Here is a 111938-nt window from a genome sequence, read left to right as displayed (position 1 = left end):
GAGTAGGAGAGAAAAACATGAAAATGAAGAAAAGGTGAAAGCTAAACAAAGACCAATGTGAGTTACTGTACATGTCATTCCCCTGACTGCGGTTTATACGCCCCCCCTCCACACACACACACACACACACACACACACACACACACACACACACACACACACAGACAGACACACAGACACAGACACACACGCACCTTTACAGAGCTCTGAGGTAAGCCCACATAAAACCTGCACCTAAGCCCCCTCAGTCCTTACACATTGAAGTAGACTCATCTAAATGGAAATGCCCAATCAATTATTTAGGTCTGTGTTATTGTGATGCAAAATGAAGAGGGAAAAAATGAACAGAGCTGTGTACCTGAAAAGAATGCTTTATCTCCATAGCTGGAAATCATTTTGTGAAGTTATATAGTTCAGGCCTATTATGAAATGATGTATAAACTATTAAGCTTTTTGTTACTTTTCCTTTTGGTCACAGAGCAGTACTGGCATTGGAGTCCTTGAAATCCCCGGGGAACCAAAATGAGCAGAGCCAGCCCCAGTGTATGATCGGAAAGTCCTTTCTGGTTTGGAAGGTTCCAAACTGAGTGAAACCATCAGAAATGTCAGCCATGATAAGAGCTGCAAATGATGAGGGAAGGAGCTTCATTGTTTCCTTTAGCACGCAGGACACACTGGACCATCCTTCACAAAAGGAGAGAAGAAAAAATGACCCACAATTCCTTGTGTCAACTTTCTTTAGAGTGACACATCACCACATTCTGACTTGTAGATGTTTTAAGGAGGCTGGCAGGAAAGAGTCTCCTGTAAGTCCTGCTCAATGGATTTGGAGACAAACATTGAAAGATAAAGCCTTCACGGCTAACATCAGAAAAACCTTCAGGATTAAAGAGCATGATTGAAGAGGTAAAAGAGGGTCAACATTTTTTATTTGCAGAACAGGAGCATGTTAGCAATAGCATGTTCGCAAGCAATGGAATTTAGCACAAGTAGTCCCAGTGAGCATTTGAATTTAGATAGTGGATTTAGACAATAAAAGAACAGTCATTTGAAACAGATTGAATTCAGGTCTGAACATCTAAGCCCTAACTTCAGCCATTTTTCAAATACGGCTTTAACGTCAACGTGCTTAAAAAGCAAGTTTGTCTTTTAATTTTGACACGTTGTATGTAAGTTTCTAAATGGGGATGCACAAAATAGTTTGAAAAACATTTCCCAAAAAGCTTTTTACAACATTTGGGGAAATCAGGCTATGCATAGGTGTTGTCACAAGGTATTTTATTTTCATTTAAAAAAATTAGAAATTCAGCTTTGTGCTGTCATCAGGAAGATGTAGCTTAAAGGTGTTCAAAACTGTATTAAAAGTGAAGTTGTTTCAGGGTGCTAATAGCCTAGCGGTGATGTCACACGCCCCCATGTTCAGAGGCTGTAGTCCTCATTGCAGCGGCCGTGGGTTCATAACCAACCTCTGCCCCTTTCCTATATGTCATCTTCCACTCTCTCCTCCCAACATTTCCTGTCTCTCTACAGCTGTAGCTTTATCTAATAAAGTCAAAAAGGACCAAAATATAACTTTATAAATTGAAGTTGTTTCAACGTCTATTTGAAGACGTTAATTAAAAGTCAATCTTTTGAACAGAATGAAGCTGCAACAGAAACCGGAAAACGGACTATATGTTCTTTAATATACTCTTGCAGTCAGCCCACAATGCAGCAAGAGGACATCGTCTGCAGTCTTTCTTGCAGAAACATATACAATAACTTTCAAAGTAGCACAAAGAACAAATAAAGTGAAAAAATGGGGATGCAGCACGGATATAGACTCTGAAAATGTCCAAACATCTCGGAGGACTATGACTAAATCAACAATATGTGCACATTTTGAAGAAGAAAAAACAAATTGCGAGGCAACAGAAAGCCATAGCGCATATGTCGTGCGCCCTATTTACAGAGGCTACGGTCCTCATTGCAGCGACCGTGGGTTCTGCATGGCTGAAAAAAACAACATTGAAATAACATGCTACCTTTACGTGAGCCCTTTATCAGAGCTTAGAGAGCTTTACATGTAGAGATGAAAAACAAAATTACAGACACAGAGATGACTGAAATATGGAGTTGTGTCAGAGCTATTTATTGTAAGAAAAGAATATGAGATGTGCGGGAGAAGAGTGTGTAACTGAGTTGTTTCTTTTGCTCTCACACACACACACACACACACACACATACACACACACACACACACACGCACACACACACAGCACAAAGAAACATCTGAATTCCGCAGCAGCTCCATGTTTGATTCACAGTCAGTCAGAGAGTAATGATCATTCACATATCCCTCTGAGCAGAAATGTAATGTGTGTGTTAGTGTGTGTGTGTGTCAGAAAGAGAATTTTCTTGCCGTTGTACACCCAATTTACAGCCCTGTTGTTGGCAGAGACATCAGTCTTAAAAAAAGGGCGCCCTAATATAGTTTGTGATGAAGTGTGAGCTGAATATGTGTTCTGATGTGTGTGTGTGTGTGTGTGTGTGTGTGTGTGTGTGTGTGTGTGTGCGTGTGCGTGTGCGTGTGCGTGTGTATGTATGTATACATATACAGGCAGGAGTTGTGTGTCACCTCTGATGAGTGGGGTTCAGATAAACATCAGGCTGTGTGCTTTATGACCAGGGAGATAATCCCTCTTGACCCGGCCTCACACTCTGATTGCTCTCCTGTCACCAAATCAAAACTGTGAAAGGCTTGAAGACAAATCGTCTCTGCGTGCTGTAATTACCTGTCTTCTCTTGTGTGTGACACATTAACCTCAGCTTGTGTGCATGGTGTGTGTGTGTGAGAGGGTCGGTGGGGAATTAGTGTGTTGTAGGTGTGATTGATAGACAGCATCATAAGGGATTAGAGGGATCAGTAAAAAAAGACGAGAAAGGGGAATCTCTTTGTGGTTGTGTAATATATGTGCACACATGCTTTTGGTTGTGTGAGGGGATACGGAGGCCTGGAAGCAATCTAAGTTCAACAACGCTCCTGTTGTAAGAGGAATTAAAGTGATGGGTATCTGTAAATGAACTTTATGATGATGTTTCTCTCTTTCTACTAACTCTACGATGCTTTGATGATGGAGAATATCTAACTTCAGTATTATTGACCCAGCCACATAAAAAAAAAAAAAAAAAAAAAAAAGCATGAAGCTGACCGTACTTTTGTAGACTTTTATCCTGGTGGCCATGGAAGAGGAAGGATTCTCTAGAAATACATAAAATCACAGAAGTAGAGTTCTGGAGAGGACTCTCCATGATATGATATTGATGATATTGATTCTGTTTTTCTGATTATCGTCTTAGCACAAAACGTTTTTTTTTTTTCTTCCAACCCTTATGGTTCTTTTCTCTGCTATGTCAGTGTATGACACAGTAACTCAGGCACAGAATATCTCAAAATGTCTTAAGTATCAACATCAATTCATAACACATGTCTGTAATCTCCTGACACTTTATAAAAGAGCAGGTAAAAGACCTTACACATTGTTCAATTCTTATTTTTGTTTGACTTATCTAGAGCTTTGAGGACATTTTGCTCCTGAAGTGCAGCCTGGATCAAGTCCTTTTCTGTGAATAGGATAATCCTGATTTTGTTTCTTATCAAAGTGACCCAATCAACAGATTGGAACGACACACATCGGGGGTGTACGCGGGAACAAATAAACCATATAGAACTACTGCTGTGATCTGACTTTGTAACCCTCATTTTCTTTCAAACAACCTTTTTGAAGATTTGATACGAGTCAGAAGCTTTAATCCGATCAGATTCATTTTAAAAAACTGGGCCCGGGATATTTGACAGAACTGATTCACCTGTACTTGTCAGCTCAGGCCCTGAATGTAGTTTTTGTTTGTCTGTTTCTTTGCTGTTTTTCATACCTGCTTATTGCGTTGTCAGTCCTGCATGCTTTTGAGTGTGTGTGTATCCACCACGTTCATGCTTTTATTTTGTTATATCATATGATGTTCATGTAAAGCACTTTGTTCCTTTTGTCTGTGAAAAGTGCTGAAAATTGACTTTGAACTTCGAGGTGTGTTTTGGGAGATGTGCACGTTCAGATTGTTGTAACATTGTCTCAGAGTAAAGAGCCACTGACACCGTATTTCTTGGGAAGTGTGAGGAGATGGGAGACAACATACGCCAGCTGGAAAAGACAAGCGCGGATCATTTGCATACATGCATATGATGATCCTCATTCATGTTTTGTTTCGTATTCTGCGTCTTCACATTCAAGGCAAACAGAATTTGTTGGCACAGTGTTAATTCCTGCTTGTTGATAGCTTGGACAAAAGTTCAAAAACACCATTTCATGCCAGAAAGAGGATTTGCTCAGGATTATTTATTTTTATATCCAGAATTGATGTTGGCAGATCAGAGCATCATTTGAATCTGACTTTGAGTCATGTTTTTTGAGCTGTTTTCGCCTGCTCACCCACTCCTGCACTACCCTTCACAACATCCATTTTCAAACAGGTGTGAGTGATTTAACAGGTAGAAAACGGTCTCCGGTGATTATCAGTGTTTTCAGTTAAGATTCACTCATAATGCTTTTAAGAAAATCTGCAGACTTTGAAATCAGTGTTTATCATCCCTGCTTTGTGTTGTGTGCTTATGTGTCCACTTTCACCTGGAGTATGTGATTATGTGAAGTGCCCATAATTAATTTTTAATGTATCCATTTATTACTAGTACCTGGACTGTCTCCAATCATGTGCAGCTGCACAAGCCACACTGCTCTAAAAAATATTCAAGGAACACTGAATCATCACAGTATAACACCAAGTCCGTTAAACTTCAGGGATCTTAATCTGTCCATTTAGGAAGCACAAGTGATTATGAATCAATCCCATCTGTTTAAGTAGAAATTAAACTGACAGCAGGTGCAATGGAGAGGCAAAAGCAAGAAAACTAAAGGGAAAGATGTGTCCAAAATATGCATAGTACTCAAGGTTATTAGCGCTATTGAATAAAGGAAAGACCTCCACCATTCTCTTCCCTCCTGTTCATGACTCATCATTTTTCCTCATAGATCCAAAAGAAGAAACCACATCTGTTCTGTTCTGGTTTTACTGACACATACTAAAACCGTTGTCAGTTAAGGGGAAAAAAGAGTTGATGCTAAAGTCACTGACAGATTATTCTGGGAAACTAAACCAATGGAGAAGTAAAAAGGGCTTTTATGTGCTTGTAGTGTCATCTTGAGTGAGGCTGGAAAGAGAAGAAAGAAAATGTTGTTGTGAGCCTGATTATGATGAAATGATGATGATGATGTTGATGACTGGTTGGTACAGATGGATTTAATATAACTTAGGTGGCAGTATTTCAAATGAGAATTTTCAAACATGTTGAAAAAGACAACTGAGAAAAATATTTGTTGAGTTAGTGAATAACAACCTGTTGGTCCATAAATATGCAGACATTGGATTAAATATGTGTTTTTTCTAATGGCCCACTCCCCTACCTGCATGAAACCAGATGTGAAAATGACCCAACTTTCAGTGAATGTATTTACTCATAAAATACTTTTCTAATAATTTCAAAGGAAGAACGTTTGACTTTTAGATCCTGTAGAGGTCGCCCTTTAGCACCAGCATGAAACTAAAACAAACTGCTGTTTGGTGACATCTTCGCTATTCTGAAGCCCCCGCTCTCCTCCAGCGATACACCTCCAACCCCTCTCCCCTCCCGTTTTCACAAAGAAGTTATTAAATTGGAATGCAACATAATTAAGTGCAAGCATGTGGAGAAAATTGTCCTTGTCTCCAGCTGCATTGTTGTGTTAGCAGGCTAATGGTAGCGCTCTTTAGTTAGCGTGTAGCTTCACATTGCATGTTAATTGACACGGAATGGCGGCGATCTAAAAAAGCTTACTATGAAATATGAATTCAAATAATTAGTGAGTACAGCATGTTATTCTCCTTTTCTCTAGTCCCTCACTCGAACAGTGTTATAGGCAAGGGGATGAGCCGGCTGTCCTGTCAATATTTATGTATGCTGCATGTATATCTGTATATGCATATATATATATGTTTGTGTGTGTGTATTATGTGTATATATGTGTACATGTATATATATATATGTATGTATGTGCATATGTAGGCCTATAGATACATTTTTTATTTCTTGCTTTTACGCATTGCCTGTAAAGCACTTTGGTCAGATGAAGCTGTTTTTAAATGTGCTATACAAATAAACTTGATTCGATTTTAATGTAAACACGATGTACAGCTCTGACAACACTCATTGTAGACAGTCATGACTCAGAGAGATATTTACAGAGGATAAACTGGATTTCTACTGTTTTTATGTGTAACATGTCGCACATTCTGCCTTTAATGTCTAAATCAATACATACAAGTCTACTGAATGTGAACTGAATGAATACTGTCCACATTTAGGGTGGTGTTGTCAAATATGGTCATGTCTGGATTTGAATGTTTTTCCCTTGGGGAGCAGGTAGCTTAGCGGTTAGTTCCTTGCCCCAGTGTACAGTGACTAGCGTCCTTCAAGTGGGCGGCCCAGGTTCAAATACCACCTGTGGCTTCTTTCTCATGCATAATCATGTGTTGCATCATTGACCTGTGTGTCTTACGTTTCAGACTCAACCTTTCATCTGGCATCATTAAGACTTCAATGAAACTCAAATCACTGATGATCAGATGATGCTGCTAATTATGGAGAAACTTTATAATGATGATGGAACACAGTGTGTGTTATTAATGCAGATGATGTAGAAATGGAAATTCACAAGGGACAGGAATGTTTGTTAATTATCAGAAGAGAAAGTTTCTAAAATATGAATGATAAAGCGACATACATATGTATTACTAAGAGACAAAATAAAACATCACATGTTGAGTTATTTTTATATAATATGTTAGTGTTAGATACTGTCGGAAGTATCAGAATACTTACCAGCTTGAAATTGAAGTAAATCTACAATGTTCACAGTGATTTCATTCAGAACTACAACATAACATTGAACTTTCTCTTAGTCATATAAATGTATTAAATATACAGCACAAGACATTTTGTTTATTAAGCAATGTCAATTATTTAAAGTAACAAAATAAAACTTGGCCTGTCTGGTAGGATCTTCAACAAAGTTATGCAGATAAAGCAAAAAGTTGTGAGTCAACACTTGTGTCTCTGCTGTAACCACCAAAAGAATGTAGCTCAGTCTGCAAGGACTTGGGTTGGGAACAGGAGGGTCACCGGGTCAAGTCCTGGTGCGGACCAAGTCTGGAATTGGTCTGGTAGCTGGAGAGGTGCCAGGTTACTTCCTGTGCACTGTCGAGGTGCCCTTGAGGTAGGCACCAAACCCCCAACAGATCAAGCGCTCTTTCATGTGCAGCCTGTCACATCTCTCTATTAGTGCATGTCTATAGGATCCTGTTTGTGCAGCATGACTCAACAATAAAGTGTAAAAGTAAAGATATAAGACCTTGAGTAGGAGGAACAAAATGTTGTGATTCATAGCAATAAAAAGTGATCTCTTTTTATTTCACAAAGAGCAACAGACTCCATCATTGTTGCAGTCTTGTTCAAACTTACATTTAAAGATTTTTTACATTACTTTCATTTCAGCACAAATCTCACTAAATGTTTTTTTTAAATCCTTAATTCACAATATTGGGTCAAATATTCAATTACAAGTCATTTCTAATGTTTATTTTTTGGAAGGCATCTCGTAATAGTTTTTTTTTGTGTTTTTTTGTGTGTTTTATATGCCTTTATTCTGATAGGACAGTGGATAGAGATGGAAATCATTGAGAGAGAGAGGGGGGAGGGGGATTTTCATGCAGGAAAGGCCGTACACTTCAAGAAATGTGGCTAGCAAACTAACCACTTGGCCAAAGGCGCCCTAATTGTCCTCATAATGTTAACAATCTATTGAGTTTCCATGACAGCATGCTTGAGAGGCTCTCTTACAGTTATTATGCCTGATAATGGTAGCAGTATTTTCCTGTTACCCCGAGTAACTTTAGTCCATATCCATTTTAGCCCCCCCCTCTATATTCATATGAATATATTTTTGAAATATATTTTTATTTAAATTAAAAAGAGACTTGAACTGTACTTGCCATTACTTAAAGAAACTTGACTTGTACTTGGAATAAGTAACTTGTTCCCATCTCTAGTTCATACAGCAGAAAGGTGCTCCATGAACCCTGTACACTCTTGTATCCTTTTTTGTATTGCTCTGCTGGTTACTGTTTTCCTGACCCTGCTGACCTGTTGGTAATTGCAGCCCACACCTCCCTGAGGGCTACCTTTCACTGACCCCTGACCCTCCTCCTCCTATACCTCCGTACTTCTCCTCCTACACACACCATGGTGTCCTTGATCCTGATGAAGCACTACATTTCTTAAACACAGAGCTATATCTGAAATAAGAGCCTGCACTGATCACATCTCGAAGTCATTTGGGCTGCGAGGAATCCAACACTGCCTTCAATGAGTCAGGAGCACCAACTGAGATCAGTAAGTGTAAAGTCATCCATATTCAGGTGTGATCTCACCAGAAGTTGAAATAATCCCTTTTCAAAATAAGTTGCAGTAATGCTACTTTATTTAAAAAAACTTAATTAGATTAAATAAAACAAGTCAGACAGTCTGATGTATAAGTCTGTATTTCATTTTTTTTTTTTTTACAAAGAAACTACTGATTCCACAATTAATTTAGCCCTCTATCTTTAATCTTCCTCATTTGTCTTCTGATGAGATCCAGGATTACATGATAGTGATATGCGTTCCACCTCTTCTGTTCTCCAGCCTCCTGTTTCCTTCATACTGCCAATGAGCACTGAAATATAGTGGATGATACTCGTGGATCTACAACTGTAAACCAGAGGAGTTAATGATACTAAAAATCTGCTCTCATGCCTAAAAAAAATATATTAAAACTGCAGTTAATTCTATTTACATGGCTCAAAATAAATTAAAGGCAATGTAAGTATGATTCTGCTGCCATTGCCATTAACAAAAGCTGATGTTGAGGCTAGTGGGGAATCATGGGAATTCTCGTTGCACCCCCCCTCCCCACATGACAACAAACTCTGCATGGACCCTAGTGAAGACAAACGGGCGAAACAGACTCGTGGAAGAGAATATGTTAACTGGCGATGTATCCAAGTATAATTTGCATGACGTTTTGATCACAGCAGACACATACAGCAACAGTACGGCAGTTTTCCGTGGCAGCTCCCACCTCCTTATGCAGCTGTATTTGATGTAACACCCGGTGTTTCCACGGCAATGCTAAACATGTCGTGCCCTTCATTGCGGCTGCCACGACAAGACACGTCCCGTTACAACTATAAAATGACGGATTTCTCTGGCTTTGATAACTGTTGGAAATATTTGTAGTAATATAGGCCTAAGTACTCAACAAAAATAGGTTAAGTCCATTTTTAATTAACTTAGCTATTTTAATGTAAACATTGTAATGTAATTCTACATAGGCTATTGTAACTTTACATTTCTATTTTTCATGAATCTAAAATTGTCAATGCAACTGTCTTTTTTTTTTTCGTCCGGGAAATGAAAGTGTTATCAATAAATAAAAAAATAAAAACAACACCATTTTTGCTTTGCTTCCTCTACGGATAAAAAGCCGTTTTATTTTGAAACCCGTCACAGGAAGTCCTCTTGTGTATCACGACCCGCTTAACAGAAAATATAGAAAGAAGCGCAGATGAGCGGCTGCGGACCATTCAGCCTCACACAGCTCATCTCACTTCAGTCCTCAGCGAGAGGTGCGAGACTAAACTGTGAGAGTGATTTATATCGACGAAAACAAAACAAAACAAAAACAACTGAAAGTGAACCGGTACGGGAGCCTCCATGGTCAAAAGCTAGTTTGAGAAGTCTCATGCATAGTCGTACTTTTTTTAATTACGAGTATTTCATTATTTATCTTACTTGAGAGCTTTTGCTCCTCCGTTTTGTTTCTGTACCGGACACGGCCGCGCGGACTGTACCTGTGGGATGGCTCGTGCTGGGAGATGAGCAGCGCGTGGTGTTTGGGTGCTCGGGGCGCGAGAGGAGGTGTGCACGCTGAGGTAAGAGCTCGTTTTGTTTATTTGCTGTTTGTTAATGTGTCCATCACTAACCTTTACTTCTTTGAGAAGAGCAGCGTAATTGGCAACTTTTTGTTCATGCAATAAGTTGTTTCCGTTCTTTTTCCGCTTTTTTGAGGTGTTTTATGACATATGGATTGATGGTACCTTAGATTGTATGGATTTTGCAAAAGCGTCATGGTTTTTCTCTCTCTCCAATTTCTGTTTTTTTTTTATTTTTTATTTTTTTATGCAGATCTTGTGCAATTTTGATTAAGAGCCCTGTATGGTTTATTGTTTGTGGTGTTAATTGGTGCTGCTCTGCTTGCAAGTGTTTTTTTAAATTTATGTTATTGATGCTCTTTGGAGGCAGCTAAATGTGTTTCCTGGAGTTGGGTCCAAGACAAATTTCCCCAATGGGACATCAAAGTCTACCAAATTATATTATATCATGTCATGTATTTGTCTTTCTGTTTTTTTTTCATCTTGCAATGCCACAAATAAGCACATGAAGGCAGGCATTTTATTTTCTTGGTATACTTCATTGTTATATTATTGTCTCCAAATGAAAGGGCAGCATAAGGTGCAGATTGTGTGTTACAGTGTTTTTACAGATGGAAATCTGTGTTGGGTATTTCAATTCCAATACGATTGCTGAATCTTTAATTTGTGATCATGACGTTACAATTTGTTGTTTTTATCAGACACAGCAACAAATACGTCTCATCTCATCATCTCAACCCCGCCCCCCTCATTCCTAGAGTCGATATAACACTATATAACACTTATTTGTTTGCCCTTTGGCCTGGCCAACCGAGGGGCGTCCAAAACGGTCGTGTGGGGGTGCCTTCAAACTGCCTACCTTCTCTGGTCAAAACAAGAACAAACCATTCCAGAAACTTAGAAGGACACACTGGTTGCTGCATTGTTGTCAGAAAAGCCAGCAGATTTAATTCAGTAGATATCTTACATATTGCTCCTTTAAGTAACAGAGGGTCGGCTAAGTAGAACAGTATTGGCGTCATTGACTATTTGCAGTTTAAACACAGACCCAGGCTCTGTTTATGCAGCTCCAAGTAATGACAACACCCATACTAGGACTACCCAGCTTATACTGAACCATAGACGTAACGATTGCACAATATTTAATGATATAAATGTAATTGCACATGATAATAACGATAAGTGACATAGCACATAATAGTTTAAGTGCTGTGAAATTAATAGTGCACATGGTGACGAACATGTTAAAGCCCAATATGGACTTATTACGTTTCACATTCAAAACACAAAATTTCATATATAAAACGTAATATTGCGTTTGAAATCAAAGTAATCATTTAATATAATATTAAACATAACATATCTCAGTGTTAAAAGGTTGTACTCAAGATTCAAAGGACATTGTTGTGCATGCTATGGAAAGCAGTACTGCACAATATGTTCCGTGCATAAACCCCCTCATTTGGAAAGCATCTTCAGGCTGCAGACATTAACAGTGTTCTCTGCTGCTTCTCTTTCTGCTTCCATTCAACATCTGCAGAGGAGAATGATTGCAGGCCTCTGCAGCTGCAGCCACAGTCTGTGTAATATTCCTTCAGGGGCTGAATGAGGCCCTGCAGTCATCAGCAGTTAGTTTACAGTAGTCCACATAGGCCACCATGGACATATTAATGTTCCTGATGGGATTCATTATGTGCATGTAAGGGTCAACTCTCAGATAGCGATCTAAATTTAAAAACAGTCGGAATCTGGACACAAAAAAGACATCTGGCCCGATTTACTTAGAATGAATTGCGACCGCTAATCTAAAATTGTGCAACATTTGCTCCCTCTTATGTGCTCCGTCTCAATGTGCACAAAGCATATAGCGCTAATGATATTCAGGCACAAACACGCCCTTAAAGTCGTCCTGCTCCGTGCAGTGTGCTCTTGTTTTGCATCTGAATATGAGAGAAGCTATCTGCACCTTTACTCTGCATGGAGCGGAACTCTCATGCTGACGGAGCTCAGTTCTGTCCTCATGAAGATGATGAGCAAGGAGGGGAGGGGAAACTTTTTCATGACTGACTTGAAAGATGTAATATGAGATTCATGCCCCCTGAATGGGGCATGAAAGACAGTCCCTCCAGGAAGGCGCAATGTCGCGATCGCAACAATTAACACAAATTCAACCAATCCTCGTGAATTCTGGGTGACCTTGCAATTTTGTCCAATCACTGCAACCTTTCTGCTAATTTGACCAATCATAGCAGTCTCCCGCGAAAACTGCGAGCCATACGTCACCAAAGTTTGGTGACCATTGACCAAACTCACTTCCTTGTTTATATATGCAGATGCAGACATGTCCGACATAAACGTTGTACATTTACCTACAAAAATGACAGCTAAGGACCGTGCAAGGCAATTCCCTGATGCTCTGCATGGAAGCAGGGGGTAAAAACTTCTTTGCACCCCGTGCAACGTTGTGGTGGAACACAAACAAAAGTCATCGATCTACTGCAAAACTCACCATGAGAATGACTGAAACGCGCGGACAACATACGAGACAAATCGCCGTGACAGAGGCTTTTGCGTCCAGATCGATTGCAAGTGATGAAAGATGCGAGGCGAGTTAAATAAATAAGCATCGCTAAAGCTTGTCTGATTGTGAAACAAACGGCGTGTGTGTGCGTGTGTGCTTAAAATAGTTAGGAATAAAAAGTCGTAAAATGTTTAAAGTGGTTTAAAAGCTCGAGGCAAAATATTAATTGTGATGTGTAATGAAATCAGATGAAGAGTGTGAGTGTGTGTGAGAGAGAGACGTCACTGAGTGAGGCAGAGGGATATGTAACTTCACAAAGGTAATGGCTCTGCTCAGGTTAAAAATATAGGCATCACTCAGTAACATCCAAGTGTGTGTAAGAAAATAGTTTAAGGATAAAAAGTCTTAATTTTTTAACGTTAAAAAAATTGAGACTAGTGTTGCGATTTTCATTTGCTGCCGTAATTTAATTGCAAAAAAAAAACGAATTATTTTGAAAAACTGCCGTGAAATCAGGCATTTTCAGCAAAATCCTGGAGGGACTGCATAGAGCAACTCGGCAAAACAAAGAAAAACAAAATAAAAATGTGCATCCTCGCTGATACGTAACAGCTCCAGATCGTCTTCAGATGTGGATGAAATGTTGAGCAGCTGACAGCCCCTGACTGATTTAACCCCTGGTTATATTAAAGGGGACATATTAGGAAAAATCCACTTTTACAGTGTTTTTGAACATATATTTGGGTAACCTGAGTGTCAAACAAAATGTGAAATAAACCCATCCAGTCTTTTGTTTGTGGTCTGCACAAGTCTTACAACACAGAGAAAAATGCTCTGTTTCCAATCTGCTCTCCTTGTGATGTCACAGTGGAATTCTGGTCAACCCCCCCCCCCCCCCCCCCCCCCCAAATCTTTTGCGCAGGTCCACTGTTTTTATTCTCGCTAGCGAAGGAGTGATGTCCACCAGGAAAACTCAATGGGGCTCATTGCATTTAAAGAGACACACACACCAAAACGGAGCATTCTGAGAGAACTGGTTTATACAGGGTCACAAACCTCCTCTTGTGCTTGATTCATGTTATATTTTGACCAAAGCACAGCTCAGATGATTCATTTAGACCTCAGGGGACTGTTTGAAAAGGTGGAAAAGGGCTATAATATCCTCTTTAATAATAGTAATATTTAGACACTTCATTTAACACAGAAATACAAGAATCAACAGGCCCAGCCAAAATGGCCTGTATATGATAGTAATCTGTCCTTGACTTTTGGCGAGGTCGTCAAATTAAATAAACAGGCACATAAGGCACAAAATAAGGCACATAAGGGTAAAAAAATAAAAATGATTCTCTCTCAATCATGGATTCAGGTGATGCATCCAGTGTAGCTTTATTTATGCATTCTTCACGGCACTCTGCACCTCACTGACAGCTTTCTCCACAGAGAAGCTGACCTGGACTCTCATACTGGGCCATTTGAAAATTGTTTTCTACTTTAAAAGTGGATGAAACAGGTTGATAGGATTGGGCTTTGCTGCAGCCCGCCACCCTTTCTGCATTCGTCCTGACTTCAGGATTGCGCACTGGGACGCCTGCTTTGCACTTGTCCCTCTCTCAGGTGCTTGTGTTGGCTAACAATTTCTACAAAGGAGAGCCCATCCTCTCTTTCAGTGTCCGTTCCTACTGTGTTCTCTCAAAGAACAGCATGCTACCTTGTCCTGCCTGAGTGCTCCGTAGTTTTCCTCAGAAATCAGACCTTTCTTTTGTATTGGTTTGATGGGCAGATATTTGAATTTCCTGTGCAGGGCCAGCCGCTCCACATACAGCACAGCGACGGTTACAAAGGACAGGTATTGATTCCCAGTCGTTGGTCTTCAAACATGAGAGTGGGTGAAGCAAGCTAATGTGTTTTTTCTATTATCTTCTTCCTCCTGACACAATCACTATTATCAAACTCAAGGTCTTACTGGCATACTGGTTTTTAATGAACAAAAACAGTAACAGAATATTCTTTATAAACAAGCAAGTCTTGTTCAGCGAGGCTGTGGATGCCGCCTGTGAGGCTATTGATAGAGGACAGCAGTGGCTATGACCGGTAATCTTTTAATACATGAATCCCCCTTTACTCCTAGAAGTGTTTCTGCTCAATGAGAACCTTTTTAAAGATTTATTTTGGGCTTTTTGTACCTTTAATGGAGAGACAGGACAGTGGACAGAGCCGGAAACTGGGGAGAGAGAGAGAGAGTGGGGAATGACATGCGGGAAAAGGAGCCACAGGCCAGACTTGAACCCGGGCCGCCCACCTGGAGGACCGAAAGCCTCTGTACATGGGTAAGCGCACTAACCGCTGCGCCACCAGCGCCCCATGAGAACCTTTTCTAAGATTAATATGACACATGCTAATATGTTGAAACGGATTTCACACTTGTTTGTTTCTAAGAGGAATTCAAAGAAGAAGCCTAAGGAAAGCTTGACTTGCTGCTAAATTCCATTTTTACTCTCAGTCTTCTCTCGGCCTCGGACTGGACAGACCCTAGATTTGAAATCAAGACCACCACTGATGGGCTGTTTTTCCAAGTCATTACTAAAATTTACTTCCACTGTTGCATTGCTGTAGAAGTAAAACGGCCTTTTCTAAAAGAAAGAAAAACTTTAATTCATTTGTAGTTTGATCTTTATCCCCTGGTAGTTCGCAAAGTCTGGAGTCCTCTGCAGCAGATAAGCATTCTATCCTATAGTCATTCTAGCAGCTCTATTACACTCAACTCAAGCAGAGCAGTGCTTCAGTTAAATGCCAAAAATGACAGCACAAGGACATTCAGTCTCAAACACTGTAGACTTCACGGTGCTGTCATTTCTTGGACGTGGAGAAGGAGGCAATGAATGGAGCCAAGGACGATTAGGTGAAGGCAGATTGAAGCATGATGCATGAGGAGATCAGACGAGCACAACATGAAACAGTACCCTTGTCACAATACAGCAGCTTTAGACTTGGCATGTCCTTTTCAACTTTCTTTACTGACAGTTTTCAGCCATGTTTGTAGGCAGATGCAGCGATACATTGAGCTTAATACTTACAATAGTGTGGATCACGTGTGATGCTACTCAGCCAATCAAGTCTTTAAGTCAGAGCAGGCACTGCGAACATGAAACATGAGAAGTGTCTAAATGCACTTGCATACAGTGCAGTGTATTAACTCTCACCTTATTACAGAAAATTAACACTGGAAGCTTAATCATCAATTTATTAAATCATTTATCGTTTATTTACAGCAAGCTGACAAAGTGTTTTAAATTTTTTTTTAAACTAAAATAAAATGTAAAACACACAAATATAATCCAACGTCAACAGAAAATAATATGGGAAAAATGCAAAGAATATATCTGACAACGTATTGAAAGTGGGCCTAAAAGGCAAAATAATAAAGTTTTCTTTAGTCTAAGCTTGTTTGGCGTTGGCAAAGTAGAAAGTTTTCTCTATCGTCCTGTGCATTAACCAGCTAACGCTAACGTTATTTTAATGAACTTTTCATGCTTGTCAAGCTGGATAAAAAGTAAACAAGCACCAGCCGAGCAACCGGAGAGACTAATGTTACATTTTCTTACTTGAAAACGGAACAAACATGGGATTTTGTAGTGACTTACTCTGCTGTCGAGCTCCCTTCCTAGTCAGCGATGACTCCGACATGTTTACTTTTCAGGTGCTGCATCATCACTGTGGTGGGGGACACACAAACACTTGAAGGAATCTTAGTGTTCATGGGTTACTTTTAATGACAGCTGTCCTTTTCTATCGGAAAGGTATCCTTAAATGACTTCTTTTCCTGATTTCTGACTCGTATCTCTACAATAAAGGCACAAAAAGCCCAAAAATAAATCTTTATTGAACTCCCACTGAGTCTCATTTGCAGAGCTCATTTAATACAACATGAACTGACCATAGTGTAGAACCACAAAGTGAGCTCTGAGGATGACAATTATAATGAATGAATAATGTGGAGAATAAAAACAAAAACGCTTAAAATGTTTGAACTCATTAGGAAGGCCATAGAGGAAAGACTTCAGCTGTGCTTTGAATGAATGAGTTGAGTTGGCACAGTTGATGAGAGGAGGCAGTGGGCTTCAGATATTATATATATTCACCACAAGCGTGTGGTGGGATTACTGACATCTTCATCACTAGCATAGAATTTGATTTGGACCAAGGTAGAAGAAGGGAGCTGAATAAACATTTGTTCACGCTAATAATAAACACATTAACACAAGTGTCAGCCAGGAAATTGTCTCTAGCGGTGCTGTTGTTGTTAACCTGGAAATGTAATTTAAACTTAAATTGCCTCACCTCTAGACCTAGCCTCTTGTTTAAACGAATCAATAAACAGATGAATTGTACTAGCACGAAGAGGGTTTTTCTGCTCCCTTTGATGAACTCCTGTCTCTCCTCGTGCAGCTTCAAGCACATCAACCCAGGGACTGCGTTCAGCCCATGTTTACATTCTTCATGTTTACATCATGTAATCTCACAGGACATTCAGACTGCCAGCATAAAGTGGTTTTCACTGGACAGCCTGCATCTGAAATCTTCCTGAGTTTTGTATTCAAACCGTAAACTGTAAATATGAATGAAGCCTGAGTGACGCCAGCCATCTGTTCCTGCAGGGGGCTTCGGAGGATCATCGGCAGCAGCAGTCATGTTGGAAATTCTGTCTCAGCCTAACTTTCAGTCAACCTAACGACAGGCTGAGATCTGGAAGTTAGGCGGGTTTTAAGCCTCTTGATGAACCGTTACATCGCTCCCACCTGTCAATGATGTCAGCTCCGCATGTAACTATGGATAAGATGTATCGTTTTCATAATCGAAACGGAGCTGTGATTAAAATATTCAACGATACAGTATAGTATCGCAATATTTTGTGTGGCGATATTATATCGTCTCATGGCGGGGAAGTATCGATAATTTTGATATGATACAGTGTTTCCCCTAGGTTGACTATCCTATCTCTACAATAAAGGCACAAAAAGCCCAAAAATAAATCTTAAAAAAAAAAAAAAATGCAGAAAAATTGCAGGATTTCGCACTTCCTCATTGGCTTCAAGACTGAATGGTTGCTGCTGGATTCAAACATGTCCCTCACAGAGTGATGTTTTCCCTGTCGTACAGGAAGGGGGGGAAGGTGAGGTTAGTTGAGTTAATGAAAGTTTTTGACTTTATTTGATTGCTACATGTTATTGGACCTATTTACAGCATCAACCAATGAGTGGAAAAGAACATGCTGGGGAGCAGAAAAAGAGTACGAGACTGATTTATAACGTGCGTGACGTTCAGTCGAGCACCGGATGCTCGATAGATGTCATCAAAACTGCCAGCTTGCAATCGATTAATTTTCCTGAATATTTCCTACTTTGACACCATGAACCTGTTCCCCCATTGGAAACAATATGACCCGAACATACCGAAGGAAATACATGTCCAAATGTCATAAACGAGTGTTAGTGTGGACCATATTGTAAATAATATAAACTGTTTATGCATGGTGTGGACCCCAGCGGGCCAGTGAGTGTTACTCCCCAGTAACAAACTGTCATATTAGCGTTTTCCAGCTCCGTGCACTGAGCTTATGATGGTGAAATGTCTCTGTTTAATTATAACTTGTCATGATCTGACAATAAAATATAATTAAACCATTGATAATTGACTGGTTTCTTCAACTTTCACTCAGGAGCAGAAATCAACTTTTAAATTTGAAAGATATGATGATTGACAATCATCGTGATAATTATGGCTATCGACTGATAGAACATTTTTTATTGTGATAACATTTTTTGTCATATCGCCCAGGCCTAAGGCCAACACATATGTACAAACTTTATCCACATGTGTGGAGATAGTCAATACCCCTCCTAATGCACGATGGTTACAGGAGTGTTTTTTGTTATCTGGGTGAGCGCTCACTGGCTTGTAACAGGGAGGAAGCTTTTATTTAAATGGTATAAGTTGTATGACATCTGTAAAGACTAGACTGCACAATAAATTGGAAAAAGTGTCCCCTCCCCATCCAGCTCACCCTCCACATGTTGACTGAACTGAGCTCCACATGTTGACTGAACTGAGCTTCATCAGGATGAAAACACACAGTGCCGCTCTGTGCCACAGGACACGAGCTGCCGGCTCAACTTCACAATCAGCTGCAAAACTAGAGCAAACAGCACAGCAGAATAACTTCATGTATTGTTTTGCTCTGGGATATTATAAGCGTAATATGCTTTGTAAATTCAACCTAGAGACAAAGCAGATGTGATGCCATTGGTGCACAATTCACAGAGCTATCAGTGTCAAATCCATTCTTAGTGAATCGGGCCGGTGAGTCCTGGAGTGTAATTATAATTTATGAATGAAAGCTGAGACATCACAGACTATCTCTAACTTGTGTGATGTATCTGTGCATACACAGTACACTACAGTCAGTGCAACCTATACCGGAGCACAATCACACTCCTCTCTCTCAAAAGATCTAGAAAACACAGGATGAAAAAAAAACGGCACTACAGGGACGAAAAAAGGGAAATATTATTTATTACCCTTTCTTTACTGAGTCTGTTGCATTAAATAAAAAGTAATTCAAGGACAGATTGGCCAAACTAAACATCCAATGCTTAAGCACAAATGTCCTGTGTGTTCTCGACCAACAATAAAAAAAACCACGTGAACACAACACTGGTCATGTTTAATACTGCATGTATGATGCTAATCGGAGGGTTTCTGTGTCCTGTGGCGGCTTCAAAGTTTCAGGCTGTTAACACGTTGAGAAAGACTATACGCTTTATGTATATGTCAGTGCAGCATATATTATGTATATTTTCTTTTGTAGACTTCCATTTGATCCCTCTATTATTTATTCATTGGGGTTGACTGTGGTACACTGAGTGATTACGCAAGGAACGCCACATTACTCACTCTCTCCTGCAGACTTCTAACACACTCACACGCACACGCACACACACGTGCATGAACATACAGTCGAAGGGCTCCCATTTATTCTCTGGCTGCTGCAAAAACAGTTCAACACTTCATCAACCAGAACGTGATCATTAGGGCAGTAGAACAAAACGTAATTCTGGTCATTCTAACCTCTAAAAGATTTTTTGCAATTAATTTGAATGACTAATAGATAATCTATAATAATAAGGGAATATGTTATTTGAGGGAAGTATAGTCCCATTAGGAATTAATGAGTAAAGATATTAGTATTTAAGATTAGTAGGTATACCAAATAAAAAATAAAAAATCACTAAAAATACGGTCAATTTAAATTGATGAGACAACATTTTTTATTGCAATACTCTTTTGACCAGCAGAGGGCGGTGGTAGAAACAAGGCGAGCACATAACTGACCAGAGAAAAACATTGTGCAGATAGAGACTGATGAACTACACAAAAAGCACAACAAACATGATGCAGCGCGTAAAACAGTGCTACGTAAAGAAGCCCCACACAATAAAACATATGAATAAGAGTCAAAGATATATACGTGAAACGTTGTTTTTAAGGGTTTAGAATGACTATTTGATTTGGGATTTGATTTTGATTTAGTTTAAGTTATATCTTAATACAATGTTTTAAGTGTCACTTTTTTTTAAGTGTCAAGTAAAATTATACATTATAAACCTCAAAATAAAAAGTATTGCTTATAATTTTAAAGAATATTAATAAAAATGATTAATAAAAAGTGGTTTGTTTTCAAAGGTGACAAAAAACAGTTTGGTTGGTCATTTATGATTGTGTGTGTGTGTGTGTGTGTGTGTGTGTGTGTGTGTGTGTGTGTGTGTGTGTGTGTGTGTGTGTGTGTGTGTGTGTGTGTGTCTATGCGTGCATGCTGAGAGAAGGTCTGCTCTATAAACACAACTGTTTATTTAATCAACATTGACCCAGACTGGTTTGTGACGCATGCTGTGGTCACACATGCGCGCACACACACACACACACACACACACACACACACACACACACACACACACACACACACACACACACACACACACACATTCAGAGCACATTAGGTGCAGATTGCCTCTGCCTGGATAAAGAGACGCTTTATCTGTCAATGAAAATGACATTAAATCTGATGCTGATGTCATCAACGTGAGACAACCTGTGGCTAATTAATCCAGGAAATGCAGGGCAGCAGGATGTGAGGCTGTAGAGCTTACAGATGTTTTAAATCTCACTGACCTACAAATATGAAGGATTTAAGGCTGGACAAGTTGAACTCTGAAGCTTAAAAGATTAAAATAGAATATTGTCATCATGAACAATCTTTTGATGAACAACATGTGGTGAGTGAACTAGTTCATGTTTATTTGTTTTATTAGCTGCACTAGCTTCTCTTTTCAGTAGATCCATCCTGAACTTCCATCCCATAGTCATCATTCACACAGTTTTACCCAATTCCCCCCAAAAACACTTAATACAAACATTCTTGGTTTTATAAATATAGGGCGAAAATAGGGTGGCCAGTAGGTGCATAGGCTCGGAAATAGCTGGAACGACGTACATTTAAAGAAACATGCAGCATATGTGCAACATCCACAACAAATGCAGAGACTGAAACGTGCTGCAAAAGAAACACACACGCTGCAAAAGAAACACACACGCTGCAAAAGAAACACACACGCTGCAAAAGAAACACACGCTGCAAAAGAAACACACGCTGCAAAAGAAACACACACGCTGCAAAAGAAACACACGCTGCAAAAGAAACACACACGCTGCAAAAGAAACACACGCTGCAAAAGAAACAAATGTGCTGCAAAAAGCTAAAACAACTGCATCATTTTTTTTTTTTTACATTGTCTATTTATTTATTTACATCATCTTAGACGCGCTGCAAATACATAAATGAAAGAAGTCAAAAACACACACACATTCAGAAACTACTGCCAATAAAGAGACGCTGCAAGTTCTGGATTTTCAACAGAAGGACAGTTTATTCATGGGAGCGAGTGAGGAAGTCCAGGGGCGGCAGTAGCACAGTCTGTAGGGACCTGGGTTGGGTACTGAAGGGTTCAAGTCCTGGTATGGGCCAAGTATGGGAAGTGGCATTGATAGCTGGAGAGATGGCAGTTCACTTCCTGAGCACTACCATGGTGCACTTTAGCAAGGCACAAAACTGCCAGCTGCTTGTAGGATCAGTCTCTGTTCAGCCCCCTCACTGACATCTCTCCGTTAAATCATGTCTGGTCCTGTTTGTGCTTTCAGACCTATGTACAGTGTCTCACAGTAATAACAGAGTGAAAGTTGTTATTTCCCTCAGGATTAATAAAGTGTACAATTGAATTCAAATTAAAAAAGTAATGTCCAATGAATGCCCCCTTTCGGCGCATTCAGTCATATGAAAATAAACTGTGTCCCAATGCTGCTCTCCTCATTGTGTGAACAGCTATTTTTATAGTTCACTTTGTTGGAACGAGGTAGACAACGACAAACAGTGAAGTTTACACATTATTATTACACTGTTCTGAAATCAGTGGAAGCAAAAGCTGTCTCCGTTCTGAACCACTCACTAAGTGGAAGTAGTTTTCAAGTTTATAGAACTCGTCCAATGGGAAACCTCATTTTTCATTATGCTTTTTGTGGAGAAAAAAAAAGTAATTTTCAGAGGACATGAACAAGCTTGTCACAGCTTGAAAAGTGAATCAGATAGAAGGTGGCTCGAGGAAAATTATTACATTTCATTGCTTCTCTGTCGCTCTACTCATTCGCTCTCTGTCTCTAACCTGGCTGTCATGAAATACATTTAAAATCAAATGATTTCATTATTTAGAAAGAACCTTTTCTGTGAAATGTTTTCAGTTTCATTACAGAGTCAATGTTTATAAATGCAGCAACAACACTTTTACCTGACTTTCATATATTGGGATGAAATCATTTTGAATGATGTAATACCAGTAAAAAATAATAATTAAAAAAGTATAATATGAGTCTTCATATCTTCATATAAAGAGAATGATATGCTGTTAGAGAAGCTCCATCATTTGCACTGCATTGCATTATGGGATATTTTACAGAAGACAATTAGAAGAGTATCAATAAACAATTTGGCTCAAGGAAACCAATGTCCATTAAAAAAACAACAACTTTCAAATGGTCTCTTTCTACTTTATCTGCACATGGAAACTGTGTTATGGTAAGCCCTTCCGTAACATCTTTCTGTCTCTTTGGCCACTGGGGGGCAGCATACACAAGAATGCGGCTGTGGCTCAGTTGGTCGTGTCGGTTGTCTCCAAACTAGAAGGTCCGGGGTTCAATCCCCAGATCCTTCAGCCACATGTCCGATGTGTCCTTAGGCAAGACACTTTTGCTGACGTATGAGTGTGTTTGAATAAGATTAGTTCAAACTGATGGACACTTTAAATAGCAACCTCTGTCATCAGTGTGAATGTGTAGGTGTGACCTGTGGTGTAAAAAGGTTTTTTAGTAGTCAAAAGACTAGAAAAGCGCTACAAGCTCAAGTCCATTTCCTAGTTTTTAACACAATACAGTCATATCGACGTGTTGTAATTTGAATTAAATTTATTTTTAGGCCAAAAGTTTCTTATTGACAGTTTGAGTACTATTGATAGGGAAAGGCAGATGATTAACTCCTTGTAGCTCTGTTCTGCCTTGAGGTCATCTGGCTGTTGAAATGTGTCTGTTATTTTTTTAATGGCATTGTATGAGGTATTTGATTCCATCGTTAGAACCTGTTGAGTTTCCCTCTGTAAAAGTCATAGTCTCTGTATATAAACAGCTCATTCGTTAGTTTGGCTGATGTTATGCAGAAGACTGTTCCAAAGTTTAGGAGCTGCAACTGTGAATGCACGATCACCTCTGCTTTTAAAATAAGTGTGAAGAACTGTTAAAACGCGGCTGCTAGATTGTGCTGTTGTGCTCTTACCTCTGTCAGCACCTGTGACCGATCAGACTTAGTATTATGAAAAATCCACTTTTACAGTGTTTGTGAACATATATTTGAGTAACTAAATAAACCCATCCAGTCCTTTGTTTGTTGTCTGCATAAGTCTTACTACACAGAGAAAAATGCTCCGTTTCAAATTTGCTCTCTTTGCTACCAGTGGGATTCTGGTAAAAAAATAAAAATAATAATCCCCTCCCCTCCCCTGCAACCCCCTCTAACCCATGGACTCCACCCCCAGCCTAGAGCAATACTTTTGTGGAGGTCCACCATTTTTATTCTCGCTACAGAGCAGTGATTTCTGCCGGGAAAACTCAGGGGGGGGGGGGGGGGGGGGCTCATTGCATTTAAAGAGACACACACACCAAAACGGAGCGTTCTGAGAGAGCTGGTTTATACAGGGTCACAAACTTCCTCTGGTGCTTGATTCATGTTATATTTTGACCAAAGCACAGCTCAGATGTTTCATTTAGACCACAGGGGACTGTTTGAAAAGGTGGAGAAGGGGTATGTCCTCTTTAAATCTGTTTGTTTGCACTTACTGACGTTGTTTCCTCCTTAGTAGATCCTGGCTTGTGTTGTACTTACTCTCTGATGTACGTCACTTTGGATAAAAGCGTCTGCTAAATGAGTTGTAGAATTGTAGATAAAGTAGGCACAGTAATTCAGTCATGTAGGTACTGTAGAAGCAATGCCGTGCAGGGCTTTGTATGTAATTAATGCAATTTTGAAACTGATCCTAAAGTGAACTGGAAGCCACTGAAGAGAGGCAATAATTGGGGAGATATGGGAATGACGAACTGTGTGTGTTAGCAAGCTAGCTGCTAAGTTTTGTAGCTTGTGAACACTAGCTTGTGTTCACAAGGTAATCACTGATTTTGTTTTTTTTTCTATCTGGCTCTAGATTGAGCCAAATTAATATGAGGAAAACTGGGTAATGTTACTGGCTAATAAATAATTGTTGGCTGAGTTTTGTGTTGGGTGTTGAATGTGATAATAACGGGGGAAACACTGTGGTCAGAGTAATAAAAAAGTGCCCAATATAACTTAATGTACCGATCCAGCAATCAACTCATCTCACAATTCAAACCCTCCTGTGTGCAATTTGAAGTCTGGCATCCAGCTTGTTAACTCTGAGCTCTAAATGGCACTTCAACAGACATGTGACTGCAGCTTCTAGCTTTTATACATGCATACTGTAATGTTCATACATTCCCATCATACGACTTTATGAGCTGTCACTGACGACTGCGTGAATGAATCTAATCTTCGTGCTGCTCTGTGAGTTTCTGTGTAATTGAAATCCGTTGCCCTCATTCATCGCATATCTGCATCATAACTCACTCCACCACTAGTCCATTTTCTCTTAGTCTAATTTTAAAGTGGTCCTGGCCTGAACTGAAGTCTTTTATCACTCCCATTTCCCCCATTATTGTTAACAACCCTTTCTTTTACAGCGCGTTTGAAAAGGGACTCTCTTAAACGCACTCCCTTTGTTGTTGAGCTGTATGTCTTTTTTCCTCCCACTCCTTTTATTTCATTATCTCCTCACATTTGACGTTAACCATCTCATTGCTCTCCCACTCTTTCTGCAACGCTATCTCTCAAATTGCTCGTAATTTGTTCTTATCTCTTTATGGTTGCTCTTCCTCTTTACTGAAGCGTACAATTGCAGTTATTCTGCCCCTGTATATCCCACTCATCACTTTGTATCTGTGTGTGTGTTCTGCTCGCCAATTCCCCCTTAGTCCTCGCCCTTGACATTTATTGACCCTTAAAACAAAGTGGAAGTGTGCACTGTTTTGGTATGTTGGTTTTTACTTGCGACCAATGGCATCTAATGAGCTTCATTAAGACAAAGGAAAGTGTGGAGGGAGAGGAGAAAGATGAGTGAAAATCTCCAGTTTTATTTTAATGCATAACAAGACAACAAACTGTAAGGTGGAATCAATCTGTTTTACAAACAACCTTCCCCAAAGATGAACCGTATTGACTTGTCCTCTTGTGCCACCAGCAGCTTGACATTTGTTATCCTTTCTCGTGGCATACACCTGCTGGGGAGCAGATACCTTCCCTTAGGAACCATCAGTGTTTCAACCTTTAACCACAACACTCTCTCGTTGGTGGGCAGGCAGTGATGACCGAATCATTGCCCATCTGCTCCTGGCCTTAAGCTTCCCTCCTCCCTTGTTCTGCCTCCTCCCCCATCCTGCGAGCTGCTTGTGTCCCAATCCTTTTCAAGGCCTAGAGGACTCAGTTAGGAAACCTTGGCAACTGATCTTCACAGGATAGAACTAGGGATGTTGCCAGACGACTAATTTACTTGTTGGTTGATCGCAAATTTAAAATCTGTTTAACAAACTAGTCTAAAGGTAATAAAACATTCACAAAACAGTCTAAGTTGAGCACAATTTCTTTATAATTGTCAGCGGGAAATCAGTGTTATTTGGTTTGCCAAGTGTGGCTAACCTTAGCAGCACTAGCACTGCCAGCCTTCAGTTCTCCCTGCAGCTTAACCTCCACATGCCTGTGCTAAATGTGGTTAGACATCACTCCCATAGATATGCCAGTTTAACCTGACAAACCCTAAATACGTTATCTCTTTTTGCTAGGTCAAAAGACTGCCAAACCGCGCTGCTCCTACGAGATGCTATCCGTTCACTGTGCTTGTTTACAGCCGGGGTGTAGAGCAAGGAGAGCAGGCCCAGCCCCAGCTAGTAAGCATAACATTTGACCAGCACTGAAGTCCAACTTATTAATAAATAGTTTCACCGACTAGTAGTTCTGGTACTTCTAGCGAGGGTATTGACGTTTGACATTTAGTCGACATAACACGCACATCCCTGGATTCAACCATTCCTGCCTTCTAGACACTTCATAATTTTGCTTGCTGAGAGGGGAAGCGAGATTAGAAGAGTTTTCCCATAGCACTGGTGTTGCCCAGTGTAGGTTTTTTAGCCGATATTGATAATATCGATATTAGCATATCCAGTGGCTATCGGAATATTCTACTTCTGTTGTAGATATGTGCCGATATCACTAGATTTATTTACTAGTCACAAAGCATTTCATTAGAGTTTCATTGGATTACACTAACAGTTTTCTGTCACCAGCAGATGGCACTATAATGGCGTCATAATAACAAGCATTATGACTCTCCAGAGTGTCAAGTGTTGCACGTACATGCGCAGTTACTTTCCAGTTGAGTGACCATCTTGTCTTCATTATTAATCTTTTCCATAAGTGCCTGATAACTGCATTTGAGGGATCAATGCAATAAATGTGTAAATATATATATCTATCTATATCTACAGATTGAAGATAGATCTAAGAAAGATATTGGCCGATATATCGGTATCAGATTTTTTCTCTACTCAATATCGGTATCGGACCCAAAAATCCAGTATCTGTCGGGCCTTAGTTTTTACTAAGTGAAGCAAATGGATACAAGGTGGGAGCAACACAAAACAAATCTGCAGGCCAGTGATCCGCTGCCTCTGAGCTGATCCATTATATATGAAGAGCTTATATAAAATGTGATCCAATGTACACAGCTAGGAGGAGAGAAGGGGAAGGGGTTTGAGACAGGGTTTGTCTCTGATGTCTGACTGAAATTGGGTAAGTCATATGAGACGTTTTGACACCATCAACAGTGATCTGCTGTCGCTGCTGTTTCCCGACACGGATTAATCTCAACTGACAAACTCTGCAGCAGCTCTGACTCATTAATTACTTTACATAAAAGGACAGTCGAAAGTGTGTGATGAATTTACTTGCAGCTGGATGCTTTTTCGAACCCCTGGAGGAACATACTCACACACACACACACACACACACACACATGCACTCACACACACACACTGACAAATGGAGGAATGAATAGCATTACTGAGGGCATGTCCAGGCTTCCCTGTCCATCTAATCTTTACTGACGAGTTCCCCCTTGCATGTACATCCACACATTCTTTGACACGTTTGTAATTATGTGTCCTGTAACGTAGAAGACACTACTGCCTGCTTCTAGAAACGGTTTCTATAATTAGACAGTTGAACATTAACCATCCAGGATATTAATCACACCAGTGTGTCTTTCAACAACTCTAAAGACATGTTTGAGTCATGCTGTCTTTCTGTTTATGTCTCCTGTTGTTGGGAAAACAGTTATCCCAGCTCATTATTGGACAGCCAAAGTTTGTTCCTAACTTCTTTGCACTGCGTGGTACGTCAGCGCCGCGATTTTGTGTTATATTTTGAAACTGAACGGATGCTTTGTGTTTCCTTGTCTGACTTCCTGTCTGGTTGTTCTGTTCTGTCCAGCTTGACGTGTGCTTCCAGCATACTCGTCGAAAATAGACTAGCGTATTTGAAATGGAGCCGAGCGTAGTGGCGCTCCTGGCACTTGCCGGAGATGGATCGCGGCGTTCGCTGTGGAAACAAAATTATAGAGTGGCAGAGAACGGCAGCGCTGACGAATCCACGGCTGTCACGTAGTATGTGGACATCGGTATTTGTCAGTCCATTGTGCTGCACAGGACATATTCAGTGAGTGAAAACTGAAGTTATGCTGGCAGTGACAATTATTGGTGAATTGACCACTTAATTGCATTTAATGTAGGTGGCATGGTGGGGCTGTGCTAAGAGCTGGATGTGGTCTAACTGCAAGATGGGTTTTGGTTAGAGCCCACCAACTGGCTGGGGCCTTTCTGAGGGGATTCGCTCTTTTTCATAGTTTTCACTATGACGGCTTGTATAACACTTTTCTTGTCTTCTGACTACATAAAAGTGCTTTTACACCTAAGTTCACAACTACCCACTTCCCCTATAGCCTTCTTAAACTGAGCTTTACATACAAGTAAACATTTGCACTGTTGGTGAAGCAAGACAACATGAAAAGGAATGCACCAATTAAGCACCTGGCTAAAGTTTTATTTTGCCATTTTCTTTTCCATTCACCATCTTGAGATAGGGAAGCACCCCATACCCTGTCCTGTTCTGTGTTTACTCCTCTTTCACAACCTTTTTGTTCTTTTTTTCTTTCTTTGTACAGTTTTTGTTTCTTTTCTCTCTTTTTGTGTCAGAGTAAACAGATGTACATTCAATTAAACCTCTAACTGTGAATTGATACGATAAAGGTAAGTACGTCAGAGTCTGGGTTTAGAGCTTCAAACCTAGCATCGTTGATCAGCTGCTGCTAAAGAGAAATAATAGGTCTTTGACTGTTGCGACGACATGGTGATTCATTCAGCACAGTGTGATTTAAAGCAGTGGGATCAATATATTCGGACTGTGTACTCAGTTCAGTGACAGAGAATATGAATGTACAGTGGCGTGCTGAGATGAAAAAGGCAGTTGGACGATCAGCCCCTTAATCCAGCAAGCTTAAGGTCCACCACACCTCAGTGACCAGGGGTCGAGGAACGAGCTCTTCACACTGATTTTCATGACAACAGTCAACTGTGATCCTGAGGCTGATTGTTCCACTGATCAGGATGAGATTGTTCATCAGCAGTGTTTCCCGCCCCGTGGCCCGCCCCCCTAATATACTTGACCTTGAAGGTCAAGTAAATTTTTGGGCTTTTTGTGCCTTTATTGTAGAGCTAGGATAGTGGATAGAGTCAGAAATCAGGGAAATAACTCATTTGAGGATACCTTTCCGATAGAAAAGGACAGCTGTCATTAAAATGAACACCAAGATTCCTTCAAGTGTTTGTGTCGCCATGTCGCCGTGTCCCCCCCCCCCCCCCCCCGTCCCAACGCTGTAAACCTAGGGGAAACACTGATCAGGATGTGATCAAGTGGGTAGAACCAACTTCTTAACTGACCTCAAGTGAGATTTAGGCTTGTAATTAAGACGATTTGTTGGAATTCAAGAATCAATACCCTTGTTTGGTGTTTGTTGCTCATTCTAAGGACCAGAATCTGTGACCGGAGTCCTCTCTTTAATCATACTTTGTAACCCAATCCTGAGCTCAGGATAGCTGCTTCAGATGAGCTCTGATCACCAGGAGTAGGGATGGTGCTTGAAATCTGGTGAAGGACCCAAAGGACCCAAAAATCAATACTGCTACCAAGTCTTGTGGGTGATGTAACTATACAGTATGTTATATCTTAAGTTGAGTCAGGTCTTCTAAATGAAATTATGGTAAACATACATCGATTCTTTTATACATTTTTAAATGAATTTGATTTCCCAGTTAACAAGAACATAAACATTGTGAATCAAATTAGCCAAATATGCTACACCTTGGGGGGGGGACCTGTCAACTGTAGGACAGTCACCCTCCTCATCCGCTCAAGGCAGCCGTGGTAAGCCCACCCCAACTATGAAGCATGAAGCAAGTGCTATTGTTTCAAAATAGTAATTAGATAACAAAATATGTGTAGAAACAGGTAGGATAAAAGCTAGTTAGTAAATGAAGGAGTGTGTTCAGGAAGGTCGGGTCAGTAAAATGGCTATAGGCAACGGTAAATACAACATCATCATGTTAAAGGAAATGAAGGTTTTGGCGAGACATTTCAATAAATAAACAGTAGTTTGGAGGCATGGTTGTCATAGTGGGGGATGGGATGGGACTAATGTTTGTAACAGAGTTGAGGTTATAGGAATATCTTTTAGTTGACTGAGGCTGTGGTGGACGGGCCCAATGGGATGTCTTTTCATGGGGTCCAGAGATCCTGGTAATGTCTCTGTTTGAAGGAGAAATTAGTTTTTGTTTTTTCTGGGGCGGCTGTGGCTCAGTTGGTAGAGTCAGTCGTCTCTCAACCGGAAGGTTAAGGTAAGGTAATATATAAATATATATATAATATAGATTAGATCAATGAGTTATGTAAAAGAAAGTTTGGTTTTGTCATTCCACCAAATAATAGAAAAGTATTAATAGTGATGTCAGTAAAGACTTTGATCAATAAGAAGTCTCGATAATGGTATCAATTTCATCAAAACCAACAATCCTCATCCTCAGCTGACAAATCAAAAGGTGAAATAAATGTGTCAGAGCCTAATGTGCTATTACACAGAAACAGCTGTAACATTGTTTTAATCCGTATCCCAAGATGTACCACACTGTCCCGTATTCCTCTTTCCACATCATCCCAAAATATATAGTTGACGCCAAATATAACCAACTTCCTCCATCTTGAATTGTCTCTTCCTTTTTCCAATTCCCTGTAAATGAAAACTAATGTGGCAAAAGCAAGGGGCCTGGGAGTGTTTCAGGAGATGTCCACTTGCATGACGGAGATTCCTCTTCTTGCAGACAGCAGCCCACTTCTTTGGTGGAGAGACATAGGGTGGCTACAAACCCGCAAATATTTGTGTGTACTGCGAACCTCTGTGTGCTCTGAATGGTCGATCTTGTCAGAAGGTAATATTGTGAATAAATAGAGAGAGCTGCACTCGATCCCAATCAAGTTTATAGACTTGTGTTTCAGTCCTTTTGGATTGTCAACAGACTGTTGGTTTTAGTCTCATTATTGCAACGATAAAGTTAGGTGAGATGTTTTGTGTGTCTTGGCGGCATTTTTGTTTTTATTTGTTTGTTTCTTTTATAGATGAACCTTTTAGAAAGTCTCCTGTCATTTAGTAAGTCACTGATTTAAAACATTATCCTCTTCAAACTGACTTCCTTTGCTGATTGAAGGTCAGCATCTATTTACTTCTGTCAGTTTCTTCTAATTTTACCTGCGCACACAGTGTGTTCATTGGTTTGTTCTCACATGGAGCCTCCCTCTCTCTCTCGTGTGTGTGTGTGTGTGTGTGTGTGTGTGTGTGTGTGTGTGTGTGTGTGTGTGTGTGTGTGTGTGTGTGTGTGCGTGCGTTTGCGTTTGCGTGTGCGTGTCCCTCTCTTGTCACTATAATTGATTTCCTGTCATTTTCTCCTGCCTCTTCATCTTGTGGCAGAAAGAGCTTGAGGCTGGTTGGAGAGATGGCCCAGGCGACACGTTGATAATTAATGCAGTGGCTCCTCTACGCTGACGATTCAACGCTATGACTGACATTTATTAAAGGGTGCCAACAGGTTCCTGCAGGAGCTCCCCACACTAAGTTTTATCTTCATCTCTAATTCTGTTTCTTCTTCAACATCGTCTGACATTCGTAAACGAGGAAACAGCAAGGTGCTCTCATTCACACCTGCAAGAAATGGGTTCTCTTTTTCCTTCGTCTTGTCCTTCAGTCTCTCACACAAAAATACACACACACACACACACACACTCGGAAACCTTTGTGATTGGATAGTCTCAGGGAGGTTTTTCGAACCACCCTGATTGGTGTTATTGACACAGCAAATCTCCTGCTGGGTTTGTCGTTACGAATCAATGCTCTGACCTGTCTGCACGCACACACGCAAAGCTCTGCCACTTTTACTCCCCAGCACACACACACACTCAAGACACTCATGCATACACACACTAAGCCTGTTGTAAATATTTGTGAGTCTCTGCAGAGCGCTCTCTGCTCTATGAATAATGGACAGTGATGAAGCTTGAACAGAGGTGGATTTTTGAAGGACCAATACAACATACCTGTTTTGACACTTGGTTACATGGTCTGAGTCCCTATAAGGCAGAGTAACATAAAGAACCTACCTGAACTTTGAAAACTCACTAAGCCCCGCCCCCTGGATACAGTTGCTACTTCTATGAGGCTCTCAGTTTTACCTCTGTTAACTGTGACACGTTTGAAAAAAAAAACCACTTTCAAAGTCTTGATATTTCTTCACAGCTCGGGTTTTGACAGAGACAGAATAAAAACAAAAGACAGATTTATAGGCAGGGTTGGTCAGCTCCAGATACACTTTTTAAGATGGTAGTTGAAATTTTCATTACGTCCTGACAGAAATTAATAACTCGTGCTCTGAAAAACGAACGAAGAAAATCTGTCATCTGTAGCAGTTGTAAGCCTGTAAAAACTTTGACCAATGTCTGCCACGAGGTACCAATCTTGATGAACCAATCACACCTCCTTGTCTCCCTGCTCGTTCTTTACCTCCCTGCATGCATGAGCCCACACTCAAAGCATGAGCTAAGCTCCGCTTCTGGACCAACGGCGCTTGTGCATGTAAGTGAGGGGCGTGGCTTTTGAGGGAGCACAGAGGGGAGGAGTTGGGTGCAGACTGAGCCCTGAGGGAATGCTACTTTTAAAATCATGCTACTTTTAACCCTAGTGCCCACACATTTTTACACCCATGACTGCCTGTAGAATAAATCAGCTCCATGTAGCTCACAGATGTGAGTGGGACATAGAAGAAGGACACACACGGACTGTTTTTCAGCATTTATTCACTCCTGCTCCCTCTGCATTGCAAATGACTTTGTGTGGAGCTCATATCACTAAATACATATTAATACATTAAAGTAACATGACTGTATGGGTTTAACTCAGTAAACATATGTATAGCAACAAGCTGCTGAAATTGACTGAACAATATCTGTTCTAGTGAATTTAATGAACTTATCTTCTGCTCTTTTATTTCTGCACCTCTGCTCCTGTACATGTAAGATAACAATGTTTACACAAAACAAACATCTGGTTAACATAATCACATTATCAGTAAATGTAGCAGAGCAGGCTGGAGCAATGGATGACTTTTTTGTGACTGATTGTTCAAACATTTATTCAATTATGCAGTGCAACAATCACAAACAGCAGAGAGAATCACTCCCATGATTCGCTGCCAGCCTCCATATCATCTTTTGTTATTGTTTGATTGAGAGCCCCCTGGTGGCAGAATATACATGGACAGGGACAGATGGAAGGATCTACAGAAAGCCAGCAGGTACAGAAGTGCATAAAAAGGTCATTCTCAATAGAAAAATAAATGTAAAAATAACAGTAAATATAAATATTTCATTGAGTTAAATGCAGAAATTCTCTAATAGAAATTGTAAAACAGGCTTCATTTTAAAATGCATATTCGTTACAGTAGCATAACAGCATTAACTCTGTCGGTTGGTTAAAAACTAGTTTTAAGAAATGGACGGAAATTTGTCACATCATTCTAAAATATAAAGTCCCACACTTTGTCCAGATTTAAAGAAGGAGGACAGGTCTATAACTGCTGCTGTTGTACAAAAGTGAAGCCAAAATACTCCTCTTTCATGTTGTCCATCTTTTTATACTAGCAAACATCCAGTATGCTGATCTGTTAATCATGGCTCTGTTTGGAGGCTTACTCGAGGAAAGAAGACTTGAAACACAACCCGGGGATTAGATTAAGCTTTGTATATTTGCATTGTGAGGAGGATGACTAAACCATGAATTTGGCAAACTCGCTTGTGCTCTGAAGTTGGCCTGTGTTGCTGGAGAGTAAACTTAAAAACATATTCAAGATCACAAATCAAGAAAACCACTTTGACGGCTGGCAAGGGAAAATTCTATACAATACAATATACACAACCTATGACCCCATGCTCCGTTGCCTTGGGGTAGAAAGGAAGGCTGCACAATATATTTCACTTGAACAAAACAAAATGCAGTCTTTGAATCAGTCGGATCAGAGTGGACTAAAGCTAGCTTTAGGGTGCACTCACAAAGTTGTCTCGTATTGCTTAAGCACGATTGTCCCCCCTCCCCATTCCCCCACTGGCCTGCCCTCACACTGCTCCAGGACGAACCGGTCCTGAGCGCAGTAACCTCTTGTACATAATGTCGTAATACAATACATGAAGGGCTTTACGTAATCATGAAACGTGCTTAGTTTACAAGATAGGCGCACTCAAAAATAGAAAATAAAAGAAATAAAAGGGAGTTGATCTCGGAATTTCCCACTTCCGAGATCAACTGGAATGCAGCATTTGTGTCTTTTAGTCAGATACAGCCACAACACTCCGGCAATTCTCGATAATGAAGGCTGTCCACGTTGTGTACCCGTGTTTGTGCATGAACTGTTCCATACCAAAGCACACCTCTTCCTAGCGTGCCAGGGCCGAGGAAGTGTACCGTGCTTGATCACGGATCGGAGCACTCACACTGGTCAAACAAACTGAACTTTAGGGTTTAAGTGTGATTAGGCACGGTACAGATTGCCTAGTGTGGGTGCGTCCTTAAGTAACTATTGGGAATAAAGATTGTATCTGGGAAAGATGAAACATCCAAATCGGTAAACTGTCTCAACTGACTTCAGACAAATAAACTGTGCACTACACAAATATGTTTAGCTTATCTTGATTTACCATATGTTTGAAAGTCATCTCCGCATGAGGCTCCCAGTTGACACATACACATCAGTATAACTCTCAAGTACGAGCTGCACTTAAGACATGGAAGTGAACATCTAGCTGCTGGCCTCAAAGACAGCACAGGTGGTAGGCTAGTTAGTTTGACTAGATAACAAAATTGCATTAAAGGAAGAATATGCAACTTTTTGATCCAACAGATGTCACCCTTAGCACCAGCATGAAACCAAAACAACTCGTGCTGCATTGTTGTGTTAGCATGCTAATGCTAGCGATCTTTATTATGCTCGTAGCTCCACATTGCATGTAAATTTACACAAAATGACCGTGATCTAAAAACACTTATGTGACATTCAAATAAGCAGTGAGTACAGTATGTTATTCTTCTTTTCCCTAATCCCTCAATTAAACAACTTCTATACGTGAGGGGAGGAGCCAGCCGGCCGTCCCGTCGATGTAAACAAAATGAAGCTACGGCTCGGAAAACTCTGAAAGCATCACAGACAGTGGGACTCAGTGTCAAACTCGTTGTAGACAGTCATTACTCACAGAGTTATTTTCAGAGGATATATTTGATTTTTGCTACATTTAAGTGTGAAAATCACATATCACATCAGCCTATAAACTTCCTCAATTACAAAAGTTGTTGTTGGATTTTCGGGGTTTGAGAGCACAAGAGAGACATGGCCATTCAAACTTCGACAACTTTCTCAGCCACACAGCTTCAGGTTGTTGCTGCTTAATTCAACTTAGTATGATTGGACGGTCCCTGGAAGACGGAAGACTACAGCAAACCACCTTTCCTTTCTTTTATTAGATGAAAAGATGCAGTATGAACACTATAGGCCTAAATCCATTCTCATAACTGACATTTCAATTACAGTGCAAAACTTATAATGTGCCTATAGGCTTTCCTTCCTTCGTTTATTTAAAAGCTCTGCAGCGGTGCTTCCATCAAGATGACGGAGGACAGATGGTTCTCTCCTTCTGCTGGCTCTGGGGGTTTCCGACATACCGCCATACTCTCAACTTCCTGAAACCAATCGCTTTTTCATCGGCCCGATATAAGCATATACACGTTACCCCCAGTGTGTGCTGTCATAGTATTAGAACATAATACATAAATCAGTGCATGATACACGCCTGATAAATGCAGATGTGTATTTGAGTGTGTGCAGAGCTAATTTATTAGTCTCATGCATGATAACTTGTCTATCTGAACATGTCTGGAGGGTTGTGCTGTAAATTATGTGGCTGCATTGTTGTGTGTCTGAGCGTCCTCCATGTGTGGGCCTATGAATCACTTGTTGTGAAGAAAATTAAACATGAACAAATGTGAACAGTTGGCCACACCAGATGAGTGGCCCGATGCTCTTCAGTGACGTGCGATCATCACACACCCCATGATATCGGCGCACAGCCTTAACATGCTCTACATCAGCTGCTCCAGCCTGTGGGTGGACCAACGCCATTTTACATTTCTAATTTACTCCGTGGTTTCCACTTTTAGAAGTAACACCTCAGTACACAGCCTGGGGCACGACATTATGAGTAAAGGTTGGTAATCTGTTTTAGGAAGCGCATGTGTTTTTGTCAGATGGCCTATCATGTTAAAATGGAAATGAGATTTCTGAATCACAAACACTGAAAGTGTGTCTGTTGTAACCTTGTCTACATTTTCTCTATTTTAACACAAAGCTTGCTTGCTTTGCTTGGATAGTAATGTAAATGTAAATCCAAATTAATGTGCCTCTTACAACAGCAGGGATAGAAGGCACCAATGGGGGCTAAATGATATAAATAAACTAAAAATATGTAGAAAGTAAATGAGGGGGGTGCACATTTGCAATGGTTGACACATTTTGGATGTGCGATGTAAATGGTAATAATGACAACATTGATGCGAACATGGGTCATACATGTTTTTTGCACAAGTTCTAAAATCCACCTTGATCAAGAATATATTTGATGCTTTTCTGGAGAGAGCGAATCTGCAATGAGATTGCTTTAGGATGCATCGCAAATGATAGATCTGTTCCTCCATTCAACAAACAAGTACATTAAAAACTTTTGTCTTCTCGCAGACTTTTAAAGCTTGTATTCTAGGTTCTTACAAATCTGTATCATGGTGTTAGTCTGCTAACCAAAGTCCTGTTGATTGCGATTGAATCACAAGGAAATCTGTTACTTTTCCCGGTGTACACAAGGGTGCTGGAAGTCGTCATAGATAGGGTTGCTGAGAAAAGATATTCTGTATGATGACATCATAGTTTCTGCTGCGCATATTCATAATTTATTTATGAATAATGTTCAGGATTATTAATACTGAGAGCATTAACAGCAGCTCATTGAGATTTTACTTTATTTTTAGGAAAAAAACGTCACAGTTCACTTCAAAGTGAGAGTGCAGTGAGAATACATTCATTTTATAGAGGTCTAAGAGGATGCAGACGGAGGTGCTTATGTATGACAGCATCAGTCTGTTAACAGAGACTGCAGTCTGCAGGGTTGTTTACTCACTTCACTGGTGGGTAACATCAGGACAGATCATCAAATGAAGCTATAGTTTCTTGTCCCTCCACTTCAGTGTGTAGAAGCAGTCTCCCTCACTTTTGCTCATACAAGAGAACCCTTTCGTTCTGCTGCTCTGTCACAGCTTAGTCTGCTCTGCGTGGCTGATCAGATGTCTTTGATTACTTTGAGACAGTATGTTGAATACCTCTGAAACACCTCAAAGTGTGTTTGAGGATCACTCTGCAGGAAGTGTTATAAAGAAGCTACAGACTATAGACAATCACATGTATTGGTGTACTACAACTAAATACACAGGTGGTAAACATACGTTTTAAAGATAGAGTAAGCAGCTTTTTCTTATAAAATAAAACATAGACTAATACAAAAGTAACGCCGCTCTATAAGCTTATAATAATCATCACTTATAGGCCTCCATACATATGAGATGGTGACTGTTTCTGCAGAGAGCCTTACCTCTGGCTGGATTTTAAGGGTTTTGCTTGACCCGGGACCTTTCTGAACAGGGTGTGGATGTGTTTCCCGCAGCCAATGACAGTGCACAGATGAGTTTGGGAATCGATACAATTCAGCGTTGGACTCCATTCAAACCGGCGATTCGGCGAATATTGCCGACGTAACGGCAAAGAAGAGATAATAGAATCATAGTGAGGTGAAACGCCACGTGGAAAAAGCTTGTTTCAAAACAAGGGTACACCTTGGATTGGCTTTCACCTGTGGATGTGGAGTTGGCCTGCTGTCTGTTGAAGAGGCAGGTGCTAAACACAGGCGGTTAGCTTGTGTTAACGTGCTAAATTATCACCTTTTTTGTCGCAACCAATTCAGTCTCGTCAGGTAGCTTGGAGAGTAGGAACAAGCAGTAAACGTACACGCTAAACCTGACGTGGGCGTGCGCTCCTGTTGCACACAAGCTGCAATGAACATTGCTGCTGACTCTTCCTTTAACATAATCCCATGGTTCCAATGGGTGTATACTTCTGTAACAAGTTAGAGTGCATGCTCTGTGTGACTTACAGTTAAACTCACTGTAACAAAAAGATGAACCACTGTCCTCAGCAGTTTCATCTGAGAGATTATTTTGATAACATACTATCTATATCTATATATTCTTCCACTATATTTGCTTCCACTTTTGAATCCCTATCCCAAGTAATCCAAGACAAATATATTCTTTGCTTGGTCAGAATTTACCATTAGGTCCCTGAGTGTCTTGTTACACACTTGGCATCATATCCCATCACTGCCAGATTAAACAGGATCACGTTTTGTTCTTTTTCTAATCCCGTACCTCCTGGGTACAAGTAGTTTGAGATTACATTGAGTCATAATTTCATGCAACATGACAGAGATTCAGAGTTTTCCAATAGACCAAAACAGACAAAACTGTCATATCTCTTATTCAACATTTTGTGAAAATATACAAAATCTCATTGTATGAAGTCTCCTTAACCTGTACCTTTTAACACCTTACATAACGTCACAGTTTATAGGTTTATAAAGGCCCTTCACACAGCTGTTCTCACTTCTAACAGGGATGAATCTTTGACTCTCACTCCTTATTGGGCTCAAACAGTATCTGTGTCAGTATTCATTTTGGTAGCTATTAGATTTAGCCTTATCTTAAGTCAAATATGATTATTTGTTTTAGTCACACTTTAGTCATTTTAACCCTTAAAGGTCACATATTATGCATAATAGACTTCACCGTGTCCCTACTCTGTCTACAAACCCCCCCAATGATGAGATCATCCTCTCCATCTTTTGCCTGCTCCACTTTTCAGAAGATGTGTGCTCAAACAGGCTTTTTGGAGATTTTCCCTTCATGGCATCACAAAGGGCAGTAACCCCTCCCCCAGGTGGGTGACACTCCCACAGCTAGGTGTTTGTTCTGCTCTCTGAGTCTGCCTTCTCACTGTAAACAATAGGGTATGGTGCAAGAAAGCCCGAGCTACCCAATCCCTTCCAGAGAGGGGGCGTGGTCAGACACAGCTCATTTACATTTAAAGGTACAGACACAGAAACAGCCTGTTCTGAGCAGGGCTAAAATAGAGGGGTTTAAAGGCATGATCAAGTACAGGCTCAGAGTGGATTTATGACAAGAAACTTCACAGACATGTTTTGGAGAGCTCTGAGACTTATTTAAACTTGTTGAAAAGGAGGAGAATATGTGACTTGCTTTAGTCGAAAGGAAAACTCAAAATATTATGGTCCTGTTTTAGTCACTAAAAAGTCCAAACATTTTCATCTGTACTTTAAGTCAAAACGTTTTTCTCTCTTTAAACCTATTCAATTAGCCTGCAACTGATACAAGTAAGGCGACATGTTGTATTAGCTGTTTTTATAAACGTATTAAAAACCTTAAACACAAGTACTGTAAAGCAATCAAATGCAGCGTACATACTAATGCAACTGTAAAGAATAATAATCATAAAACCCTCACAGGAAACATATCACTGCAAAATCAAGACTAGTATTAATACACTTTGAATGAAGGACTTTCACTTATAGTGGACAACTTTCACAATGTGGTGAGAGTTCTTTTAGTACCGCTGGATTACACTTTAGCACATAGGAGCTACAGGTTTAAACTATCATTTAGCTTTTTATACGTCTTTGTAAAGGGAAACCTTAGCATTAAAATGTCATAATATGTCACTGCTCTGGCCGGCTATTGTCAGCTTGTTCTTGTTGACTTGTCAGCTGGGGATCTCTCTGTTGGTCTCCGTCGATCACACAGGCGCACACACCAACATACACAAGCGAGCGCTCCTCCTTTTCTCTGCCTGGCAGGCACATGTACCTCTTTCGTGCTCTCTCTCCTGCTCTCATTGCGACAGATGAATTAGACCCTCAGTGTGGGGAAATGTGGATTGTTTTAAATTTCCAACAGCCCAGAACTAACATTTTATTTCCATCTTGTCTCACTAACAAAAACTTGTCATGCTTTTTTATTATCAACAATCTGTTTTCAGCTGGTTAACTTTGTCACGGAAGAAAAGTTGTTGGCCAACATTTAATGTCATATTTGTTCTTAACGAAATAAACTCTGCTTTATATGCAGGTGCTTTATTTCAGTATTAATTAACCATTGCCATGATGTGCTTTCTCAAATACACGGTTACACAAGGTTTTTTATTCGTCTAAAGCAGGGGACTCCATGTGTCAAATGTCCATCTGGGCCATCTGATTATTTCATGGAGATAATTTGGAAAAGGTTTTTCAAGGTGCCGGTATTGTCTGTGAATCACTGTGAACTGAAAAGCCGACCACAAGCTTAGAGAAGGAAACAGACCTTGAAACCTTGTGAGTCTGTATGAGGTTTGACATTCCTGGAATTATGGTGAAAGATTGTGCTCTAATATTCATAGGTTAATATTTAAATCATGTGTTTATAGATATGTTGACATACCCAGTGTGATTAGAAACAGACTCAATAATTGTTTAAAGGTGGACTCCTCTCCTGCCTGTGAAGGTCATGATTTACACACTCACCACACGTAGCAGAGCATCCAGGGGGTTGTAAACACCATTAAGGACTGCTACAGCTTCCTTGTAGGACTCAATGTGCTTACAGATATGAGAAGGCAGCTTATTCGTCTTTTATTGAATTTATTGAATTGAAATGCATTGGAGGGCTTTGTCCTTTGCTTTAGTTTGCGTTTGTATTAAGTTTGCACTAAAAGATACAATATGTAGATTCAACGACCAGGGGGCTCTCAATCAATACCACAATGACAAAAGAAGACCCGCCCCCACCCACACACACACACACACACACACACACACACACACACACGAACTTTGCGTCAACGTAGTCAATACGAACGGGCGAAAAGCCAAAAACCGACCTGAGAAAGAGAATATGTTTACAGGTGATGTATCCAATGTATAATTTACCTGACATTTTTTATCACAGCAGCACATACAGCAACAGTACGGCAGCTACTGGATCAAAAAGTGGAACATTCTTGCTTTAAGTGTACTCTTTTATTCATACGAATATATTTTACAAAACAACTGGTGAGTTTGTTCTGTTCAGCACATTCAGCCAACCAAAGATCGTCCTACAGGAGACTCGTTACGTTTTGAAATATGTGACCTTAAACAAAACGTTTGGTTGATTTATTGACGTCGTATCGGGCCTTTGAGCTTTCTGTAGACACTAGGATGAATCTTATGATCCATTATAAGATTTAAAGGCACCAACACTACAACCAAACAGACTCTGTTAAGTTATTAGCCAAGCCCTTGAGGACACAAAATACACACTTTCTTTTTCTGTCTCTCTTTACACACACACGCACACACACACACACACACACACACACACACACACACACACACACACACACACACACACACACACACACACACACACACACACACACACACACACACACACACAGACAAGATTAAGCTCTGGCACTGGATGCCTCTGGCACATATGGTCTATTGAGCTTTAACAGAATTATCTAATTATGTTTCTTTACTAAATGGTAAACATGTTTTAATCTGACGGGGATGAATGGGCTCAAATTTAACCTCTTTTCTTTTCTCTCCTCTCTGCTCACACAGATTCAGTTTAAAACATTAGACAATTAAAAACAATATAATATAATTTTTCCTTCATGAGGAAAAAGAGGATTACACAGACGTTTCATGCTTTAAATTGGTACAGAATAAATAAAAACAAAATCCCAAATGTATTAGTTTATTTAAGTTTGTATGTGGGTTTCCACATCCACAATGGATCAGGGCGGGACGACTTCTTACCATTCCACCTCTGATATATTACTGTAATTTATGACTTCATTCATTCATTGTTATGTTGGACATCATGAGATGAACAAAAACAACAACACTTTTTAAAATAAAATACCTACACACTGTCCATGAACAAACAGGAGCATGAAGAAGAAAACTTAGCATACCATCTTTTTTCATATTAACAACACAAGTGACTGTAATACATAATCAGATGGCTACCCGTCATTTTATCATTTAATTCAGTAGATATCTTACATATAAGATCTTTAAATCGGAGGGTGAAGAGGTACAGTTTTTACAGCTCAGATTACAATCTGTGTACATCTCTAATCGTCTGTGAATTCTGACTGAAGGTTTTTTATCCCGTAAAGAGAAGTGGGGTATCACTGCTGTCATGGTAACCACAGTGAAGGGTCTCACATTAACCTCAAACAATACCATCACACTTATTTATTTCACTATAAATGTATTTAGTTAATTTCTGCCCGGAAACAACAGCCGGAGGAGAAGTGTGGCTTTAAGTAATGTATTCTATTGGCTTTATACACATCATTTTATTTGTGGAAGACTTCCAACCAGAGTTGCATCCTCATAGTGTGAGCTATTTTCGCCCGTTGATCGTGTGTTATGTGACCGTTTATTGTTTGAGTGGGACGAAGCGGAGGGCCTTTTCTGCCTTGTGGCCGCTCTGCTACGATTTAAGCAGCACTGTTTCAAGCAGCTTTTCCAATTCCATTCACAACCCATCTCTCCATCTCAGAAACATAAAGAAATGTCAGATATTTGCTCTGATGTTTGACAGATTAAAAATAACACTTTCCCAAAAGCTTTTCCGGCATTTATGTCAGTCAGAAGATTTAAAAGTAGTGGAATGAAAACACAGATACGCCGTATTTATGCCTGTGCTTTTGGACTGTTGAGGACGTTATACACATGTATATTTCCTTTGAATTCTTCAGTTTGTGTTTGTTCAGATAAACCAGGCAGTTGCGTGTTGACTCCCACACATCTTAAGTGTGTTTTCATGAACTGTGGTCACAATACGGGTGCCAGGAGGCAGGCACACACACACACACACACACACACACACACGAACATTTGACTTGTGGAAAAAGCAGCTACATAACTCTTTTTAAAGGAGCAGGGCTGTCAGTTACTTAACCTTCCTTTAGCAGTCAGTTATTCTTTTCCCTTTGTGCAATCTGAAGCCACTACAAAGAGCAGTGTCTGTGTGTTTTTGTGCAGTGTCCCTCTATCTGTTAATCACTATAGCAGGCTAACAGAAACCAGGTTGTGTCCCGCATGTTTGTTGTCGTCCTAGGTGTGATGGAGTCTGTTGTGTACGTTTAGTAAATGTGCTAAATGCATGACTTGGAGACATGGTGGTTGGTTAGTTTGGATATGACACACACTAACACACTCACTTGTTGCGATATTTGTCCTCATATGTGGAAGTGAGAGATGTGTCAGGCTTCTTTTTTGTCCTTCTCCTAATTCTGATGTTTTTGTTGCTGTTTCTATAGAAACTAGCAGCACAGGGGTACATGATGTAGACATGAGTGTGTAGGCTCTGTGTCCACCTAGCGTTTTATTCTGAGCGCCAGCATCTTTAAAAAAACCCAAAAAAAACTGTTTCAATGATGATAGAGCGTCTGCAGCAGCAGGCGGCCGCCTGGAGAAAATGTGCTTCGCTCAGCGTCCTTTTTCCAAGTGCTCCGCTCCAAGCGCTCAAGTTGAAAATCTTTCAACTTTTCAGAAAGGCGCCGTTGATATCACCTGTGTTTCCCTCGATGAACTGAAGGAATTCCGTATTGGCTTCATTTTTCAAGAATGGAGGTTGCTGCTTGTGTAAAACTTATAAAATCAATGATTTACTTGTTTTGCAGCCATGATCAGACACGGTTACGTGTTAATGTAAAAATGTTGACCTTTAATCCCTCAGCTTTAGTGATGTTCACAAGTGAAGTTCACAATATTCACCATTAACTAGTTGCTTATTAGCTTGCTAAATTAGTCATTATTAAGCAATTACCTTATTCTACATGACCAGAGTCTAAATCTGATAGGCCAGTTACACAAGAGTTTTTCCTCAATACCCTCCTTATTACAGCTTATTGATAGTTAGTGAGGAAGTAGTTGAACATGAATGATGATCTTAATATGCTTCGCTTAGTATGGCCCCTATAAGGTAGAAGTAAGCAAAAGCTTATGAAGACCATAATGCAGGTTCAACAACTTCCTAACATACCATCAATAAACAGTAATGAGGAGGGTAATGAGGGCAAACTCAATGACCTATAGACTCTGGTCATGTAGAATATAAGGTCCTAATAAGTGCTTAATAATGACTAATAAGCAGCCAGTACGCTACTAAATAGGACGCTAATAAGCAACTAGTTAATGGTGAATATGTAACCTTCATTTAAAATGTTTCCCTGTTTATGTATCAACTTTAAACACAGGTTTGCAAAGTGCAACATTAGAACAAAGCACAAGAACACAAACACAAAAGAACCAAAAAAACAACACAAAGACAGAAACAACACAAGAACCCAACCTGGAAGCTGTGGTGGCTCAGAGGGACAACCCTGACCACGTTAGCGGGGATAACACTGTGTCTACAAAAGGAAACGCTACAGGCCGTTAACTCATCAATATTGTCAGAGCACCCTGTAAACACCGTGTAAAAGAGCGGTGTCGTGAGAGGCTGCACATCGTCTTCTTCTATTATGGTTAACATAATTGTAAGCAATGGCCAGGAGCTTCAAACCAGCAGCAGTGTGTCCCTAAGTAACTATATTTAACGTGTTTTGTGAACCCCACAGCTTCAGGGATCACAGGATGTGTGGAGAGCTGCAGATATTCACTGTGGGCCTAATTGAGTTCTGATGGTTGATAAATTCATTCCTTTCATGCTGCTGGCTCTCTGCTGGTTAATCAAAGTATCTGACGTCATGTGGGTTTGGTGGCATTAAAGCTGTCAGGGGCGGACCCAGGGAGTGGCCAGGGATGGCTTGGGCCACCCTTCAAATCTGATTTGCTACGCCAAAATCCTAAATGATGATTGGCAATTTGCTTTTGTCAGAGGAGTGGATTATATTAAGATCAGCGTTTTAGGCCGTGTTGCAACATGCTGCTATTCCTTTTTGGTTTTTAGTATTTACATGGGGCACATTTCTATTGTGGGTTATGACTTTGACCAAACGTCTTTTTGAGCCCTTAAAGGGTTAAGCATTAAAGATTCACATGTTGCCACTCTGTTCATTACTCCTACTTTAGATATTTAAAAAAATATAGATCGTTAAAATAGTAATTACGTTTGTTGTTAAAATAGATATGATTAGTGTGTGGGTGTATAGTATGGGTGAGTAAATGCTTTATGAAAATCTACACATACTTCACACCACCCCTGCATAATATATAATCACATGAGGCAAAACGCCAAGTGGCTAAAGCTAGTTCCAAAATGAGGTTGAACCTTTGTCTGCTTTCTGTTGGACAGGCAGGTGCCAAACACCAGCATTTAGTTTGTGCTAGCGTGCTGTAGCTTGCAGTGTTGGTACAAGCCTTAAACATAGACAATACGTTGTGCTGTTTGCGCTTCAGGTAGCGATGAGCCCAGTTTGAAGGTTGTGTTTACAAGCTGCATCCAACAATGCTGCTGACTCCACCTTTAAAGAACTATCTTCTGAATTTATTTATTGGAAAAGTTAAACCCAAGGTAGCGTCAGGAGCGGCGTTGGGGAGAGAAAAGTTAGGATGATTCTAAGGGCCCATGACTGAGAAAGGTCTGAGAAAATGTTTGAGCGAGTGCACTCACTTTTTACCCCACAACATCAAATTATTTGAATTTTTTTATGGGGCCCAAAATCTCTGGAAGCACCTCTAGGTAGACGAGGCTGTATAAACTGTATGTCCATGTTCTATATGTTTGCATCTCTAATTCCACTTAACCAGCTGCATGAGGCTACAATTAGTTACATGAGGTCATTTATTTTCTACTTATTAAATCAATTGGTTGTGTATAAGTAGTATGCATGTACATGTATGTGTGTGTGTGTGTGTGTGTGTGTGTGTGTGTGTGTGTGTGTGTGTGTGTGTGTGTGTGTGTGTGTGTGTGTGTGTGTGTGTGTGTGTGTGTGTGTGTGCTGGGGAATGTGCTGTACCTTGTATCCATAGTAATGAGGATGTGTATGGGAGCAATGCGAGGCTAAAGGAGAACATATAGCAGGAGGCGAGCAGAATATCAGTGGTATAAGTGAAGCATTTTTATGGAGATGTCGAGGGAGTGCATGGCTGAGGATTTAGGATCTAGCTCTTGGCATGCTCCACGGGACACTGAGAATGGTATGTACTGGCCAAGCCCACTTCCCATGTGTCTTCCCCTCTCTCTTTCTCCTCACATTCACACACAGGTTTTAGGACGCTCATCTGGACACCGCTGGATTCTTACACACACACACACACACACACACACACACACACCACTGGACACTTCAGATACAGCACTGCTATGATTCCATTTTATAACAAAAACACCACTTTAATCTGAACACTGCAAAAAGCACACATCTGTAAGACCATCTGTGAGTTCCTCAGCTGCACCAAAAATCCCTCTCCAACACAGATGTCTGCAAAGTAGAAGTGGTGATAATTTGGGGCATTCTTTAATTGTGCTTAGTCAAAATATTGAGAGGCATGACGGAGAGCTGTTGTGTTTATATACAGGCAATGAGGGGAAACAATTTATCCTCTTTCTACAGACACTGGTGGATGTTACTGGCTGACATACAAACCAAACAAGTGACAAATCTATGTAGCATGTTACACTTGTCCCACTTGTTACACAGCTATGCTGCTTACCATACAATTTAATTATATGATAAATAATATTGATTAAAACTTTTTGTTTTACTGATGGAAAAAAGTCCCTCAGGTTTCACAGTTGGAAAAGCATCCAAAGCAATCTTAAACTCTGTAGCCCTCCAAAAAAAAGTGTACAAAGCTATATTAACATGTTACTGAACATTTACGCTGATGGTGAAAGGAGCCTGGTTAAGATTTGCCTACAACCGTCAAAGTCTCTTGTCTTTTTATTGCCCTTTACACCAACTGTCTGCATTAAAAAACTAAAACACCTTATTTGATATCCCTATGATAACTTGAGAGAATTTTGGCATTCAGAAAACAAACCTTACATAACTGTTAGGTAAAGATGGCTAAAGCTAAAATTATTATATGGTGTTGCTACATAGTAAATGTGTTAATATCTAGCTCATGTAATATAGTAGTATGCTAAGAATTTACCTCTTTATTGTTTGCTAAGACTAGTTGAATGCTAATGTGGGCCGTCGTCTGACTAGCTAACGTGCTATCAAACATGTTGATTTGGCTTGAAATAGGCTAGCCCAATGTTCTTTTAGATTAAAAACTTCCATCTGTGTTTTAGTCGTGAGTATCATACCTGCATATACCCCGCACAACAACACTTTTTTTTTCTGTCTACACTGTCTATTTCTTAATCCCCTCTGATGCCCATCATTCAATAGTTCGCTGCAATTTTTGTCTTAGGGGGTTGAAGGCATGACATGCGCTACTGTTGGCTAGTACTAGTTGTTGGTTTTTTTGGTTGGTTTTGTAAGAATATAATGGTAAGCCAATCAGAGGCGGTGGGTCATACTTTGCCAATGCCGTCCCAAAAACTGTTGCCTGAGGGCTACCTGTCTGCCCTGTTGACTATCAACGCAACAAAGCACGACCTGTAATGCTTTTAATGAAAGGAAGAAGGAAACGATTGTTTCCTTCTTCTTTAAAGGAGATGAAGGAAAGACGAAGTGAATAAATGATTTGCTTGAATACAAATTCACCTAGGATGCCACATTGGAGTTGTTAGCTGAGCTAGAATGTGTTGCTCAGTTTGAGCTAAAGATGCGCAAACACTTCAGGGATTTTTCAGGAAAGGCAAAAAAAGGAACAGAAAACAGAGATATATTATACGTTTTGGGCACTTGCAATCCTTAAACAACACATGGGACACCATTTCTGTCTTTAAAAACAGAGGAAGTCTGTGTCAGAACTTGATGATGTCTTATATTCAGTGGAGAATCCTTACTAAGGCTGCTGCAGGATAAAAGACAACAAAAGTATAAACAGTTTAATGTGTTTTCGATGTGGCATGCTTCAATAATGCTGCTGTTTGGGAAGTGAAGAGCAAGAAATTCATCATCAAAGCAGAAGTGTCGGGATGGCTCATTTTTAAGTGTTAATACTGTGAAGTGACTATCAGGCATTCCACCACAACACTTGAGGAAAAGAAGCTTATATGTTTGCAGGGTATGGTTCCTATGGTAATGTAAAGAAGCATTTGTAAACTGTATGTGAAAGTGTGTTACAGATGACTTCAGATTTCCCTGTCGGATCCTCTTCTGCTTCCTCTGCTTTTTTCCCATCGTGTTGACCTTCCACACGGGACGAATAAGACAGGAAACAAGATGGTCAAACAATTCTCCCCCGAGAAGGCAAAAGAAATAACAAGGAAGGGAACAGGGCAGGATTCTCTCAAGGATCGGGATGATGGAAAAACTCTCTTTTTTTTTTTACCCCGCTTCTGAAAAGCCAGTTTTCCTGCGAGTGTTTGAAGGGTTAATAAGTCGAGGAGTCGGTGAAGGACAAGGAGAACCTGTGATGAAAAGACACTGAGGGGGATGAAAAGAAAAAACGAGATGGCTCTGGCTCTTTGTGAAGTGTAGCATCTGCAGAAGGAGCAGATTCTGGTTCACCTCCATCGCCTACCTCTGTTAATCATTGCACACAGCTTCACACGTCACACACTCGTAAGATTGTCACCATAGCCAAGCCTGCCAAACTACCGTCACCGAGGAGGAGATGGAAAGGTGTGAGGGTCCTTGAAGGACATGGCTTCATGACTTTTTGTAGACTTAGAGCGACAGTTCATCCAACTTTCAAAAGAAAAAGAAAGTAAAGACATATTCTTGCTTCTTTTTACAGTTGAAGTTTCCTTTTGTTGGACATTTTGCTCCTGTGCCAATAAAATAGAAAAGAGAGGAATTTGGTGTAAACCACTAATTTTTACGCATCAAAGCTCCTGTGATGACTTTATTAGCTGGTTATGAAACAGACTGAAATGAATATTGATAACTCTTTATGAGCTACAAAAGGAGAATAAGTCCGTTAGCTTCAAGATTAATCATTTCTTTTTTAGACTGAAAGATTCTTAATGAGTGAAACATTTGACTGTTAATTAATTTTTTTATTAAAAAATCTGTACTTATATCGTGAGGGACGGATAGTAGCTGTTATGTTGCACGCCCCATGTACAGAGGCTATATGTCCATATCGCAGCGGCTGTGGGTTCGTATCCAACCTCAGCTCTTTGCTGCAGGTCGTTCCTTACTCTCACCTCCCTACATTTCCTGTCTCTCTTTAGCTGTCCTATCCAATAAAGGCAAAAATGCCCAAAAATAACCCCCCAAAAAACGACTTACTACTTACAGTACAGGCAAAATCAACACACTTTAGAGGCACAGCTTTGTCCACAGGGGGCGCCAGAATCAAACACAAACCAAAAGTTCCTCACAAGAGCTTTAAACGTTATTTTTGTTAAACGTTATCTATCTTAGCCTGTTCATACTTGGTTTAAAACTCAGATACACCTTAAGGGCTGCACATTCAATTTAAAAAATATATATATTCTATAATTTCTTAAATGTTTTATTTAAACCTCACACGCATCTCCTGCTTCTTTTTAAAAAATATTAGGTTTTACCTTTAAGACCTGTTAATGTTTTACCATTAGCACTGGCTTGTTGCTGGATGACAGGTCATTAAAACATTTCCAGCACAGACATTAATAGCTGGATGAAGAATTTCAGTTTTTCAGTGTCTGAATCTTAAGATGTCAATGGCAGAAGCTGAGTTCAGAGGCAGCTCATTTTTTCAGCTCGAGGCAAGTATAGCGCCAGAGAGTCGACCAAAAATGTTTAGAGTGAAAATGCTTTAGTCAGCGTTTCTTTGAGTTTAATAGTCAGGTATCTCTGTTTTAAAAGACTTCTGCAGGATATTTAGCCGATAGTACCAAACGGCGTACCCCTAGGGCTACATGGGAGTACTGCAAGGGGATATTTGACAGATGTCATTAAAAAAAAAGTTGCAACACAACAAACCAATATAATGATTTCTAGGAAAATCCATACACTGATTAAAGACAACTTAAAGAACAGCATATGTTCTCTATGCAACATCAAATATGGAACTATTTCCAGAATTTTCATTTATAATATATAATATATAATATAATATAGCATGCATTATGTGCATAACCGCTTGGACCAGAGGGCCTGTCTGTTGATGTAACAGTGTTGCTATGCTAACAAGAGTGCGACCAGGAAGATAAAAATGGACAGGTGTTTGAAACAAGGTAATGAATCAGTTGGGGAAAATGAGATGTAAGACGAAGAACTCGTCAGAACAAATAAAAATAAACATTGTCAGTTTCTGGATTCACCTCCACGTCTTCTGATGCTCCCTAATGTGTGTCTTTTGCAGAGTGACATTAGCCAACAGTTCCATGAAGACCACTGCATAGATTTATTCATGTTGTTTTCCCAAGTTATTTCCTGAAAAATGTTCTTGGCTAAATAAGGGGGTACTTGGCTGAAAAAAAACTCTGCCAAAAGAGTTTGAGAACCCCTGATTCATACAATAGAGCCTGGCTTATAATGTTTAATACAAAACAAGTAAAAAGTTCAGACATGAATCTGTAAAAGATGTGAGGTAACTCAGGGTCAAGCGAAATGAAGCCAATGTGGAAGTGCAACAAAAAACAACCTGTAATTCTTTGAGTGTCCACTTGAGGCTGGCTCCAAAAGCCAAGGAATCCCCATTAGGTCCCCTAAAATGTACATTTTTACAGCACAAATAATCATGTTTACAGCCCAGTTTAAAAAAATGTCTGAATTTCTCCTGTCTTTATCGGTTCACACTGTACATGTGTTGAATTTTTCAGAACTCATCCATTTTGATTTTATTAAGCCTAAGAGTTATTCATACGCAGTTGCATTATTAGGGTTATGGATGATTTGACTGAAGGGTGGACGTGTTGTCGCTGTTTGCCAGAAGGCTTAAGGCGCACCTGAGCTCAAGCACTTGACCAGTTTTCAGACTCAAGTACTTGAGACCTGTATAATTAAACAGTGGTGTGTTCTATGACTGTATGGTGCTTAACAAACAAAACAAACTTGATCATTCATAAAGTGTTGGCTCTCCATTGCATCTGAGCATCCATGCCATATACTGCACAAATGTTCCACCTTTGAAATAAAAGCTCCAACCTCCAGCGTTAATAAAGAGACAATTGATGATAGCCTAATTTCCATACCAAATTTCCCCTGGGATCAATAAAGTATTTCTAATTCTGATTATGAAGATATGATTGAATAAATAAGGGCCATTTCCACTGACATGCCTGAAGAGTAAGTAAACTGTAAAGAAGGATTAAAAGAAACAGCCAAGTTACAAATTATGATAATGAAACGTTGGAAAGAGCAAATGCCACAAATGGATATCTGAGTTTTAGATCAGCTGCCTGTCAGTGTCAACATGTGGCAGAGAGACTCACTGAAGCAGAAACATCATAATAACCGCTCTGTTTAGCTTCATTACTGACACCATGCCGCTCGCTGTCTCCACCCACATACTCCCAATGCTCTACCTAATTACCCGCCTCTCATCACAGAATGTCGGATTATTGATTTTAACAACATAATTGGAAGATGCTCATGGTGGGCAGCATGGACTGCACAACCTTAATGATAATGGGGATCAATCTGTTTTCCTGATGGACTTCTGTTGTGCTTTGAATTGAGGGCAGTTTTCCTCATGTTTGATGAGTTATTTTTCTTAGATTTCTAAATGACTGTCACACAAAAGGATGGAGTTTAACACCTGGTCCCATGATGGTAAAAAACTCTATAGCTGTTGCACTCATATGCACTCCGGGTGATCTCGATAATTACAGGAGGACCGCTCCAGAGATTCTCCCGACCTAGCCGTTCACATATTCTCCTCACAGCAGGAGACTATCTGACTATTGCTTTTTGCGTTCACATATACCCTATAGTCTTCTCCGGGTAGCCTAATCTCCGGTTACACCCTGGACTGGACGCCATTCACAGGGCTGACATGTAGAGACAGACAAGCAGCCACACTGCTTCACACCTACGGGTAATTTAGAGTCACCAATTAACTGAACGAGCATGTCTTTGGACTGTGGGAGGAAGCCAGCAAACCCACTCATGCATGGAGAGAAAATGCAAACTCCATGTTACTCTTGTGAGAGGTAGAAGGTTGAACTCAGTGTCGGAAGATCAAAGATGCTAAACACAGTAGGACAGGAAGCAAAGCCTTAGTGAACCGGTTGATAACTTTGAAACTCCATCGACCGGTTCATAGTATGGTTTTACCGATCAAGGCCTCCACGGACCGATTCACATAGATCTTTAGATAAAAGATTGGTTAACGATTCAGACTGATTAATGTGTGATGAGCTCATAGTGCAGAGGAGACTATATTTTTCATTCCCCCCTCTTTTTTCCATCGACATATAAAGCATGTGTGTGTAAAACAGAGGGAGGCAAATAAACTATGCAAATAATGGCTTAAAGTCTTGTCTTTTTAAGCAGATATCCCCAGGGTGCTGCAGTGGCTACATGAGCAAACACAAAGCAGGAGCCAGAAGCATGCAGTCATGTGTTCTGATTTACATGAACAGAGTATCATTGTGAAATATATTCCAAAGATAAAACGGTGACTCACACCGACTGGTAGTAGTCATACAGCATGCAGCGCTGTACAGATATTCTTTTAGCTTTCCATCCCTGACGTTGTCTCGCTCCTAACACGTACACACTGCTCTATATTTATCATATGGTGATAAGACGTGTGTGTTTTTTTTATTATTGCCATGTTCAATAAGTCCAGCACAAAGATGAAGAAGAATAAAGATGCAAGAATAATTCACAAACATGAGTCCTCTGAGTAAATGGACAGAAAAGAGAAGCACTCCCTTCCTGGAAAGTGCACTCAAAATGTTGCATGAATCATACAGTTTAATTTGGATTCAAGTTATCAATTATTTACATCAGGGTCTCATAGCATGAGAAATTACGATGCATATCATTGCATCCCTATTCGGGGGAAAACCCTTATGAAGAACGACAATTTCCAATTCCTGCTAAAACCCTCACAAAAGTTGATATCTTGGAGAGAAAAGATCGATGGTATAGTGAGTCATTTCAACTCAAAAGCAGCAACAAAACATCTGCAAAACATCAGGTACTGGCATTCAAATGCTAAGGTGCTGCTTTTCTGGAAATCAGAGCTTTAAACATGCTGGAAAAGACATTAGATCATGCTCATTCAAGTGTGTGTGTGTGTGTGTGTGTGTGTGTGTGTGTGTGTGTGTGTGTGTGTGTGTGTGTGTGTGTAATGTAACACCTGTTCAATCGATAAGGCTATCAGTTGTACACAATCCTGTTGTAATGCAGTGAGCTCTGCCCAGTCTTGTGGTTCAGTAAAAACAGACACACAGACGCTCACAGCCCAGTGACATACAAGTCCACACACACACGCACGCACGCACGCACGCACGCACGCACACACACGCACACATACGCTAGCAGGCATGCTCTTATATGCTCTAGTAGCCATGAAAATCGAGTGCATCTTTCTGGAACTGTGGTTGGCTACGAGGAGGATCGGAGATTAAATTACATGAAGACAACAACTCAGATCAAAAGTGATGCCACGTAAAATTGATTTTATTCATAGGGTAAGATACTTGATGTATTGGTTTATATATAGAATGCTGAAGAGTTCTTAAGTCTCGTCACACATTTCATGGTGGCAAAGAAAGGCTTCCTACTGCTGCATGCTACAGAGAAGTTATCGCTCACAGCTGCTATCTACATGTTCAGTTTCATTTTCAATTTTTCTAAACAAAAGACAGTTGTTATTCAATTAGATGCACTAACCAATGAGGAGACAAGCCCAAGTTGTGCTTCTATCTACATAATAGAATCAGAGAAAGAAAACCCAGAGAGGAGGAGATTGTGAATGAATGCTGTTAGTCACCCCGCTGTCCCTGTGAGGGAACATAAGAACAGACTTCTCCTCAGTCTAACTGCAAATATTGTGTTAACTTGAGCCAAAATATTTCTGCCTTTTAACTAACATTACTGCCCCAGAACACTGACAGTGATCCGAATACTCTCATTAGGTATGTTAACTAGCTAATATTAGCTTATTAACACTAACGCCAAAAAAAACAGCAGCATTACTGACCCAGCCAAGTCAAAAAATACATCGAACTGTCTGTACTTTCACAGACTTTCATCCTGCAGCAGCAGTGTGAGAGGAAGGATTCTCCACTTAATGTACGTAAACATCATCAAAGTGAAGTTCTGGTGAGGACTTTGCAGTTCATTTATTGAAATAGTGTCCCAGGTGCTGTATAAGGAGTACAAGTTGCAGTTTCTCTTAATATCTCTGTTTTTCTGTTGTTGTCAGGTGATGTAAATGTCAATGTTTTAAAGAGATGGAAAATAAACAAGCCCCTGCTACCGCTCCATAGAGTGTTCAATGGCGGCAGCTGCTTTCCTACAATCTTTTTGCTCTCCACACCGGTCACTTGACTGAAACAGGGGCAACTGTGGCTCAGTTGGTAGAGTCGGTCGTGCGGGGTGGTGCGATCCCCAGCTCCTCTACCTACATGTCTGACGTGTCCTTGGGCAACACCCCAAATCGCCTCTGTGTCGTATGAATGAGGTTAGTTATTTCTGATGGTCTCACTACATAAGCCCCGTTTCCACCAAGCAGTTCAGTTCAGTTCGTACGGCATGCATTTTGTGGCGTTTTCACTATCAAAAGTCGGGAAAGGTCCCCAAATTACCATCCTGTACTGTCTTACTTCTTGCTACCCTTCTGTTGTGGTGCCAAATCTACCGATCCGACCCTAAAAGGTGGAGCTAAACACTGCAGTCCATTGATTGGTCGAAAGAATCGTCACTTCCTGTGCGACAGCGGTAAAAAATGACGGCTGTATTTTTCCTCGCGGCACACAGCCCCGTCTGAAACAAACTTGATTGCGTTTTGTAACAAAGAATCGCAAGTCAATGAGAGAAACCACAAATTGATGGATGTCCTCCATTGTTGCTCTTTGTTTACTGTGTCGCGTTCTTCTTCAAATTTATTAGCGGGGTATAATGTGTCACACTGCTATGATGTCACGCTATTACGTAACTGACGCGACTATTGGCATCCGGCTTACGCGCCGCCTACCAGAAAAAGAGTACGGTAACTACGGTTGGCTGTGGAAACGCAAACAGGATCAGGCTTTACCGAACCAAACCGTACTGATCCAAACCGGACAGCTCGGTGGAAACGGGGCTATAGCAACCACTGCTATCAGTGTGTGAATGTGTAGGTGTGACCTGCGGTGTAAAAGCACTTTGAGTAGTCAGAAAACTAGAGAGTCCAAGTCTGATAATTGATCTGGTCATTTTTACCTTCTCAGTGGCAGAAATTCTCCTTCCTTGTCAGCTGCTTTGCACGTACCATGTCACAAAACTCACGCTTGTACTTGAACATGAAACATGAAACATAAAACATTGAACACTTAATTCAACATGACAGATTAAATAATGTACTCAATGTGACTACACTCAAGGAAGGGGGCAGACAGACGTTGTCAAAGCTTGTTTTTTGACTAGAACGAAAAAAGAGAAATCATAATAAAGATTTAAGGACTGCAGTTTCATAAAAAAATTAAATGAAAGAGGGGTGCCAGTGGCCTTGTGGTTAGTTCTCACGCCCAGTGTACAGAGGCTACAGTCCTCAAAGCGAGCAGTCCGGGTTCGTATCCGACCTGTGGCTCCTTTGCCGCATGTCATTTTTACACTACAATTCTTCAGTTTTTACATTTCATTGAAGCAGATGCTTTTATCCAAAGCGACGCTCATCAGAGAGTAAGTAATAAGCAAGGATCTGGAGCAGAAACAACGTCAGTAAGTGCGAACAAACAGCTTTAAGTCTGATCGGACACACGGCTGCAGACAGGAAGTGCACATAGGCAAATCACATCGACAGCTGTTCTTGAGAGTCCTAATCCCTCTACTTTCTCTCTCTCCCTGATTTCCGACTCTATCCACTGTCCTCCAATAAAGGCATAAAAGCTGTTACTCAATATTGTCTGACACCTCAGCACAAAGCATAGAAGGTCTTTTCTTTTAAAAAGCTTACATTTTGTGTGTTTTAAGGCAAGCGCTTGGCACTTTTGATTTGTTGGCAAACCTTAGAAAAGCAGTAAATAATGCATCTATTATGGACTACTTTCAGAGGCAGATTTATACATACTTGGTTCTCTGGTGAGCTATGTCTGTGCCAAGTTTCCACTAGAGGCTGACTGGAAGTCCCATTAAAACCTGTTAAAATTCCCATTTTAGCATGTTATACATGTTCACATCCTGCTTCAAAATCCAGTGTTTGTCTGAGAAGCTCATTTAACTGTACAGTTTTTTTTATTACTCATCTGTTTTGACCGTATTAAGTCTACCAGTTATCCATACGTTTGCATAATTAGGGGTGTGGCTGAGTTGACTGACAGGTGGAGATGTTTTAGCTTTTTGCCAAGGGGCTCAGCTCCACTTCATTGCCTGTTACTAGTTTGATCAAGAGTTGGTTGAGAAAGCATTTCCAATATGGCGACTGCCATCGTTTGGCTTCATGGCACGTCGTCAGAGACCCATTGTTGATTTCACTGTTCTTCATTGAACATAATAGACCAAATAATATATTGTCACTACACACTCAGGAAAAAATGTACACCCCTAGTAATAAGCCAATTAGAATCAAGAATTAGGCTCAGGTGTGTTATAATGAGATATATCAGCCTTATGATGCACTGCACATATGTTTATAGTCTATATTTGATGGTATTTGTTGACTTATTGAGAAAAAATAAAGAATATCCTGCAGACTTATCCTTGATCATGTGGTGCCAGAGGGGGACCGGATGATTACATGAGTCTACAGCTGCTTGCTAAGGGCTCCAACCTTTATGCCTCATATCTATAAAACAGTGACAGATCATTTCCTCACAAACATATTTCATACTCTATCTGTTTCATCGCACAGAATGTTTCAAACATGTAGATAAACATGGAGATCTGCCTGCAGGAGCATGTAAACTGTCTCTCTACAGTTGTTAGAGCTGCACACGGTTTCAACGAGAGTTTATTACTGTAACACAACAAGGTAAAAGAAGAAAACCACAGCAGCTATTTGTGTTGTGTGCTCTGCTGTCATTTAAAAAAAAGGACACCTCTTTGTGCTGTGATGGAATGAAATGCTTTCTCTGTTCAGCTCGATTTGTTGTCATGTTGAGCACTTCAGTATATGCTGGACACATACTGACAAAGCCCAATGCAGGTTCATCATCATTTTCATCACAATCATCATCATTATCATCACGTAGACACACGCCAGCGGGTGCACAGAGACTGGAACAGAATGGAATTTGAAACGTTTTAGCCAAAAATGTTTCCATGGTCAAGGTGTTTTTTGCAGAAACGTTTCAGATTTCGTTTTGTTCTCCAACTTCGTGGGTGAAGAAAGTCAAGTGATGCTTCTGGGAAAAGAGCTGCATGGCGTGCAATAAACACAAACACACAATATAGTATTTAGAGTTATAAGTGTGAAGATTTCATTAAACATACTTTATTTAAGGTTTTCTATATTTTAGAGTAAGCATAGCATGTTCTCCCCAAGTGGCAACCTCAGGTGTTGAAAAATAAAGCCAATATGGAAGTGCAAAAAAACTGCATTTCCTTTACTGACCACTTGAGGCTAGCTGCAGAAGCCCTGGAGATCCCATTAACACCCATGTTAAAATGGTTTTTTTGAAAGCAGTAATAAACATGTCTACTGTACAGGACTAAATCTTTTTATAATACAACTATTTCGATGTGAAGGCTAAGAGTTAAAAATAATTGAGGTGTGGCTTATCTGACTGACAAGCGGGCGTTGTAACTGTTTGCCAGGAGGCTAAAGACCCGCCTCAGCTCTGCTTCTCTATCTGTTCCTTGGTTGACTGAAAGTTAGTTAATTTTCCACTGTAATGACCGCCATTGTTTGGCTTCAAAAGTCTTTTTCAGAAACCATTTAGTGATGTCACTGAGACTACGTCCATGTTTTATACAGTCTATTGTTCTCCATGACAACACCTCTCCTCTTCTCCAATCAGATTATCCAATCATCTGTTGAGCTTTTGTGATTAATGCTGTTGTGTGGAAATATAGAAACCATTATTTTAGTAAAGTGGTTAAAAAATAAACATTGCTTTTGCTGAATTGTGCAAAGGAAATGGTCAATTTAAAAAAAAATGGTTGCTTGTTTTGTTACATTCCTTTCTCACTTCCAGCGTTGGTTCAAATCTCCCCGTATAAAGAAATGGATGCAAAGGGACACACGTCCTTCCTACTAACAAACTCCTCTGTGTCGCGTGTGTGTGTAGGCCACACGGTGAGTGAGGGCTCAGACTGCCTCATGAGTCGGGCCTCCTCTGTGATCTGGTCCCCTCCGACCCCCATCCTCCCAGCATCAGTGGGATGTCCCAGGTGTGTCTCCTCTTGGCCCTGCTTATGCTCTGTAGCTGCACAAAGGTAAGACTTTCTTTTCCAAAAATATACTCAAACAGATTATCTTAACTTGACATGAGGCTTCAGGACATTGCCTCCTCCTGCAGGTCTCCTTTGCCAACTCCCTGGAGCTTGTGAAGGAGCACTGGAGCAGCTACAAAAACCAGTGTCTGGATAACATCAACACCACGCCCCCCGCCACAGGTGAGCACCTCTCCTCCCAGCATGAGCTCTTGTTTGGACACATTTTACTGATCTGCTCTTCACCGCAGGGCTGGTGTGTAACCGGACCTTTGACTTGTACGCCTGCTGGCCTGATGGACTCCCAGGAACCACAGTCAACGTCTCTTGCCCATGGTTCCTGCCATGGTACCGTAAAGGTCTGTGAGTGAGTGTTTGTGCACAGAATATGGTGTAGGGTAATGGGAATGTGGGCATCTGCCATATTTAGCTTTTCCAAGAGAAAAAGTGAATACTCTGTCAGTTGAATTCCACAATAATGTAACATGTGCAAATAAGAAAATATAAGGAATGGATATAATGGCTAGAAAGTTAAAATAGTGACAACAAACCAGAGGCACTGCTTGTCAACAGGCAAGGCAGGCAACTGTTTGGGGCCCCAGACAAGTAGGGACCCCAGAGGGCTGACAAAATTTAAACTAAATCAGCGACACATAATGTGAACATTTTTCAATGACAGTAGGAAACCTTCCTAAGGGAGTGACAGCATTCACTCTCATTGCCCCTCTGAAGGCTGGTTGGAGGGCCCCCCAATGATTTTTCCCTGGGCCCCAACACACCCAAGAATTGCCACTGCAATGCTGACGGTCAATCAATCAATCAATCAATCAATCATTTGTAAAGCGCCAATTCATAACAAGTGTTATCTGGAGACACTTTACAAAAGAGCATATGAGATAATGGGCAGGAAGGATTTCTCCTTTGTATTCCTCGCGTTCCTGTTGTCCACACTTCATTGCCGCTGAAGTAGAGGTCGGAGCAGGCTGTGCATGAATGAGGACGGCGGTGGTGTTTTATGGCTCAGGAAGCTGAGGGCTGAAGACACTGACTTGCATTGATTTTGTATTGAAAATGGACACAGGTCAGGACAAATTCACAGATGACTGACACCATTGTTGGGGGGTGAAGATGTTAGGAGACCCCTTATGTTTGGATTTTAACTACTTTATCGCACACAACAAATAAAACAATGGTGAAAAGAAAACTCCTGAGCTTTTGGAGACAATAAACTAGACCAGACAAAGACAATATTAATTTATGCTAAACATGATCACCTTAGTGGCACAAAGCTACCCACTCTCTGCACAGCGACCCTTCATTGTAAGTAAGTATGAATTCCTTGTAAAAGAAAGCATTTTAAAGTCACATTTTCTGAGAATTGTTTTTTGTGTTGTATTATTAGTTCTTTGATCTATACTTAGAAATGTAACCCTTTGAAGCCACAGCTCCTCTTTAGCACACCTGTGTGAGAAGTGCAGCTCAGAGTTTGAGAGTTTTTTTCTCACCTTCAAGACCAACTTGTTAAATATAAAATACACACGTCATGGGTTTTTTTAGCGTGTGAAAATGGCATGGTTACAGCGCCCAACTGCTGACGACATGTTAGAAGAATTCAGAGAAAGAGCTCTTCAATGTACTCGTTTTTAAATTGATCCTGTGGAGTGAATGTGAAACACTCTGAAAAGGTGACACATCTCATCAGATGTCCTTGTCATTCAGTGGAATCAAAGAGAATAGCAACCTTTTGGATGAATGCTGTTTTTCGAAAGAGTGAACAGCGGTTTCAAAGAGTGGAAGAGGCGAATATTGGCTGCCAAGGACATGTATTATTCAAGAATCAGCTTACTTTAAGTCCCAGGAGACTTACGTTTGTGTAGAATATGTTTTTAACGTTCGGTTATCTTTATGGTTTCTGAAAAGATGTGAAAGTGAGCGTGTACCTTTCATCTCTCTGGACGTGAAGCCTGGCAGAGAGGTGTCCCTCTCCAGTCTCTGCTCTGCATCATATTGAGAGAAAATAATGGGATATTTGTTTGTTAGTCAATGATACAAGAATATGTTTCTTCCAGTCACAGAGTTTTCAACTCCTTCTGAAGTTTGCTCAGGACTTTCCTTATCGGACTTACATGGGTCATGTTACCTGGCAGAAATATAGCAACCACTTAGCCACAATTTAGTCAACTCAAATAAGGGAGAATGTAAAAAATAAAGGCTATTGTGTGCATTGAGTTAAAAAAAAAAAAAGAACATTATTAATTAACGACAGAGTATTAGGGCCACATTAAAGAAACCTTTTTTCAAAAATTTTGAGATTAAAGTCGTACATGTACAACAATGAAGTGTTCAATTTACAATAAAACAGTCATTAATGTGTGATATGAAATAAATCAGTTTAAATTAGTCTATGTTTAAAATTATTATTCTGAAAAGTTGTATCAGAAGAGCAGCCACCAGCCTGCGTGAAAATTATAAAAAAGGAACCCTCAAAGACGTTTCCTCCGCCACAAAAGAGGCAATTTCCTCCAAGTCAGTGTTGTTCTTTCTCCAGAAAAGCTCCAGTTTCTTGCAGAATCTTTTCAGGGTCCTGATACTTCTGACAGTATGATGCTGATGTGCCAAAATAACGTGTAGTTTCATATCCTCGTCATGAGCCGGGGATCCGGCCGAAGATTTCTGCCTTTTAATAAGGCAGTTTTTTCTTAACACTGTAACTTTTGCTGCTTTGCTAAAGTGCTCATGATGGATAGGCCGGATCTTTGTAACATAGCAATAAGTAAGGTCTTTTACCTGCTTTTTGTAAAGTGTGTCGAGATAGCACTTGTTATGAGTTGACGCTATACAAATAAAAATTGATTGATTGATTGATTGATATCTGGATACGTAAAGCCCCAACACAAGTAATGGGATATTTAGAGACCTTAAAGCAGCTCATTCCACAGAGAGATAATACTCAGTCAGTCTGATTTACTGACCACACAAGGAAGTGTCTCCTTATTTGTGAAACTTGTGTGATATTCCACATTTCTCATTTTTGTACAGGCGGCTGCTGCTCTACTGACATTACAGACTAAAATAACGGCTTTAAGCTCATAAAAGTATGACATCAGTCTCAAAATCTCGCATCCCCCCCCCCCCCTTAATGTGGCCCCAATACTCCTTCCTACAAAGTAACAAATGCACAATATACATTTTTAACTTCGGACTTGCAGGAGCTGAACATAAAGTCTTTATATTAAAAAAAAATGTCATGTCGTGTGTCCTTCTGTGTATGTGTGTGTGAACAGTTCAACAGGGTCTGATCTACAGAGTCTGCAATGAAGATGGCCAATGGGCTCGAAAGAATACCAGCGAATGTGAGGACGACCCGGGTGAGGTGTGTGTATACAGTGTAGTGTTTTTCTATGTGTGTGTATGTGCGCCAGGCCTGTTTTAGTTAGCAGCTTTTTCAATGTTTGAAGACTGCAGTAGCAGATGGTTGTGTCTGTAACTGACTTGACACTTTAACCTACAGTACATGATTGAGATGACTCAGTGATAACCTCCCCCTGTGTGTTCCAATTGTCTTCATATAATTTACAGCTTTTTGTGTTTGTTCTTGTTGGTTCTGCAGCAGCAGTACGGCCGCATCCTCAGTCAGTTACGCATCATGTACACAGTGGGCTACTCGCTCTCCCTGGGTGCTCTTCTACTGGCCCTGGCCATCCTCATCTCTTTCAGGTACAACATGTTGGAGGAGGAAAGAGGGGGAAGAATAAGGGAGGGGGGAGGACATAGAGGAAAAATTGAAAACATAATTTAATTGAAGGAAGTGAACCAGAGACAGAAGAAAGGAATACATGAAAAAATGGAAGAGCGAGCTGGGGGGACAAAAGGAATGACGAGACTGACATGGAGAACAAGATAATGGAAAAAATCAATACATTGGGGGGTGGGGGGGGTGGGGGGGTAGCTCAGTGGTTAAATCTTCTCACGTACAGAGGCACTTGAAGAGGCGGGCCCAGGTTCCACTCCCACACTCGGGAATTTTACCGCATGTCATCCCCCGCTCCCTCATCCCTGTTTCAGACTCTGTCCTGTTCTTTAAATAAATAGTAAAAAAGAATGAAAAAGGACAGAAGGATAATACCAAACAGGATCAAGGAGAGTGGGATAGAAAGGTATGAAGGAGTAAGAATTGGATGGAGAAATAAAAAAAGAAAAAGTGAACCCTGAGGGAAAAGGGAAGGGCAGAAGACACTGGAAATAAATACATTAAAAACACAGAGAGAGTAAGGAGAGAAGAATAGAAAAAACAAAAAAATGAGGGTAAATAAATGAAAGGAAAGGAAATAAGGAATCATGCAGAGAAGTGAATGCAATGTGTGAAAGTCCTCACACACTGTCACCTGTGCACCAGGAAGCTCCACTGTATGAGAAACAACATCCACATGAACCTGTTCGCCTCGTTCATCCTAAGAGCCGTGTCCATCCTGGTCAAAGACGCCCTGCTGACCCTCACACTGGACCCCACCGCCAGCGGTGACACCCGGACACAAGCTCTGGTGAACATACCGGTGAGAGCACACACAACACACTGACCTTAGCTGACGAGATCTGTGTTCATCTGCAGGTGATTACAAAAGAAAACCAGACATTTTGTATTGTACTGAGCCTATCCAAAGTTGAGAGTATCCTTTTCAGGTTTTCTTGGCAATATTTCCTAAAATAAAATAAAATAATAATCACACGGCGCTATTAAAACAAACCTAACGGACATTGCTGAGGGAGGCAGAAGTTAACTTTCATAATCTAGCAACAACAATCGTATGAGAAGCGCTCTGAATAAAAAAAAATAAAAAAAAACATTTTTACTGTAAGAGAAATAATGGCTTCTTATTTGCATGCTCACCATCTGTCCTGTGTTGTTGTCAGGCTGTGACATGGTGTCGAGGTGCCATGGTGATGATGCAGTACAGCGTGATGGCCAACAACTACTGGCTGCTGGTGGAGGGCATCTACCTGCACAGCCTGCTGGTCATCACCGTGTTCAGCGAGAGGAAGTACTTCTACATTTACCTCGCCATTGGCTGGGGTAAGAAACACAACTCGGCACAAACAATGAAAAGTGTGTGATGTAGCCTTTCGATAGCGTTCAGATAGCATAGTTGCAAGCTCGGCCACACCGTCTTTAGAAAGCATGCAGACATTACAAGCAAGGAAATCCCCAGGTAGCTACAGGAGTGGTCAAAAGGTAGACTATAGAAAGGCTAATGAACAAATATAAAAGGTTTTAATGACATCATGGGTCTTTATTGTCAGATTATTTGAGATGTAAGGGCCTCTAGTGGACAGGTGTGGTATTACAGAGCTGTATATGAAAACACAAGGTGAGTGACTTAATTTTAAACTTTTTGGGGTTTTTTGTAAGTTTTTTTAAAGTTTGAAATTGTAACACCTGTAATATCCGTGGTCATCCAGAATGCATTCCAGCCTTGTCTGGTGGAACAATAGAGCGGGAAAGATTCTGAGATGATACCATTACTCTTAACAGATGGTACAGGCTCATGATATAGTGCTTTAACCCACTGTTGGTATCTTAGCCTGAAACCTGATCTATGTAAGGTATAAAACAGGTATGGCCGCTCTCCCTAACCTTAACCCTAAGTGCAGGTTTTGACTGTTTTCAGAGGGTTTCCATACCTTTAGACTAGTCAGGCAGTCAGTCTGAATTTAAAGGGATACTTCACCCATTTGCATTAAGCTTTGTATCATTAGAAACTTCTAAGTCTGAAAAGGAGCTTCTGATGAAGCAAAAATCTTCATTTTGCGTCATCTGCGGCTGTTGTGGTTAGCGGGGTGAAACTACAACGCTAGTTCCTCATATTTTCGACCACTGAAGCTACAGACCAATCACAGATCAGTGGGTGGGACCTCACTCCCAGAAACGAAAGCTATACTAGCTATACTAACAGGCTCTATGGAGAAAGCTGATAATGGCGAAAAAAGCTGAGCTGGATGAAGGGGATTTTGAAGGTCTTGTGCTTGAATCGAATGTTCGTGGCTATCTCTACGAGTGTCTATCTCTGTGGACACAGACATAGAGTCCGTTTTCTGCCAGGAATTTCCAAGATGCCTATTCCTTCTGGAAGAAATCTCGGAATCAGTTGAGGAAACGGCTGTATGCGTTGTAGTAAATGTCTGTAACTAGAGCACTCTTCAGTGGGCGTAGTCGTGCATTCTGAGATTTGGTGTCTTTCATCCACAAAAAGACACTTTCTGCCTTTTTCTCGGTCAAGAAGGCACCAACTTCAAAATTTATTTCACATTTCTACTACATATAGTACCCAATGTCAGGACAGATTCATGTTTCAACTGGTGGAGTATCCCTTTAAATTTCCAATTCACAGACTAGGAAATTAGTCGTTGAAACATCTCTAATGTTTACAGATATTGTAGATAGACTTGAGCTTGTATAGCGCTTTTCTAGTCTGTCTATTTAAAGTGCATTTACACCACAGGTCACTTCTACTCATTCACACACTGACGGTTAAAGCTGCTATGTAAAGTGGCCATTCCTATTAGCTAATCCCATACATACTCATTCACACACTGCTGATGAAGGTTAAGTGTCTTGCTGCAGCAGCTGGGGATCGAACTCTCAACTTTCTGGTTGAGAGACGACCAACTCTACCACTGACCCACAGCCGCCTCAGCAGACGTGACATAAGTAACTCCACGACAACCAATCACTTTCTGTCTCGCGGTGAACAGATCTCCCTCTTAAAACATTAAAACACTTCATTCGCCACTTAATGGCGTCCCTCACCTTTAAACAGGAAAAGAGATGATTTTCCACCTAAAAGTTACGGCTGGGAGAAAAGCGCATGGTAACTAAAAGAAAAAGTGTTTGTACAGGTTCATTTGTGCAGCTACGCAACAAACTGAAAAATTAAAATCTACCAACTACTAATTTTGACAACATATATTGTAATGTATGACTCATCATAACACAAACACACATGCACAGACACGCACACACACACAGACACGCACAGACACGCACACACACACACACACACACACACACACACACACACACACACACACACACACACACACACACACACTCTTAAGGAAAGTAAAAGCAGGTAACAACATACATTTTTGGGTGTTTCTGATCAACAATGGATACTCACACACATATTGCTTGTATTTCTCTCTTCTGTAACTGTTTCACTCAATCACACACACACACACACACATATAGAAACACGCACGCACGCACACACACACACACACACACACACACACACACACACACACACAGGCTCTTTGGTTCATCATTTCAGACCTTTTTCTTCTTTTTCTGTCTGTGAATAAAGAATCACTTTGTAATTAAGTTTTTTGTTTTTTGTCCTTTTTTTAAACAGTAATATTAATATATTTGTGAATGGAGATAAGAAATCATGCTCTAGCCACAATATTAACTCTATTTTCCCTCCGACGTTGGTGAGTCAGTGGCGGCTGACAGGACAGATCATGTATGAATGGATAGATTTTAATTTCAGCATTCAGCGCACACACACTCAGACATTTTTATATCAGGAGACCTTCCACGTCTTCATCAGGAAACAGAGAGAGACACCTCTGCATGATGAGTTTCTAAAATCACATTCATGAAAACCACTGTTTAATGCTGAGTCGTGCATAATGATGTGATCATTTCACTAAAATACCTTTGTTAAAGACTACATTTGTGTTTTTGTTTTACTTTGTCAATTTCAGGTGCACCACTCATATTCGTGTTGCCGTGGATCACAGTGAAATATCTGTATGAGAATGAAGAGTAAGTATCTTTTACTACTACTTTAACATTATTTGAAAGTCAGGTTAGATCAAATTAAGCAATATTACACGAGAGGTAATAATGTACTGAATATTAGCACTGCTGTGATTTGATTGTCGGCACGAGGCTGCAGCACTTTTATCCAACCTTTCTACAACCAGCTTTCAGAAAGAAAAAAAAAAACTTAAAATGGGTGAAATCAATGTTTTTCTGCTCCTCTAACTCAATTAGTTCCACATCCTATGGCTCTGCACACACTGTACGATTGTGAAAATGGCGTTGGTAGAATGTCAGCTCACATTGTACGATTGGACTGCTTACAAAGCACGACCAAAGCTGAAGAGATAGGTGCTCACACTGTATGGTCCGACTGTCGGGCAAGACTTGAGAGCTCCCACTGTACGAGTTAAATCAGGATGAAGCATTGTCTTTGTCGATAGAGAACTCCCACAGGCAGAGGATGGAGTCAGATCTATGTGTATTTCAGTTGTCTCATCTACCTGGCCTAAATACTCCATCGGGCAAAAACGCTCTCCCTCTCTCTCACACAATCTGCACCACCAGAAAATACAAACTAACTCGCAGCCAACTCATAACAATTATCCTGTCCGATGTTCCTTTTATGATAGGAGGGGACAGACAGAATAATCAGGCAGGGCTGCTGTTGCCATGGTGATTTCAGACGCTGTTTGTCAGTTAGTGCAGGCACAATCAGAAAGAAAGGGAAAAGGCTGTTGGCTCTGCTCTCACTGACCGGTCAGGAGAAGATGGTCACGTCGTGATTGTCCGTCTCAGTGTACACCATACGACTAACAATGCACAATCTTGCTGAAGTTTAGCCTAAATTCAAAATGTAGTCGTTTAACTCCAAATATCAGATCCAAATTGGTCTCAAATTGTACAATTAGGCTTAACTAAAACAGTCCCATTGCCAAGCAACCAAAACATTCTTCTGCACTCTGCTTCTTTAATTGCCTGCACTTTTCCATAGACCAGCTGTTTTGTATGTTGTATGTCAATGTATATTATGTTTGTATAATTGAATGATAATGCAAGTGACAAATGAATCGTGACAGACTCTGTCTTCTGTAATTTATAAACTGTATTCAAACACCCGGCTGAGGCAGAGTGATACACAGAGTGAGTGATGTGTACTCTTTATCAGCAGCCCTCAGGAAATGCCTCTCGACCATCAGAAAACTTTGTCTAAACTAACAGTGGTACACCAGCTGTTTTACTTCCCCTCTTAGAATTATATAAAACATTATGAATATCTTGAAATACAGTGAAGAGATCAGAATCACTATAATTCCAGATTACAGTAACCGTGTGAAATGTGTGTTCATGTGTGTTTGTAGGTGCTGGGAGAGGAACATTAACATGGGGTACTGGTGGATCATTCGTTCTCCCATACTGTTTGCTTATCTGGTAAGAATAACTGTTACTGTGTGTGTTCAATGTTTTGAAGGAAAGTTCAAGACACACACACACACACACACACACACACACACACACATACACACACACACACACACACACACACACACCCATAATTATACTCCCATCTTTTAGGGTTAAGCTGCAGTGTTTCACATTCTGCACTGAGGCCATTTCACTGTTTCTGGCAGTAAAAAATTCTGCTATTTTCAAATGTCTCTCTCTCTTAAGACACTTTATTGTCATTGTATGAAATACAACAACATTGTGTTGGTGACAAACTGCCCAGCAGCAATGTATGAGATAAAAACAAAGAAAAGGTAAAAATATACAAACAGCAGATTAAGATAAGATAAAGCAACACAATATATACAAAATGTACAAACAAAATTATAGATTCCCAATAAATAAAATTCCAATTATAAATTTGAAGATTTAAAAAAGAAATAGAAGAAATCACGTTTATGTCATTCATATAATCATTTTGGCTTTGCCGCACATTGACACACAGAAGTAATTCCTCTTGTGTGTTTCCTGCTCCTTGTTCCCATAGAGACAAACATCATTATGAATGCACACACTTAGGATCACAAGTGCACATTAAGAGAAACAGCAGCAACCTTTGTGACCTCATGCAGAGGCCTACGTGTGAATACACACACACACACACACACACACACACACACACACACACACACACACACACACACACACACACACACACACACACACACACACACACACACACACACAGATATTCCTAAACTTGCACATTTCCTGAGCTGTGTAAGTCCTGAGGTTTTTGCTCTGTGTGGAAACTGTCTCTTAATTATTATCTTTGAAATAGTTGGCCTACAGTTGTTGAACAGACATGACTTCATGTGTCATCCTCCAAGAATCCCAAATACAATCCTGCTGTTCAATCTTTGTTCACACACACACACACACACATTTGCATTATCTGTGTTTTCCTCTGACAAGACAAAATACACATACCAGTTACCAAACTTGGAGCGCTAAGAACTCTTAGTGTTGTAATCATTAATGTTCTCTGTCATCCAAAAGCGTTCTGCACTAGATCACAGTGTGTGTGTGTGTGTGTGTGTGTGTGTGTGTGTGTGTCTTTACCACAGAAAGATTAGAAGTGTGTTATGGCAACATGCATGTTATATCTTTCACAAGAATATCAAGGGATGCATCGGTTCAACACCAATATCGGCCTAGTAGACAGACATCGGCCAATCGGCGAATTAAGTGGCATGATGTTGTCTGTTGTGTTGTATCAATTCAATGCTGACATCTCGGACACCAAACTACTGATTCAGAAAAGATGCATTTTATTGGGCAGAGGAAGTCACCTGTTGAACAAACTGATCTGTTTTCATGGTCAAATTTAGAAGAAAATGTCGGTATTGTGGGAGTCTTACACCTAAAGATGTCATGAAACAAAGACCGGTTTTAGAACCTTTAACCGGTGCGCCTCCAATGTTAATACTAAAAAGTCGGAAAATAGCTGTTGACAAGCCAAAACTTGGTTTCATCTGTGATGGATTCAAGTTGCCCTCTAAGGCCATATTCACACTTGACTTCTTTTTTCAAAGGCCTGTGACTTTTTTACATACAAGCCTATGGAAAATGGAAAAAGTATGACGCCTTTTTAAAAAGCGGACGCCTTTTTCAGATGAATTATTTCAACTTTTCAGAAAAGCGCTGGGTGTCGTCAAGCGCCTTTCTGACAGCTGACCAATCAGGACGAGTGGTAACCTACGTCCCTAGTTACCTGTGCCCAAAAACAGCAAACTTCCACCAGATATGTGTGCATTGCGTGTCCGCTCCGGTCTGTTACGGCTCCGTGCACCCTCATCCATCAACACCCACCGGCTGTGTTCTCAGTCCACAGCACGGAGAGCACAGCCGGACAGCTGGAGTATGAAGACAAAGCAATTTCTGCGGTAATTTAACAGATTCACTGGCGACAGCACGAGATAATACGACGTATGTGGTATAAAACTCAATAAAAACCTTATAAACACATAAACAAACACTCTAACGGTCGTTTTTCTGAACCGTCAAAATGGAGGGTGTTATTCTGAAAACAAACCGAATGTTTTAATGTTGTATCGGTGTCTGACTTCCCATCCCATTTGTTCTTTTCTGTGCTAAATTGATGTGTTGTGCTCCGGTGCAGTTGAACCGCAGACTAGATTCTGTTGTTAAGGTATACCCTTACACCCGCGCATAAGCGATCAAAAGGCGCTGAAAGCAGCGCTTTTTACTGAAAAAAGAAGTCAAGTGTGAACACGGCCTAAGGAGTCTTTGTCTTGCTTGAATGCATCCATTCATCCAAAATTCAATATTCAGCAAATTTGTTTCCATTTAACTCTCTTCCTTTTTCAGATAAACTTCTTCATTTTCATCCGGATTATCAAAATCCTCATGTCTAAACTCAGAGCTCATCAGATGAGATACACTGACTACAAGTTCAGGTGAGACTCTCCTTCTTGTTCTGTAAGGACAAATCATAAAATGAGGCCGCTTGCTGTGCAGGTAGTGCAGGAATGCGCTTAAAGAGCTTGATGGAGGATAACTCTTCCCTGTGTCCTTTTTCCTCCTCTGCTCCAGATTAGCAAAGTCCACTCTGACCCTCATCCCTCTGCTTGGGATTCATGCCATCCTCTTCACCTTCGTCATTGACGAGTCCGTCCCCAAAGGTTCCATGCTGCGGCTCATTCGTCTCTTCTGTGACCTGCTGTTCAACTCCTTCCAGGTCAGAGCTCATTTTAACTCACTCACTTATTCACACTGACAATGGTGCTCTCTCAAGGTTTTCTCTCTGTGTCTTGACCAAGGCAGACAATGTCTCAAATATTAAATTCCCAACATCTGAGGTATTGCAGAGCACTGAGCATTGCTTTAGGATGAGATTACTGACTTTGTGTTAGTGACCTCCATTGGATCCAGGACATGTATGGATTGGAGCTGGCTGGTGAAGCCGGGGAGTTGACAACATGCCCCTTCTGCTAACAAAAGCACAGATTTAACATACTGATAAAATGTCAAAGATTTCTCAGGTCAGTACAGTCCACAGCAGAACAGATTCTTGTATTATTTGAAGCAGACACTCGAGGTTATGTAAAGTCCAGTGACTCTCGTGTTAGTCTCTGTTATGTTTCCTCTCACCAATCCTCCTCTCCTCTACTAACAGAGCTGTCAATCATGTCATTACAACACTGACATACACCAGCGTGATATTAACTAACCACTAACCAAAAGAATCCGGGTTTGAGAAAAATGTATTGAACGTGCATTCATGGCGGCAGTAGCTCAGTCTGTAAGGACTTTAGTTGGGAACCAAAGGGTATCCGGTTCCTGGTGCGGGCCAATAGTATGACAGTTGGTCTGGTTGCTGGAGAGATGCCAGGTCACTTCCCGAGTAATGCCGGGGTTCCCTTGAGCAAGGCACTGAACCCACAACAGCTCTGGCATGCTACCTGTGTAGCAGTGTGTAACGTTAAAAAAAATGTACTTAAAAGTTTTCCCTATGTCCCATCTGTTAATATAGGGGAGGGAGGTTTTGTGGCCTCTACTGCAGCATTTAGGGGGGAGGATCTTCTTGCTTCACTTTGATGGTGCACGTTGTTCCATCCATCTCTGTATACAGTCTATGCTAATTATATACAAAACAGAACTGTTAGTAGCACTCGTAGTGGTCAGTTGTAGAAGCTTTAAATGTTTCCTACAAAGTATTGCCTGAATGGATTATTTCTCTGTGTGGATGAACTCTGTCACAAACATACGGATAGAGTGTGTCGGACCTTCACTTAAGTGTCCATTAACTGAGGGAAAAGAACAGCTTATGAGCTTTTTGCCTTGAAACCATGTAATTTATGGTCTTATTTACATGATTGTTGACATTTGACAGTCCATTTGTCAGTTTAAAACAAATGCACTCTTCCAAGCTCCTCCCCTCCCCTCCTGTCTCCACATTTTCCCCGCCCCTCCCATCCTGTTTCACTTGCAGGGACAGAGATAGCAGCAGACGCACGCTAATAAACATCTGAAAACAACATTCTGCAATCAATTTCAAGTTATGATATGCATGCAGAAGGGCGATTCAGTAATTATGTTTTTCTTTCTAGGCCATAGAATGTCTTGTTTCTTCGGTTTGGAAACGTCTGTTCATTTTCCTTCTGCCATACTCTGGCGATGAGACTCTATTTTTATTCCCCTAGATACAGCTCTCCTGAGTGTGTGGGGCCGTCATTTATTCCCTCACATTGTGGCAGGGATAACAGTTGGACAGGGATTGGTTCACTCAAAAATAAAACATGACTGAAACATGTTAGAGCCTCTGAATGAAATCAAATCCAGATGAAGAAAGCGCTCTCACGTCCATGTGAACACAAAGCCGAGAACAATAAATTCAGAAGGAGGTTGAATTAACTTTCTTTTGAGGAAGTCTTTACTCCACTTGGCCAATATATTTACACAGGGTATTTCTGATTATTTTTTTATTTACATTAAAAGGTACTGGGATTCCAATTGGGTGTTTTGCTTGGATATTTGTGTCAAACACTGTGCAACAAATTCAACAAACCAAGCTTATCATCGATGTGAACGTATCCTTGTGTTTCCTGTGTATTAATCTGTCAATGATCCTGAGTTTAGTTTTCAGTGTTTCCTGTTTTATTTTGTAGTTCTTGACCCTGTGTATCGTTTCTAGTCTTACTTCCTCCCTTTGCGTGTTTCCCTCCTTGTTTTGATTGCCTTCATCAGTTTCACCTGTGTCTTGTCTGTCCCGCCTGTGTTTGATGACCTTGTCAATTTAGTCACTGGGTTTCTTTCCTTCTGTGTCAGTGTGTCATAAGACTTTCCCTGTTGTTCCTGTGTTCAATGTAGGCCTGTCCCCAAAGGCTTGTATTAGTTAACAGTGGTCCAGAGTTAATTTATATTTAGTAAGTGCAAGTGTATGGCATTGCTGGAGGGAGTGGATTTCTGTTATAATAGAGCACTTCTCATGCTACAACAGAGATGGGGACTCGAGTTACACTTCAGTCGCACACAAATGTGAAAGACTTCAGACTTGAGGTTTTGGGACTTGTGCCCAATCCTTTTATGTTGTACATTTTGATTACAAGCTGAATGTCAATCCCTCCCATCATGCTTAACCTCCTTACCTGGAGGTGCTACAGATGGAATATAAGCTCAAAGTATATGTGATTTAGCCGGTCGCCGGCTGCGTCAATCCCTAAATGTTTTGAAGAATGATGATAATTAAAAGAGTATGAGCAACTTCCCCGCACTCCCTACTTCACAGATCTCTCCCTCTGTCTCGCTCAACCACTCAGTCAACCACTCGCTCAAACACACAGTCCGAAACAGTACCAGCCTCTATCACAAATGACTTGAACCACACATACTGCTTAGGGTTTTAAAAAAATGCTGATTGCCCCAACATTTATTTCTCAATTAAATGTGATCGATCGCTTCCTCACAATCCTAGGAACTAACTTCTCTAGATTCTATGGATTTTCATTTTCAGTCAGATTGATTGATTGTGAAAGATTGAGTGAATGATTTGTGATTTAAAACTTATTATCAGACAGTATATGATTTGGTTTCAAGCCATTTTGTTCAGAGGTTTCAATACTCCCCTTTTTGGATAATAATTGAGTGCTATGGCCCAAAGGGCAGGTGATGTTTAGGGTGGCTGATAATAAAAATGGTCCAATATTTGAGGACGTATTTGATCACAGTCAAAATTGAGGAGCACCATTTTTTTATTAACTGATATTAATCTTGTGTTTCAGGGCCTGCTGGTTGCCATCCTGTACTGCTTTGTCAACAAAGAGGTGAGACTGATGTGCTTTCATGTCGATACCTTCCTCATTTCATCTCTGACATTGCTGCATGTTGTTTTTTGTTTCTTTGTAGAGAAGATAAGTTGGACTTGGATCATCAGAGTTCCTTTGCCAGCTTTAATCAGGTTTTTCATCTCTAAGTAGATCGATCTGCATTTAAATCAACTTTATTCTTTTGGATCTAAATTGGGAAAGACACAATCTCATCTATCAGCTCACCTCTTCACTTTTAAATATAGACTTTGGCGAGAGACGTCCATCTCATGAGTGCTCCGCCTCTGATTGAATCTTCATCAGATATCTGTCTGTCCTCTCTCTGCTCTCCCATGATGCCTCAGGTGCAGTCGGAGATGCTGAAAAAGTGGAAGAGGTGGAAGCTGGGTAAGGACATTGATGAGGAGTACCGCCACACCCACAGCCACACGCCGCACGTCAAGAGCGGCAGCATCGCCACTGCCAATCTAGCGGATCTCCATGACAACAATGGCAGCGAGCCCAGCGGTGACTCACCTCGCCTCCACAAAGCAGAGCGAGGCCAGCCCTGCTCCACCGCGCTCGAGGAGAACCGGCGGCTAGTCGTCTCCTTTAGCAACGGGACAGGGAAAGGAGGACTCAGGAAGAGCAGACACACCCTGCAGTTCTGTTTCCTGCCACACAGAGGCGCCACCACTCATATCAGCACTGCAACGGAGGACATGTGTCTCGAAGAGAGAACACAGTGCTGCAGAAACCCTTTGAACAAAGAGGAGACTAATGTGTAAGGACAAGCTGATCGGATAACTGTTTGTTCTAACTCTAGGTCAGATCAGTGATTATTGTGGGCCAAAAAGACTTAAGAATACTGAAATAATCCACGCGAACGAGGACATTCACCTCTACATTATGTTGAAGGAAATAATGTTTTAACCCACAGAGCTGCAAATGATTATTTATTGGTTTTAGGACCTTGAGCATGTTTGGTTTCCAAAATGATGATATGAGTATAAATGAAATTCAGTGTGAGTGTATGTGAGTATCTGTATCTTTGTGTGTGTCTGTGCATGAGGAGGACTATACCAATCGGACAAAGACTTGCTCAAATCTTTTTATCTGTTATGCTCGTGCCATTGTGAGTCTTGAGTGTGCTGTGGGTCTGTATCCTACGGCGACCTACAAGGGCAAACGCACTGCCACAACCTGAAGATATCCATTAAAAATATAGGACAAAAAAAAAGTTGAAAAATCAAATGTGACACAACAGAAATTGGCTGCAATTTTTAAAAAAATTGCAACAAACAGGCTACTAAAAAAGAAGAAGCTGAAAATACACAAACAATGCTGATAACGAAAGCGCACAAACCCAGAAAACAAATTGCAAAAAAGGCCGATATTCAGTGATTACATTTTTGAGTCCTCCAGGCCTATAGGGGGAGCTAAGTGGAGCAGTAGAGGTATATGATGAATTTACAGTTCACAAGATGACAAATTTATAACTCATAATTTTAACATCATGTTGGATCAAGAATGGGTTTCTAATGTATAGATACATTTGCAAAGGACACAATTGTTTAGAGAAGCTGTTGTTAGCTAGTTAGCTTACTTAGTCGTTTGTTTTCAGGGATTGTGTGTTTTTGATGTAGCATTTTGTATCCTTATTTATATATATGCAGCATGTTGCTGTTTATGTTTTGCTGCACATTTGTCTAATTTGATTTTTATACGTCTGTGAATTTGCAGCCTGCTTCTTCTAATGAAAAGTGTTTGGGCTTGTTAGAGCACATTTGCCCTTGTGGGTTTCCGTAGTTTGCTTCAATAGGCTCTAATTTCATGTCCACTCTCAAAAAAGGGGGTAAAGACTTTTCCTTTTAGGTTTTATAATGGTGAATTTGTACTGTCTCGATAGCTATGTCCCAATTCAGGGGTTGCATCCTTCGGAGGGCGCACTTGAGAACCAGTTACTTCACAGCAGCACGTCAGGGTAAGGGTAATCGATTTTGAATCCCAATGAACTGGCAATCTGTGAACCAGCAGAGTAATAAACTTCTAAATGTAAGTTACTGGTTTCAACTCAATCGAATAGCTGCTAATGTTAAAAAGAGGGGCTTGGAAACTTTGCATTGTCATTTACGTAATAGGTTAAGTTACATGATGTTAGTTACATTAACCAGTCCTGGTGCAGCTGTTGAGATTGCTGGCCACAGGGGCAGCACTTAGAAATTAATAGTTAAAGTTACAGCTGTTTACGCAAACGTGGAATTCTCCCGACCGTCTCACTTCAAGCTGAGCAGTCTACATACCCTACGAAGGCAGAGTCCTTCGAAGGATGTTATCCTTAAAACAGACAGAGCTTATTAATGTCAAATCCACAGACAATTGAAGTTTAATTCCTCAGAGCAAATCTAAAACTAAATTATTCTAGTTTTTATTGACTAAAGCCAAACAACCATACAAGAAAACAGTGGTATACCTTGGCAATTTTGACATTAATTGCGTTAATCAGGCATTAAATCCATTCTTCTACCCTAACCCATCCTCAGCAGAAGTGACGATTAACTGACTGAATTATTTAGAAAATGAAAATATGTGGGTGAAAGTACGTGTTAATGTATATGATTGGAAATACTAACAGATTTATCCAGTGAGGCAACATTTTAATTAAAGACATGATTTGTGTTAATGGAGATTCAGAAAAGAAGTTAATTAACGCCTCACTGTGTTTAATTGGATGAAAAGCTATATTCTGTTCAGAGGATTTATGTATTTTCACATTAAGGGTGCAATTTGCTCCAATAAGCTTCAAATTTTTTAGGGCGCAAACACAGTAAATAAAGTAATTTCATAGACAATCAATATCCATTCATTACGGCTTGAAAAATAATTTGGTATTCCAGCTGCATTTCCCATTAATATTTAACAGAAGACCAGTTTAACTATTTATAAACCAACTGATTTCTTTTTGTTCTGCTGATCTGATCAGGGCTCATATTTCAAGACAAAAAAAGAGTTCATGTTTCTAATGTAATTAAGTCCCCATGAAATGGAGAGTATCTAACTGCTGTGATGTATTTCCTACTGAAACAGGAAGAACCAATCACAAGATAGAAGGCGGGATATAACATTGGGAGGACGTTGATTGGATCATTGAAAAGTGGGCGTATGTAGCTAGTTGCTCGCAGGTCCTGTGCGCCAGTCGGTAACTGGCATAATTGGTAGCTATTTGTGTCCCCACTTTAGTGCTGTGAGCTCAACGTCACTGTGAGGGAAACCTTAGTGTCTTTCGAGGTTAAAATAAAGGTTCAAAATTAGACAAACCTTTTTGATGATACCAGGATTAATCATCAGACATTTGAAAAGTTTTACAGGAAGACAAAATACAATTAGTTTGATATAGAATTACTCAGATAATAAACAGCAAAAGGCAGATAATGTCGTAAAAATGAACATTTAACACAGGAACGCTGGATTAAAACAGGGAAACTGTATTTTTCATTTCTTTGGGAATTTAAGAAAAGAGAAAATTAAAGACAGGATTGATGGTTTAAATCAAATGTTCCATTTGGATTCAGTCAGAAATGCATCGGTTTTTCCCAATAATGGCAGTTTTCAGTAAAATGGTAATCAAAAGGGATTAGTTCCAGTGGGTTTCATGATCATGGATGGTTCACACAAAATCTATTTGAAGTGCCAGATAACGCACTGTACATTGTAAATACTGATAACAGAAAATATTGTACAGAAAAAGACGAATTGGAGAATGTGTTGTTCTGTGTTTCTTCTTGCAGTCCAGGTGACCCAGAAATGAAATGAACATGACTTCTTTTGTCTTTTTGTTTCACAAGAAAATGAATGTAACTGTTCTTTATTTTCAAATGTTGCAACCGCAGGAGGGGGCCAAAGCAAACAACGTCATGACTGACTGCAAACCGTTTTTTATAAAAGCCAAACTGTTAATAACTATTATGTGTCTGTGGATCCAATTAAACTGAATTGTGTCAGTGTAAAAGTGTCCGTTTATAATGTGTCACTTCAACAACTGAGAGAGAGTCAACAGTGTTACAGTGCTTTAAAACATGCATAAAAACTCCTGAAAACTAACTTCACCCACACTTTTTCCTGCCATGCAGCCAGTACATTTTCTGAGTGAAGTTGGATGAGCTGATGTAAGAACGCACCCGGAGATATTCAGTAAAATGTAAGAGTGAGCGAAAGGTGGTGATGACATTTTTATCCCAAGACCAGTGCACAACCAAAGATGAATGTGTGCGTCTAGTTTGTTCTCAATGCATGAATTGAAACTGCTTCATTATGTTTTCTTTCCGCCAGTATGTTCTTTGGTTCATAATTTTAATTTGTTGAACTACATGGAGCACTGATATATTTGGATATAAAGGACAAATTTTCATTAAAGCATTGTACGCTGTTGCTTCTTTCGGCAGTTCTACGTTGTTCTTTGTACATCATGTTTTTGCCTCCTTACTGGCGGTTTCTACAGGATCTGTGTGGTCAGCATTTCCTCTATGCCTTGGTTTTGCTCCGTCAGAGTTCATAACCTACCCTACTAGGTCCGTGTAAGTGTAGGCGGAGCCATGAGCAGCTGTACTTACAGGTTCACAAGATCAAAAGAGAAATACAAACTCTGAGTCAGTTAACCCTGAAATGAGGGAAACTCTGGGTTTTCCGTTTCAGAAAGAGAGGTCACTCAAACCCGAGAAAGAGGGGTAACTCCAGCCCGTTCCAGAGGGAGAGGTTACTTTAGCTCTGAGTCAGTAACTATGGTAACTGAGTCTGTGAACCCCGAGTTTCTCCCCGTCTCCTCCCTCTTTCAGAGCCAGAAACGCTATTTAATTTCCTCATTCTTTCATTAAGTCTGTATCACGCTTGTGAGATTCACCAATTCTCTGAATAAAAATCCAAGTTGTTTTAATATTAGGCTTTATGTTAGTTAGGCTATACTACAGTGTAGCCTATAAAACAAACTATTTTGTCGAACACGGCATGTCTTTTAGTCGAGGAGTCTCGAGATGAAGGGGCTGCATTACTCGGCAGGGAATAAGAATCTACATTAACGTCAGGAGATGTTATTTTTATTAGGGCTAATTAATAATCAGGATAAAGGCGAGAGGACTTTTTGCTTATGTGTGTGAATACAGCATTATGTAGAGGATAAAGTTAAGGCACATTCAAATAGTCACTGAATGAAGTATAGCACACTGTGTTTAATAGGCTAAGTCAAATATGATTTAAATACAATGAGCTTAGTTTGTTCTTCTAGTCCATTTTGAGCTGTTTTAAGTTTGATTTTCTCCTTCTAGATTGCTTCTTAATGAAAATTAATATTTTATTTTATTTTATTTAATAAATAGGCTACCATTCCACCAGTTTGACCTGCAATATTATAATTCTGATTAAATTTTAAATGAGTAGACTTCTTGCGCGCTGATGCGAGCAGCTGTTTTCTCTTACATCACTTCTCTCTCCTTTGCCGCTGCAGCATTGTTCCTTTTTTCCTTCTTTTTTTTTGTAAAGATTTATTTTTGGGCTTTTTGGGCCTTTAATGGAGAGATAGGACAGTGGATAGAGTTGGAAATCGGGGAGAGAGAGAGTGGGGAGCGACATGCGGGAGGGAGGCCACAGGTGGGACGTGAGCCCGGGCCGCCTGCCTGAGACGACAGCCTCCATACATGGAGTGCGCGCACTAACAACTGCGCCACCAGCGCCCCCTTTTTTCCATCGAGTGGACCTACTCAGAGTTGATTTAACAAACTAAAATCTGCTTATCTGGAACTGAAAACTCAGAGTTTCCCACCTGAGAGTAAATCAACTCAGAGCTCAGGGTTAGGCTGAGAGTTTGTTGAACCTTCTTTCAGAAACGGGCCCCAGGTCTATCTGACTCTGTTGAAAATAAACTCTGCATGTATTTGGAATGTAGCAGAGCTGAGTGGCGCTCCCAGCACACTCCTGAGACGGACCACAGTGCATACAGTGGAATTATGAATGCACAAGTGCAGTGCACAAGGATCCTGTGGAAACTCCAAGTAAGCCCATCCCATCCGACAGATTTCGTCCGCTGTTGTGTAGTGCATGTGTGAAAACAGCTAAATAAACATTGCACGAAAAGTATGGAAGATTTGACAAGTTTTTCATGGGCGCAACCCACATACTCAGCTCTGCTGCTCATCCCACCAATGCATGTTCCTTACAAATGTGGCACCATTTAAAATAAATAGGCTTTCCAACGGTATAAGATTTATTGCCAAGAAGCAATGTTACAACAAAGAAATAATCCTTCTTTACTTTTTGTGTAATGTATATTTTCCATCCCTGTGCAGTAACAAAGATAGAGTGCTAACACACTTTTGTGAAAATAAAGAAAATCATAACGTACGTTTTGTGGCCAAATTCAACCCTGGAAGATTCATGTTGATATAAAAATAATTTCAAATTTGCCTGCAAATTTTGAGAAAGATATCTCCTCTCTGTGTGCATGTGTATGCTTATCATTGTGCAGTTTATTCAATAACATGTTAGACTGGAAAGACAATCAATGGATTTAGTAACAACCAACGCTCATGTTGCAACTGGAGATGCTATCAGAACGAGTTCATAACGACTCATCGGTGTGCTGTTGCAGAAGGTAGTTGTCAGTGGATGAATTATGTAATGGTCTTTCTCTGTGTGTGTGTGTGTGTGTGTGTGCGTGCGTGCGTGCGTGTGTCCATTGATCATGATTGATCCAGAAATCTCAATAAAAACACTGTCAGAGAAGCAGAGAACAGGACCAGTGGAGGTAGCTCTCTTCAGGGCAGCATGAAGTGAAAGAGTATGAGGAGATGTCAGAATGATTCTCTGGAGAGTCACTGTAACTAAAGACAGGTGTCCACAAGAGAAAATAGAGCCCATAAAAACGATTTCACATAAAAGGGGCGGAGTTAGCGCCATATAGCTATATATAAATCACAAGCATAACTGCGTCTCCCGTCAGCAGATCGTCATATCGAACAAACTCTGAACAAACTATATTTATAATAAAAAGATGTTTAAGTCAAACAGGCTCCCAGAGACTAAAGTTACACAGCTGAAGCAACAAATACATGGAGAACAATAGGCAGATAAAACAAATAGGCTAAATGGCGAGTATTAATGTGCAAACTACGGCTTATTATATTTTTTCTGATCATTAGTTTGCATTAGAACTGACGATAATAAATCCTGTTTTTTCTCTTCACTGGATGTGTTGCTCTGACCCCTTCATGTGGCGAGTATAACAGTTTGAGAGGTTATATTTCAGCTGCAGCTCTGACAATAACAGACAGAGCGGCATGGAAACACTAAACATTCATGACACTTTTTAAACGCTTTTTCAGTCTCTGCTGAAGGTTAAAGGATGATATCAGTTCAAAATAATCTTTAACTTTACCGACTTTAATGTTTTTATATTGGACACATTACGGGTCTCTCTCCCTCCTCCCCCCTCTTGATCAGCTCCAGGAGCTCCATGAATGCTCAAAAGATCTGATTGGTCAGTGTGCTGAGATTTCCACAGGTTGATCTCATATCTCGAACATAACCCCGGAGCAGGTTAGGTGTGCAGCATAAGTTACAGTGGCGATAACAAGTAAACGACCTTCGTAGGATTGAAAACCCAGGGTTAAACCAGAAGTTACCTAGCTAACTCCAAATCCTACATCACAGGCCCCTGGACTGTTTATTAAACTCTGCTTTTACTGAACTCTGCCTCGTGTGAGTCTGCTTTTTGGCTCCGTGTTTCTATCTGGTACTGTTAAGCCTGGCTCACACCGCAGGATTATCGGGCTGATTTGAGCTCTGATTCTTCCTTCCCGACAATCGCAGGGTCACTCCCGACTCAAGGCTGCTCGGACCCGATTATCTGCTCAGATTATCTTGTAGTGTGAGCGGTACAAAGATCCAATCTTAACGTCCCCCATCTGCCCGGCGATCATCAGGGACGCCCCGATTTAATTCAAACATGTTTAATATTTAGAATTTAAAATCTTGACGATTACGTCATGAAAGGGTCCGGCACAAGTTGTGTGTGACTACAATATAATCACGATAGAGAAGGGAGGAATGTTGTCATGGCAACCAGCAGCAGGACGCAACCCGACGTTTTTCTGTACAGAGCATCAGTGCAGCACTTTTCTGAAACTTGTATCCATACATCTACGATTGTATCTACTTTCCTCTCTCCTACAACAACATCCACTTCCTTCTCTTTCACCAACCGCCGTCCGTTGGAGTTTTCAAATGAAACTTTATCAACAAATGTCAACGCTCCGTCCCGATTTCACTCGTACAGTGTGAGCTCTCCGGCCGCGTCCGACAATCGGGTCGTACAGTGTGAGCACATAAATCTCAAGGTCTGGTCGGGCAATGTAAACGATTCAGTCGTACAGTGTGAGCTGACATGCCATCCTGACTTTTATACGATCGGGGAAAAAAATTGCACAGTGTGAGCCAGGCTTTAGATATGATGTTCTCTTTGGTGGATTTAAATTGTATCAAAAAAGGCAGCAATGGACCAGTTTACCTCCCAGCAGTAGTGGAGTGGTCGCTGATGTGGTTCACTGCTTGTGAAGGAGAGGTTAAAGTAGGAAAGAAAAGCAAAAAATGCAGATGCTTTTCAGCCTCCTGGCCTTCATCAGGGCCTTGTAGTACTGCACAGTTGTACTGGGATAGAAATCGATCAGTGCTTCCTTTTTGTGCTGGTATCTGGCCATCCCAAGTCACATGACCTAATGTTTTAACTGAGGAATTGTGTTGTGCTGTTGGTTGATGTTATACCACTCTTGGTGCGAAAAGAAAATGTAAGATTTAAAAGAAAACAAGCAGCTCATCAAATCAGTGCTTTATCAAGTAGAATGAGTGTTGAAAGTCATCAGACACAGGAATAGAAAGGCTTCCATGCATGAAGAGATGCTGATTACAGGGAAACCTGGGGATGGTGTCTGACTTGTTTTATCAAAGTATTGATTTCTGAACTTGTCATGTCAGTAGACAGCAGACATCAAGAAGCTTCTATCAGAATCCTAAATGAGAAATAAACCTTGGACTGTATCCAATTAATTTAATTTGGATTTGCTTTGCAAAATCTTTCCTTTGATTTCTGCAGCCTTTTGAATTTATAAACAAAACATTGTTTTGTATTGACTCTCAGTAAAGGCATAAATAACATTTAAATGAAATTCATTTAATGAAAGCTTGATACAGATAATAGATGCTTTTGTATGAGAAACCTTTTTCCTTTTTTGGGTTTCATAGTGAGTGCACAGAGTGCAAGCTTCGATAAAACAACAAAATTAATCATAACTATCTATTCACACACAGAGTTACTGCTTTGTCATTCTGTGCAGTACATGGCTGGTTAATTAATGGTACTGAACTGCATCATGAGCTAACTATTTGTTCTTCTTAAAAACTTAAATTCTACCAACCTTCAAGAACAAAAAGTTATTTTATTTCACATGCTAATTAAGAAGCCTACAATTTAGACTAAAGACAAAACACTAAAAAATAGCAAAACTAAAGTAAAATAAGCTGTTTGTCCCACTCTGAGCATGCAGGAAACACATATATCAGGGCCTGTCGTGTTGTTTAACTACCGGGACCTGAAGCTCCAGATGGACATTTGTGATGCTGTGAATCCCCCTGGAAGGATTGTGGGAAATACATTACGTAAATGGAGGGTCCCTGAAAATATGCCAGAGTGCTCGAAAATCGTCTGTACATCCTCTGTTCACGCTGTTGAAACATCTCTCCTTTTTGTACACGTAACGCATTTACTCCGGTGAAGTATGCTAGAGCACAATTTATTTTGTGTGTTTTCTACAAAGTTGTTTGTTGTTGTTAATGCCAAAATGTTGTCCTTGATTAATTTGTTTTCCTGACAATGCTGATTGCTTGATGATATTCACCTGAAGATGTACACGCCCACCCTCTCAGCCACAACTGTGCGGTGGCAGACACTTGATTTTAACATCCCCTTATGAAGCACTTGTAAGTTGAAACATTTCTAACTTAAAGCCCATGTACATACAGTACGACAAAGTGTGGCAGAGCAAGTGTGTATGTATGTCTTAGCATGTAAAAAGTGTGTATGAAAAACCTACATTTTCATAAAAACCCGCCTATATGTGTGGGTGTATAGGCAGAACACAAGTCTAGCCTCTTCTGTTTTTGGACTGCACGGTTTGTCCTTGTATCCAAAGAGCACCTGTCTTTGACACCCTAATTAGTGAAGCAGCACTCCTCAGCCATCTATAGGCATTTTTTCTACATTTTAAATAATTCCTGTTTTTGAAAGGCATCTTGTGACCCCCCCTTCTGGCTGTCTCCCCCAGTTTTGAAAGACTAGTTTTTGTCGGACTCGCACAATAAATCCACTTTTTCTAACTGCACGTAGATGTACTTTCTGTGGAGGAGAATGCATGCAATTTCACAAGTGCTTTTGTTCAGAAGATGGTGGAGATATAAATGATATCGCCCCTGCATAAGTCATTGCCACCCTGTCAAAAAAACAAAACTGTCTGGACCCGCTCCTGCTCAGATCACATGTTGATATCAGGGGCAAACAGGACCTTTGCGTATTTTAATGTCTATTCAAGCTTCATGATTCTTACCCTCCCAGTTTCAGTTCTTAGAGTTGTCCGTTTAAATGAGTCCAGCAAACAGTGAGTCCCATACAGACCACAAATCTGTGACAACAGATGATTAAATCTGATTAAAAAGTTGGGGCATTATTGAGAGCTATCTTCACAGCAAAGGCATTAATAATTACAGGATAGATGATGAAATATATAAGATTAAAATCTGAATGATTAAAAATTTAAAGGCTGGATCCAATTTTCTCCAATGACCTGACCTTTCGTGGCTGGAAATTGGTTTAAAACCACTAGCTTGATTATTACCTGTGTGTGTGTGTGTACGTGTATGCGTACGTGGGTGTTAAGCATTCACAGGCAGATTTTCTGTGTGACTGTCACTGAAGTTTAGACTTCCTGTGAGTTAAAACTGGAGAGGAAGTTGTATACATGCCGTGGCACACGAAGCCAGGAGAAGTTATTTTTGGACTCAACAAAAACACCTCTGAACAATGACATGGCTATGGAGCAGATATCAATCAACTTTGACAGCTCTATTGTGAAAAGTACTTGAGTACCAAATAGGCAGATCTGCCTCAGGTTTAGAACATAAGTGAAGGGAAATGAAAAAACCCTGTTCTCATCCATAAAAACAAAGAGTGTGTGTATGCGTGTAGGTTTGGATATTGCATACAAATTTAGAACTTTGAGATTTTCCTTCAAATGTAAAGTGCATTATAGGTAAAATGCATTATTATTATTATTATTATTATGACATCAGCACAATGCCTATGCCCCACTGTCTACTGTACAAAAATACAACTTCAATATTACAAAAACCCACACAGCTTTGAGAAATGGTGTCTGTTTGTCATGATCTACTCTTGTTTAGTTTATTTATTCCTTGTTGTTGCTTAGTTGTGATTTCCTGATTTATTTTGTCAATAGTGTCCTTGTGTTTCTCTGTTTCCTGTGTATTTTTCTGTTGATAATCCTGAGTTTAGTTTCCAGTGTTTCCTGTTTTATGTTGTAAAACCCTGAGCACTGAGGATGAATTTGCAGCATTTGTATACTAGCAGATATGTTCTAAGTGTGTTTTTTACTTGTTTCATACATGTATTTGCAGCATGTTAATGCAGTTGTTTAGACTGCAGCATGTTTGTTTCTTTTGCATCTCATTTTAGCCGTTGCATTTGTTTTAGAAGTTCGCCATTGCTTTATATGTGCAGTGTTTTTGAATATGCTGCATGTATTTCTAAATGTAGGCTACATTGTTTCACCGGCTACTGTAAAAGACATCTTAAGTGTACCTTAAAGTGATGCAGGCTGAGCGACTGAAATGTCCTAATATATGTAACAACATTAGAAGCAGACAGAGATGGATGTCCATTTCTTCCACGCTTGGCTCAAACTTCAATAACCGCTAACGACTTGTCAGCTCATGTGCCAGCAAAATGCAGCTCCTGCACCTCCCGCCAGTAAAAACGATTTCTCCTTCATGCCATGGTGTATCAATTGATCAAAGTAATTGTTTTTGTGTCTGTAAAATCCTTGTCCGACTAGATGAGCCTCACTTTATTTTTCCAACGTATGCACTTGACTATGCCGTGTGAATTTCAATTTGTGAGAGTGAAAATAAGAGGGTGAAAAAAAGATCAGAGCAACATGACAAGCGATATGAAACACTGACTAATAGAACCACTGAACAACCAAATGACAGTATGCGAAGGAGGAATGAGCAGAGATAATTGAAGGCTTTACACGACCTCAGCAAGAAAGACTGACCAGGAATTAAATAGAGATTAAATTAAACAAAATATATTTATTTCTTAAACAATTGCATCCTTTCAGACCCCCTCTCCCCTCCATGATACGTACCCACTTTCGTTCCCTCCAGAACAAAATATACCTGCTGCATTCTAAATGCCTGGGATGCCTGCGTCATCGTCCTGACGGAAACCTGGCTTGGCAACGAGGCCCAGGACACTGAGGTCAGTCTTGATCATTTCACCAACAAAAGAGCAGACATAACTAGTCTACATAAACAGCAGGTGGAAATGTCAAAATCCATACAAAGGTCTGAACAACAAATGTTGAGATGCTGAGTCTGTCTTTACGGCCCATTTACCTCCCAAGGGAATTGTCTGCTGTGTATACATCCCACCCATTGCTAACATCAAGGAAGCAGCGAGTTTAATAACCAACATAATCTGTCAAACTATCTTGAAGCCCCGGTGTTTATTCTGAGTGATTCTAACAATTGCTGACTCAATGATACAACGCCTCCCTTCCAACAGTTTATCGACATTCCCACAAGGAAGGAGAAAACATTGGACCTTTGCAATGGGAATATAAAAGATGCTTTTAACACTCGGGCTCATCCTCCACTCGGATTCTCTGACCACAATCTTGTTTTCCTTTTCCCACACTACAAACCGGAACTAAAAGCTTGTTAGCATGTACTGACTGGAGCATTTTTCAAGGCAGTCTAGATGAAAGGGTTTCAGTAATCACAGACTAAATCAGGCTTTGCATCACCACTATATTCCAACAAGGGCTGTTACAAAATACCCAAATTCTAAACCTTGGATCACTTTCCATATTAAACTCAGTCTCAAAGAGGTGGCTGTGGATCATCTGTGGTTTCCCTATGATTTTACTGGCTGTATTGACCACTCTTGTCAGTTTGCCTTTACATATGACATCTAAGTGCTCTGACTATGCAACCACGTTAAAAGACAAAATACATATTCTTGTACACTATTTCAAGAATCTTTTGACTCACCCCAAACTAATCTAGCTTCCTGAGTAGGTGTAGCCTCTGCAGATCTGTTTTAAAGACATAGTCTGTATTATCTATGAATTTGAGGTTGCTATCGATGTAAGTTCCAAAATATTTAAAGCAATTAAACTTTTCAACAATTCCCCCCATGATTGTTAGGGCTTGGCATGAGTCAGAAATGTTGTTTTTGGATATAACCATTTCTTCAGTTTTACTAATGTTTATCGCTAAAGCTCTCGATGAACACAAGTTCTGGAGGGAATCTACATGATTAAAATACATACCCTCTCCTATAGTGTCTCCTGCACACAGGAGGCCAACAAGTGCCGTATCAGCATATTTAAATAAGATAAAACCTGAGTCTTGGAGTCTAAACTCATCCGTATACACAGAGAATAATAAAGGTGACAAGATGGTGCCTTGGGGTGCTCCTGCATTTAAAACGGTAAGTTCTGACACATTTCCATTTAAGCACACTCTTCGTGGACGCTCAGACAGAAAAAATTTGATCCACAGAATTAGACCCCCATTCACGTGTAAATCCAATAGCCTTTTTAGGAAGATGTGTGTTCTGATTGAGTTAAAACCAGAACTAAAATCGATAAATATCACTCTAGTGTGTTGTCTGTTGCAAGTGTTTGGTCACTTTGTCAATTAAAGGTTATAGTTGCATCATCAGTTCCTCTTTATCTTTCATATGCAAATTGGAGGGTATCAAGATGACTGGCCACAGCTGATGTTAGATGCTTCGATACAACATTTTCCATACTTATGCATGAAACAGAAGAAAGTGCTATTGGTCTAAAGTCATTCAAAATGCTTGCCCTTTGCTGCTTAGGTACAGGCACTATATTGGACATCTTCCAGGAAATAGGTACAGTGCATTTGTCCAGCAGAAGCTGAAACAATTTAGTGATGACCCCTGTCTTTTCACTGCTTGTCAGGGAATGCTTGCGTCATGTGTACAAAGAACTCCCGAGAGATATTCTTGGTGCCTTCTTTGGCTTGCTACTTCAGCATCTTTGAGGAAATCTAGTAGTTCAACGTCTTGCTCCTTCCTCTTTCTCAAATGTGAGACAGTGGTGGTGGCTGAGGTGAAGAGAGTGCTGGCATCATCAGTGGAATTAGTACTCAGCTGTGGAGTGCTCTGCCCAGGAGTTGGGCCTCTCACCAATGCCTCAGGTCTGACAATCATGACACCTTTAGCAGTTCCTAATACAAGGAAATCGACACCGTAATGCCCTCCGATTTGCTCATCAATTTCACTATTAAACTGACATTTCATCTTGCCTCTCCCTGTTGCATTATTATTATCTTCACTATTTTGTAGCCCTCAAACAACGTATCCCACTTTCTGCCTACGTTGTTATGGTCAAATATTTAATGGATCCGCCAGCACTATGCGTACTTCACTGCCACTCTAGTCAATGATTGTGTTTCAACAGAGAGCGCCGCAGTCCGTCTCCGGAGTATGTGAGGATAGCGAGTTTTATATATATATATATATAATATATATATATATATATATATATATAATATATATATCTCAAACTGTATTGTGGGCTCATGTTTTTTTGTATGGGTGGGATATGTATGTATATATGTGTTGTGTTGTGTGTTTGTATGTATGCTGGCTGCTGGAACACCTAAATTTCCCTGCTGGGATGAATAAAGTATATCTTATCTTATCTTTATCTTATCGAACTTCCACATATCTGGTGGAAGCTATCGAACTTCCACCAGATATGTGTGCATTGCGTGTCTGCTCTGGTCTGTTTCGGCTCCGTGCCCCCTCGTCCGTCAACACCCACCGGCTGCGTTCATCGAGCTCAGCCGTCAGCTGGAGTGCAGTGACAAAGGAATTCCCACAGTAATTTAACAAACTAACTCGCGACAGTGCAAGATAATACGATGTATGTGGTATAAAACTCTATATAAACCTTATAAACACATAAACAAACACACAAACGGTCATTTTTCTGAAGCAGCCAAACCTTGATATGCAATGTTCACCATCTTAAGAGTAATAATGGATGGGCAACAGATGATTCATGTTTTCAGCTGCCTTAAAAAAAAGGACAAATATCCAACAAATCTGTGAACTAGTTTTAAGGTAATTCAAACTGCTGCATCCGAATCATAATAGAATCACACTGAGCTGGAAACAGACCTTATCTGATTTAGTATAAATTAAACCAGATGAAACTGTATTTGCCGTCATTGGGTTCCCAGAATGCCTCTGTGATGTTCACTGCTTGTATCTGCTCTCATGCTGTGGTCTGTATAAACAACAGCACATTTTGGAGAGATATGTCCACAGAGACTCTGCAGTGTTTGTTCAGGGCTTCATTAATGACAAACAGTTTGGACGGTTTATGGTCATCCACCTCTTCAATCATCCCCATTAGCCTGCAGTGTGTGTTTGTGCATGTGTGTTCAGGGTCAAGGTTAATCTAAGACATGTAGTGGTTAGAGTTCAGCTCAGAGAGGCAGAGAACGCTGTAAAATCCTCACAAGTCTAGTAAAGTGATCATGTCCCTTTGTACTCTGTTTTAGAGCTTATCATTGCAAAATGAGCTTGTATATGTGGATGGGAGTAATTCCATACTTTGATATGCAGAGTTGTATTTGACACAGATGGGATCTATTTAAAGGAGAATGAGCAGAGATTCCCACAGGGACCAAAGGCATGAAAGCTGTCAGGCCACCTGACCTCGCAAAGGTTTACTGACAAGAAGCAGAGCAGAGACAAAGAACGTGAAGAACATATATATTAGGAATCTGCTTGAGCTGAATGTGAAGAATCTACAGACAGGTGTGTAGCGTAATTAATTTATTAAGATATTATATCTTTATTTTACCTCGGGGCACCACTTCCCATTATAGGGAGAAATTAACTTTAACTGTATAAGTTAATTAATTAATCAGTCAGTTTCATATCTTGAAAGAAGTAAGTTCTAGAAATGTTAAACAAGAAAACACACAGACAAAATGTTCTGAATTTTATGTGTAAAATTTAATATAAAAAGGCTCCAGGAACGCCAGAGGTCACATGCACATGACTGGCAAAAAGAAAGATTTACAGCATAAATAAACATGTTTACAGCCTGGTACAAGAAACAAAATAGGTCTGATTAATTATTGTCATCACAAGCACAAACTGTATGGTGATTTTTTTTTTTTAAACGGCTCTGTTTTGATTTCATGAACAATACGTGTTATCTGTAGTTAGGCATGTAGCTGACGTGATTGAAAGGTGGGCGAGATGTAGCGGTTAGTCAAGAGGCTTAAAACCCGCCTCAGCTCCAGCTCAGCTTGTCGTTAGGTTGACCAAAAGTTAGGGTGAGGGGGGTCACGTGATGCACTCAGAGTGAGAGGCTCGTTTTCGCCTACCTCCTACCTCTAAGGCCAATTATTGCTTATTTTTAACTGATTAAACCCCAGCTACTTCAGTCATTTTTACTGGGCAACATGTCTGGAGCTGAAGGAAACATCAATACACGAGAATCCTCGCGAAGAACTGGCTCCAAAGCAAAGAAATTACACACGGCTAACACTGAAGCTAGCATGGAAGATAGTGACAGCACGCTTTGTGAAGACAACGTGGCTAACGCTATTGCCCAGAATGTTACGGAGAAGATCAGCGCCTTAATGGAGTTGAAATTCGCTGAACTGAAGTCCTCTCTGGACAAATTGAGTACCCGCATTGGAGACAACACTAAACGTATAATGGAGACAGAGTGCCGCATTTCTGATGGCGAAGACCGCACTGCCTCTCTGGAGAACAAGCTGGCTGAACTTGAGCGGAGAGTTAAAACTTTAACCGACCGAGCCGAAGACAGCGAAAATAGGAGTCGCAGAGACAACATACGAGTCATCGGTCTGAAAGAAGGTGCAGAAGGGAGGCAGGCTGTCAAGTTTTTTGGAATGTGGCTTCCAGACACGCTGGGACTAGAGACCAAACGTGGAACCATTAAGATTGACAGGGCGCACAGAGCCCTCGGCCCGCCGAAGAAGGATTATAACAGGCCTGTTATCATTAAACTGCACAATTTCGGCGACAAACAAAAGATTCTCGCAGCGGTCAGAGAGAAGGGTGAGCTGATCTTCCAGGTCACCAGGATTCACATCCGTCAGGATCTGTCTACCCAGGTGAGGGAAGCCAGACGCCAATTTAACGGTACATGTGAGCGCCTTATTGGGAGAGGAATACGTTTCCAAATGCGCTATCTGGCCAGCTTGTGCTTCACCTTCAATGGCGAGGAACACACATTTAAAAGTCCGTGGGAGGTTGATGACTTTCTGAGCAGGAATGGTGCCACCTCGGGGGACACCTGATGTCTATATTCTGCACACGCAGCGGAGATGAACATTTTTTTCCAGGCTGATGGTCATTACGCATGGAGCAGCAATGTATAGATGAGGAGGAGACCCCTGCGACTTATGTCGGACGTTAACTCCTGGTTTACCTCTATCACGTTCAACGAACATTCCCGTTTGGGAAAAGCAAAATGCGTAAGTGTTGGTGTTTCATTTCCGAAACTGTTATTATTTCCCTTCTACGGTTCTATTCTGTGTAGAAGTTACGTGGAGAGGATTTACTCCCGAGCAGGTAAAAAATATATAGATATTCATATTATGGTAAGCATGTAGATACTCATATATCATGCATACATATTTTTCCAAATATTACGTTACTGGGGTTTGATCATATTGATGTTTATGATAGGCTGGGGGGGAGGGATGTGGAGAAAGAGGTTCAGGTGTGGGATGGATCATTCTCTCTTAGTGGTGGAGAGATACCTCTCTGCTTCACTTGTCCCAGGACACGTATTGCCAGTGAATGGCTGCTGTTTGATTCTGTTCTTGAGGGGTTCCTTTTTATTTTGGTGTTTAATCTATCGTTTGGGAGTGGTTTTTCACAGGCAGTCTTTTTTTTTTCTGTTATTTTGTGTTTTACTGTATTTCTACACTCTAGCCTTTCTGTGTATGATCAACTTATATATGGCCCTTTGGTTATCTGCATTCTATTACCATGTCTAAGCTCCCACTTAACACAGAGAAAGTAATAATTATATGAGTGATTTGAAAATTATTTCACTTAATGTGAAGGGCATTAACCACGTCATCAAAAGCCAGAAAATCTTATCTTTCCTTAAGAAAGAGAAATGACAAATAGCACTTCTTCAAGAAACCCACCTTTCAGATGCAGAACATATAAAATTAAGGAGGGGCTGGGTGGGCCAAGTATTTTACACGTCGCATAACTCTAAAAGCAGGGGGGTTGCAATTATTCTACATCGTAGCCTGCCCTTTACTCTTGATAGAACTATAAACGGATAAGGAGGGTTGCTATGTACTTCTGTCTGGCTATTTATATGGTGAACATATTGTCATTGGATGCTTATACGCTCCTAACGCATTTGAAGCCTCCTTTATCCCACAGCTTCTCTCAGATATGGCAACTTTTTAATTGTGTGCCTAATCCTAATACTGATATTTCTCCCCCCCTGTTCTACTCTCTCCAAAAAAAGTGCAAAATTAGGTGAATTTATTGGTGACCTTGATTTGTATGATGTCTGGAGGGTGTTACATCCCTTAGATAAAGATTATACGTTTTTTTCATTCCCTCATCAGGTTTTTTCCAGAATAGATTATTTTCTTTCTTTGAGAACTGTCTTGGATAGTCTAGTGGACTGTAAAATTGGATCCCGAACCCTTTCTGATCATTCCCCTGTAAGTGTTATTATCTCCCCCCCTACAGAGATCCTGCCTGCAGACACTGACGTCTAAACCCTTATTTATTAAGTAATAATCAGTTTGTAGATCATATTACTACAGAGTGGCAGCAATTTATGGCTGTAAATAAGACTCCAGATATAAGCCCCTCTATCCTGTGGGAATCAAGGGGCAACCTCCGGTCGAAGCCTATGCGGAAGTACAAAAAACTGCAGTTCCACGAGGTTCCACTTGAGGCTGGCTGCAGAAGCGCCGGAAGTGCCATAAGCCCACAGCCAAAAAGCCCGTTTTTACCACAGGAATCAACATGTTTACAGCCTGGTTCAAAAAACGAGATATATCTGAGAAGTTGATGGCCCCTTCTCCTCACACTGTGGGGGGGGGGTGAATTTTTTTATAACTCATCGGATTTTATTCTATTGAGGAAAATGACTATGCCCATATTTGGTTGTGTCAGATTTGATTGTCAGATTTGATTGACAGCTCTGTCTGTCAGGTCAGCAGGTCAGGAGGCTAACAGCTTGATCCGTCTGATTTCTCCTCTTTTTTACATCGTTTGGAGAGTTTGTTTAACACATATCTGACAACATACATGGTTACTGTGCGGTTAACAGACAACAAGTTGATGCTTCAGTTTTTTTCGGTAAGTGATATAGTAGTGTTATATTTACTGCTTACTCATGTGTTTATATTTATATTTACGGACCTTTAGCTTGTTTAGCGTTAGCTTGTAAACCAGTCGGCTAACTGTGTAGCTCATTATTTACATTATTTACGGTCAATGGTTTAGAAATGTTTGTTGTTAAGATGTTGAAAATAATGAGTTTGTGTGATGTTAGAGGCTAAAGGTTCATCTCAGTGGTTATCTGACGTTATGATGAATGTTATACTCCACGTAAATGTGGACATTAAAAAACAAACTTTGTGTAGTAATTATCCGTCAGTAACATAAACTGAACTGAACCTAATGTGCTGTGTAGGTTATAGAGGATGACATTAAAGTTACATGGTTGATGTAGTGTCTTAAGATTTGAGCAAACTGTTAACAAATTTAAAAAAAATGCACTTTGTAAGAGCATCTGTAACCATTAAGAACTATATTAATAACCATATTAATTTTCACTGAACTCATACACAGAATATAGCTGTAGAAATATAAAATATAAATAACATATGGAATGAAAATAAGATATAAAGCACATAGATATAAAGTATAAGAAATAGTTTGAAGAATACAGCCATGTACTGAGCTCATGTTAATAATAAATGAGTTACTGTATGTTCTGTACTAAAGCACAGAGAGTTGGGACCTGTTAATGATTTAAATAATTCAGGTTATATTTGTTTCATGTTAAGATGAAGTACTATCCACAATAAACTGTTTAATTTTTCCTCACACAAAATCTGAGACAATTTGATGTGGAATATCATTGTGTGAATGAGAGACCTGAAAACAGCATGATTACAATAAGGTTTATTTTCTTAACTTTGAATAGATGTTGATTACCTGAACACTGTACCTTTGTTGTCTGGGTAGTACACTGTTGGATTTATAAATGTAATCTTACACACAGATGAATACTGAAAAATAGATGAGAACAAAAAAAATGATTCAATGAATAACTGATATTTTCTCTCTTTCTTTGCCATCCTGAAGACCCCTCACTAAAAGTCCATGTTCTCCTGGATCCATGTCACATGCTCGAGCTTCTTCAGAATTACTTTTCAACAGTCGAAGTTCTGGTGAGAGAAGATGGCCAGCAGATAAGACAGCAGTACATGAAGGAGCTCCACAGGCTTCAGGAGGAGGGGGAGGGTTTGCACCTTGGAAGACTGTATTCATGCTTCAGCTGTTCAAATAAAACTAGATCTCCTCCAAACAACTTGCAATCAAACTATTTTTTTCCCATTTTAAACCCTTTGTCCAGTTTAGATGGGAGAAGTTGATATTATGTGATATTGATCAGGGAAGACTACATTTCTAAATCATTTTTAACTGTGTTCTTATTCACAAGTTATTGATCTTATTTACTCTCCATGTATCTTGATTTAAGAATGGGGCTGTGTTTAAGGTCATATTTCTGCAATGACTCTGTTCCATCCCACTTTCAGAAATGAACTACATCAGTATTTGGTAAAAAAAATGTCGAAAGAATAAGAAGTTGTGTAAAAGTAGACTTCCTTTCCTAAGCTATTGAGTTGAGCATTAATGCACATTTTAGTCTTGTTATTTCAAATCTGAAATGTATACTCATAAGTAGACATAAAGGAGTGCATTTATATAGAAATATTTATTTAATCTGAAAAACAACATTAAAAAAAGTCTGTTTTTACAGCAGAGATGAACACGTTTACAGCTTGGTACAAAACAAACAAATAGGTGTGATTAGCTCATGTCTCGATGGACACACACTGTACGGGGGGGTGAATGTTTTGATGACTCATCAGTTTTGATTTGATGAAGGATAAGAGTTATTTACAATAAGGCGTGTAGCTTCAGCTTGACAGGCGGGTGCGGTGTAACGGTTTGTCAAGAGGCTTAAAACCTGTCTCAGCTCCAGCTCTCAGTCTGTGGGTGTCATCACTCAGGCCATCCGGGGGAGACCTCCCTCGCAGCGAGCTGTTGAAGAGAAGCAACTGAAGTCCACCCCAGAAGAACCAACAAATACAGATGTTGTTGAGGCTCAGGTTTCTTCCTCTGTCTCTGCAGCTGTCTCTGCAGCTCTCTGGGCACCTCGACGGACCAGTCACCAATAATCCACAGTGTGTCTATAGGAGAAATACAAAGGTGTTCAATTAATGCCTCAGACAAGACAAAATGTACAGTTAACTACATGTGACAGCTCAGGGTGTTTTTTTGTTATTAGCCAAATCTGCAGGAATAATATTGAACAAGGTAGCTGCAACTCCTAATAATAGATGCCAGTCACTATTTTTTCTAATACTTAGTTTTTGGTGTGAAGCTGACACTGTCCACAGACTCCATGACTTCACGGGGTTCAATAGAAAACAAATGTCTTATAATAAATATTAAATAATTATTTTTCAATTGTCATGTTCACCTCATCGCTGTTGACATTAGTAAATATAAAACACAGACATTCCTCTTTTTGTCAGAACAGTAACATGAACTGTATGCTTTGTAATATAGATTTCTTCTGGATGTCTCATATTTATTTACAGTTTATGGATAAAACTTTGTTAATGTATTGCTTTGCTAACACTGACAAAGTCTAACTGCTCTGACAAATAACTAATAACCATAGTTGTATATTTAACAAAGTGTAGTTTTAAGACTTTGATACACAAATATTTTTTGCTAAACACAGGTTATTCGAATCAGGCAACAAACCTGGCAGATTACTTGCACGTCTTGCGTCTTGTCTAGGTTCGGTTTTGTCTCGAGCAAGACGTGCAAGTAATCTGCCAGGAACCTAATGTAATTCCCTCTCTAATAGACAGAAATGGGTCCAGGCGCCTCAAATCAGCTGATATAAGTCATACAATGATGCTGTTTTATGAAGATCTCTATAGCTCAGATTGTACATCTTCTGAGGTGGCTAGGGCAAATTTTCTTAACAAAATCAAGCTACCATCCTTATCTGATGAGCAGAAAGCAGATCTGTGCAAGCCAATTAATAAGGAAGAAGTGTCCGAAGCCATATGTACTCTCAAGGGAGGTAAAGCCCCGGGACCAAATGGCTTTGGTCCTGAGTTCTATAAAAAGTTTAGTAAAATAATAGTTAGCCCCCTCACAGATATGTACTCGGATTCTTTTGACAGGGGCTGTCTCCACTCCACTTTAAACCTCGCCAATATCTCTGTCATTTTGAAGAAAGATAAACCCCCTGATATGTGTGGTTCCTACAGGCCGATTAGTTTGATCTCAGTTGACAGCAAATTACTTCCAAAACTCCTTGCCAGGCGGCTGGAGAAACTACTGCCAACACTCATAAACTCAGACCAGACAGGCTTCGTTCATGGACGCTACTCAAGCAGCAATGTGAGAAGACTTTTGAATATTGTACAGTGTACTTCTCAGCAGAAACAGAAGGCGCTGGCCGTCTCACTTGACGCTGAAAAGGCCTTCGACAGGGTTGAGTGGAGTTACTTGTTTGACGTGCTGGGGAGATTTGGGCTGGGGGGGGACTTCCTTAAGTGGATCAGAACCATATATCATTCACCAACAGCTATTATTATAACTAATGGTCGGCGCTCTGAACCGTTCCCTGTGGCAAGAGGTGTAAGCCAGGGGTGCCCACGCCCAGTCCGCTCCTCTTCGCCTTAGCATTAGAGCCATTAGCTGAAAACATTCGGATACATGGAGGTGTAAGAGGAATAACAATGGAGAATATGGAACATAAAATCGCCTTATACGCAGACGATATTCTTTTGTTTTTATCATCTGCTAGAATATCAATTGATGCTGTCTTTACAATCTTCAGTGAGTTTAGTGTCATATCTGGCTACAAGATAAATTTGAATAAATCTGAGGCTATGCCTTTAGGAAGCTTGAATAAAAAAGATGTCCCGGACAATTTTCCTTTCAGATGGTCAGCCACTGGTTTTACTTTTTTAGGAACAAAAATACCCCCCGACTTAAAAAAATTATGGAATCTTAATTTTGCCCCGATTTGCTTTTCAGTTAAGAAAGATCTGAAGCGTTGGCATAACCTACCGCTTTCGCTGATCGGTTGAATTAGTCTGATTAAGACGAATATTCTCCCCCGTATTTTGTACCCGTTGCAAATGCTCCCCTTGTACTTGCCAAAAAAAAACTAACCAGGACTTAGAAAAGGCATTTTCTTTCTTTATCTGGCAGGGCAAAAAACCTAGACAGAGGCTTAAGATGCTTCAATTGCCTATTGATATGGGTGGTCTCTTGTTGCCCAATTTGATATTTTACAACTGGGCTTGCCATACGCGTCACTTTTGGCTATGGCTGCATACATACCTTAAAAGAGAGACATGTATTGATTCTTGGGCCCCATACTCACCATGGAGCCTGGTCACCTGTGACACTAATAAGATTAATTCAGTCATAAAACATAATCCTGTTATTTACAATAGTATTAGAGTGGCGCGACATAACTAAATATCTGGGAATTAAAGATGTGAAATCCCTGCTCTCTTCAATAGTCCAAAATCCTGATTTTCCTGCAGGTACTGGATCGTCTCTGTTCTCCTCTTGGCGGGACAGAGGGATTGATGCGCTGGGTGACCTTTTTAAAGATAGCATTCTACTTTCCTTCCAGCAGTTACAGGAGTCATTTGATATTCCCGTAAAAATGGAAAACACTATATCATCATTTTATTCGCTTCTTAATGCCTCAATCACGTATGAACTACCAAATATTGCTCATAAATGGGAAAAAGACTTAGGCAGTGAATATATTGAAGATGATTGGCAGACAGCCATAGGCCTGATCAGATCCACATTCACATGTAATAGACTGAGAGAAACGCAAAACAAGATTATACACAGGCTGCATATCACCCCTGTTATCTTGCACAAAATAAATCCCTCTCTTTCTCCTCTATGCGGTAAGTGCCATTCTGAGAGAGGGACATATTTCCACTGCTTCTGGGAGTGTAAACTAATTTCCAGATTTTGGTCATTAATCTCCAAAGAAATTAGCGAGATATTTAAAATAAAAGTTAAAAAAGACCCAGGTGTGTTCCTTCTAGGACTTCCCTCAAGAGAATCGCGCCTCCCTGCATCATATTACCATCTCCTTGAAAAGCTCTTTTTAATCGCGCGAAAGTGCATCTTGCACAATTGGATAAAAGATGTCCCACCCAGCATTACGCTTTGGTACAGGGAGATTTTCAACACCCTCCCTCACGAACGATTACAAGTTGTTCTGAAGGGGAAGGACGACTTGGTCACCTTTTCTAGATTATTTACCTGCAGACCTTAAAAAAGTGCTCTTAATGGGTAAGCATTTTTCAGAGTTGAAAAGAGCCTTCTCACAACCCTTCATGTGAGATGCATAACGTAGTGAGGCTGCTGATGACTGGTTAGTCTACACTTTTATCAACATACAGTAGGCTGAAAGTTATTATTATTATTATTTTATTTATCTGAATTCATATGATACATTTATGTTATTGTAGATTTTTTTTTAAGTTAAGTTAATCTCTTTTTATTATTATTTTCCCCTTTCATGTATACGTGCAAGAGTGTAAGAGCATGTAAATGTACATATATTTAGGTTTGTTTTAGTTTCCTTTTTAAATTATTATTGTTTTTTTTTTATTATCCATTTGTTTTCTATTTTATTCTCTAATTCTTTCTGTTTAGTCGAATATACTGCCTGGTCACTTGGGGTGTGTGTATGTGTGTGTGTGTGTGTGTGTGTGGGGGGGGGGGGGGGTACTGTGTGGGGTATGGTGATATATTATAATCTTCAATAAAGAGTATTAAAAAAAAAAGTTAGGGTGAGACAGCAATTTCCAGCATGGCGGCTGCTGCCGATGAGCCTCCAGAGTCCCCTGCCGTAACAAACGGCTGACGTCACACAGACTTTGTCCATAAATAATTACAGTCTATGATCAAAATGTGAGCTGCCAAGCCCACACAGTCCTGCGAGAGGGCCTAAGCTGCAAAATAAGCAGTTTTTGGAATAGGTTTTCTAATAGTTATGAATGTTTATTTTTACTCAGATTTTTGTAGATGCTTAATGATGCATTACATTTATATCACACAGACTTTTAATATTTCAAGTCAGGGTTCTGGGGGCTTTAACTTTATTAACATCTTTGTTAACATATTATTGATGAACCGTGTCCACCTCTGCAGATTGCTGGAGATATTTGTATGAAGATACTTTCCAACATGTAAAGCACCATGTATAGAACTGTTGTACACTTGTATGAGCATGCTGTGATTATCTGTGGCTGATTCAGCAGTGCTGTTATTCAGAACAACATCACTCCTTCTTATATCATTATGTATGGATGACTGAATCTAAACACATTGGCACACCTGCACAGAGTACTTAAGTGTTTATACAGTGTCAGAAAGCATGAATAATTAAAGATGACACCTGCATTCAAATATAAAATAGGATGAAAATGTTTTTTGGGTAAAGTGGGAGACACTGTGTTAGCCTATATATTAGATGTATTAGGAAAGGTGTATATATTCAGTGTCCCTCATGACTCTTCACCTGCAGCTCCCTATTCTGCATCCTGTCTGATCGGGAATAATAACAGTTCCATTTCTTCTCAGTGTGTCTATATTAGAAATGCTCCGAGGTCTGGGACCATGTTTAAAGATTCACAAGCAGAGAGCAGGAGTCTGAGCGGAATCAATATGACTGAATGAAGGAGATAAAAAGCGTGCAAATAGTGGGTTTATATCCCACAGCTGCTGCATCTACCCTCCTCCTCCTCCTCCTATTTACTAAGGTTTTTTCTTATGTTGTGTTGATTGTTAGCTGGGCTTTCCGCACACTAAGGCCATGTTAACACAAAAATGATCCACTGAAAATAGAATTGTTTTTTGGTTTTCAAATCAGTTCTGCGTTCAGACGACGTTTGGATAACAACTCGGCTGATACGTTGAGAAAAACCAACAGGTAACATTACTGAGACTGTGTCCATGTTTTATACCGTCTGTCACTGGAACTATTTAACTCTGATGTCACGCTCAGGGAAAGAGCTCAGTGATTTAATTTAGTTTTGAGCGAATGTGAAACTACAAAGGAAGACTTGAAAACATGCCCAAACTCAGAATAGTTAAGATTTCAAGCAGTTACTCTATTTTTTGCCAAAATGTGTTGATCAAAGCAGCTCAGTTTGAGTTTGGTAATTAGCTTAATTTAGTGTTTTTCATTTTCTTTGGCTTTTCTCTTCAGCTTGACTTGGGCTTCATCTTGACATCAAACATGTGTTGTCAGAGTCCCAGGGCTCAGTCCAGCTTGGTTTTTGAAGAATTCCCTCATTTGGATCGACCTCTCTCTCGTCTGTTCCTGTTGTTATTGGTACCAGCTCAACTATTTAGCTGGACACGTGTTAGTTTGAGTTGCAACACTGACAGACACACTCTTAAAGTCCCTTCTTGCAGTTACTTGTAATGGTTTAGATGGAAGAGTTCCTATAACCTCCACTCCAACCAACCACAGTTAAGGCCAAACAGAGTCATCAGCCTTCTTCTCACCAGTGTTTGTGCCCACATATCATCTGCAGATTCAAGTGACAAGCTGTTAATGAGGCAGCAGGATGAGCTGATATGCAAACTGCTTGGCTTCTTCCTTAACCGTTGATCCTTCTCTTGAAACTTGAATGTATACCAATGCTGAGACAATAAAAAACATGTTGCTTCAAGGCTCTATCATGTAATGATGAATGAAAAGATTCCAAGTTTTTACAGAAGACTGTTTTTGATGCCACATCAACATTAGCCATCAAGGCTGCAGAAGTCCAAAACAGATTCAGTTGAAGAAATGGGATCCAAATTCAGACATGATGCAAATTTAAAAACACATTCAGAAGTCTCAAACAAACACAATAATGGAAATGTGCTGCCAGTGAAGGAGCTGTGACACAGTTCAGTTACGATAACTGGATTTGCAGCATCTTCTGTGTGTTTCTGATTTTGTGTCACTGACTGGGTGAGCGTTACTTGTCAATGTTTCTGTGTTTGCAGAATGCTTTTTCATAATGCGACACATTTCTGTTGATGTATTCGTTATAGACTTCATAAAGTTTTTCTTGGAATTAAATTTTTTTACAGAGCTGCACTTGTCAATGTAACATTTCCCTCACCGACCAATAAAAATCAAGAAGGAGCGGAATTTCCGATATCAGTGTTGCTAACAATGGCGGAGGAAACAATAGTCCAACTCGTCTTTTCAAGGGTACAATATGCAGGTGTAGAGCTGCTGTTTCAGCCAGACAGGATATCTTAACAATGTTTTCATGTTTGTTTTCAGACCTGTACCGAGGGAAGTTACATTTCGTAACCTAGCAACAATGAGCACTGGTGAGAAGCGCTCTGAAACAGAGGTCGTGGGCGCTGCCAGTTCAAAAGGCGCTGTCAATGGATACAGAACCCCTCATGCTGCAAGCTATAGATCATCACCTGAATAAATAATGTGAATAAATAATGGAAAATAAATCTTTTCTGAAGGTTGAGATTGGAAATTTGAAGTCTGTTTTTATTTTGTGTTCCTGATCCGTTCAAGTTTGTATGTGTGTGTGCTTTCCAGAGGTGGAGGACTCGCAAATTTTGAGGACTTCAGCCTTGCTTGACTGGGGGGGTGGGGTGGGGGCATGATTGGGCGGTTAAGTGCAATGCGGAGGGGCGCACACAGCATACCAGCAGCAGAGGCCAGGCCAATGCAACAGGCACTCAGGGCGCGATCACACTGGCATCCGTACCATGCCTATAAGCACGCTTCGCTTCACCCCTAAAGTCCAGTTTGTTTGACCAGTGTGATCCACCTGGCATGCTTCGGAGAGGTGTGCTTACGCACGTTACAGTTCATGCACGTGCACAAGCACGCGGGTAAACAACTCTGACAGCCTTCATTATCAATACCCCGGAGTGTTCTGTCTGTATCTGACTAACGTGACTCAAAATCAGCCACAAAGTAGCTGTCATGTTCTCTGTGTTGTTCTCCGATGTGCAGACGCGGACTCGACTGCGCTTCTCTTTTTTTTTTTCCTTTTGTATATTTTCCTGTTATCCTTTTATTTCTTCCTTTTTTCTGTGCCTTTCACTCCCTTTTTATTTATTTTTTGTTTCTCTCTTTCTATTTGTCTCAAGAAAAAGCATCACTCCTGTCGTTTTGTGGGCAGTTGGTCCTCGTCTATGTGATGCTTTAAGAGATTGCCTTTATGGGGCGCCGATAGCCTAGCGGTTATGATACATGCCTCATGTATGGAAGCTATGGTCCCTGTCACAGCAGCTGGGGGTTTGAATCTGACAACGCCTCTTTGCTGAATGTCACCCCCCACTCTGTCCTCCCAACACTTCCTGTCTGTCTTCAGCTGTCCTATGCAATAAAGACAAAAACTCACCATAAAAATATAACTTTATGAGACGTGAGCATCAATAATAATAATAGATGACATTTTATCCTATCTCTCCCCCTATCCCCTTCCAAGCCGCTGTTTCATCATGAGCCGGGGATCCGAAGATGTCTGCCTTTTAATAAGGCAGTTTTTTCTTACCACTGTAACTTTAGCTGCTTTGCTAAAGTGCTCATGATGGATAGGCCGGGTCTTTGTAACATAGCAATAAGTAAGGTCTTTTACCTGCTCTTTTGTAATGTTAACAAACAAAGAGTAAGGTATTTTACCTGCTCTTTGTAAAGTGTATCGAGATAACACTTGTTATGAGTTGACGCTATACAAATAAAAATTGATTGATTGATGATTGATTTATATAGCACCCTAGGGACCCAAGGACGATTTACATGGTTGAGGGACCAAACGAAGAACAAAATAAAAACAAAACTGAGACAGGAAGCAAAAGGATGGGCGACCGATGGAGAGGCAGAGTTAAGGGAGGTTGTAGCTGTGGAGAACGGATGCTGTTTGAAGTCTTTTGGAGGAGTCGATGATGACTCAGTGAAGCTGTCAGTGGGGAACAAAGATAATACATTTAGAAATATCAGTTACCAACATAAAGTTTCATCAAACAGTTTCCAGAATATAAACCAAGTGGCTTTAGATAAAGACATTAATTAAGGTAATATATACGCTGCATTGGCTATGGTCTGTTTTATTGGCCGGTAAGCTGTCAGGGGGATTCAGTGAGAGTTTTGTTTGTTTCTTCATTGGTTTTCCCTGCAGGGCATAAATTACACGTTAATTAAAGTGTCCAAAGCAAAGACAAAGCTTGGAGAAATCTTTTCAGCAAGAACTGAAAGGAAGATTAATTGTTTCTGGTTTATGTTGTTATAAAGGTAAACTGGCCGGTGAGAGGCTGCTTCCTCATGACTGCAAGCCTCGAGTAAAGCAGATTTTTAGGACTCTAAACAGAACTGATCCTTGTTTTATTTCCTCTCCTACACTTTAACTCCCTCTACAGTCAATCCTCCCCTCTCACATCTGCAGCATGTGCACAACACCACTGCCACAGGTACACAAAAGCATGAACATATTTTTAGATTTTGATATACTTTATTGATCCTTGGCAGTGCCCTGCCCAGACCAACTTCCATATTATGGTCCGCACGTGGAATTGAGCCGGCGACCCTCCGGTTCCCAACCCAAGTCCCTACGGACTACTGCCACCCTCACCTCCATTTTCTCCCTGTAGGCTTTAGAATACATATAAAATGTATTTAAGTCACTCCACAGATTGGCTCCCTCAGTTATTAGATCTTAATTTTCTTCACGATCACTTTGGCTAAGTGGAAACTCAGTTCCATTGATCCTCATCCCCAATTGTCACCCCCACACCCCAACCCTAACCCCCAGGTCAGAGCTGCCACCTCAACTCAGTTAAGACTGAATTATTCTTTTTGCACTGCATCGGTGTTCTGAATTCTGGGTCAAAGAGACAGGAGGCTGCCATTGGCATAACAGGTGGGGTCACTATTCTTCAGCCAAAGCACAGCTCAACGCCCTCGTCTTTTTCTTGTTCATCTTGTCTTTTTATGTTCATCATGTTTGTAAAAAGGAAATCATCTTTTTCTTCTGAGACAAACACTAGGATGAATTTAAAGAAGGAAGCCTTGTTTAAAAGCGTCTTAAGTCTTGTGTTCCCTTCTCTTTTTTGCTTGTAAATCTTTGATATCTTTAGCTGATTTTACATTTGCACTGTTGAACATTTCTAAAGCATTTGAGGCAGACTGCCCCTGATTATATGACCCTCAAAGCGGGAGTCTAACACTGTCAGACAGGAGAGGAGGGGGGTCTCAATATGGACAAGAAGTAAAATAAAACGAATGATGCAGAAGAGGCGTACAAAGATGTAGAGTCAGCTATACAACATAATGAGTTGTTTCTTGTGTCATTATAACAATGCCATCTTGTAGTCTGACACAATCAAGATAAAATATTGGGGAGAAGACGTGCACGGAGGTTGCACCAGTCGTGTTCACACAATCTTTGGTCCAAGGATATAACCATCGCATGCACCACCCCTCCTACTCGCTCACAGTGAACTGTCCAGCTGCATCCTCACATCAGCTCACCCTAAAAAACATCAGGAAGTTATCAGGGGTTTTGTGCAAGTGTGAAAGCACCTTTTATGTCTTAAAAAATATGCATTTTCATATATTCATGCATATACAGTAATGCATACAAGACACAGTCTCAGAACACACAACAGTTTTCAGATCCTTACTAAATCACCCTGTTAGTTTAAACATCATCAAAACTGTGGCTTGTCACTTGCATTTGAGTCTTGACAGAAGTTATAAAATGTCTTGTAATTTCACACTAACAAAGCAAGATGCACTGTAAGATGAAATAGAATAATCGTATATTTAATGGCTTGGCAGGTAGAGTCTGCCTCAGGCTTATGTTACTTTAATGCCGTGAAAATAATACTTTACTGCTGCAATAAATCCAATATTTCCATAAAGAAGTCCTGCTCACTGAGGAGCATCACTGCTCACAGACGTTAGGGATATGAAAGAGACCACAAAACTTCAGAAGGGTAATACATTTATACAATCTCAAAACATTTCTCCATATCACTTGAGCTCAACACAGCCCATAACTTACAGACCGAGTTAAAACAATTAATGAAGTAAGCAGCAGTTTACCATTTGCACACAGAGGCCACAGTTATAATGTACTGCTGTCTGAGTTCCAGTTTGTCATTTGTAGGGAGTCTGATGATCATAGTCACTTCAGAGTTTCACAATTGGTCAATGACTGAAAAGACAATAGATAGTGTGGGGGTCACAAAGTTATATTTTTAAGTAAAACAGGGTATATGATGGATGACTTTTCTCCGTGTTTTACTATGGAAAAACACAATTACAGCCGTCGATTTTCACTGGACTTAAACAGTAACAGCCTTTCTGTGGAGTTGTTACCCAAATCACTGAGACAACAGCTTCAAACTTTGGGACTGCTTCGCGAGCCGGTTTACCCCCCGGAGAGGAGATGGAAACGTAAACGGTGCGAGCGGAAACAAAAGCGAGGTAAACGTGGAGGCATAAGAGCGAGACTGGCTAAAATACCACACAGGTCCGCTCTTCCAACTCTTCTACTGGCAAATGTAAAATCTCTGGACAATAAAATGGACCATATAGAGCTACTGAGAGCTGCACACCGCGACGTGAGGGACAGCTGTGCGTACATTTTCACAGAGACATGGCTGAACGAACGCATCCCAGACTCCGCCGTTCAACTTGAACAATTCACATGCTACCGTTCGGACAGAATCCTTATTAAAGGAGGAAAGAAGAAAGGTGGTGGAGTCTGTGTTTACATCAGTGATGCTTGGTGTCGAGATGCTGCTGTGGTACGTAAACACTGTTCACCACTGGCGGAGTTTATGATCGTAAAGTGCAGTCCTTTCTATCAACCGAGAGAGATAACAGCGACCTTGCTGGTCGCTGTGTATATTCCCCCCACCACCAACAACGCTGATAGAATTGACGCACTTTACGAACTTTTTGGGAATGCCATCAGTGAGCAACAGACAGCCCACCCAGACGGATTTTTCATCATCGCTGGGGATTTTAACCATGCAAATCTCAAGACGGTTTTACCCCACTTCCACCAACACGTGACCTTTCCCACAAGAGAAGGTAACATTCTGGATATGATTTACACATCAGTTAAAGGTGCTTACAAAGCTTCACCCCTCCCCCACATCGGCCACTCTGACCATATCAGTGTAATGCTAATGCCAGCTTACAGACCCAGGGTTAAAGTCACCAAACCAGTTCTGAAGCAGGTATGTGTGTGGCCAGAGAGGGCCTCTGCTTCACAACAAGACTGCTTTGATACCACAGACTGGGAGATGTTTAAGCAGGCAGCCACCTACAACAACCACACAGACATTAAGGAGTATTCTGACACTGTTACCTCCTACATTAGCAAATGCATTGCTGATGTCACCACCACCAGAACCATCACCATCCAGGCTAACCAGAAGCCATGGCTGACAGGAGAAGTACGCGGGCTACTGAGGGCCAGGAACACCACCTTCAGAGCTGGGGACGCAGCCTGCCTGAGAACAGCGAGGGCCAACCTGTCTCGTGGCATCAGGGAAGCCAAACGCAGCTACACAGTAAAAATAACTGGACACTTAAAGGACAGCAGAGACGTGCGGAGCCTGTGGCGTGGTATCCAGACCATCACGGACTACAAACCCAAGCCACAGACCTGTGACAGCAACACCTCCCTGCTGAATGACCTCAACAGCTTCTTTGCCAGGTTTGAAGCACACAACAGCACACGCCCACAGAAGACCACCCCCCCTTCCCACGACCAGACCCTGTGCCTGACTGCAGCCAGTGTAAAGAGAACATTCTCCAAGATCAACACCCGCAAGGCTGCAGGTCCAGACAACATTCCTGGCCATGTGCTGAAGGACTGTGCAGAGGAGCTCAAAGATGTCTTCACGGACATTTTCAACGCTTCTCTGAGTCAGGCTGTTGTTCCGTCGTGCTTCAAAGCCACCACCATCACACCCGTTCCAAAGAAGCCCTCACCATCCACTTTCAATGACTAACGACCCGTTGCACTGACCCCCATCGCCATGAAGTACTTTGAAAGGTTTGTCATGGCCCACATCAAATCCACCCTCCCCGCCACCCTGGACCCCTACCAGTTTGCATACCGAGGTAACAGATCCAACCGAGGATGCCATCTGTTCTGCTCTTCACCCTCATCCACCAAAAACTCATACATCAGAATGCTGTTCATAGACTTCAGTTCAGCATTCAACATCATCCCTCAGCAGCTGATCAGCAAACTGGACCAGCTGGGGCTCAGCATTTCCCTGTGCAACTGGCTGCTGGACTTCCTCAGCGAGAGGCCTCAGACAGTGCGGGTCGGCGGCAGCACATCAAAAACCATCGTCATGAGCACTGGGGCCCCCCAGGGTTGTGTGCTCAGCCCCCTGCTCTTCACACTGCTGACCCACGACTGCGCTCCATCCTTCAACAGCAACCACATTGTGAAGTTTGCGGACGACACAACAGTGGTTGGTCTCATCTCCAACAACGATGAGACGCACTACAGGATGGAGGTCAGCCAACTGGCCACGTGGTGCAGAGACAACAACCTCTTCCTGAAAGTCGACAAGACTAAGGAGGTTGTTGTCAACTTCCGGAGAGTCCCCACTCCTAAACCCCCACTGACCATCGACGGTGCTGCTGTGGAGAGAGTGAGCAGCACCAAGTTCCTGGGGGTTCACATCAGTGAGGATCTCTCCTGGACAACCAACACCACATCACTGGCCAAGAAGTCCCAGCAGCGCCTCTACTTCCTCCGCAAGCTGAAGAGAGCACGAGCCCCCCCCCACCCATCATGTGCTCCTTCTACAGAGGCACCATCGAGAGCATCCTGACCAGCTGCATCACTGTGTGGCTTGGGAGCTGCACTGCTGCTAACCGCAAGACCCTGCAGCTCACAGTGAAGGCTGCTGAACGGATTATCGGTGTCCCACTCCCCTCTCTTCTGGACCTCTACGGTACCCGCCTCACCCGCAAAGCAACCAGCATTGGCGCGTGACCCCACCCACCCCTCACACAGCCTCTTCAGCCTCCTGCCATCGGGGAGACGGTACCGCAGCCTGCGGGCCGGCTCCACCAGACTGGGAAATAGCTTCTTCCACCAAGCTGTCAGGAAGCTTAACTCTCTCCCTTCCCTCCCCTCTGCCCCCACGAACACTGGACGTTGAAACCCCCTCCCGTTTTCCACCAAGAACTCTGGACTAATAACTCTGAAGCTAACTATTCAAAAGTACACTCAGTTAACTGCACATTGCACAAGTTCACTTTTTCTTTAAATTTTATTGTATTCTATTTACTACCTTTTGCACAATTTAGAATTTATTACTGTAAATATTATTTATCTTATTTTTACCTCATTTTATTTATCTATTTTTACCTTACCTTATTTTGGTTGTATTGCACCGCGGGACAGAGACAAACGAAATTTCGATTCCACTGTATGTCTGGCATATTTTGAAATTGACAATAAAGTTTACTTTGATGATAACCTGCTTGCTTCCATGGCAACAGCTCATATTAGCATTCAATAATTGCCTTGCTGACATAATGTAATGAGGACTTCACGTCTTTTCTAATCTTATTGGTAAGGGCTAAGGTAATAAAAATTACAACATTTAGCCAACTCCCAAAATTTATAGTAATATAAGCTAGGTAGTAGCTAAATGCTACTGTTAGCTGCCAACGCTGGCTCATTAAGTATGTTTTAACTCACAATGACTAGATTCCCCTCCTTACTGCTCACAGTTTGTTCATTGGTTTTTATGAATGCTGTCAAATGATGAATGAAAAACAATCATGATTAATCAAATTATTTGTAATTAATCACATTTTCAAGTGAATGTATGAAATTCCAAATGTTGCATTTCAAAACAGCTTTTTATACACACACACAAATATATATATACACACACACACACACACACACACACACAGGGTTAAGTGTCTCACCCAAGGAGACATCGGACATGTGGCTGCAGGAGCTAGGGATCGAACCCATGACCTTCCTGTTGAGAGAAGACTGACTCTACCAACTGAGCCACAGCCCTTCCTTTTGTTATCATGGCTGGCAAAATCAAGTGTAGACATGGATCAATGAATCTTCTTGTGACATCTTTGTTCTAACACAAACACACTGCACTGTCATAACGTGTCTTTCTGTCTGTCTTCTCCCTCTGCGTGATTTTGTGTTTGCCTGATCTGACATATTGATTAGAATTTATGACCAACAGCCCAAATCACATTCTTTGTTCTTTTCTGATCCCTCTGTATGGAGAACCAGGTCAAGTGAGGAGTTTGCAAGCTCCCGCTCCTTTAATTCACATTGTTAAGAAGGGTTCAAAGTTGAGGTACTATCACCATGGGGGCATCGGGTCAGGATGCAGGAATCCAACAAGACTTGAGTTCAGGTAACAAGTTTAGGTAAATCATGAGGGTAACAGAAGACACACATGGGATAAAGTACTTAAGATAAATTAAAATAGACTAGAGAGTAACTAAAGTAGGAGTAAAAGCCACCTTACCGTTGCTGAACTGCCGCCCCATGTGAGGATGAAAACATGAGTGCAAGGGAGTGCAGTCTTAAATAAGGAGTAGGCAGGTGAATTCAATCTAATTAATTAGTGACAGAGTGCAAACAACAACCAATCAAGGGGGAGAGGAGAGAGAGAGAAACCAGGAAGTGTACTAAAGGAGGTGCAGTAGGAAAACAGAGGAAGTGAAAGGAAACAAATAGGGTGCATCCGAATTGTCCCTCCTATCTCCTTTCACTATCCACTTTACCTTAACCCCGTGAAAACGTCATGAGGTCAAGGAAAGATGTTAGGAGAATTCATAAAGGACTTAGGAAAAGGTGATCTCGTTGTTCTGACAATCCGACCGCATTTTCCACTAGGCAACGTCATTAAATGCGATGGGCCGGCGGAGGTTAATGACGTGGGTCTGCCGTGTTGAAACTACAATGTTCCGAAAATGGACTACAAAAAACGCATCTGAAAAACTTTTTCTGTGCCTTCTTACCGGTGAAATAATCCTAATTACCACGAGGTTGGGATTGAAATAAAAGAAATATAGAATACCAGGCTACAAGTAACAAAAGTGAAACCATCACCTTCCTGTCCAATCAGAAATCAACATCAACATAAATGTGACTGTATGAAATTAAATGTTACATTTATGTAAGATATAACCGACACAATGTTTTAAGCATACAAATGTACAACTGCACAAAGCATTCTTAAGAGAATGAAATATGTTGAATAAAACATCATCTGATAAAAATGTCTCTTATCTTTTTATCTCTTCACGATCATCGTTCATTTCCGTGAACAGTCGGATGCACAACTCGCTTTAAATGTTGCAGCCGCAAGGAATTGTGGGGCGTCATATCTCATCTCCTTTGGTAAAGGATGGTCCAGTGTATCCTATGCTAAAGGAGGTTATAAAGGAAGCATTGACCCACCTTTCGAACGGCTCTTATCATGGCCGCTACTTAAATGCTTCCGGGGTTAAAGTAAAGTGGATAGTGAAAGGAGATAGGAGGGACAATTCGGATGCACCCAATGTGATCTTTACTACACTCATATTATTTCACTTTTATTCACCTTCAGCAGTACGCTTTCACAGGTGTGACTGTGCACTTTAAACCAACATGATGGCAATAAAGTTTTTAACTTGAGATTCTCAGTAAATTATAATAACATATATGTAACTTTTAGCAGTGAATCAAAGCATCCTTCTTCCTGCAGCCACCAGTCTCCGTCCTGTGTTTAAAGCGTTTTTCTCAGAGTATGCGTCCTTTTAGAGTGCTCAGTACCCTCTTCAGTAATCTTATGTTACCGACGGGCCCGTTAGTTTTACGACTGTCATTAATGAAGGAGACACTATCTGCCAGCTCTGGCATTAAATGACAAACCGGTGGTGGAGTATTTAAATAACCGTGAAATTTATGAGCAGCAGGAACCCTTGAGGAAGTGTGTGTGTTTTAAGAGTGACATTTCAACTAAGCATTCTGGCAGGAAATGGAGGGTATGTTGGCCTGATGAAGAGCAGGAGATGCACTGATGGTCACAGTGGGATTGTGGGGGATAATAAGGCCAGTGGAATGATGTAGGGAAATGTGACCTGTATGACTTTAGGCTTTATTCTGATAGGAGTGAAATATACTGAATATATGAAGAGGACACACATCCTGTCCTCTCAAGGAAATAAGGAGGCAATCTTATCAGCAGACTGTCGTGTGTGTGTGTCTGTGTGTGTGTGTGTGTTTGTGTCTGCCT

The 111938-nt window shown here is 40.6% G+C and overlaps 1 protein-coding gene across 1 annotated transcript; it reads left to right on the top strand.

Moving 5' to 3' along the window:
- The first annotated feature begins 9732 nt into the window (after positions 1-9732).
- Positions 9733-78309, top strand: gcgrb (glucagon receptor b). The gene is made up of 14 exons (XM_065952723.1): positions 9733-10101; positions 58636-58783; positions 58867-58963; positions 59032-59139; positions 62065-62153; positions 62391-62497; positions 63177-63333; positions 63692-63851; positions 66545-66605; positions 67964-68033; positions 70440-70528; positions 70665-70809; positions 73853-73894; positions 74242-78309. The coding sequence occupies exons 2-14, from the start codon at positions 58730-58732 to the stop codon at positions 74662-74664; spliced, it is 1602 nt and encodes a 533-aa protein (XP_065808795.1). The 5' UTR covers positions 9733-10101; positions 58636-58729; the 3' UTR covers positions 74665-78309.
- The last annotated feature ends 33629 nt before the right edge of the window (positions 78310-111938 follow it).

The sequence above is a fragment of the Labrus bergylta genome, chromosome 1, assembly GCF_963930695.1.
Source record: "Labrus bergylta chromosome 1, fLabBer1.1, whole genome shotgun sequence".
NCBI lineage: Eukaryota > Metazoa > Chordata > Actinopteri > Labriformes > Labridae > Labrus > Labrus bergylta.
This window is presented reverse-complemented; position numbering and strand designations above follow the sequence as displayed.

Excerpts from the sequence above, each read along its gene's own strand:
- gcgrb (XM_065952723.1), top strand. The coding sequence starts at position 58,730 with ATGTCCCAGGTGTGTCTCCTCTTGGCCCTGCTTATGCTCTGTAGCTGC. Across the intron at positions 62,498-63,176 it reads GCCATCCTCATCTCTTTCAG|GAAGCTCCACTGTATGAGAA; the intron begins GTACAACATGTT and ends CCTGTGCACCAG. Across the intron at positions 63,334-63,691 it reads AAGCTCTGGTGAACATACCG|GCTGTGACATGGTGTCGAGG; the intron begins GTGAGAGCACAC and ends TGTTGTTGTCAG.